This window comes from Gambusia affinis, linkage group LG03, assembly GCF_019740435.1.
Source record: "Gambusia affinis linkage group LG03, SWU_Gaff_1.0, whole genome shotgun sequence".
NCBI classification, from domain to species: Eukaryota; Metazoa; Chordata; class Actinopteri; order Cyprinodontiformes; family Poeciliidae; genus Gambusia; species Gambusia affinis.
The window spans coordinates 3,611,618-3,729,341 of record NC_057870.1 but is presented as its reverse complement, the minus strand read 5'-3'; the positions used below and the strand labels follow the sequence as shown (position 1 = coordinate 3,729,341).

At 40.6% G+C, this 117,724-nt stretch overlaps 1 protein-coding gene across 7 annotated transcripts; it reads right to left on the bottom strand.

Annotated features, from left to right (window-relative positions):
• Window positions 1–23,917: 23,917 nt before the first annotated feature.
• Window positions 23,918–117,163, bottom strand: zmat4a (zinc finger, matrin-type 4a). Of its 7 annotated transcripts, XR_006370175.1 has the most exons (8): window positions 116,809–117,154; window positions 97,654–97,755; window positions 85,341–85,430; window positions 56,503–56,659; window positions 45,007–45,228; window positions 36,145–36,241; window positions 26,660–26,804; window positions 23,918–24,298 (listed from the first exon to the last, which is right to left on the bottom strand). XR_006370175.1 is itself a non-coding variant. In XM_044111530.1 (7 exons), the coding sequence occupies exons 1-7, from the start codon at window positions 116,893–116,895 to the stop codon at window positions 26,777–26,779; spliced, it is 783 nt and encodes a 260-aa protein (XP_043967465.1). In that variant the 5' UTR covers window positions 116,896–117,155; the 3' UTR covers window positions 26,200–26,776. The 7 variants fall into 7 exon arrangements, 6 of the variants coding, with proteins under 6 accessions (XP_043967465.1, XP_043967464.1, XP_043967466.1 ...); XM_044111530.1 differs by lacking the exon at window positions 23,918–24,298 and having other exon boundaries at window positions 26,200–26,804; window positions 116,809–117,155; XM_044111529.1 differs by lacking the exons at window positions 23,918–24,298; window positions 26,660–26,804; window positions 36,145–36,241 and adding exons at window positions 38,700–38,865; window positions 38,961–39,063 and having other exon boundaries at window positions 116,809–117,163.
• Between the last annotated feature and the right edge of the window lie 561 nt (window positions 117,164–117,724).

Here is a 117,724-nt window from a genome sequence, read left to right as displayed (position 1 = left end):
TATTCTCTGAGTAGCAGGGAGCCAGTTGAAGGACTTCCACCTGCATTAGACAGTCCTAAGAATAGCATCTTTACTTTGTCTACACATTGTTTGCGAGGAGCAGGCCTGTTTGTTCCTCTTTACTCCCACTCTACATGTTAGTTCCCAAGTTTTAGTAGATATTGGTGCCCATCTCCATCTCTCAACATTAATGTATGAGGATTCCTTTTATTTTTATTACATGTTTAAAATGGGTTGAAACGAAAGCTATTTGGGAGCATCAATACATAAAATAAATCGACACAAAATGGGGCCACGCATGAACAGAATGTCATTTGGCACCTTACCCTCCTCATCTTTAAAACCCATGTAAAAGAGAAATAAAATATGTGTGAAATGAATCTAATGATTTGAAGCTGTTACATAAATTCCATGGAAACAAACGTAACAAGCAAATATTCTGTGAGTGAAAATCCATATCAATGGCTATCCACATCCTTGGCATTTATATCAGAGTTTTATTAATCTAAATTATCCTTCAATGCAGTAAAGTGTCATTTTGTATAGGCACTCACTTTTTTGAATAAAATCGTTTTTTTAATATTAATTTATTTGACGTTTCCGTAAATGCCACGGAATTAGCCAATCAGGCATTTTTTTTCTTTTTATCTGTTGTCCCTGAACTTTCAGCAGCAATGCTACCACATCGTTACCCCTCTTTAGTAGTCCTGGGTCTGTTACTGTTGTTCCCACAATTAAAAAGAATCCAAGGCAGGCTAAATAAAGAATGTAAGATGTAAATACGAAGAACTGTTCAGTAAATTCAAAAACATCAAAGCTGGGCAGCCTGCTTTCTGTCTTTATGCTAAGCTAACTTTGGTTGCTTCTAGGCTAACAGCGTTAGTCTCCTTTTTGAACAGGCAAAAAACCCCGTCAGGGTTAAAAGTTTTTTTTAGTTATTTTTTTTTCTTTCTTTCTTTTTTTTTTTTTTAAATATTACATATATTCTCTTGCCAAGGAGTTTTTTCCTCCTCAGCTTCCTTATCCTTTTAGCGCTATCTAGTTGTTTGGGAAACGAAAGATAAATATTCCAGGTTGCTGTCTTGACCATCTTTCCCCTGCTGGCAACAGTTTACAGAGTTGGATTCAAGTCTGTCCTCTCCCACCCTCTTCCTGCCTTTCATCAGACAGAGACCCGGCAAAAGCTTTCATGTGAGCAGACGCCGCGGCAGACAGACCGAGGCTGGAGGACAGAAGAAGGCAAACGGAGAGCGGGGAGAAGGTGCAGGATGTACAACTTAGCAACGGAATTAGCCTACAAAAATAGCCTTGCAAAAGTTTTGATAATGTTTTCGATTGTCCTGATTTTGTTAGGATACACCCCAAACTTTGATGTATTTCATTAGGATTTTATGTCACAAAGTCAGAGTAGCACATCACAGTCCAGTGGAGAAATGCAATAACTGATTTTACAACAAAAAATCTGAAAATGCACAGAAAGCTTTGCTGCAATTACTTGTCCATCTGTCACTCCACCAGGCTTTAGCAACTTCTGGTTAAAGTAAAGATATTCCCACAGCATGACGACTCCAATGTTATTCTGGTCTATTTCAGATTCTGTTTTCACAGAGACCTCTTAATTCTTTCACAGAGCAGCTGGATTTGTGCTGTTCTGAAACGACTTTGCTTATAATGTGACTTCTGGAAATTGGTTGCGATGGATTTCATTTAGGGGCATCAGAGGAATGGGGACTGAGCTTCGAAAACCTTTAAAACCACATACTCGAGTCATTTCACCTCACGGCTTTGTGTTGGTGTCACATAAGATCTCAGAGATCAAAACGTCAACTAAATAAAACTGGAACTAAAATTATCGTAATTTACGATTTGTGAACTTGTAATTAATGTTACAAACTAAATCAAGCAGCAATAATTCAATAACTTTGTTGCAGATGTAAAAGACTAAAAGGTATTAAGTATTCTAAGTCAGATAAACACAAGACAAGGTGTAGGTTTCACCAACTCAAATGAAAGACTTTTAAAGACAAATTATGAACGGGATCTAAGGCCTGTGACAGCCGAAATGTACAAAAAATAAATAGAAATTTGCACATAAATAAATCAGATATGTTGGAAACAGAAGTGAGCCTATGGTGAAGGTGAATTGGCACTTACTTACCCATGAGTGGCATAAAAAAGCTAGCTAGCTAGCTGGCTACCAAAACTAGTTAGTGGTAGCTGCAACCAATTAGAGTCGCAGAATGCAGGCCACGTTATTATTATTATTATTATTATTATTATTATTATTATTATTATTATTATTATTATTATTATTATTATTATTATTATTATTATTATTATTATTTTTTTTTAAAGAAATTAAGACTTCTTAAGGCCTTATTTTTATATCCATGATTTGAAGACTTTTTGAGGATTCATGGAAACCCTGCAAGCTGAAGTCCAAGCTTGCTCTGCTTTAGAAATCCTTGCTTCTGTTTATCCAACTGCAGCTGTTCCTGATGCTAAACAGAGACCAGCCTCACTTTATTGCCTGAGCTCTTTGCTTACAGAATCTGTCACTGTTCTTTATTATCCGACTCAGCCGGTATGCCTATTAGCCATTTCATCCACTAACAGGCGTGTTATATGGCCAAGCATTAGAACAATGATGCTAATAAAAGCCAGCTAACCTCATGAGCGTGAGGTCAAACAGAAAGTATCTTCTCTGCTTTTTACAAAGAACTCTTGAAAGAAGCTTAATTTCCTCCTCTTTTCTGAGGAATGCTCAAGATTAAAGACAGCAGAGTTCCACTTCAGTCTGACAGCCGGTCATCATGCCCGAGGAAACGCAGTTACAGTTGTTTTTCATGCTTGGGCCGACGAGACAAGATACAGACAAAATGAGTGGTGGTGGATTAGTGATTACAGGCAGGGAGGGGCCGTTAACTCAGTTCCAGCACAGACCGGTTCACCCAAACGTCTGCAATGAGGAACTGAACGTCGGCTGCCCACACAGTCAACATTAGTCAGCATTTAGAGGAACAGCAGAACAAAAAGTCTTTTAAAAAGTCAACAGCTCTTGATATAAGTTTTGTTTGGATTTGATGAACTGGTTCGGGATGTGACATTTGGCCGCTGTCACATTAACAAAAGGCTCCTCCTGATTCTATGTTTAGCTTGTTTTTATCATAAATTCAGACAGGCTGCTGGATCCTTCCTGAGAAGTTGGATCCAGAATTGGACGGTCACTGACAGAAAAGTCACTCTGTCCATAAATGAGTCACTGGAGATCCAACTTTAACTCGCACCGTTTGTTTTGAGAGGCTGTTTTAAACAAATCTTCAGACGCCCAGCACCGCCTGATAGAATTTCTTTGGACATTTGATTACAGCAGCAGGATTTATTTGACTCACTGCAAAGTGTTTGTATCAATGGATTTGAAATGATGTTCAAAATAAAAACGCATCTTCAAAAACAATCTAAGAAAAGGTTGATTTTCTGAAGGCGCCTGAGCCCAGGCCCTCGACTTGGAATCCGACAAAACTTCATATTTAAGTTTTTTTTTCTTTTCTGAAAAGTAGCTGAAGCGGCAAAAGCAGATTCAGGTAAACCGACAAATTTAAAAACTTTTTTGTTATGAGTCATTTTAACATTTTTGTGGTGCAACTGAAATTATAGATTTATTCTAACAAACATTGAAAGATATTAAAAACCACTAACACATATTAGTTAAGTAAAAGTCATCAAATTGTAACCGACTGCTTCATTAGGTAAATTTGTTAAATTACTTGTTACTACAATTACTGAATCAAAATGCAACTCAATTCATATGGAAAGAGTAAACATCCAGAGCAGTTGTAGAGTTTTTTAAACCCATTCACATCCCGTCTCTGATCACTACTGTGACACTTTTCAAACATGAAATTAAAACCAGACCATTAAAGTCCAATTTCATAAATTAGAATGTTATTGAAATGTTCGTATGTTTCAGTAACTGTTCACTAAGGGAAACACACGTTATATAGACAAACTACACAGAGCAAGATTTGTAAGTTAGTTACAGTAGCATGCTTACAGCTTATGAAAAACAAGATGTTTAATATGAGAATATTAAGACAATAAAAACATTTGAATACAGAAACGTTTGTTTAACACCTGCTTGCAGGTTATTTGTAAAATGTGCTTTTCATCTGACAACCAGACGACATTCTTCCCAGGCAGGTTTCATCTTTGGCATTGTGTTGTTGGGGTGACGTGTTTGGAAATAATTTTTTTTGGTAAAGTGCCTTGAGATGACGTTTGCTCTGGCGTTTATTCGACAGTGGAATCTTGTGCAGTGAGTGTGCACAGAGGCCATCACTGATTGCTTTCAGGGGGAAAATTGTACCTGCTTTTTCCAGATCTTTCTGAAGCTCTTCCTTGGCTCTTGGATCAAACCTCTTGATTGATTCCTTGGTCGGACGTCTGATGAGGGGCGTCTTATAGTGAATTTTGGTTATTTCCATTATTATGTCTCACTGGAATAATCAGAAGTTTAGAAATTCATTTGTTTGGAAAATGATTTTAATGACAATCTCTTTGCCACAACTGATTGTAAACACTGTGCAACACTTCAGCACCGAGAAACGCTTTCAACATGTCAGCAGCAGAACGAATGTTTCCTAAATACTAACAGATTTAATCTGATTTCTGAATGTTTTCGCAGTTTTTCCTCATAATTTTCTCTTATTTTACCCCAAAATCAATTCGTGGATGAGGTTGATTGGATTTTGTAACCCAAGAAAAAAAAAGCTGTTCCTCATCATCTAAAGGGAAACTTGAGTTTCTGGTAGGAACAAAGAACTTTAGACTAGTGTAGCAATTCCAGTGAATTTAAAATTGTGACAGTCAGATCCTTGACACTTTTTTAGTTGGAAAAAAAAAAAAAACAGAAAGAAGCTAAATCAACTGGAATGTTTTTCATGTTTCAGTTTTTAAGCACCGCCCCCTCTGGCACCATGTGTGTGCCAAGCAGCTGGCGAGCTGGCAGTTCAGGATGGAGCAAAAGTCAGAAGGTCACAGTGATGTAAGACATTTCCAGGAAGAGGCTCAGAAGTGTGAAAAGACAAGTGCAGGCGAGCGACACTTTGCAGGCATTTTTAAGATTTTTCCTTAAAGCGCCGGCCTGTCTGACTCATTGCGCTTCCTGCATTGGGGTCCCATGTGCTCTGATGCATCATCCAGAGTAGAGCGACTGGAATACTTAGGAAACAGACCTAAAATGAAACAAACAAAAAAAAAAATCTCACAACGAAGGAGGAACTCCAGGAATTTGGCACATTTCCAGTTGTTTCTGGACAGCCAGTGTCATTTGTTGGGGACAAAGTTTTTCTGTTGACCGGATGACTCATCGGTTTGTGGACGGCTGCCGTTGCTCTAATGCGCAACTCGCTGTGGACTCGCGTTAACACTGGCACTGACCTTGCGTCAGTGAGCTGCGTAAACGGTGACCCCTGACCCGTGGACGGCACCGGCAGTCACTGTGCAGACGCCCGTCCCAAACAAAACAATAAAATCAGCATGCCGGCGCGGACGCCCAGCCCAGCCAGCGACGGCCATCCTTCCTCTCACTGTGGCGGCTTGTTGATTTAACAAAGCACACACTGAATGTTGACCGTGTGCGTTTAACAGGCAATATGATCGTATTTGGCAGACCCGCTGATGTTCCAGGGAAACATTTTGCATGTGGTGTGTTTGGCACATTTCACTATGAGTGTCGCGAACTTATCAAACTTCAGTGCGTCATTACTGTTTTTGATGTTTGGGAGGTTAAATCAAAGCTACGGTTGATTTCCCAATATGTAGTGAGGAAACTCTGGGCTTCTCCTCACACTCAGAGACAAATCAAAGTTTCATCTGGCTAATATCTTAAAGTCATTGCGGCGTCATTTATCCACGTTTTAAGGAAAAAAAAATGCTGAAGAAACATAAAAACATAGTAAAGAAAGAGCTAGCAAAACCACACTGTTGGTGCTATTTCTCTTTTAATGCTAAGCTGACGTTTTCTGAGCATAGTTGGCAGTCACTTCATCCAGTTCTTTTGACCATTTAACTGCACAAATTGAAACTACAAAAAATAAACCTGCTTAATGGAAATGCATCAATTTTCTGAAACAGTTTTTGATGATAGGTATTTATGCTAGGATGCTGTGTTCTTTTTGCTGTGCCAATATGTGTGTATTCTGCAAAACTGCAATGTAGACACCTTTTTTTTTTGTGTACACTTTTGTAATCAAAACGCAGCTACTGAACCCTCTGTGTGCCGGTGAAGTACTCGGCAGAAGAAATCACATTTTCTTTTGAGCATCAGGGAAGAAAAAGAAAAAAAAAATCAAAATGTTTCCACTTAATTGACTATGCAAAGCAAGGATCACCGTCATCACCACATGTGCAACAAACAGCTTGTTGCACATTTCATTTCAGTTTAAACCACATGACTTTTTAAAAAATGTGCGGGTCTTGAAGAACTGATGCTGTGTAAGCAAAGAGAGCCGAGTTCTTCCCAAAAGAACGGGAACTTTTTAAATCTCTGCCTCTGGAGCTGTTCACGCAACAAGACAATGTGTTCTCTGAGATTGTGTGAGATGATTCCCTGGAGTTACAGCAGAGTCAAATCCAGGGCTTTAGTCGGGATGGGAGTCTCTATTGTTTGCCTGTATCAGTGTGTAACTCTATTCTGTGAAGGTATCAGAGTGTGTGTGGGCGTGTGTGTGTGTGTTTTAGGCAGCTCTGGAGAAAGCCCCTTCCTGTGTGGCGCTGGAGGCTCCTTATAGGGCTGGGTGGCCGGCGGCCCAGCAGACTTACTGTCTCTCTCCAGTTCCACCAGTGGGCCTTACCATTGTTCTCCTCCCCACTCCCTTTTGTCCTGTCCGGCTTGCCAACCCCTGTGTCTGTTCTCCAACACCTCCACCCTCTTCTCATGTCTCTTGCCGTGCAGGTGCAGCTGATCTGGGGCCAGCAGAAAGAGGAAGTGCAGCTCCAGAAACAATGGCATCCCCCAGCTCCTATTTATATGTTAAATCTTTGGTTGCTGTGCATTTGACTGTCCGTTTTAGAGCTTTGACATTAGTTTTGTAGGATTGTTTAAGTGTGATGGAAAGGAGGAGGGACCCAAGTGGTTGAAAAAATAAACTCAGATTAAAATTAGTTAAAACTTTTATAATTTTAGCTCAACAGAACACCTGACCCCCCCAGACCACACCAACAATGCTGCTTAAATAAGGTCAGAACTAAATTGGGAGAAACCATTACAGAGAACAAAGAACTGTAAAATGATAAGGAAGACAAGAATATTTACATGAAATTAGCAGGTAATGGAACAATGCATTTACAAATCAGCACAAGCAAGATATATTTTTATTTAACCAAATAATTGTTCAAAATTTAACATAGAATACACCCTAATTCTGAAAAATATTCTCCTTCTGCTGGTTACTGCGGTGACTCACGATGAGGTGGAAGCGAAGGGTCAAAAAGGCATGATGACATTCTAAAATCACAGAGCCACCTAGCGGCCTGGCATGACAACTACAGCCGGCAAGGTGTCCTGGCAGCGCAAACATAGCCTAAACCAGGGGTCCCCAATCTCAGTCCTCGAGGGCCGGCCTCCTGCATGTTTTAGTTCTCTCCTTGGTTTAACGCACCTGAATCAGATGATGGCTCGTTAGAAGGCCTAAGAAGAATATTGGCATGCCGAAAAGGTTGTTGGTGCCACCAGCGAGAGAACTAAAACGTGCTGGATACCGGCCCTCGAGGACCGAGATTGGTGACCCCTGGCCTAAACAATCACAATTTACTTCACACACACACACACACATATATATATATATATATTTTTTTAGAAAATGCTAAAATGAAGCCTGTTACAGAAGACACACGTAAGCAGAACTCCTGAATTCAAAACAACCAAAATAAACGGAATTGCAAACCCAGATGATTTCAGATGATGAAATCATTAAATATAAATCTATAAATCTAATTTTTTGATTTGAGGGAAAAAAAAAAGACTTTTTCTCTGCACTGTATCTTTAGGTTATCTTCAGAGGAGTCACTGTAGCTTTCTTAAGAACCAGCACAAACTGGAGGAAATGTAGGGAACACCAATCACATGCATGTTGGCAGCTGTTCACAGGATGTACAACACATCTGCACTATGATCTAATGAAGTGGCAACGTTGCACTCATGTCATCTCCCCCGGTGAAATCCAATGAGCCGATGATGTCAGCCGTGTGAAAGTCCTGGGAGTGTTAGCGAGATAGCATGGGTTAGCCGTAGCAGCAGAATGCAGATTGTAGTGCATGGTCAATATGGCAGACAGATAACATGCAGCAGGGCATTGAGTACATTGCCTGCATGCTGGCTGCACAGCAGAAAACTGAGCAGAAACTGCAAGTCACATCATTACAGTCAAAAACCCACACAGTAGACTTTATCACATTCATTTATGATTATTATTTTTTTAAATGTTGTCCTAATATATATATTTTTGTTTTATTTAATAAATTCTGTATCTATGGCTTTAATGTCGTGAAAGGCTTACAGGAATAAAAAATACAGCTGAAGTAAACATGAAAACATGAAAACAGTAGAAGACAAGAGGATGCAACATGAACGCATCGCTTCAGGATTTTTAAAGTGTGCAAAACAAATCATTATCAGGATCGATCCAGTTTCCTCTCATCAGTTTCATGCTCTAGTGATTGGACCAGTGAGCGTTTGAAACATAATCAGAGGTCACAAGGTGTCTTCTACAGTTATCTAACACCAGACGGTGAACTGAACAACATGGTGGCCTGCTGGGGAACACGGCACATGATCCAGTCCAAACAGCCAGCCGATGCTGTGTACTGAAGCACATCATGTTCTGCAGGGTGGCACGGTGCCTTGCAAAGTTATTGATACAGCTTGAACATTTTCCAATGCAACCTCATACTTCACTGTTTTCTTTTTTTATTTGTTCTTGGGAGGAGAGACGAGGGAGAGCAAGGCAAGATTTTATGAGATAGATCAACACAAAGTTGTGCAAAGTTGCAACATTGAAGCAAGAGGATGCATAATTTTCAACATTTTTCTAAAAAGCAACAGACAAAACATGCTAAACAAATGTAACAATTATTGAACAGTGAAGAAAAGTTAGACAAAACATGCTGAAAGTCAATGTTTTTCAATAATCTCGTTGAAGAAAGAGCTCTGAGTTGATGAGACCAAACTGAATGTTCTGGCTTGAAGTAAAAACTGGAGTTACATTATAACCACCACCATCATTATCCCACCATAAAACACGGTGGTGGCAGCATCATGCTGTTGAGACTCCCTCTTGTGTCTTTTATTTTGTGATGTTTGCAACATTTAGAGCAGTCAGCTCTTTACAAGTTGATGAAAACTTAAGCTGTGGGCTTGGAGGAATCCTTGATCTTCTGCTAGAGCTGTTTTTATTATCCTGCAGGAAAACTCATTTCCCAAAAGAAAGCAGAACACAAAACTTAAACGGAATGAATCTAAAGGGAGTCAGAGCATTTTCCAAGAAATCCGTGTGAATTATTGTGCATCCTTTCCTTTGCTGGGAACTCCTCCCTGACAATTGTTCAGATTCACAGTTACCGTGGGTTGCGCCCAACAACCCCCTGATTTCCAAAGTGTAGACTGGGCCGACAGCCGGCAGCTCAGACAGGATCTTGATGAAGCCCAAGGGAAACAGATAAGGCTGAATTGCTCTGAAGCTGATCTGTATCTGAGCAGTGCGAACGTCAAGCGTTGCGCTCCAAACAGAGCGGATACGCCGTCTGGCCGCCGCTGTCACGCTCCGGCCCTGCTGGGTTTTTTACGTCTGTGGTCTCTATTAGAGCATATTGTGTTGAGCAGCTGCTGAAGTGAGTTAATTACAGACAGAAACAATGTCCTTTGTTCACAGGTTAAACACTGTGCATCACCTACCACCTCACTGTTATCTTAAATTTACATAATATACGACTTCTATGGTAGACCTTTGTTGGAGAACTTCACACACACACACACACACACACGCCGGCTGTCTCTCAGGGAACTGCTCTTTTGTTTTAAACTCTGTGACACTCATCAACGTCTGATTGTGGGAGACATTTGAGCAAAAGCCCTCTCTCTACTGAAATTGCACGTTTAATGAAACACGCACAAAAATAAATCCTTGCAAACAAACAGGGAATGACGGGAATCATTTCAAGATTTTCACACCACATTTTCCACTGTGGTGTGTAAATGTAGAGTTCAGTCTGTTTAGCTGTCAACAAGACAATGAGCCTGTAGTCGTGTTAGTGACGCCTGGAGGTGGTAATTATTGTCAGAGGAAACTTCCAGGATTGCATCAACGTGGCAGCAAGATCAACGACACGACAACATCCATTTACATGTTTGCAAACTCAGTAGTTTTACTATCATCTTGGAATAGAGACTCTGGGGTCAGGTTTATGTGACAGTTCTCCACTGACCCATGATGTGGGAGTCCAGGAAGCTCTGCTTGGTCATTGCCTTCACTTTCTTCATGCTGGTTTATCGAAGCTGTTAGGATGGGGGGGTGAGAATGCTGCTGCTGCTGCTGCTGCAGCACCGGTGTCCACTCTCTCATCTCCCTCCTGTAAAACGAAAGAGATGAAGCATCTGAGAAGCACAGCAGGTCATCAGCCCGCTGGACGTCATCTGGGCTCCGACCGGGCCGTCCGAGCACGGATCATTTACGCACAGAGCAAACATCGACCCAGCAGCTCGGGACATAAGGAGCAGCAAAATCAAGTCCGAGCCAGTTTCTGCAGATTCACGTGAATACAGGCAGTAATCCCATCCATCTGACCTCAGCGCTCATCCCTTCCTGGTAGTGAAAAGGCCTCAGTTAATACAAAGGAGCTGAACTGCCTGCACCAGTCGTCTCCCATCTGTCCTGCACTGGACAGATGAGAGGCTCACTCTCTCCCTCCTCGGGTCACGCCTCGGTTATCGCCACAGAGCGTCAGAGCGCTCCGTGGATCAGCAGGCCTCATTAAATCTGTAAAACTGCACAGCAAAAACGCTAAAACTCATAAAAATAAGCATGGAGGTTCCTAAAGTGCCTCAATCTAACAAGTAACTCAGTATGCATAGAAATGTTTTGGTTTATTATTAAAAATGTTAAATTATTAATAAATAAATTGAATTTATTAAAAACAACAACAGCAAAAGATAATTTCAGTATTTATTTAATATTTCCTGTGCCTGTCATGAAATAGTTAACAAAGCATACATATTCATATTAGAGTAGATTTGCCTAAAATTTCTGAAACTATCAAAGAAAAACAATAATCTGTGTATGTATGTGAACACAACAGACGGATGAAGTGACAATCCACTGGTTACTTTTGTTCTGTGTCTGAGCCAAATGGCTCATCGTGCAAATGTCTTAGTGCACTTGAAATAAGTCAAAACTATTTCACAAGTAACTTTTCAGCAAGATATAAGAGCTTATTTTATAAACCAGTTCTACTGGCAAATTACTTCACTTATAACATTTTTCTCAAGTTATAAGTGAAATATTATAGCAATGCCACAAATATTTACTCTTCAATATTAAGGAATTTTTGACTGAAAACAAACTCTTACAGCTCTAGAAACTAGAGCAAAAACACATGGCCAGATTTATAGTTTCATTTCCACTGTGACTGCTTAGTCATAAATCCAGTAAATAAATGACTGCTGTTGGCGGAAATAATGTTTAGTGTTTCCAACTTCTCCTGGCATCAGTGCAATTTTAACAATCATAATTCGGATTTGAAATATCGGTTTTAAACTTCAAAATCTCACGTGGAGGGTCTGTCTCTTCTGTTTCTCTCATTCTCAGCTCGTTGCCTTTGAACTCATGGTTTTCCTTCTCTCCCCTCGGGGTCGGGTTAGGCGGTATTAGCAGATCTTTAGAGGAAACCAGAACCCAGTCAGAGCTTGCTGACGTTCTGCAGGTCTTGTTGTGCGTCTCTGGCGGTGAGTTGACAGCTGATCTGCTAATAGGCTTTACTGTAGGTGCCAGGCTGCCTGGATAAAGCAGCGTCTCTCTCTTTCTCTCTCTCGTTGACTCTCTCCCAGCCTGGATTGAGGTGACCTGCAGGGTTAATCTGAACAGGTTTGAGGCCGGTTTCTGAGCAGCCTTCTCTCAGCACATGCAGACGGACACCGATCTGCACATCTTAATCACTGATGTCATTGTTGTTGTCAAGTATGCAGCTGAATAACCTCCTGCGTGACCTCTGTTTGAACTGTCACTCTTTAGAGGAACCCTCTGCCCCCTCTCAGGATGACCACAGCAGTTTTGTTGTCATCCATCAGCAAAAAAGCTCCTTTTAAAAGAGTTAAACCCTTTTAACCACATTTAAAAGGGTTTAACACACCATGACATTAATCTTAACTTGGATCAATCTAAATAACTCTAAGAATCAGTTTACCAAGCTTTACAGCTGCAGCAGGTTGAAATGATGAATCCATCTCTGCTAGCGTCAATAAGGGCGCTCTGTGGGGCTCTCAAATATCCTACTTCCTGTACAGACCAGAGCTGTTCGCTTTCAGAGAGTCCTGAGTGTAAAGTTCTTGCTGCTGTATAAAGTAATGAAATATCTACAAACAAAACATTTGTTTGCTTGTCGAGCACTTACTCAGATCTGAACATGGATTCAACAACGTATAAAAGTTCATATGACTCAATGGCCATAAAAAGCAAATGCAATGGATGCATTAAGCTAAATTATTCACAGAGCAGCCCTCCACTACAACTTCCCCACTCAGCTCCTTCAGACTAGCCAACAGCAATTAGCAAACACCTGGTGGAACTGAACATCAGCTGAGCTCATAATAGGAGCTACTTCTCAGTGAAATGCTGGTAAAAATGTTGCTAAGCTCTTGATGGAGGAATATTATGACAACTTTCTGAAAGTGAATGTTGGAAAGAAAAGGAGCTTCTTAAAGAGACAGAGGCCCAATTTCAAGGTGTTAAATTGCACCTCAAACTTCATTTGAGTCATATTTGACTTATGCAGCGTTTTTTTTTTTTAACAACTGAAAGTAACATAGTTACTTCATTGTGTTATAAATTGTACTATGCCCTGAACATAACGCTGCCCCTTTAATGATTTAAAGAAGGAAAACCATATTGTGAACACAGTGTAACAAGGCAAAGTGGCAATTTTATTTAAATCCCTTTTTACTCCTTCCAACTTTTACTGCTGTAAATTTGAGCTTTTGGGGAAGATTCAAATTTCCCCAGTACATTAAAACAAATTTCATTCATTCAGTCCATGTTGCTCATCTGCATTTGCTGTAATGAGGAGTGGGGAACTCACTGGAAATGTCAGGTGATCTTTTTGTTGTTGTTATGTCTTTGTTTTTTTCTCGGGTTTAATTGAGCTCATAGTGACGTGGTAAATGACGTGCATCAGGTGCTTGGGGAAAGTTTTTTCTGCTGGGACTAATCAGCGTCTATACTGGGGAAGAAAAGGCTGAACGGTGATATAAATGAAATGCAGAGAGTGCCATCTGGTGGCAAAAGTTAACCCAAGATGATTTGAATTTTCTAAACATACAAGAATACAGTTTCAATATAATGGATTCTATATGAGAAATGAAAAATAAAACTCCTTTTGATAAGCCACTGATAATGAATAATAATATTTATCATTAGATACTGATAATTATCACTTATTAGATAGACTCATTTGGTTGTGATCATGATGAACTCGTGCAAAATTAATCAATATAATTTGATGTTATTAAAAGAGGAAGCCTCCCACGATCAACACTGAAGACAGAACATTTTTACTTTGCAGATTCTTTTAGTGGGGAAATGTTGTGTTTTGGAACCTTTTTGTAGCTGTATTCATATTCTGAAGGGCATTCTGACTGTTCAAGCAAATGAATGTATCCGTAGGCACAAGTCTACTGTTCTGTTTCACCGGTTTCCATAATGTATAAGAGCAGATTGTCCTTTTTGTTGCCTTTGTTTTACGGGAGATGTGAGTAGTTCTTGTGAATCAGCGCTCCACCTAGTGGACAAAATGTAATAGCACAGTTTTCTGCTTCCAGAATCTTTGAATTGACATTTTCTGGTAAATTCCCTGCTGAGGACAGTCAGTGACCATAAACAGGCATTTTTGCAGCATGCCTCCTTAGCCAGTTACATGTGGAACAATAATAAAAAAATAAAAAAAGTTGTTTATAGTGCCACTTCCCTCTGTGTGTTTGCATCCAGCAGCCGGGTCTATTTTCTGTCCTTTTTCTGGTTGATTCTTTACATTGCGTTTAGTTCACGGCCCACTGGTTGTTGTTTTTTTTGGCTGTTAATTCCTCAGTTTTTCATATGATAAACAGACGGCGCATGAGGAAACAAAAGCCCAGAACAAACCAGAGGCTTATGAATCACAGTGTGTGAAGCCCTTCAGAGAGGTAGAAAAAAAAATAACGCTTTAATGACTCTGCCTCAGTGAGACTCACATTGGGCCTTTTTTCTGTTCTTTGTCACATCCAAACAGACGGTCTGTCTACGGTAGAGAAATCAAGCTTAGAGCTGGAGACGTCTACCTGAACACAACCGATCCCGTTATTTCACTGCGACCACACAGAGAACATGGGGTTATCCTCTGCAGACTGAGGGATCGTAGACCAGATGGTTAGGTGCTAATGTCTCAAAGTCGTGTTCCAGTGAAGAGATGCTGAAGAGGTTCCTGACAATAAAACCCACCAGGCCTCATTTAGCCAAACTCTACACGTCAACCATTTTCTTGTGCTGGATTTGATGTTGAACAAGAGGTCTTTAAATTGTACTACAGCTTTAACACTACTTAGGTCTTTTGTTTCTCTCCACATTTAAACATTTAAAAAGAACAAATTGCTCTGTTCCCATTGTGAACAGGCCTTTGGAGGTTAGAACAAACAACTTGATAATGTTTCCTAAGTTACACAGGAATCTGTTAAAAGTTGCTTCACTACAACATTAATTTCCCATCAAAGCTGATAACCTTGAGCAAAGCTGTGTGTGACCTGCTGGAGCATAAACCAATCCAACATGCACAGAACAGGCAGAACGTTTGTTTTTTAAATTTTTTTACTTGTTTTTTGGTACTCTAACGCTGCATACCCAAAATCCTGTAGAGAAATGTTTTCATTCCATTCACTCAGTAATAAATACGAGTAGTTTATGTAACAACCAAAGGAAATCATGAATGGAAAGAAGCAAAAATAAATATAATCTTATAATACCTGCCCCTCATTCACATAAAGAGGAAATTTGCTTTTTATCTGCGAAAATACACAACAAAACATCAGCTTATTCAATGGCATATTGCTTGATCATCATGATCACCACTTTACCAAGCACTGTGTGGAATGAAAACAGACAGTTGGGTAAGTATCTTTAACGAAACACATGAATAAACCTATTTTTGCTCCTGTCATTTTGAAGCAGTGCATGTATTTCTGATTTATTTCAATGTTGGTGTGTTTCCAGTACGCTGAGAAAGACAAATCAGTGCCTGTGTTGAGATAAGATTCATTTTAAACACAGCTATAACCTCTATCTAATGTTTTGTTTTTCCCCTTTACTGATATGTTATTTGACTCTGAAGCTCTTCCACTGTTTACTGATTGTAAATGTTAAACTTGTCTCTGGTAATCCTCCCCATTAGGACAGCAAAGGCGTCTGCCTGTGCCAACATTCGTATCCCTGTTAGCTCCACACCCACATCCTTCCCTGATCCTGCGTTTTTCTTTTCTTTTTTTTCCAAGTGCAGGTTTAGCAGAGATTTGGAACACGTTCTCATAAATAATACACATCGCTTTGGCTATTCTTAGCCAGCTGATTCATGCGTCTTGTGCGGCAGATAGCCTTCCCAGCTGCGTTTAATGGATTATTGTTTGTCCCGCGGCTTAAGACGCAGAACGGACACCGAGGGAGAAAGCTTTGATATTCTTAGAAAATAACTGAGAACGCTCCTACAAGTAGAGGTCATCTCTAAACTTAAAGGCTCATGAGGAGATTATTATCAGCGAGAATACTTCCATTAACCTGAAGACCTTTCTACCTGTTGGATTATTCTGTGATTTAAATGGCCAATATGATGTAAAATCTTTTTTTCAGGTTTACATCATGCTATAATGTTACTCCCTCATTGAAAACATACAAAGTGTTGCTTTGATTCTTTCATGCATGTTTGAGAAATTTTTTTTATCTCCATGGCAACCATTAAGCTGTGCAACATGCCTAGATGGACCTAGCCCCGCCTTCAGGGGCGAAGCTCCTCCTGCCCCGCGACTCCCCAACTCAGATCCTTCAGACTAGCCAGCAGAAATCAGCAAACACCTGGTGGAACTGAGCATACTGAGCTCAGTTTGCACTGGTGAAAACGTCGTTAAAGGATTAATAGAAGAGCCATGTTGTGATGACTTCCTGAAGGAGGAGAGTAAGAAAGATCAGGAGCTTCTTAAAGAGACAAAGGCCCAATTTCAAGAATTTAAATTACATTTATTTTAAGTTATACTTCATATATATAGTATTTTTTCACAACTAAGGTCAACATACTTACTTGATTGTGCTATAAAATTGCATAATGTCCCTGGAAAACACATAATTCTGTCCTGTTTTACCAAACTCCCACTGAAACTGGGATGATCATGTGGCTCTCAGTCTTTGCATCCTGATTCACAGGCATCAACCGTACGACTGAAGCCTCAGCAGCAGGAACATTCCTGCTTTGTTTCCCCGGTGAAAAGTCTGTCAGAGTGGATAAAAATACACCATGATCCATGTCAGACACTTTTCAAAGCTCCTCATCCACACAGAGTTGCCACAGCCAACAAATCATCCTGAAGCTCAGCCCTCCCTGCTCACAGGTACTCTGGCTGTCTGGACTCTGTGCGTGTGGCTATAAATAAATGTTCTTTAATCCATCATTCTAATTTATCAGGCAGTCCAAGTTTAACTTGTCCTCAGAAGAACTGCCCAAAAAACACACATCAGAAGTCTGAGCAGTAATAAATGAAGAGCATTGGTGCTTCAGGCTGAGCTACGTATCAAGCAGAAACTGAAACCAGCAGCAGTGAGGCTGATTAAATATATTCTATTCATCCAAGAAAACACATTTTACCCAGATGCTCATCTGCAGAAGCATCGTTAATTTCTTAATTTGGAGTCCATATCAGGTGAATGTGTTCGTCTCAGATAAAGAGACTAACGGAGAAGGTAGATCTGTTTTTCCCTTCAGGCTCATCACTTCTCTGTCTTTGCCCATATTTGGAGATTGTTTTATCCTTTAGAAAGGTTTGATTTGAAGCAGATTTCTTCTCCTCAGGTGAAGAAGAACCTTTCCTTTCAAACACATTATACATGCTGTAGTGATATAAAAAATGTCATGTCCTTGGTGCTTTGTTATTTTAACTACCTGTTGTATTTGAATTAAAGAATGCAGCATTGGTGGAGTATATCCAACAAGGTTTAAGATGATTAAGCAAATTTGAATAAGAGACGAGGATAACCTGCATAAATACTAAATGCTGTTTTAAATGATTATTTGATTATTCAGAAAAATCACAATTTTACAAGCCGCATAAGATATTATTTATGTGATATTATTCGCTTTGAAAGTGCTAAGAAATTGGGAATCCTTTCCTCATAAAAAAAACCCCATCCAGTGACACTTTTCTGTAGATCTTAGACCTTTTCAAACAACATTAAAGTGGCAATGTTACATATTTTTCAGGCAGATTAATCCATTTTACAGCACAATCAAGTAACTATGTTTCCTTCAATTGTTATAAAATGCCGTAACATGACTTAAAAGACATTTGACTTTGCGATTTAAAATTGGGCCTCTGTCTCTTTAAGAAGCTCTATCTGACACTCCACCTTCCGTAAATCACAACAACGCTTCTCCAAAAGCGTAAAAGAAATCCTCTTTTCTTTTACGCTTTGGAAAAGCTCTTTAAAAAGTTTTTTAGGTCCTCTGATCCACCTGAAATACAAAATTTATTCAGCAATAAAACTGATAATCCACAGATTAGAACTTTACACATGAATATAATTACAGTAATATCTGGACATGTTTAATAATGATTAAACCTTTCATCCCACAAATGAGTGCAAAGTCTGAACCAGCTGCAGTCGATCCAGCTGACTGGACTCAGGGAGGGGAAGTCATCCTTCATGCTTCATCATGCATTTATGCATTATGTTAAGGTTATAGGCATTTTTCACTGAAGGGTTCATCTTAGTCCCTCTGTCAATCACTGATGTGAGTCAGCACCGTCTCACTCAGCGCCGTCCTTGTGCTCTACCCTTGGCCTCATGCATCATGCATTAAGCACAATTCAATTTGACATTTCAACTTGAATGCATTGTATGGTGCTTTTCTTCCACCCCATCCGAAGATGATTATATCAAGCATTCATGAAGATGAAAGATAGGGAATATCTGGAGCGATGCCTTATGGGAGGTTTAAAGGGCCCAGTTCAGACAGTAGAAGTACCGACTGACAACCTTTGTGTAGACCTTTACTTTTACGTGTTTACTGAGTCTGTCCAGCGCCCTGAACGCTGCTGAACCTCACCACTTCATGCTGCAGGATCATCAAAAAGGTGCAATGAGCGAGTCCTTCTGCCGTTCTCCAGCAGTGTCTGACAGGTCAGCGGTGTTCTTGTTTCTGACTGTGCAATCGCAATTTAAGGGGCAAACTGGCGAATCCTCTCTGTGTCGACCTGGTGGTCATGTGAGGGTGGAAGAGTCAACGTGAATGTTTGTTATGGTTTTTAACTTTGTCCAACACCTCAGGTGTGAGGATGTGGTCGCCTGTTATTTGATACCGGCATGCCTAATAGGAACCTGTGTGTGTGTGTGTGCGTGTGTGTGTGTGTACCTCTTCTTTTGCTAATCTTTCTAATGACCATCATTCTTAATGACCATCATTCTCGGACAAGTGGAAAGAAATGGATGGATGAAATGGATGGACAGTGGTAATTACAACTCCCTTACACTTTATGCAGGTTTTTTTTTACTGTTCATCAACATATCCATCCATATCCATATCCCTGTCTCCATGTTTGTTCTTTGGAAATATTGGAAAAATGGTTACCTGGGACAGTGGTCTCTTCTGGTTTATTGTCTCCTAATGCCGTTTTCGCTGACTAAGATCTCTGCCATACTAAACATCAGGAGGAGAGTGACAGATGTAACATGCTGTCTGTCAAAATAAGGTACAAGAATTTTTAGCGTGACATCTGCACGAACATTTGCTCATTTCAGAGCGACATCTTTGCTCTTCATTGCAAATGTTGCAGCCGTGTAAGATTGGTGATCTTTGGGTCTTGGGAGATTTATGAAATTTGGTGAAATCGTCCCCTCGGACAGATCTCTTTTCATGGGTCTGGTCTTCTAATGCCGCTTTCGTCAGAGCAGAAGTTGAGTTTTTAGACTTAACTGTCTTCTTTTCAGAGCAAACATTTGGAGCTGGGGACGTTTGCTCTTCTGGAAGATTGGTGAAATTGTCCCCTAGGACAGATCTGTCTTGATGGGTCCAGTCTTCTAATGTCGTTTTTCTCAGAGGAGAAGTTGAGGTTTTAGACTCAACTGCCTCCTTTTTATCGCAAACTTCCCCAGCTGGAGAAGTTTGTTCTTTGGAAAAATTTGAGCATTCGTTCCCTAGGAGGGCAGTCTCTACGTGGGTATTGTCTTCTAATGTCTTTTTTTTGTCAAAGCAGAAGTTGAGTTTTCAGACTGAATTGTCTGAAAACTCACAATCGCCTGATAAGTCACAGCAAACTGCCCCAGCTGAGGAAGTTTGTTCTTTAGAAAGATTGGAAAAATCGTTCCCTACTGCAGCGGTCTCTTCAAGGGTCTTGTCTTCTGAAAACTCACAGCAAACTTCACCGGCGTTTTCCCTGGGCAGAAAAGTTTGCTTCCCCGCCGGAGAAGGAAAAGATAAGCATCAATAACATCGAATTCAGTGTACATGTCCTGAGAGCTACTCATTTCAAATTTGATACCTGGAAGTAGTTGGTTAAAAACTTTCATCACTCCTGTAGTAATCAAATATCCAGCGCCAAAAGTCAGGAGGAAAAAAAGGTGACTAAGACGACCTCTTCCAGACTGAATATCCTTGCTAAACACTGTGCTAAGGGTCAAAGAGCTGCTGGAATATTACCTGATGTTTTGAGATGGAAGCATTCATAACCCCAGATGTTCTTTGATCTATGACATAGATCTATGACATAGATCTATGTCATAGAAGATGTCATAGCTACAATGAGCTCACTGTAGTACTGGGGGAATGTCTTGCTTCTGATTGCTGCTATGGAAACAAATGATCTGATTATCGGTCAGCCGATCAACGGTTAATGAGCATGATTTTAATTACTGATTGATTGACTGTACTGTATGCGCATCAATAGTGCAGCAACCAGTGTATCTGTGGGCAAAGTTACAGTAAGAGTCAAATCTTTATCAAAAGAAGCAGATAAAACGCTGCACCATTAGTATAGCTGCAGGGAACCAAGTTCAGAAATGATCTGAATGATTACAGAAGTCTTTTTGGTGACACTTTATTTGACAAGGTGTGCAATGATGACATTTTTAATGCTAAATTGCTCTAAAAGTTGGCATGAAAGTCCATCACAAGTGCCAGCGTTGCATTAAAGTGTCATTATTTACAAAACAATGAATGTTTAATGGCACTTAATGCAACTTTTAAAGCAACTGTAGATGAAAAGTGTAATTATTTACCGAATGACACTTCATGACAACAGTCATAGACATTCATAAAGACTCAGTGATGTTCATGACAGGTCTTATATCAGTCCTACGCACACCCTGTCAAAGAAAGTGTTGCCGTCGTTTTTACTTTTCTTTTTGTCCTAACATCATCCCAGAGTGGAGATGTTCTCCAGATAAGCTGAGTCTGACAGCACAGCTACAATGTCAGAGTGAAGCTTTCATTCAGCCACAAAGAGCTTTCAAAAGGGCTGATAGGGGATGTGACAGGAGACGACGATGTGCAGACAGACTTCTGTGGTGTGTGGCGATTACAGATAATGTGACTCTCCTGCCGTTCAAGAGTGATTACATCCACCATGTGAACTCGACTGTAGAGAACACATAATGGGAGCGACACCAAGCCCTCCACCTTGTCCTGGTCCGGGAACGAGTTATGTACCAACAGCGCTGACGCTGAAAAGAGGCACATTTTCCATCACTATAAGACATAAGTACGCTTTTGTTTTTGTCTCCAAAGCAACATGTTAAAATCCAGCTAGCAGCTTACTTCCTTCTGTCCAGATGTCAAAAATGAAAGTCTACTGGGAAATATCCGGATGCAGTGGTATATGTCAGACTGTATTACCATGGAGACTGAACAAAGACTGATCAAAAGTAATTTTGCTTCTTCCTGGAAGTGCAAAATTCTCTGTTTCATCAATATTCTCCAGAAAAAAAGATGTGTGTGAGTTTGTTTCATAGGATAACTTCATACACACTCCTGCTGGTGGACAAAGCCAAATCTTATGTAGAACTTCAAAATGTCTAAACAAGAAACACCAGAAAGAGACAAAAAAAATTAAGAACATTTCTTAAAACAACACTTAAATCAAAAGTTTAAATCTATATCCATAAAAAAGCTAAATATGGGCTAAATCCTGGATTTCATGTTATTTTCTGTCAGGCTATGTTTCCACTACAAATGTGTACAAAACTTTGTCATTATCCTGATAATGTCCAAAAAACACAAATTCGCAATTGTGGGGTTTCCTTTAAGTAAAAATCAAAAACAAAATTAAAATCACAATTGATTAAGTTTGTTCATATGACAAGTCATTAAAAACATGCCATGGTATCATCCTCAAACTACTTCCTGTCTTCTTCTTCTTCGTGGTTTGTGTCAGTGGCAACATCCTGTTGCTGATCACATGACTCATGATGCAATAAAGTGTTTGGTAAATTAAAACAATTTTGATATGACTGGAAAAACCACCTCCTCAGAGCGCTAAAGTGCTTTATTGAAAAACAAGATTTTTCTGAAATTGCTGTGTTTCCATTAAGCAAATTTCTTTTCAAAATGTCAAATTGTACAATTTTTATAGCAATAAAAACTAAGCCATCATAGTCCATTGGTGGCAAAGCAAACAAGAGTAGGAGCCAATGGGATCCAGTGTTCACTGCGTGTTTTGTGTCTGAACACCAGGAGCATCAAACTGACCTCCTGGTCTTCAACAACGTTCATGTTACAGTAAGGAAAACGCTGCTTTAGTGAGGAGAGAAGAGCATGCAGACGGCCTCAGGGGATTTTAATGAGGCTGTGCTTCACTGTGAGGAAATTATGAAGCAAAAAAAAAAAAAAAAGTATTTTATTAATGTAGCATTAAAAATTGATAAATGTTCATTAGCTTCTCTGATAACTTTCATCCACTTTGTATGCAGTGAGCGGATTTCATTTCCTCCAAGAAGATGAATTAACGGTTTGATGCAACGAGGGCTTAATTTGCATTCACAGAAGGCTGAATTAGGGCCAGCATTAAGAATCTGCAGATCAGGACAAAGTAATAATCAGAACAGGCCACGCCGTGCTTGGTGAGGCATTCCACAGGATCTATGCTCTGTTCTCGCAATTTACATATAGTGGAGTGAGCAATAAACGGCTTTACATCTATTCAGCTCTTCAGATGATAGACTTCACCGATCAAAAAGCTTTGATCACAAAGACCAGCTTCACCGCATCATAACTGGAAATTATGCCTGAAGGTTGCATTGCAGCAGTGTGTAATTCCCTGCGGCTTTAGCTGCCGTTCCTGAAAATTGGACATTTTTGATGCTGGGTTTTGAAGAAAACCCTCTCAGGTTCTCAATATTGGGCTTTTTGTGTGACTTTATATCTTTTCTGTTATACAGATAATGGAGATCAGTGGGGAGGCTACCCTGGCGCCCTGAAGGCGACCCTTTGGCGACCCGCCTCCTCAGACTGTGAAACATGGATCAGAAACACAGTGGCGCTCTCTGTTCTAGTCCTAGGGTGAAAGTGTTGCACATGTTTCAATTGATCAAATATTCATACTTTTTTTTTTTTTTTTATCAGTCTAACAATCTGAAATATGCATGGGCTTCTCTAAAGGGTTCCCCTAGTTGTTGTTTGGAGCCAACCTCAACATGTAGCCAGTTAGAGTGTGACCTTAAAAAAAAAAAACAATACATAAATAAAAAATTTTACGTAAGTATTTTGCTTACTTATTTAAAAGCAGCACTATTAAAATCATAATGACAGTGATTCCTTACTTCAGATATATTAAAGATGACCTATTATGCTTCCTTGAACAGGTCAGGAATGGTCTCCTGACTTCACAAACCATGTATTTTTTGTGCAAAGTCATTGGTAGATAATGAGATTTCAGTCATTTCTGTCCATTTTCAACTCCTTTCAGAATGAGCTGTTTTATGGCTTCCTGTCTCTTTAAATCCTAAAGAGCTGCTGCTGGCCACACCCCCGTCCCCCAACTCACAATGTTTACACTCGCATGAGAAAACAGCTGCAAACAAATGCACAATTAAACAATTGTTTTGTCATGTATGTCTTTGAAAAGCACAAGTGGAGCCTCCTGCCAACAAGAACGCAGCAAGTGAATTATTTTGTAACAGGTCCCCTTTCTTAATTATGTATAAACAGAATTAGTGTATAAATTAGTTGTGAATATAACAGTGATTTTGAAGTGAATATAAACTTTGTAATGTGTGATTATTATCGATGTAAATGACGTATAGCTGTTGCACTAGTATTAAATTATAAAAATAACTTATTGCTCTTCTTGATGCTCTGAAAAAAAAATATTTTTTTGCCATATGCTTCACCAAGAAACAGCACAAAATAACTGCAAATTACTCAGAATGAATGTTGTTGCAGGTGTTTTTTATTCTTTTCTCAGACATAAACATAACACAAACTCGGCGCACAAAGGGAGGCGGGGCTTATGATTCCTGGGCGGCCTGTGAAAAACACAACGTGGCTGAACAACAGAGTTATCATTGCTAGATGAGCAAAGCAGATCATTTAAGTCCCCCCCCCCCCCCCCCTCTACATCGCAAGAATAAATTCAACGTGCAAATCTTGATGGTCGTATTAAAATCAGTCCTAAAGTCGGCGCTGTTGGGATCTCTTGCAGCAGCTGTGACTTCAGCCAGCAGTTCCTCAGCCGTTCGCTCCGAGTCCCGCGATCCACAAAACAGTCCAGCTCTGTGTTCAAGTGATTCCAGACGTCAAAACTCAAAGAGGTCTGTTCAGAAAAAGCACTTTGTATGACAACAGTCGAAGCTACGTTTTGATCAGCACTGAAACTGACAGTGAATAAAATGACTTCTACTGTAAACAGATAGCAATAATATCCTAAATTGACCCACAACATCAGTGTATTTACCATTTATAGTTCTCTTAAAACCCCCGTTATTCAAATACTGGCTTTAATATGTCTATTAACATGACATCTGAGAAAGAAAAGTGCTACATAAGCCTAGGATTTTATATATATGTATATATTTGTGTGTGTGTGTTTTATGACTGAATTTTCCATACAGGAATCCACAACAATATTATTTTACAAAGCCATGACAGTTATGGTTCAGTCCTTGCCATATACACATTCTGAAAAGCTTTAAAGGGGAGAAGTTTCAGTACAAATGACTCTTTCCCGTTTCTCTCTCTCTCTCTCAGCAGCGTTTATGAGTCTAAATCAAACGGGAGCTCCTCCCTGAGACGAACACGATTCAGATGTCCAAATGGGACGTTCCCAAACCTGCAGCACTGACAGCGTTTCACTAGCATTATTTACTTTGCTTTAAAAAGCAAAACAAATCCCCCCCAGAGCAGAACACGTGGTAGACATCATATGAAATACTTAGCGAGAATTAAAAGGACTTAAAGCAACTTGGTTGCTTTAACTCCTGGGTCTAGATAGACCGATCTGATATTAGTCATGACCAGACTTTTAGTGTGAGCCGAAAGGAAAATTAAACTGAAAAGACAAAAGAAGAGTCTGTTACTGCAACCGAGGTTTCAAACCAGCAGATCCTCATAACATAACATTTCATCGGACGGATAATTGTCCTTTGGTTTTAAGTCTATATAACAAGATAAAACAGGAAACGCTCAATTGAGCCACTTCCTGTATTTCTCAGACATATTTAATGCAGGCCGTCAAATATCAAATTGTTATATTTTTACTGTAACAAAAATCTCAATGTCAGTGGCTTTAAAGGGGCAGTGTTATGTAGTAGCAACTTTTGTGAGTTTTACATCATGTTAATGTTATTCTGTTGCAAAAACATACCTGAGTGTTGCCCTTATTCCTTCATGCATGTTTGAGAAATCCTTTAATCTCCCGTGGCAACCACTCAGCTGTGCAAAATGCCTGGGTGGACCTAGCTCCGCCTTAGAGATGAAGCTCCTCCTCTAAGCTCCCAAAGGATGTAGGGTGGGATTTGGGCAGAGATTAGGGTAAATATTGAGCGCATCAAATGAGGCGTTAAGGGGTCCTCAAATGGTTGCCATGGGAGATTCGAAGATTTCTCAAACATGCAGGAATAAGTCAAAGCAACACTCCAGGTACGTTTTTGATGAGAGAATGACATTAAAACACAACATAAAGCTAAAAAATATAAATATTTCCTAATCCCCCACATTTAAATGAATATATCAATCTATTTCTTACTTCATTTGTTTTGGTCCGTTGATCATTTTTCCCCTTTTTGCACTTCAAAGTTCTCCTTGCAACCAACAAAAATGGAGACGCTCATTTCTCTTTCCCAGTGTTAGGATTCTGATCAAGTGGTTAATATTCTCACTTTGTTCACCTTGGTGTGAAAGTTGTTGTAAATCTATAATTGCCCCTCAGAGCTCCAACATTTGTGGATCCTTCGTTTAGCAGATTGATCCACCAACAAACAAAAGCTGCTAAACAAAAGAACAGATGCTGGGATTTATAATCATACTAATCATCTTGGAAAGAAAAGCTATTTTCTCTTAGCATAGTAAACAGACAGATACACTTTACAAAATAGTAAGAGTTCGAGCAGTGTTATTATTGCTATCAATCTATCTCAAGCTGGAAAAGGGTTTAGGGCTGTGGCAAGAAAGCGCTGTATCCAGTAAAAGCTTTTCAGTGTGGGGAGAAAAGAAAAATTGACAGTGGTGAAGCCATTTTTAATCTCGAATGTGTAATCAAAAATGTTCCATTTCTTTCAAGCAGAAGCAAACAAACCCTCATTTCCTCAGTTCAAAGCTCAGCATAAAGTATTCGATGTTCTACTGAAAAAAAGTAGAGCATGCATTTTGGAAAAGCTGTTGAGCGTAAGATCCACCTGGATGCTTTCTTTCAGACTGAAAGACGGAAAAGTAAACAAACGAACAGAGTTTCCAACGGAGCGTCGGAGCTCAGCGGTCAGAGCAGCCTGGTGATGCGGACGGAAGCCGAAGGTCTTCCTTTTGTTGTGATAGTGGAGATGGTCATGCGAAAGTTGTTCCAAATAATAATAATAATAATAAACCCACTCCTTTCTAGCTCCTCTTGGTCTGAGCAGCCGAAATACTCGGAACAAGGAGAAAAAAAAAGAGAGAGAAAAGTAAAATAAATAAAAAAGACCTGAAATGATGATAAGGCGGCTGAATGAGCAGGACAGAGGCAGAGAAAGCAGGGCAAGCTGACCACAGCTTGTCTGACATCAATCCAGGAGTTGGTGTTTTCATCAGCGTCCCACGCTCACTGGACACATATCTGATTCTTCAGACTGTCGGAGAGAAACAGAGAAACAGAGACGAAGCCTCATTATCATCACAGCGGCTGCAATGTGCCGCACAGATACGCTTTGATACGTTTGCACTTTGTAAAAGAGATGTACAGAAAAGCTTCAGTTTAACTGATCGCTGCAATATCTTAATGAGCAACAGATGCAATGCATTCTGGGAGATATGTTGCCCTCTGTCCACCTGGATCGTCTTTGCAGCAGCTGTATTTCACAGTAAAGCTCTGTGTATGTTTGTATGTTTGATGACATTAGGTTTGCTGTAAATCTGCAGTTTCTGTTGTTGTTTTTTTCTTCCCTTGCAGAAAAAGAAAAGTTTCTTTGCTGTTATTTGTCTGATCATTAGTCTGAATTTTGCCAGTCTTTCCCACTTTTACCCAAAATATTTGTGTGACCCTAAATTAATCAGAACAATAAGTATTAGTAAAAAAGAAAAAAAAAAGGAAAAACAATAACTGACTTTGAATTAATGTAGATCCACATTCGAAATCGGATTTTGAAACAGAGCTTGGTTCTGGTTGTCATGGAATGAAATTTGCTAAACTGAAATAAAATAACGATTATAAATGGAGATGCACCAATATAATATTAATACCTGTATCGGTCCTGATATTGAAAATAAAAAAACCCCAAAACAAATCTAAATCAGGTATCAGTGACAATGTGTTGAATTGATAAGGGCAGATCTATAGAGCCAGGAGCTTTATTATATATTTTACATTATATTTAGAATTTCTAATTGGACTTTTTGAACCATCGGAAAGGTTTGTTGCAATTTATTTTGACATGTTTGACCAAAGTAGTCAACCTTTTGGTTTTGTCAGTTTCAGTTGTTTTTTTTTTTTTTACATTGGCTGATCTTCTCCTAATTGCACTGAGGGAACAAAATCAAATTGTTTTTACATGACTGACCAAGCTTGTGAAGCTGTTGGTGTAGTTATCAAATAAATGTGTCATTCAGAACAGTTATGGGTACAAAGCAGAAACCTTTTAAGTCAATGCAGCTGGTCTTCTGTTCGGGTCGGTACCGGCCGATGCCAAACCTCAGAAATCGGTATCGTACTCAGAAGTGACAAAAGTGCATCAGTGCTTTTCCTAACAATAACCAGAGCTTGATATGAGAAACAAATATTCTCACACATTATTCATAAGCATTAATAAAACACTCAATAACATTAAATAATAATGTAACACATTAAAGCCCGAATTGACATGAGCAACTTCACATGTATGGAGAAGTTCTTCCAGGTTTTATGGGTCAAAGAATTCATGTTACACAAGAAAAGCTTTTTTTTTTTCCTTTTTTTTTTAAAGGTTGGGAGTCTTAAAATATTTGCTGCTGTTTGTTTTCTGCTCCATTAAACTGTCACCTCTCAAATGTGCATCCTCCCCACGCCGACAGCAAGGCAGGCTTTTAAAGGAGCATGGGGACGACGCACACTTCACATCCAGAGTCGAAGCACTTCAGGATTGCACAGATAAAAAAAAAAAGCACATTTTATAAACTAATGTATCAAAAAAGCTCCAATTTGTTGTATGGAAACAAGAAAATGTCTCTACAATTGTTCTCATGGTGTAGATTACACAATAGTTCAGCTGCCACTGGCCCAGAGCGACGATGCAACTTGTCTGCCTCAGTCCCCCCGGCCTGCTCCCCCTTAACTCTGCGACTTATGCATTCTTGCGGTGTGTGACAAATCGTGTCAGCATATTATTCTGGTGAGGCGTTTTCATGCATAATTCATCCCGGAGCCTTCATTCTACACGGACGTCTTCAAATCCCTTTGAAGTCAATTCCCTCTTCTTGATAAATGGCTGCGCCCGCTCCAGCTGCGCTCGAGCTGATTGTCGGTGTTGGAAAAGTCACCTGTCCTAAACAATTTCGGCGTACAGTGTGGAAGTGGAGAAAAGATTCACATTAAAAGATTCACTGTGCAAAAGTTTTAAAACAAGGAGAGCAGAAGAAAACAAGCGGTCCCACCCAGCTTTATGGCTGATCATAAACAACTGAGGAAACGTTCAGGCACTATAGAACCTTTTTTATTTTAAAAGATGATTTTTCATCAGATTATTTTGGTGATGGAGGAGGAGCATTGTGTGTTTTCCAGACAGATAGAATCATTTTATAGCACAATCACCTTCAGTTGATATAACAATCAAATATGACTTAAAATAAATTTGTCTTTGTAATGTAACATCTTGAAATTGGATCTCTGTCTCTTTAAAAACCGCTGCCCTTTCTGAAATTCTGCTTTCAGGAAGTCATCACAGCATTGCTCCTCTATCAACCCTTTAAAAGTGTTTTTACCAGCGTTTCACTGAGCAGTAGCTCTTATAACGAGCTCAGCCGATACGTAGCTCCACCAGGTGTTTGCTAATTGCTGCTGGCTAGTCTGAAGGAGCTGAGGTGGGGAGTCAAATTGGAGAACCGCTCTGGAAGTTCAGCAGCTTGGAAACTGCGGCTCTGAGGAGGAGCTTAGTCCTTGGAGGCGGAGCTAGGTCCACCCAGGCGTTTTGCACAGCTGAACGGTTGCCACGGGAGACTAAAGGATTTCTCAAACATGCATGAAAGAATAAAGGCAACACGTCAAGTTTGTTTTTGATGAGGCAATAACATTAAAACATTAATGTCGAAAAGGTTTATTTTACATAAGATACTGCTCCTTTAAGCATTTATTAGTTTTTTTGGAGGTTCTTTCAAAAGCTGCGGCGAGACAGATTTGGCGCCCGGGCCTTGAATTTACCACGTGACTTAAGGAATATATCCTGAAAATCTGAGCTTTATAGGACGAACCTTTGTATTTTTTTTGTTTTATTTTTTCAAAATGTTGGTTGTATTCATAAGCCCCACCTACTTCCATCCATAATTACCAGATTAAATTTTATTTTCTACACCATTTCTGAACAGGTTTATTTCTTTAAACTGCACAGCCGTTAACAGCTCATGGGTGTGTGTGTGTGTGCCTACGTGTGTGTGTGTTTGAGATAATGCTGATAATCACCACAGCTTGGGAAGGACAGAGAACACTGGAGGTAGTAGGCAGACAGGTTGTCGTGATTTTTATTATTCTGCCTCACTTCCCTCAGTCATCAAGCCTCTAATTAATTCATCTGTGCTCAGAAAGATAAGTCAGAAACACAGCTGACCGTGGAGCAACCCACTGTCAACATCCAAGTGGGGCAAGTCCCTGCAAGTTCACCTCCTTTGTTCACCTCCTTTGCATCTTTTTTTCCGCCTCTCCTTCTTCTGCTGAACGTCTCCCTGAGGCCTGCTGCTAGATGAGAGAGCAGCTCTCATTCATTTCATTCTCTCTATTCTTCCCTGGAGGGCAATCGAATATTCACTTTGTTCTCGCTCCCTTCCAACTGGATATCATCTATCACCTGTGGACAGGGTCAGAACCCCCTCACAGGCCTGTCACAATAACAATTGTACTGGGTGATAAATTGGCCCAGATGTTATTGTGATCAACGATAATATTGTTATTTTGAGACCATTTTCAAGTAATATCATTGTAGTGGCATAATAACGCAAGAACACATTCTCAAAGATAAATTAACTTTCATTTCTAATAAGTATTTAATACTCGAAGTGAAAGACATTTTAAATATTGAAATAAACTAAACAACAACAAAAAAAATGAATTATGAAGTCTCTATAAACAAAATTATCATTCAATAAAAAGGTCACCAAAGAACCAGACTGAAGACTTTTGTCATCCAGGCTTTGGTAGGAACAGAGAAAAATGATAACTCATGCAAATGGAAATTATTGAGCTTGTTTAAATTAATTATACAATTAACTGATTTGTTACTTATTGCGACAGACCTTCCTGCGTATGCAGAGGACTGGCCCCCTGTGAATGCAAATCCACAAATCTCTAAACTGTCTGTCTGTGTGTGTGGCTGTATGTGTGTGTGTGTATCAGGTTTTTATATCCTTATGGGAACCTATTTCTGTCTACAATGTGGGGTTATGGGGACCGTTGCTCCTTGTGGGGACATTTTCTTGGTCCCCATGAGGGAAATTGTTGTTTTTGGGTTCGTGGTTAGGACGGTGATGGTTAGGTTTAGGGCAAAGGTTAAGGTAAGGGTTAACTATGTGATGGTAACGGTTAGGCTGATGAAATTAATGGAAGTGAATGTGAAGTCCCCTCAAGTGATGAAAACACGGCTGTGTGTTCATGTGCGTTCAATTGTGCTGTGTGTTCAATTAAGACAAAGCTTGTCTTAATTCAATAATTTTTTAATATTGATAAAAAAAAGTACTGGCAGATTATTTTATTTATAACATGCCTTTTTGCCGATGAAATTATTTGCCAGTGTAACTAGCACTTTTTCATCAATTTTACAGAATCATTGACTCAAATCAAGGTCCTATATCTGACTGAAAAGTTTCTTGTAAGTTAGTTTTGTTTTATTTCAGGTGTACTAAGATATTTGCTTTAGAAACTAACCAAAAATACTAGATAAGATTCTTGTGTCTTTACATTGTTTTTAATAGTGACGTTGTTAAGGAACATTCTTGCACTTTGTGCCAAATATCACAAAGTCCTCTTTTTAAAACAATGATCACATAACAATGTGGCGCATTATGCAATATGCGATCACTATGCAGTGCCTGGGTTCATCCTAATCAATATGCTTTTAATAAAAACGCTGTAGATCTTACACACAGAAATTTTGGAAACTTTGGTCAATAAACGTCTAATATTTTGGCCATTTATTTGCCCATTCATCTTCACTGTCCTGATCCCTGCTACATAGATCATTCCACTTTACAGCCAACTCACAGACGATATCTAAGAGTTTACTTTATAGAAATATGAATTTAGCTACAGGCTAGCGCCTCTGACAGGACATATGTCTCCTGCACTGTTCATTACAACAGACAAATCTCACACAATGAAAAAGAGACAAAAAATATGAATTCCGACCCCAGGATGGGTGACTGTGGCTCTTAGGGAAGAGAAAAAATGTCATGTGATCGGAAGGTTGTGGGCTCAACTCCAGCTTCACGTCAATGTTGCCCTGGGCTCCTTAAAACCCAAGTTGTCTACTGAACTACTTAAGGTGTATTAATGTACAGGTTTGTAGGTGTTGTTAGGTGAATGTGGTGCTAATGTCATGTGCTTTGAGTAGTCCATATGGCTGAAAAACCTATATATAAGTTCAGTCTATTTACCATGAACTGTGTGGATAGGAATGGGCAGCAGAAAGTCTAACTCAGTTCAGTCTGAAGGAATGGGCCAAAACGCCAATAAACTTTTGTGAGAGACCTGAAGAGAGGAAACCCAAAACGTCTTAATTTTTATTTTGTATTTTTCAGTGGGCCTAATCCTCCTCCATAGAGACGAGCTGCTTACAGGTCTGCTAAACCACGATCACTGCTCCAGAGCTTGATGTGTGTGTGTTCCCAGATCTGCTCCTGCAGACTGAGCAGCTCTCGTTCGCTGGTCCACTGCTAAACTACATGAGAAATGTAGTTTGGAGTTTGCCATGATGTAAATTACGGGGCAGTCAGTGAAGGAGGTCAGCTGTCAACCACACTATACCAGCGCGGATGGTGCTACTACAAACGCTGTGGCGGATCTGAACCAGGTAGGGGCGCTATAGCAGAGAGGCATTTGGATTTCCTCCCTTTCGCAGTAAAAATCTCTTATATGGAGCTTTTTCACAAAACCAGCAAAAATTGGATTTTTCATTTTGGGCCAGAGTGTTGGGCTGACTAACCAACCCTTCCATCTGTTTTACCTCCGCATGGCTAAATATACCCCATAAGACAGCGTGTCTGAGTTCCATTGCCTTTTTAATTCAATACGATGGTGTGACTCAGTAGATGACATGCCTCCATGCAGGTTGCTGTGCTCTGACTCACGCTGTCCTCCGCTCCGCCAGGAGAACATGGTATCAATGTGAAATAGACGCAGGCAGGTTAAATCTGTCCCGTTACGCGGCCTGACAGCCGCAGCAGTGTTCTCACTGCTTCCCCATGTCATGTGCTGCGGTTACCCAACCACAGATACTATGGAGCTACGCTCTTTCTGCCCACTACGTGTTGTTTCTGTTTACCTCTGATCATATCCAGCCTGCGCCTGTTACAGTCCGCCAGCTCAGAGGATTCAACATTTCAAAGCAACTCTATCTGGATCGTGAACATTTGGTTTCTTTTTGGTTTCTTGTTCGAGATTATTTTGGAATTTTGCCTAAATATTAACATGAACGTAATTTTGCTAAATAAACGCACAGATTTTAACAAGTGTCAAAGTAGAAACAGACATTTGCAAGGCCGCAGTTTGAACTACATTTTTGCCTACATTTGTTCTGCTAACAATGGTTTGGTTGATCGTTTTAATCAAGTTTTATTGGCCATTTTCAATTATTTCTTCTCTAGACAGTGTAATTAATTAAGTGATCACTGTTAAAGTAAGTGCTCCTCTTCTGATAATAAACGCCTGATGAGGTAATTTGAAAATAGTTGTCTCCAGATAAACAATAAGCCTGTAAACCAACTCTTATTCTTAATTAAGTCTTGAGCTAATCTAATTAGCTTAGAGCTAATTTGGCCCCAAACCAAATTCTTCAACACAAACCTTGGTTTTAAACAAACATATTCACATTGAGCTGTTATATTACATCTAAATAATTGCTTATGTTTTGTCTGGTGTAACCCAATTATAATTAGTTAACAGTTATTTTGGCCTCATTCTAATTTCCTCAAAATGAAATGTTCAAGGTTCATGCTGACCTGATATCATTTTATTGGTAACTGGATTTATTCTTATTTATTCCTTAAGGTAGTTTTTTTTTTTTTTCATTGCTCCGTTACTTTTACTCTGCTGTTTAGTTGAGTGTAACTAGCTTATGTAGTTAGTTGAAATATTTTAACTGTAAGGTTGAACATATTTGTCTGTACTTATCACTGTACAGAGATAAGTTGATTATCAACAGAAAAAGTGAAGATTTTGTCAGCAAAGGGAGTTATTGTTTCCCCTTTATTCTTAAAGGGACAGTATCATGTGTATTCCAGGCACATAGCTTCAGCTTAGAGCACAATCAAGTAAATATAATATGTTCAGTTGTTATAAAATGCTATATAGATCAAACATGACGAATACATTTGACTTTTTGAATTAACATCTTGAAATTGGGCCTCTGTCTCTTTAAAAACTCCTGATCTTTCTAAAACTCCGCCTTCAGGAAATCATCACGACATGGCTTCTCTATGGTTGCCATGGGAGACCAGAGGATTTCTCAAACATGCATGAAAGAGTTAAGGCAGTAATCCATGAGGGAATAAGATTATAACATGATGTAACGCTCAAAAAGTTGATTTTGCATAATGCTGCCCCTTTAAACGTAAATGTCACAAATTCAACCATGAAAAGAATATTACAAATATTTTCCACAGCTATTTTTTTTTAATTTTATTTCAGTTGCTAAGAGAAAATGTACATTTTAATGTAGATTTTAACGGTCTCAGCAGATGAGCAATTAAATTGTGGAAAATATTTATGAAATCCAACCAGTCAGGATTCATGCGGCAGCATGATGTAGAGCAGAGGATTTCATTCAAAACTCTGAGCACTAACAATGTGGTGTGTGAGGGCATGAAAGTTAACCACGGCGACCCTGGATAGAGATCCAATGACTCTGACAAAGTGCAGCAGACACCCGTGGCTAAACCGTGGAGCCTGTTAAATGATTGTCACATCTCACTGATGCCAGCATTTCATTGGAGGGCAGCAGCCAGAAAACAGCCAGCCGGGAGAATTAAATCCTGGACATTCACACCTGCTGCCCTGGACCAACTCAACGTCCCCCTGCAAAGTCCTCCTACGGAAGCTGTTTAAGGCCAAAATGGCCGCTGCGGAGGATAATTAGCTAAGACTTAAAACCAGGATTATGTTTTCTGTGTGAATTCTATGGTGGCCGACGGCAAATGACAAAACCTGCTGCGAAAATACAAGAATGATGCAAACTCCAAAACACACACGAAAAATAAATAAATAAATAAAAACAAATGCAATGGAGAAATGCTGCAACCACAGGAAATAATAGAGGCAACATGAAAAATGCTGAAAAAAATAACACAACAGCAAGTTGGTTGATGGTCAAATCATAGGGGTCAGATTCACACAGGATGTCACGATTTAACTGGACGAATACGACAAACAATAAAGACATGGTGCGTAATGTGTCATGTTTTTTTTTTTTCTCGAATGCGCAGCTTTTTACAATAATTTCGAACAGAATATTTACATTGATAATGTTACCTACTCCAGACTCCCCCGAGCCTGGCCATTCCCTTCCTTCAATGATTCCACTCAATTCTCATCACCCTTCAGACCTCACTCTAAAATTTCTCCCAATCACATAGATTCTCTCCAGCAGAATTTCTACCGGGCCAATAGGAGAACAGAAGCAGGTGCAATGTTTGTTGTGAGTTGTAGACTACCTGTGGTTTTAACAATGGCAGCACAGGAACTGAACGGAGCCACTCAGTGCTGGTCACTCTTCCACATATTGAACTAACATCAACGGCCGACTCATTCGACTCTGCGCTTCTCTCTTTGCAGTGGAGGATGGTTGTTTATAGAGGGTAACTTCAGGTGAGCTTCATACGGTCAAACTGGCACATTAACAGCTGGGTAAAATGTAAAACTTAGACAGAGTGAAAGTCTGCAGGAAGCTATTATTTCTCTATAATGGTGGGCTGGTTTTTACCAGGATAGACGCCCGTAGCGGTCTGGAGCACTTCTGAGTTTGAAGCATTTGATACTTAATGTTATGAAACTAAGGTGTTTTTTGTTGTTGTTGTTTTTACTAGAATATATCAGTGTTTCCTTCAGTTTGTTCACAAGAAAACTACGCGATTGCTTAACATTGTATAATTTATTGGACGGACAAGCTGGGATGCAGACTTTTTGGCAGTTTTTTTTGTTTGTTTTTAAGTTCACGTCTTGACTGCAGTCTAGCAGAAACTGAGATCCAGTATAGTGCTCGCTTGCTGTGACCGACGTGTAAAAACTTGTTGACTCTCAGCTGGAGCTCGTCTCCTGTGGGTGCCACGGCCACCAGTTAGTTCCAGTATGAGAAAGAAAAACGCGCTCAATTAAAGCAAAATGAGTCCATCTGAAATTCCTGTCGGGGCTGACCAGCTCATTACAATATTCTCATCATTTATGCATGCGCCGCAGTGCGCTGCGCTTGAAACGCCTGGGAAGCAGATGAAAGTAAAGGCAACACATGTCGGTGTGGCCGGAGCGCGGAGGCTTTTTGCTCTTCGCGGCGTGTCGGCCATGCGGCTGCGTGACGCACTCACTTGTTTTGGTGCTTGGAGCCCTGCAGGTGCGAGTGGTACTGCGCCACCGAGTTGAGCGTGACGCCACAAACTTCGCAGGTGTAGCTCCGCTTCAGGCCTGCAACCAAACACAAACACACGGAATGGATCAATTCAGGAAACGCACGCCGGCTGCTTCTCAGCCTTCATTACGCCGGACTGACGCGTCTTAAATCATGATGTGGGAATGTGATTTTCACTCTATTGCACAGTCGGTACGTGGACAAGCCATCAAAACCAGAAAAGCAATTCTGCAAGGAAAAAAAAATTAAATAAATTGAAACGGATGATTGATTTATGCAAATGGATTTTTATCTCGCAGGTGGACTTGCAGTGTCTTTTCTTTATGATCGCAGGCGGCTGGTGATGGAGCAGAAAAAATCTATTAGACTTGCACCTACAGCAAGGATGGAAGACTCCCGGAAATTGCATTTCACAGTTTCATCTGAGAGGATTTGGTTTTGTTTCTCAGCACAGAAATATTTGGATGTGGACTTTCAGGTGGCCACGTTTAAACCACGTTAACTGAACTCTGGTTTGTTTGCCAAGAAAGTCCAACTCGTTCGGGGAGGTGTGCTGTTTTGTTCAAACTCTGACCAGAAAAGCAAACTGTGTTCCTGCTTCCTGTCGTCTTTACAAGTTGCTCACATGACTCATGATGTTTCCTTTGCAAGTTTGTGATATACATCTATTTCAGAACGGCTGAAAAAAACTCCACCTAATCCTAGTGCAAAAGCTTTTATCGAAAGTGTTTTTTTTGCTGTTTCCATTCAGTAAATTATCTTTGTAATTCCTATTTGTGCAATTTTATGGTTAATGGAAATGTAGATTTACAAAATTTATAGGCATTATGTTGGGTAAAGGGCAAAATGCCCTACTGCAACGAGAACCTACGTTAAAATGGAGGCATTTTTTTTTCTAAAGTCAAACCTCTGCTAGTTTTCTCACTTTCCAACAAATGAAAATTGCACTCAGGGTTTCTGCTCAAATGTTTTCTCTGTAGGTTCTTTTCTCAGGATGTTTTTCATACAGGAAGATCTTTGGTGGAACACAACCTCCTTCCTCTATTTCCTGCGTAGCTAGCCCCTCAACGAAAACAAGTAAGCAGCTAAACGGTTAATGAAATATTAAACTTTGACCTCCAGCTGAAGTTATTTTAAAATGGTAAAAGTCCTCTGGGGACATTGACTCCTCACCAGTTTGGACGAGAACGTAACAATAAAAAACCTTGGTTGACTTTACCTTTACTAAATTTGGTTTATTTGCGCCAAACAAACAAACAAAAATAAATCTGTGATTGAGTTTTATCTGAGCCGCAACAGGATCTTCATGTCTGAACTCAATTCAAACGAACCCGGATCTGTCAGCATTATTTGGCATCCAGAAATGCTAATAAGTTGCTAATTTCCTTTTAATTTAATCACACACCAGCAGCCTTTTCACTGAGATTACAGATGAGTCGAGTGTTGCTGCAAATTGTGAGCAGCCCACATAATCGCTGTCGTGTTGCACTAATCTTATTGTGGCATGAATAATGGCCCACTTGATTGCCTTGCTCTCAAAATTAAGTTAGCTTCCCCATTCGCGTAGCTCACAGCGAAAGGCCGAGAGAAAAATAAATGTCACTGTGCTCTCATTGAGTCACATTTCCATATCCTCCTGCATCTGATAAAACCTTTACAGAATCATGTGTCACCGGAGATTGAGCTGTTGAAATTCAGAGTTTTTTTTTTCTCTCTTTCTTCTTTCAACGTTTTGACAGGAGGGGGTGGAAATCTGCATTTTAGTAGCGGTTTTCTTCTGAGACGGCGGTGTCAGCTGTTTTCCCTCTAACATTTTGATAGAGGGCAATATTCAGCAGCAAATTCCCCCCCCTTCTCCCCCCTGCCGATAAGCTTTCACCGTCGGCGTCACACTCAGTCGGACAGATGGCACAAACGTTTTGCAGCAGGTAGCGTGGGCGTGCTCTTCGAGCCGCTTTTCAGACTCGTTTCCAAAGGGTGAGATGTTGCGCAGCGGCTCCAGGAATCAGTCAGTGCCATCCACCTGTAGCCGCTGCCTTATGACGACGTGCTGCATGAGCAATGGAGCGCCGGCGGCCCCAGGGCCTCGTCAGGCTTTCCCCTCCATCACCTTTACTTCCTACCCTCTGGGGCGGCGCCGGTGAGTCACTGGAAACTCGTCTGCTGCGTTGTGAAATGGAGATGCGGCTCAGGAACGCAGGGGAAGAAAAATGGGCTCGCTGGTGTCATTTATATGGATTAGGATGGAATTTCTCTTTTTTTTTTCCTGTATATGAAAACTGGAACAGATTGTGGAGCTGATGAATGTGGAAACAAATTTCCTCTGATGTGTTCCATCTTTATTCAATCTTCAGCTAAAGTTTGGAAAGAAAGTAGCCCGATTACAAACTGCAGAAACAAAACAAAAGCATGTTAAAACTATATAAGATCACAATATATCTTGAAGTCAGTCCTCCTGTTGTGCTTATTTCAGCTAACACACACACACACACACACACGTTTGTTTTTCTAATCATTTAAGACATTTTATTGACTTCCATTAATTTTCGTAACAGTATTATTGCATAACCCAACCAGGCCTGACCTCTAAATGACCCCACCTATGTTGGGTCGGGTGTCACAGTTCTGTTCAGAAACGTTGCATATGGACTTTCAGTCAACATTCACACATGCCGGCTTCCTGAAGACAGAAGTAGAGACCTTGTTAAAGATATTGAAATTGATGAGATAAAGTTCCAGCATAAAAATGAAGTTTCCCTTAAACTTTCAAACTACCTCCGGCGGACGTAGTCTGGACGTTTGCTTGCTAGCTGTGTTGTCCTCTTGAAGTGAAAGTGAATGTTAAAGAAACGCTGCTGGAGATGTTCTATTTGGTTACCTGTCAATGATTAATCAATCATGTCAGCAAAGCAATTTTTCACTAATATTATAATGGCAAGTTTCTCTCATACACACACACACACACACTTTACGCACAAAGCACGTTTTGTCCATCAACCACACATAAGTCTTGTCATAACTTCCTATGCTAAAGTTTTCCACACTTTGGCTTTTCTCCAGATGCTTCTTAATTCATTTTAAGTCGTCCTCCCAGTCTCTAAAAGATGAGGGGACCTCAATGCAGATTGATCAGACCATTATTTTGACCTGGAAGCCTCTGTCCAGAGGGTCACCTCGTTCACAGCAGCTCGTCACCAGGGCAGCGACGAACCACGGAAGATTTTTCAACTTGTGCCGTGTTGCTAGTCTCTGTAAGGAAGGCTATTGATGGATCATACAGAGACAAAGGGAGGGAAAAGATGAGTGAGGAGAGTCAGAGTGGTGTGACCTGCAGCTGATTTCACTTTAAAAACCACAGCGAGGGAAGTTTGGTCAAAACCAAAGTGTATATATTGCACTTGACCTTCGCAGCTGACTTATTTCAAACCTTTGTAAATATGAAAATCTGAAAAATGAGAATTTTCCGACACGTTGTGTTTGAGACAATAGAAGATTTTTGTTTTTTTTTTACATATTTTCTGAAAATGGCATATTTCTATTTCAAACTAACAAAATTATGTATAGTGATAAATCGTGATTAGTGTGATGAATCAGATGAGTCTTTAAATCAACCGACAGCGATACTTATAACTGAACTTATTATCCAGCTAAAACCACTTTGTGTCACTTGAATAAACAATAAATACAATATTTTATATTGTATTTATTCTATTCTATAACTTTGCTTCTTAGAATCTTACAGTTCATTCCTGATGAGGACTGGATGTTTTAGCTGTACATTTGGTCGCTCGGTTAAGAATCCTTATTTACGCCGCAACAGCCTGACCATCTTGTTTTTGCTCAGCTAATTGAGAGCTATTAAGTTAGCGGTTTCCAGGGAGCATGTTGGCAGCGTAACTGATCAACAGTGCACTCCTCCTGATGGACTCCTGGTTTCTAAAGGTGGCGTTGGGCCGAGCTCCATGCTAAATGAGCCAGCTGCCATCTGGCCCGTTGGCAGGCTGGAAGCTGAACCCACGGCTGCAGCGGGGCGTCCCGGCTGAAAGGGCGCACGCTAAATCCCAGTGTGGACCAAGATATTTGTTTGGCTGAATCACAAGAGCGACATGTTTTAAAGTAGACCGTAGCATGAAATGGACTTCCATGATGAAATCATCGCTCAAAAGTGTTTTCATCCCCCTTGAAGAAATAAAACGGTCACACTCGCCAAATCCCAGATAAGACCGGGCTCTGAATTTGTGCAGAAAGCAAAGATTAAATATCCTGAAGCGGTCAAGCGTTAGCCGGGAGCATCTCTGAATCGAACATCAGATTGAAAAGCCGTCGTCCTTTCTTTCTTTACTAAGAGGACCTTGATAAGCTCAGCGCAATTTCCCCGTCTCTGATTCTGCCAGGAGGCTGCTATAGCTGTATTTTTATTGTCACAAGGAGCGCTGAATACAAAGCACGGCCTTGAGCAACAGCTTGATAACTGCAACTTCGACAGCGGCTCTGAGAAGGTGAAAAACAGAGCGCTAAATCATGTCTGCCACCACCGCGTCTCCAATTAACAGCTGTGATGGGCTCAGAAGAAACCCGGTACGTCTGCTGGGATGTTTGGCAGAGTGAGGACTGACCTGCGCTGTGTGAAGAGAGAGAACGGACAAAATGAGGAAACACTCTTTAGTTCACAATCACCCCAGAAACTACAAAACACAAAGGGTCGGTATAGTTGCTAGGACACTGATCCATGACGACACGCTGATGGGGTTCACAGTGTGTAATGATTCTGGTCTTTAATGTTGTCAAGAGGCCAGTTTAGATGTGTGAGTCAGGCTGAGTTATGGTAAATGTCCTGTACTTGTAAAGCTTCAGTCATTCACCTATTCACACACATCCACGCACTGATTTTCGGCGCTCTGCTGCGTTGTAGCCACAGCTGCAAGACGTGGTAGAAAATGCTGGAATTTCTTTGACTTCTGTGCACGTTGAAGCAATTTGTCAGAAATCTGTGAGGCCTGAAGTAAACCCGAGCAGACTCTGTGAAAGCACACCCTCAAAAGGCTACAGCCTGACGGAAATCCAGGACGGCAGAGCCGAGGATGAGGTGAAAAAAACTGAACAAATGACGCCTTCTTACACTCCTGAACAGAACTCAGATTGTTCTACAGACTAAAAAGTTAAGATGTGTTTCTAGGTGCGCATGCAAAGCCTGAAAAGTGGTAAATTTTGTCGCCGTGGTAACTCAAAACTCCAGCAGAAGTATTAGCACACATCTGAAGTCTTAACATAAGTAGAATCACTAAGGAGGAACTGAAGTAAAAGTTGAGAAAAGAAAATAACATAAAGAAACACGCAGAACTCTGCATAGGAAAAGAAAATACTTTAGGAGAAAGTCTGCATTCAAAGTAGAAAAGATAATATATGAATAACTCAGAGTGATGTCAAATGGGATTACAATCGTGTGTAAGACAAAAACATTTGGTCAGATGTGTTTCTGCAGTGCGCTGATTAGGACTGAAGAGGCAAATCATCCCCATCTGGGAAAATCAGCAGCATCTGCATGTGGAGAGGAGAATTAGCTGCAGACGGACGGACAGCTCCGAGAACGGACGAAGGAGGGAATGTTGGATGAAGAAAACCTCTTCCCCACCACTCGGCATCACTCTTCCCTTCCATCTCCTCCTATTTTCCTCTTCTCTCGTTGCCGTTTCTGTTTGGACACACACTTTCTCCGACACCCCGCTGCTGTCCTCACACACCTCTCAGATAGCAGAGCAAATGTGCAATCTGACACTGAATGTTGCCATAGGATGAAATATGCATCAGCTTCCATAAAGACGGAGTTTAATGTGGAGCTGCCGAGTAGAAAGTTGATGGCAGGAGAAACAGGAGACGGAGAAGAAAGACAAAGACGGGAAGGTGGCGGCGGGACCGTGGGCTCGATGAAAAGGCCTTCGGGGAGTTCAGCTTCCAGCTCAGATAACCAAACGATTGAACAACAACCTTTTATTCTTCACAAAGGAGCCGATTAACCGTGCAGGTTTCTGGACAAAAGTGTACCGTACAGCACTGACCCTTTGCAACTTGGTGTAGATGGTCCAGGAGGACGTCCATGTAGCAGAGCAAGGCAGAGAGAAATGAGCAGAACTGATGCAGGTGTCTCAGTTTTTCGAAATTAAATTAACGTCACGTGAATAAGTTTGTTCACGTGACGAGGCATTAAAAATCACGGCAGCGATGGATGCAAACAGTTACATGAAGCATATTCATAATGCCGCCACGGCTTTAGCGCTGATCATCTGTCGGCCAATCAGAGGAGACATTATTCAGCCGTTGGAGAGACAAACCCCTCATACTGGTGAGCGGCTACATGTGCAGCGATTTGGGGAAATTGCAGGGTGATTTAACAGAAGAGCTGTGAATTCAACACGTTGAAATAACTCAACCTTTTATGACCTGTGATGCTGTGAGAGCTCTGGAGGAGCAAACCGTCATCCTCCTACCACTTCCTGTCATATTCTTCTACGTTTTCATCAGTAGTAACATCATTTGATCATAGGACTGGTGTGACGTGTAAAATGTTTCCATTGGAGTTTTGAGAAATACATCTATTTTGATACAGCTGAAAAACCAGCTCATCCTGATGCAAAAAGTGGTTTTGTTTTTTTTAAAACTGTTTCCATCAAGCAAATTTATTTTCAGAATTTTATTTTCTGCAATTTTGAAACGCAGCTATTGTGTGTAGATGAGACCAAGTGCAGTGGTGTCTTCTGTACGGCAGGAGCTTCAAAGAAGGTTTACCTGAGCTGCAGTCATTTATGAGCAGAGAGAAAGGAACGGGGGGGAAAGAGGCCCCTGGGGGACTCCGCTGCTCGTGGTTCCTGGACAGGAGGAAGATCATCACCTGTCACTGCCAGATAGTCAGGAAGCTGAAGATTCACAGACAGGATACTGTACAAACAACTAACCAGGTCTTTACTAATGAGCGTTTGCCTGATCAGTTTACAGAAGTTCCTGCTCTCCTCTCAGACGTCGTTGGCTTAAATGATTTTGTGAAACTCTTATTGACGCACAGTGACAGGCAACCAGGGCAATCCTGTTCCTCTCTTGTAAAACAGTAACTGCCTGTCAGGCTGGTGGAAGTACAAACAGTCCCACTGACAGTCGCAGCACAACTCAGAGTTCAGATTTACAGAGAGACGGGCTCCAGGTTTATGGGCCCTTCTGGATCACACACCCAACATGTTTACAGTGGAGGAAATGATTTGATGCTAATTTATTACTCCCAGCTTGAAGCACAACTTGATGAGCCACATGCGACGCATTAACGCCGGTTAGCTTTCTATGTGGTGTCTGATTAGATGGATCATTAATATTTATAAACGCGCCTTCCATAACAGCGAAATGGAAAACAGATGAGGAGGAAATTAGCCAGGCACGAACGTAAAACTATCAACATCTGCGTATTTGGAGCAAACGTTTGGCCAATCAGTAAGATTTGAAACAGTCACAGGTTCTCAGATATCATTTAGTTTTATGTCGTTTTAAGAAAAGAACAGCCGTTGCTGCATTTTAGAAACTGCAGAACTCCAGAGAGCCTGAAGATTTTCTGCTTGAGAGCAGAATCTATACGGGACAGGATTTTAAAACAATAAACTGCAGGTTTATTGTTTTACAACCATTGCAGCAACCAAAAATGTCATAAGGGCTGAGAAGGTAAAACCTAGGAATGGATTTTTTTTTTTTAGTATGATGAGGTCTATGCAGTTTTTTATATTTACGACATTATGGGCAAAGCAAAAAAAATAATAATCATTTGAAAATGTAATAACCTCAGCGTACGATGGTAATAACATTGCTTTTCTTTGGGAAGATGACATCCTGAAAACAAGGTGGGTTACATTGATAATATGTGAGACAGATTCCAGTTTGTTCATATGAATAATAAATCTTCTACACACTCCAGGGTTACTTGTTAAGCACCACAGAACCCAATCCTTTATTTATATTTCCAATAGGGAAACCCATCAGACAACCTGGGATAAATTTCCACTGTTATGCTGATGGTTCTCCACCACGTCCATCCATAAAATCTGATAAATCGATTTATCTTGAAGATATAAAAACCTGAATGACACTAAACTTTCTTTGCTCAAATTCTGACGGGACAGAAGTTGTCACCCTTGGAGCAGAACCTCTGTAAAAAAGAGCCTGGTTACTCTGTCACTCCATCTGGACGGCGTTAAAACTGGCCTCCGATAATAAAGCAGAGAATCTCTGTTCAACATGGGATTTGAATGAAACGTCCTGGTCCAAAATAACAGATTTTCTTCTCTTATCTCCAGAATGTTGCCCAAATTAGAATCATCCTGTCCAGGAGTTATTCCTCATGGAGAAGCACTTTTATATTTTGAGACTTGCAAAACTAAAATCTGCATATGTGCACTGAAAGGAAAAGATGAACAAAGAAATTAATTTTTTTTTCATACACAGGTATGTACATTTGTTTGGCAGCATTTCTGTTGGACATTAAATTTACCCTTAGAAAAAAATCCCATGAAAATCACATGTGACTGTCATGTGATCACATGTGGAAATGTGTGAATCACATGTGACTCACATGTGATTTTACCACGAAATGTTCCAAAATCACATGTATTCATGTGCTTTCACATATGATTCACATCATTCACATGTAAAATTTGTGTGAACCACATGTGATGACATGTGAAAGTCACATGTGATTTTCATGGGATTTTTTGTAAGGGTAAGTTTTCCTTGTGTCTGACTCTGAACCGTTTTTGTACTCGTACTTACGAATTTGGAGAGGCGAACGCACCTTTCATTTCCCCCATGTCCAGGGTCTGGCCCAGCTGCTCCAGCAGATCGGCTCTGGTGGCGTTCTTCTTGTGCTTCTTCCCGTCGTAATGCTGCTGAGCCATGCCGGGGTTGTTGAACCAGGCGTTGCACAGCTGGCAGTATCGATCTGAGTCGCGGCGCTGCCGCGGTGACATCATGGGAGACGTTTCTGGGGAGTTCTTTACATCACTGTGGGACGCCTCTGATAGGAAAACCAGGAAAAAACAAGCGGGATCATAAACTCTCCTCAGACGTCTGCAACTTGGTCAGCAAGTTTAAAGAAATGGCTTCATCTGCAGTGAAGCTACAGGGAAATCTTATTTGTCGATACATCAATGTCAGGCTGATTTGGGTCTGTATGTTATGTCCACCGCTTCCTACTTTGCCATGCATGCTGGTGTTTTGTTGCTGCAGAGGTTTCATCAAAAGAAAACAAAGTTGAATTTTATTGAACAGCAAGTCCTTTCCTAGAGCCCATTCTGAAAAGTCTCTGTGCATTAATGGGGTGGAATTCACAGTGTTCTGCTGCAACACGATCAGGGACGTTACGTTTATGTAATGATCACGTGACCGTTCTGTCATTCCAATCCTCCAGGAGACGGTACAGCCAGAAAAACCCAAGATGAGCTTCATCCGTCATGTATGCCTCGGTAAGTGAAGCATAATATGAGATGAAGTTATATAATTGTGTCATTTCTGTGATGTCTGTAATATAAGAGCATTGATTTTTTTTTTCCACAAAAAATGAAAGCTAGATGCAAAATATTCTGACAAGTAATCAAATCTTAGACGTAAAGTGAAAAAAAAATTATATATATATATATATATCCATTTCCTGTTCACCCTTGTCCCTAATGGGGTCAGGAGGGTTGCTGGTGCCAATCTCCAGCTGCGTGCCGGGTGAGAGGCGGGGTCACCCTGGACAGGTAGCCAGTCTGTCGCAGGGCAACACAAAGACAAACAAGACAAACAACCATGCACACACACACTCACACCTAGGGAGAATTTTTAGAGAAACCAATTAACCTGACAGTCATGTTTTTGGACTGTGGGAGGAAGCTGGAGAACCCGGAGAGAACCCACCATGTACAGGGAGAACATGCAAACTCCATGCAGAAAGACCCCGGGCCGGGAATCGAACCCAGGACCTTCTTGCTGCAAGGCAACAGCTCTACCAAATATATATATATATATATATATATATATATATATATATATATATATATATAACAATTATAGGGGTCAAAAAAATGCCAACAACTCCATTCAATTCAGTTTAAATGTCTTTTAGACTTTTTCAATTGTGATTTCACTAAAATAATAATTTTCAAAAAAAACCCCCCAAAAAACTCAATTTAAGGGCAAAAACATTTATGCACTTATGACAGACAGACAAACAGGTCTTGTTTTAGTACGAACCGGCCCATTCCACTGGTTTTATCCATCTTGATGTATAAAATAATGTAACCCCCCATCATCCTGTTTACACCATGTACCAGTTCAAACTTAGACATCCATGGACCATTCACACTCTGCTTACTGGGATGCAAAGTGGTTTGTGTCCTCTGTGCTCCGGGAGATCTGGATTTGTGGATCCCACTGCTCTAAAATATCTACCAAAACATCAACACACTAAATAAGAAGCTAAGCTACGAGCTGCTTTACAGCGACTTACCCCACCGAGTTTTCTAAAAATAAAAGGATACAGCCAGCCGTCAGGGGCGAAAACCCAAGTTTGTCTGAGCAAGCAGAAAGGGAACAAGGAAAAAGGATTTAACGAGCTCTGATCTGCAACGCTGAAACAGCGGCCGCGGCCCTGTGATTGGAGTCCTCAGAATAACAAGCTGTTATCTTCATTAAATGCCTGAAGAGGAGAAGCTAAATTCTCCTTGGCAAACGGAGGAAATGGCCCGTTCTTCTCAAGGCGGGGCCGTTTGTGCTTTCACGCATGGATGACGCCGTTAACCCCAAACATCGCCCTGGGTTCCCGATACAAAACGGCACGATCAGCTTAATCAGTTTTAACACTCCAGCGCTCAGCTTACCCTGAGTCAACATTTAGTGCTGTCCCATTACGTACCATTACACCAGTCAACATTTCAAAATGGCAAATCCAGTGAAAAAAAAAAAAAGCCACAGGAGGCAGACTGTGAGGAACCTTTGCTGTCAGCATCTGGCTGAAGCTTCGGTTCTGCACAGCTCTCATCTGAGGCTGGGTGGTTGTAGGGTGACCTCTTCAACTAACTAATGCAACGTCAGACCGCAGTTAGACCCTGCAGTCGGTTCAGCGAGCAGCTCTAATGCCTTGTTCAGAAAGCATGGCAATTTAGCTGAGGTATTATGAAATCAACCGTCGTTAAACGACTGTCGTAGATGAGACGTATCATGAACAGCAACATGCTGGCAGTAATCTGGCAGCCTGGGATGAGAGATGAAAACAATACAGACGCTCGTCTGAACTCACAGGGAGGGAAATATTTACTAAATCCATCACAGAACATAAACAGTTATTGCAGTCAATGTGATGTGTGAGCATGCATGTCTCATATTTATAGCATCTCGTTTTGGAAGCGGAATTTGAGTGATGCTGCACATCATCAACATCATCATCAACATCAATTCATTTCAGTTCAGTGGATGTAAAACGATGAACGTGTTTTGCAAGGCCGTCGTTGGTAATTGCCATGATTTGATTTGCAGTCGTACAGAAAGTTATTAATCATGAATTCTGCAGTCTTGAGACAATTCTGTAACTACAGGGTGTATTATATTTAATACACTGGTGGAGATGTATTCTGATTCTGGCAGACAGCCAGGCTTTAGCTAGAGCTATTTTAAGGTAGATTTACAGTTGAAGCTTTAAACTGGGTGTGAGGGCATGCGAACTAATAGCCTCTTTATGCCTTGACCTCACTTCCTGTTGCAGGGCCTGGATGTTCACCTCCAAATTCTTGTAACTTGGCCTGAATGTCAAGCGCCGCTCTCACTCAAAATGGATGTTTTGGAAGTTGTTCATGTAAAACAGGTTTGCCTGCACCAGCATTGATATTATCCCTCTATGAGGGATCACTTTTGGAGAATGAGTATAAAATGAGACAGGTAATCTGTTAAAAGAAAAAAAAAAAATCCTCTAGCTCCCCCCAGTGATCTTGCTGCAATTTGCAGAAATACACCAGTCCCGACAAATCAGAGTCAGGAGGAATGTCTTGGTGTCAATCACGCTTGTGCACGCACTGCTCACACCCTTTCTCCATGCAGCGTGTACCACTGCTCACGCTGGAGGTTGCCGGTGTGCTGCAGCTGTGCGGATGGCGGGAAAAACAACCTGATGTTCCAGGAAAACTGCGTATTCTTGGAGTTCTGGACCGGCTCCGCTGTGAGGGAGGAGCAGTCAGGTGTGCTTGTTCAAACTTGAAGTCCACAGTTTTCTCAGAACGTCCTACTGCATCTTGAAAAGCTGACGCACTGAACTAAATCATCCTGTCCGCGTCGCCTGCGCCTGGTTGCACACTGAGGGGCTTTCATGTGAGCCAACCAAGGATAATAACAATTACATTAGAGGTTAATTTTTCAAATAGCTGATTTGTCCATTCAACCTTTTGCCAGCACCGGCTCAGACACACCAACCCATTCGTCTTATTGGCTGACGGTTTTGTAGGTCTCTACTGCCACTTTTACATCATTACTCATATTTAATAAGTAAGGTGAAGTTAAGGTGAAGCTGTCTAAGCAAAGAAATGTGGTATTGGCCTAACAGTGTTGAAAGTCACGGCACAAAACCAGCAAATTTAGGTGTTCTGTCTTCTAGCGTTAAAGTAATATAACAGTCGTCCTTTTCATCACTTGTGGATGGTCACTGTCTCTTGTGGTGCCTTCTGTCTCAATACTCCTGGAAGCAGCTGTAAGGATTGTTCATATTTCACGTGTTTTAACAATGGAACTGGAACCTCAATTCAGAATCTTCGCTTTACAGGATAATAATGAAAACACTGAAGTACTACCAAGGAGGTGTGTGCTGTAAAAGTGTTTTCCAAAAGTTCATTTTAGCATATAGTGTGTAGCAGAAGATCATAGATATTTTCCCCCTCAAATAACTATGATGGATAATTAGCTGAAGAGGATCCATCCACCTCTGTACAACAGTTTAGAGGAAACTCTTTCTGCTTTTTGTCAAAGACCAAACATAAAATCTAGTTTTTAAATGAAGGTGTTTATTATTAAGTGAAAATTCCTGTGTGGAAAAAAAAAAAATCAATCCCCTCTCCTTCATTAGTTATCGCTCAGAGCTCTAGAAAGGTCCATCTGAGGTCATTTGGTTAATTTGACCTTACAGCAATTAAAGTCCTGATCCAACCCTGAGTTAAACAGTCATAAACAAAAGACTGAATAAATACAGCGATGCCAACTACAGTTTAAAACTCTGGGTGGAATTAAGTCGCACAAATAATAATTGACATAAACTCTGACCTAAATCACGTCAAATGTGACTCGGAAGAAATTACTTATGCAAATCTCTAAGTAAGTATCTCCATTTTAAAACAGATGTATTCCCAGTCTACTCTACTTGTCTATTGCAACAGTTTGATTTTAACTCGCAGCTTCTCACATTTGGTGTGAAGATGAAGGCTCTTAATTAATACGAGATGCGTCTGGAAGATGACTGTCTAGTGTCATAGGTAAAACCTGACAGCCCATCAAGACATGGAGGAAATGAAAAAGTGATGCTTGTGATTAGAGCCGTGCTGCTTTAGTGACCCGCCGAGCCTTCAGGGAGGGTTCAGCTCCGTTCAGAGTGCAGGACTACTCCTCACCCCAGAAGCAGATGGTTTCAGCTCAACACTGCACCGGCTGCGGTAAACACTCTGGATGAGAAGTCCCTTGTCACTTTATATTACATGTTCAAACATCAGGAAGGGGAAGCTGCAGTTTTCTATGCTACCACATGGAGGGGCAACCCAGAGGAACACAGTCTGTCATAGTTCTTTATAGTTTAACATTCATCTGGGGATGCACAATATTATTGGCATGGTATCAGTATCGGTATCGGTATCGGACAATATCAGCTGTAAACTTTAATGTTGGACATCTGCCATTCTGTCGACATAATTCTCTGATATAAAAGGCGTTTTCCTGCAGAACAGCACAACGTCATAAGAACCTGTTATGTATTAACACACGACTGATGTGCTTTTCACCTGTTGCTTGTTAACATGTTGAGTTTAGTTTTGTGAAGATTTACAAATTTGCACTATTTGAGTGGGATCTTCATCTTAGAGTGAGCTGATGTCATGAATAACTTTAACTTTAAACATGATGCAAGTTGAAAGTGTTACCTGAAATTATAGTTTCAGTAAATTGGTATAGGATAAAAATATTGGTAATGTATCAGTTATTGGTCAAATGAGTTTTAGTTTATCACCATATGGTATATCGATCAAAAATCCAATATCGTGCATCCCTATATTCATCCATGTCCGTGCCTTCAGAGGGTGTTTGCCAATTTAATCCTAATCCAATTTAATGACGATACATAAATACTATAAAAAAAAACCAACCAAACAAAAAAAAACCACAATATAGCAAGGCCTGGAATTACTGAGGTCCAGTTTGGCCTCATCAACATTGAGTGATTGGCTTTTAAGCCCCCACCATGCATACGTAAACGTTCTATAAATATAAAAAAACAACCAGACTAATCAATCTGATCAACTACAGCAATGCCCAAAATAGACCCAGTTTAATTGTTTCATTAGCTGCAGACAAGACTTTCAACAAGGTTTATTGGAAATCTCTATTTGCCACATTACATAAATTTGGATTTTGTCTTTCGTCATGGATAAGATTACTAACTGGCTCTCCCGATGGCTGTATGAAAATAAAAAACTGATATTTTTGGAGCTTCAGCCTTCAAAGAAGGACCCAACAACCACACCCCCATAATTTGATGACAAATTGAAAAGAGCAACACGAATGGCAACCAAAGAGGCAGAACAACCTCAAAAGAGGTGAATTCTGAGGCACATCAGTTTGGATTGGACCATTCGTTGTTAGTCTGAGGTAAAGGAGTACACTGCTGTTGAAAGCAAATCATAAAAAAGTGAGACTGGAATTTGCCACTATGCATACTGACAAGCTATAAAGCTTCTAGGAGAATGTCCTTTGAGAGATGATACCAAACTGAAGCTTTTTAGCAAGTCACATCAGCTCAATGTTCACAGATTCAAAAATTTAGCATACCAAGAAAAACACACACACACACGCACGCACACACACACACCCACACTGTTCCTGTTTGAAACATATTTTCATTCTGGGGCTGCTTTGCTTCATCTGGCACAGGATGTCTTAAATCTGTCCAGAGCACCATGAAATCTCAAGACTATCAAGGCATTCTGGAGAGAAATATGCTGCCTGTTGTTAGAAACTCGTCTCATTTACATTTTCTAGCAGGATAATGACCCAACAAACGGATAGAAACAAACAACAATGGCTGAGAGCAGAAGATTGGGCAGGTATGAACCGGCCTTCTATGAGTCCTGATCTAAGTCCTACTGAGCATCTGTTGAGCATCAGAAGGTGGGATTGTTATAGTTTAAGGAAGTTTTAATCGTCTTTGAATCAAATACAACATGATGCATATTTTGAATTGCAGAGTTTATTCCTCAATGAGAATCAATAATGGAATCAGTATCGATAAACTCATCAATTCCCATCCCTACACAACACTCAACACAACAGTGTTTGTGTAAAAGAGAGCAAAAAGGTCACCTGGTTCCCTACAGAGTATGAAATTAAAAATAAAAGTGAAAGTAACATTTATATAAATTCATGTGGCGGATGTTATGTAGAATAGTCTAAGTTCAGGAGCTGCTTTTATCTCGCTGGCATCCAGCAAGGCTTTAACTAAACCACCTGTGTTGGATTGTATTAGTAGTGTCCATTATATGTGGGATTGTGTTTTTGGTGTCAGCTGGCAGGAAGAGTTAGACCCAAAAGACCAGATCAACAGGACCACCTGCTGACATTGCTTATGTAGTAATCAATATCCCAGAGCTCCAGGTGTGTTGGATTTATCCACCAGGTTGTGTCTGGGTGCCTGAACGGAGCTTCGATTAACAGTTTCAGAGCATAAAACCAGCTCTGTCCAGGAGGCTGCGGTTGTTTTAGTTCCCATCAGCAAAGAGCAACACATTTAACATTTTACTGATAAAACCTTAAAGCCTTTTGTTTCTGATGGTAAAAGTTAACTGTGCATTTGGCTTTGTAATGGAGTAAAATAATTAAATCGATGTTAAACTTTGTACTTAATGGTGACGGGGGACACTGCAGATGTCACATTCAAGGCTGTAGAAACCCCGGCGAGAAAAAGTGGAAAACATTTACAAACGTGAAAATTTCCCCCTCATTTTTCATATTTGTTTGTTAGTGGGGAGAGACCCCGGTAGCAATGTGTCAGCTCAATTGATGGCTCAACCAACCCCCCCATTTTTTTTTTTTTGGGCTGAGCTGGTGCTTCTCCTGTTCTGAACCATTGACCACAGATGGCATCCTTAATGACTGTGTCTGTCACTGACACATGGCAGGGAGAGCAAAGAGCATAGTGTGCTGTCAGAGCACTACATCATCACACAGCATTCGGAGCCAGTCTAACTCTAGGAAACACAACAATGTGCTGCACATCTGAAGCATTTGCAATGCTAAAATGAGAGAATCCTAGCGTGTTTCTGGCGTATTTCATCAATGAGAACAGGGAAACGTAGCGTTGACGTTTGCCTTAGGCTCTACAGCAGGTCATCAAACCTGGGCCTCGACTTTATGATGTGTCCCTACACACCTGAATCAAATGATTTAATTACCTTCTCAATATGTAGTCAAGTTCTCCAGGGTCCTGCTGGTGACCTCATAATTTGACGTCCCTTGAGGCCTGGATTGGAGAACCCCTGCTCTACAACATCTCTATTACGAAATATATCACAGCAGGCATTTTTTTGCTTTCTCTAAATATATGCATTACAGCAAACCTCTGCATATGGTTCACAGAATACTGGTCTATTCAGGGTTTTTTTTCAATAGAGCATACCTGAAATATCGTGGTTATGCATTTCAGGTTGACGTGTACACAGACAGCATGTTATCCTCGTTTTCTTTCTAACAGATATAGCCTGAGAGGAGGAGCTGTGTCTGAAAGGCGGAGCTTTGTCCACTTGGTGAGCTTAAAAGATTTCTCACACAGGCATTAAAGAATCAAGACAATAAAAGTATGTTTCTGATGAAGAAATATCACAACATGATGCAAAGATAAAAAAAAAAAAGATTTTAGATAATACTGCCCCTTTAAATTTGTTCAGTTTCTTTGACACTCGTGTATCCTAGTGTTGTCTGTTGTTGTATTTGTATTTGTCTGTAGTACTACTCCTCTAATGTCGTCATAAATAAAATAAGAGAAATGAAACACTGACCAATATTTCGATGCACTTGACAAAATGTAATATTTCCTGGTTTGCTGTGTGGTGTCTTTTGTGACGCTGTATGCTTTTTTAAAAATGTTTTGTCAGCTCTAGTGGCCTTTATTTGAGAGTGATCAGACAGGAAAGTGGGCAGTGAGGGAGAGAGAAGACCTGCGTCGAAGGTCATCAAACCAGGAATCAAACCTGTGACGGTCGCACCGAGGATTCGGTCTCTACCAACGCGCCACCACAGCACCCCATTTATTTGTTGTGTTTTTAATGCACTTTGAACTTCCTTGTTTCTGAAATGTGCTATACAGAGAAACTGTTGATTGATTGATGAGACAATCAGATGTAGTCTTACTGAAAGGGATCATGCTAATAACTTAACAGTAACTCCTGAAGCAAACATCAGCTTGACAAGAACTATCATAGTGGTTGTATCACTGCATCTGCTTATACTAAACAAAACTCCATATGCCTCTCTTTCAGCTTCTAGCTGTGAAACATTTACAAGCATAATGTCAGGTTCTTAATATTTTAGCTGTGCAGGATGCCACGGTTTTTTTTTTCAAACTGTGGTTTTGCTCCAGTTTCCTCAATCCCCTCAATATGCATAGGAACGTGCAAAATAGGGGACAGTTTGGCCCTAAAGTACCGAATAAATTAATTCAACACAAACTCTGCAACGACAACAAACAGCAAACCCAGTTTTTCTGCATCCACTTCTGGTTCAATCACTGCCAGAGAGCATAAATATTTCAAGCTGCCGAGTAGATTTAAAGAGAAGCAGAGAGATCGATGCAGAGCCCCGGGATAAAAATGAGCAGAGCCCAAAGGTGAACGAACGGCAGGCTGTGAACGCAGCACAGGGAGCCGGCGCAGAGGTGACCCGAGAAAACACCGGCTGGGGATTTCTGCATGGTTTCATGTAGGAATGCATTTTTTTAAATGCATACTGTAGCGTCTGCTGGTCTGAAGATGCAGCGTTTTTTTATTTTTTTATTTTTTTATTATTTTTTATTTTTTTCCAATCTTGTGTTTCACTTTGAAGTAAAAATTCCACAGTGGTTGTACAATGAGAGGAAAAAATTTGGCTCCTTCTTTTAGACCAAGATTTTGGTGCTCCATTAAGTAGATTCGATCTCACCACAGCAATAAATGAATACATTTAGGACGGTTGAACAATGCATGAGCTCAGATAAACACCACCATCAACGCGCACAGCGCCTCAGCTGCGCCGAGAGCAAAAAGTAAAAACACGGAGCTGTGGAGTGCATATAAATGACCCGGTCAAGCAGAGAGCCAAGAAGCGCTCGTAAACAAACAAAGCTCACGGCCAGACTCTGCACATACACACCGCTGTGTGTGCGGCATGTGTGTGTGTGCTCAGTGACTGCCTTTCACACCAATTTGACAGTAAAATGTTTGCAGAGTTTCTGGCTTCGTGTTAAAGCCCTCACACCCCCGTGACCTTTGCTCATTATTTCCACAGCTGTCGATTTGTAAGAAGATTAAAGGTGAGCAGCTGTTAGTGGATCACAATTATGCCAGCCTTCAGTCACCCCGAGGTAAGAACAGAATATCCCCACAACCTTCGTTCTCCTCAGTGGGCAGCAGCAGCAAGCGACGGGCAAGTTGAAGCATGTGAATTTACACAAAAAGTAAGAAAACAAAATATAAAAACAGAACTAAGACAAACATAACAGACAGTAAAAAAAAAACACATTTACAACGTAAGAAGACCCTGTGCAGGGGCAGTGTGTGATTAAAATGGAGTCATTCACTCAGTGATTCGAGAAAAGCAGATTCTTAGCCAGATGTTAGGCAGTAATGAATGTTTCCCCATCATTTCAGGAGGAAAGTGGAGAACTAATAGACTGACAACATGAGTACGTTCCAACAGCACCAGCAATAATTTGGCCTGTAATTGTCACAGTTCATGGACGTTTCGCATTTTGGGGTTGCAGCTGTGTGCGTCATGTTTAGTGATGAAAAGACGGAGCCAGAACTCAAACAGGTACTGATGAGGAATTTAAGAATTTTTTATTCATTTTTTTAATTATAAAACTCAAGAAGAAGCTCAAAAAGAACTGAGACTTGAAAGGAACTAGATGTGAACCAGGGTGTTAAAACAGAGAGTCTGACGCTGAACAGAGAAAAATCAAGAGTGAAGCACATGAGGAGGATTACTGGAGAGATTGTTCTCCATAAACCGACAGCAGCCACTGTTCCTCTGTTCCACTGGTTTCAAAGTCCTTTGCTGCAGCATTTTATGTTGGTGGATCTTCCAGATCAAACAACTTTATACAAGCAGCCAATCACAGTGAATTACTGACTGCTGAGTGTCCACATTAATATCAAACAGATGATGTAGTGAAGTGATTTGCATTGCGACAAGCCGTGACAAAACACAATAAGACAATAATTAAACATGTTGATGCTGTGTGTCAACTTCTTCTTCATCATGATACTTTTTAATCCAGTCTAGACTGTCTGATGCATTAATCAACTTTAATTAAAATTTAAAACATAAATCAACTAAAGGATATTTGTTTATTTTGTTATTTTGCTTTGTATTTACACCAATCTCAGTCCTACCTAGCAACGGGGTCAACCACACCGTCAACCACACCGTAGCAACGGGGTCAACCGCACCGTCAACCACACCGTAGCAACGGGGTCAACCACACCGTAGCAACGGGGTCAACCACACCGTAGCAACTGGGTCGACCACACCTCCTAAGAGACAGATTTCTGTTGACTCCTCTCTCAGCAGTTAGTTGATTCACACATAAACTAGGATTATTTTGCAGGAAGCTTTAAGATGACATAGAAGCCCAGATTACTAGTAATAATCATTATACCAGCCAGGTATTATGAAAAACCTTTCACTGGTTTATGACACATGGACATTGTCCATTTCTTATGTAAATAGAGAACATGGAACAGCTACATTAAAATTGCATGGATGGATGGATGAACTTTGGACAACACAGCTCCCCCAGTATTTATACTATAGAATATACCTTTGATTGTGATGGCAGGCTGTTCTCCCAGCAGCAGTTTGAGCCTCTTAGCGTGGATTTTACCCTGGTAGTGAGACTGTGCCACCACTGCTGAGGTGAAGGACATGTTGCACAACGTGCAGCACTTGTTCTTGTCCACGTCGCTCTCATCGCTGCCCTGCAAAGGAAAACAAATGAGTCAAAATTATCTAATGGATGAGGCATGAACCCAAACTTCAAACAAAACCAGGTACCAGTATTGAGAGGTACACGTTGCCATGGAGCCCGTTTCCCGCCCATCATCAGACTGAGACTTCTCTTTACAGGAGAGGCAATGGGTGCAATCTGCTCTGCTTCTTCACCTCATTAATTGTTGTGGGTTTGATATCTTCAACATTTTGTTGAAACTTTTTTAGCGCATTGAGCAGTTGGAAAAAAAATAAACTCCACATGCATGCAGCATGTGCAGCTTAATACAGGCAACTGTAGAATTAATACGGGGAACTGTAGATGTATTTATTTTGTAAAATGTATTCATTAAGCGTTTTATAATTAATTGTCAACACATGCATCTATCATCGTTACAGTCATTGTTAACACATCTATCCACACTCCCTGCCAATTTAGATGGTATGCAAATTAATTAAAAAGGCAAATGTGAACAGACTTTTTTTTTGTTTTTCATTTTTGTTTCCCATTTCCATTAAGAATGCTGGAAAAGAGCCAGAATGCAAATGCTGCCAGCTGGCACCGACTCCGCAGAGCCGTTAAACACTTCAGTCTTTCCTCTCTTCTCTCAAAGGATCCAATCTGGGATTTCAGCAGTACTCAATTACTTTCAGCAGCACTCCATCACCTTCCCCCGGCCGGAAGAAGGACTCTTGTGTTCTCGGTATTAGTCGATACCGTGGAACTTTTTCCTCTCTGTTCTTCAGAGACACAAAAAGCGAAAATGAAGGGATTGGTCATCACTCACCAGGCTGTTCAGGGGGGAGAAATTTACTGTTTAATCTGATATTTTCTGTCAGTTTTTGAGATGACTCAAAAACTGATTATATTTTCCGTTCAGTAGAGATGCACCCATCCCATATTAATATCTGTAATGGTCCCAATATGTATTTTTTTTTATTCTAGGATCAGGTATCAGTTCCAATGTGTCTAACCCGTAACGGCAGATCTATTCAGTCAAATTCTATGATTTGTGTCTGAGTGACATCTTGCTTTGATATTCATTTTACATTTTATTTTGAATTCCTAATTGCACTTTTTGAACCATTTCTTTGTAGTTTATTTCTACATGTTTAGCCAAAGTGGTCAACATGTTGTTTCTTCCAGTTTCAGTTTCTTTATCATTTCTTTCACATCGGCGGTTTTACTCCTAATTGCACTAATCGAACAGATTACAGTTGTGTTGTTTTGACCTGCTTGACCAAGTTTGTGAAACTATTGATGTATTTAGGTCTGCTGTACTGGTGCAAAGTTATCAAATGCATTCATATTTTAGTACAATTGTGTCTGAGTTTTAATAAAGAAGAACCATTTAAAAAAAGAAAATCAGGACTATTTTTCTGTATTGGATTGGTATTGCCTGATACTAATCAGATATTTGTATCCAAGTAAAAAATGTGGATCAGTGCATCCCCATAAACATCACTGTGAAGTAACTGCATGTATAAATAAGCAGAGATCAAAAAACAGATTGTTGAGCAGAAAAACAGAGCTAAAGTTCCTAGTACACCAAAAGGGACACCACTGTCATTTTTCAGAGAAAAGCTCAATTATATATTTTTGTGTTTAAGACTTTTTTTTTATCGCAGTTGTTACTTGTCATGTTCCTCCCTTGTCGGTTTTTAAAAATAAATTTCTTCATGCATGGATGGAGCAGCATTTTGTGTCTCGTCTCGCACACGAAGCTTCACTGATGATTAAATCAACATCAAAACAGGAAGCCGGAGCTTGTAGTGGTTACTTCCATTCCCTGAAATTTCCATAAAGTCTTCAAAACATTTTTTTTGAATCATTTATAATGGTAACTGGGTTGTGTTTGCTTCGAAAAACAAAACAAAACAAACAAACAAAAACACGGATCGAGACATGAATCATTTTAACTCCTCTGCTCCGATGAAAGCTCTCATGTGTAATCAGGTGAACCCAGGTAACATTTTGAGGTTGTTCTGGCAGCAGACAAAGTCTGAGCTTTCCACACAGTCTGTAACAGCGGCTGAAGGTCATGTGACCCATTGATCAACGTTTAATTTTATGCGATGTGAAAGCATCTATTTTGCATCACACTCCAGTTGGAGGGTAATTATGCTAATTAATGATTTAGGTAATGATGCACTCGCTTAGAGAGGCAGGTGAAATAACTTTACGTCTCCTTTTTTCTTAAAAAAAAGAAGGTAGCTGACACTTCATAGTGGAGCAGTTTTATGTGATGGAAGAGAAGTGTTTGGTTCAAACACAAAAGCTTCCCCTCAGAGGAATCTAGATTCACTGTGTGGGAGGTTCTGAACTGAAGAGAGCAAACATCCAGCTGGTAGATGAACTGGAGAAATAAGCTGATATTTAGGTGATTCAATAAAGAAAACCTAACATTATTTCAAATTTAGATTTTTTTTTTTAATCCCACAGAGCAGAAATGTTAAGAAAGTCCAACACTACCAGACTTAAAGCAGCCGAACATAATTGTTACAAAAACATATTTGGTTTGTTGAAACTGTCACTATGTCATGATAGTATAAGAGACAGATAAAGGTAGAAAAAGAGAACCTTCTCCCAGTGCTAACTAGGAACAACCAATCAGAGACAGAAGGCGGGGCTTAGCGCTATCACTCACATTTGCACGCCACTTCCCCCCTTTGCTCTCCACTACCATACAGTTTTTCCCCAATTAGCTTAGTCTGTCATGAATGCTAAGGTTAGTTAGCATAGCCACTGGTGAAACTATTTTCCTGTAATGGTGAGTGGATTTTCCTCCATTAGTGGGAGGTTTCCTCAACCAATCAATCAAAAGAATGATTACGCATCTATTACAGCCAATGAGAGCTTTCACACTTCTTCTGCAAAGTATCTCCGCCTTGAAATCTGGCAGTTAATGGAAGTCATTCTCATGCTAAAAGCGCGACTTGTTGCATATGTAGCGCCGCTCACTGCCATGCAAGAAGAGAGTAAATCTATATTTGCACCAACCATGTGAATGTGGAGAGAATCTCTCCACAATTTTCCTTTGAAGAAACTGTCATTGTTCCTTCTTGACATTGTGCTAATACAACCCTGTGTGCTCTGGACCAGTGAACTAATGAGACGGTTATTTGATTAGCAGCTCCTGGTTACGTCTCTCCTTCTGAATTGCTGTGGAACAAGCGACACTTTAAATCGGTTTTCCAGTATCAGTCATGGAAAAGTCTTTCCATCATGATTCAAAGCATAAAGAATCTATCAGAGGGTAAATCAACTATCCTGTAGCTAAAGTTCGACTCTTTTCCTGAACTTTCACTCTCAATGTTCTACTGAAACGCCGCGTGTTGTGAGCTGCAACACTGCAAACAACTCCAAAGTCCACAGTGAGAAAACTGCAGCTATTCCCCCCACAGAGTGTGATAACAGAGAAGCTCTTCTGTGCTGCGAGTCATTCTGATACACACACACACACCCACGCCCACACACACACAGAGAACCCCTCCTCCTGCCCTTGATCTTGTCCTTTACTAATTCTCATGTAGGAACTCTCTGGAGCCTCCGTCTCTTCAGCCACCAGGGATGCATCAGGCGCAGAACTCCATTTTGTATGAAGGATTTCACAGTAGCATTCGCAACAGGAGATGAAATGCTAACCTCAAACAGGCGGGTTCCATAATTTCATGCTTAATTAAAGCTGTATAAACGAGGCGCTAATTGCAGAGGAATGTAATTAATGGAGTGGTGTAGGTGTGTGTTCCCAGCCTGCCAGTCGCAGCATCACAGGCAGACAGAGTCTTAGCGGCATTGGACTTTTGAGCAGAAGGAAAAAAAAAAGAAAGATCTTGCTTCTCCATTTGTTTCCCCAGAACCTCATGAGTCATCACAAAACCAAACACAACGCTCTGCCTCGGCTGCCGTTTGTAGCGAAATCTCTGCTCAACAATGAGAAGTAACAGAATTTTGCAGAGGTACAATATAGGTCTCTGCCACACTTCATAGAATATGTAACTAATGGAGACAGGCAAGACAAGGCAACTTTATTTATATAGCACCTTTCAGCCAAAGACAATTCAAAGTGCTTGTACAATAAAAAAAATAGAAAAAGAAAACAACCCAAGCAGATTAAAAATAAACAAAATTAACATTGAAATTTTGAATATAATGAATGAATAGATTTTTTTTTTTTAAATTAAGAATAGGCAACGTCAAATAAGAAGGTTTTTAACTTTGTTTTAAATAAACTCAAGGTGGGGGCAGTCTTACAATGAGCAGGAAGTTTATTACAGAGTGTTGGAGCATAAAAACTAAAAGCTGCTTCACCAAGTTTAGTTCTGACTCAGAATAGTTAGTAGGTTTGATTCTGATGATCTTAAAGGTCTGAGTGGTAGATATGGTTGAAGAAGATCAGAAATGTAGTCTGGGTTTCTGTTATCAAGTGCTTTGTAAACCATTAAGGGGATTTTAAATTCTATTCTTTCAGCAACAGGCAGCCAGTGCAGGAATCTTAGAACTGGACTGATATGCTGATCTCTTTTAGTTCTAGTTAGGACTCTTGCAGCAGCATTCTGGAGAAGCTGGAGCGATCTTATTGCTTTTCTTGATCATCCAGTAAAAATAGCGTTGCAGTAATGGAGTCTACTAAAAATAAAGACAAGAACTAATCTTTCAGAATGTTGTGGGGACATGAGTTGTCTAATTTTAGCAATATTTTTTAGATGGTAGTATGATGTTTTTATGATAGATTTGATGTGGTTATTAAAGTTCAGATCAGGATCAGTGATCACCACCAGATTCTTGGCTTCATCAGAGCATTTTAAACTAACGGACTGAAGGTGGATGATTATTTTTAATCTATGCTCTTTTGGTCCAAACACTAATATTTCAGTTTTATTCTTATTTAGTTGGAGAAAATTTTGGCCCATCCAGACATTAATCTGCTCAATACGTTTAGTGAGTATTTGAACCTGACTGTAATCTCCTGGTGAAAGACTAATGCTGTGTGCCGTCGGCATAACTCTGGCATTCTATCTTATTATTTCGTATGATTTGAATTAATGGAAGCGTATAGATATTGAAAAGAAGCGGCACCAGGATGGAACCTTGGGGAACTCCATATGTAATTTCATTCAGTTTGGATTTAAAATTGCCTATGGACACACAAAAGGTTTTGTTGGACAGGTAAGATTTAAGCCAGCTGAGTGCTATACCGGAGATGCCAACCCAGTTTTCTAATCGGGATAATAAAATATCATTATCGAGTGTGTCGACTGCAGTACTATGATGTTGACAAAGCCTAATTGATGGACATCAAAACAGTTGTTCAGGGCTAGAAAACATTACAATTTTTTCTAATATTTTAGACAAAAAAGGTAAGTTGGATATTGGTCGATAATTGCTAAGAATGGATGAGTCTAGATTATGCTTTTTGAGAAGTGCTTTAACTACCGCAGTCTTTAAAGCCTGAGGGAAGGCTCCAGAGGAGAGTGACTTATTAATTATTAATTGTAAAAGATCAGAAGCAAAAACATCTGAGACCTTTAAGGATAAACTCGTAGGTATGATGTGAAAGGAACAGGTGGATGATTTCATATGACGTAAAGTGTAAATCAAATTTTTTTGAGTGATCAGGTTAAAGTGGGTCATCATAGGTAAGTTCTGTTTAGGGGAAAACATCGTTAGTTGTTTCCTAACAGCAGATCCAGAGGAGTTTACTGTCTCCCTTATTTTCACCCTTTTGTTTATAAAAAAGGTGGCAAATTTGTCACAGGCCTCAGAGGAGAAAAATTCACGATTGTTGACAGATTGACAAATCCACCTTCTTCTGTTAACTGAGGACAGAGCATGAGAGTTGTTGATAGAGGTAGAAATGACATTTGAAAAAAACTCTCTCTTGCGTTTCTCAGTTCAAAATTCTAAATTTTGATTTTGTCTTCGTAGATATCTAAATGAGTTTGTAGTTTAGTTTTACGCCACCGACATTCTGCTCTCCGGGACTCTTTTCAACCCTTTTCTAACCAACTCAAAACTTCTCCAAGGTGGTTTACGTTTCCCAGAGATTACTTTTGTAGTAACAGGAGCAGTGGTGTCAACAACCTTCTCAATTTTAAAAATAGAATTCTCTATTAGTTCACAAATCTGGAATTAAAACTGATTTTCCTGCCAAAGACCTGATGTTTAATAAAGCCATTTTTAACACGCAGCATGAAGCTTTCAGATTTCTGTTTGGATTCAACATTGGTTGAAGTGGAATAGATACTAAATTTTGCAATTTTGCCTTTTCCTGTCAGAGCAGCTCTGAGTCAACTCACGCCTTTCTGTTCAAAACAAACACTGTTGGAGAATACCCTGCCCAGGGTTTAATGTTGCCGCGATTTGGTTTGCATCGATTCTGTGCAGCTGTTGAGCAGGTCAAGTTCAGGAAGGGAGAAGGTGGAGGGGAGCCTGAGAGGAGTTGGGCTTGTTTCTCTTCACATGAGACATAATAAAATAATCTTTTTGATTTGCAGGCAGTAGGTTCTCGTTTCTGTCAGCGCTGTGCAGCACATTCTCTTCTGGGCGGAAGTGAGACCTCGTGTCCCTCGCCTCTCTCGTGTTCGCGTCATAGTAAAGACGCGGCGTGTGACGTCTCACTGCATCGGGCTGGTGTCGTTTATTTTTGCCACCGGTTCACAAATGGTGGTAAACCCACACTCTCCCTCCTTCCCCAGCGCTGGGAGATTCCAGCGTTTTAGTCCTCGTAGCTAATCCGAGCGCCGCACCGATCCCCCGGGTGACGGCCAGTCAGAGTCTGGCCTGGCCCAACCTGGCTCGGCACAGGATAAATGTCTGGGCTAAATCAGGAGGCCGGGAAGCTCCAGCTATTCGTGCGCATGTCCCCCGAGGTGCACAGAGAAGAAATAGGACAGGACAAGATTAAAAAAATAAATAAATAAAAAATAGACTGGCTCCCAACATAGCTGTGGACAATCCGGTGTTTTCCTGCCAAGCGAAGCATGCAGGCAACACTAAGCAGACACTATACCCTACAGCTGCTGCAGCGCACACAGTAAAGTGACCTTCATATTAAACCTGCAGGCTAAACCAACAGCAGGAGGGAATACATCCTGGTTGGTTGCTATGGATTAATGTGCAATCGTTCAAAAAGCTGTGGGAAAATGCTAATGTACGTTTTTAAATTTTAATAGAAACATGCCAGGCCACGAATGAATGACATTTTTCTCTTTAGCTTAAGCATGATGGATGGCTTGTATTTTGTCAGCCTTTTGACAGTGGCTGCTTTGCCAATTTTCTTTCTTTTTTACATTTTTTTACTATTTGCAACCAACTTTATGCTAAAGATTTTTTTATATCTTCAAAACTATACAAGTAGCCTGGACCTTATTGAGACTCAGACCTCTGGATGCTTTCAAGACACCAAAGCAAACAAACAATAAAACACGTGAAGTCTAACTGATCATCACTGCTGGTCTGCTCCTGGGCGGACTGGCCATCAGGCATACCGGGCATTTTCCCAGTAGGTCGACAGGTTTGGGACCAACAATCCTAACATTTTATTTACTCAAAATCAGTAGATCAGCAGCCCACTGACACCAGCCAATCACATTTAACACCAGCCCTTCTCCTCATGTAAGGAGGGATGGATATATTTCTCCAATGTGTCCATATGCCCTCTTTGTTCATCACTGCTTTCAGTGAAAAACAGTGATCATGAACTACTGTTAATATTGTTCAATCCCAGAATACTGTGACGCTTCTCTCTCCTCCAGGTATTTTGTACTTCATCATCCTCTCTGACCTGGACTAAGTCCATCTCCCCGTCCATGGGCTGTCAGCGCATTGCAGAGTTATGGCCAGGAGAACCAGTGGAGCAGAAGAAGGGCAATCTGCAGGATTTCCTCCCGTTTAAGTGAGGATCAGGTAACCCCTCGTCCAGAGAGTCTTTTATTATTATTAATAATTCTTTATTTATGCAGAAAAATCTCTTGAGATTCATCATCATATACATGCAGTTTCCTGGAAATGTTTCCTGGATTTAAAACTTTGGCCAAGGTGGCACTCATGATTCAACATCAAAGCCCTGATTCAAGATTCTGCACAAGCAGGTCAGGAGGAAGTTATGAGGCCAAAGTTAATTCATCACTGAAGTGAAATCATTTCATTTAATAGTATATATGCAGTTAATGGGGCAGGAATAGAGGAGACCGGGGATCCCTGTAAATCTGTTTTGCTTCAGCATATCGAACTCCTTGATTTTTGGAGATAGAGTTCTCAAACTATGACACAAAATACATACATGTGTTTACTATTAACTTTATATTTACAGTACACACCAAATGTTTGGACACAACAGTGTATCCAAACTTTTGGTCTGTACCAAAAGATTAGACCAAAAGTTTGGACACACCTTCTAATTGAACTCAATTAGAAGGTGTGTCCAAACTTTTGGTCAGTACTGTATATAACCAGGATAAAAGCTCTTTGAGGTTAAGGATCTCTATCATAAAAGTGTTCTGGCAAATGGCACTGACTGAAAAGGCCAAGTGTATCTCAGACTTCATGAGTTAGTGTCAAAGACACAGATGTCCTTTGTTGCAAACCCCAGTAGTACCACTTCACTGTTCACAGTTCTGACCTATGATGTTGGCTTACCTCGTTGGTAAGCCAAACGTGACAAAATGTGGAACTATGCAAACAGTTTTTCAAGCAACATAGCATAAATGTAACCCTCCATAAATAATGTTTCAGAGTCAAAGGATGATGTTACATTCTTGTCTTGTTCAAGAGGCAGTTCTTGGTAAGCCACCTACTGATGACCCATTTTCCAAGCTGCTTTGATATTTCTAAATGAACTAATTCCAGTATCAATTTTTTTCTTTCTGAGAAAACTGCACTGCGGCTCTCAGGGAGTGTACGTTTCTATAATTTTCAATTATTCAACATTTACGCTGTGTAATAAAACACACTTCCAGTTTCCAGCTGCATATGGCAACACTTTTCACTATGAAGTGCTCCACTGCCCTCAGATATACACGCCTGGGGTCCTTCTTTGTGCTGACCTCTGCTCTCAGAGAGAGGCTTTAGCCAAATCACGGACCTTTTATAGATAGTAAGAGCAACAATTCACATAAAACCGCTGTGCAATGAAAGGTGGAAGCACTTAGGGAAGACAAATGGAAGAGTGAGGATTATGTTTCAAAGTGACAGGAGCTGAAACGTGAAGTTATGAAGGTGAGACCGTATTCCACTTTCCTAAGTCTATTTTTTAGTTCGTTCCAACAGAGGAAACATATTTAATACAAAACCAGCAGGACAGAGGAGGTGTCTTGCTTTTTCAGAGGCACGAGAAAGGGCTTAGAGCTGTCAATCAGTCTCGTGTATGTGCTCTTCAGTGTGGCCATATCGGAGGAATAACGTACCGTTCCGGGAAAACTGTTTATCTGCCGTCATTGGTGGCCATGCTAACTAGCCTTAGCATTCATGGCAATACGAGAGTGATTAACAGCGCTAAGACCCTCCGCCTGGCCCTGATTGGTTGTTTCTGATCAAGTGGCGTGTTTCTGCGGGTGTTTGTAGAACCACAAGAACCTGGAGTTATTTACAGATCACGTGTGTCACACAAAATATCAGGTCACAGCGACGGTTTAAAGAAAGATGTAAAGTCCTTGTTTTTTAAAAGCTGCAAACTGCAGCATTAAAATTTTAACTCATGACTGTAAGAATTATTTAAAAAGAAAACATTTGTCGACTGTGACGAAATGAACCATGGGAGACAATAAGCTATACATTGTCTACAATTCTCTTCGGCTGTTTAAATTATGTAAACAAACAGCACAAATGTGCAAATAACAATCTGTACCAGAATTATAGACGTGTGTTGCATCTGTATGCAGTGTTTTCTTTGGCTGGCCATCTGTAGCTCATTTCTTATCCTTTAATTATATTGTAATTAAATAGAAATCCTTATGCTTGAACATTTTGAAGACAAAATTAAGTTTTCATCATATTTTGCTGAATTTATTTCTCCTACTGTGAATACTGTTGAATTCTGAGTACTATATGCGACGTCATGGCTTGTGTCAAAATCATATCCTTATTGCTGGATTTATTATTTCACAGATCTGGTCCTGGAAAAGAAGAATGATGCTTCGGCCGTCTGGACGAAAGAGAACTTAAATCTAGACAGGTCTTTGATTTTTTTGGGGTTTTTTTAAAAATGCGTTTTGGTCATGCCTTTGATTTAATGTGTTATATGAAATATGCCGTGCGTGCTCGCGCGCGTGTGTGTGTGAGTGCAATCTGCTGGATATTGCTCAAGGTGGGATAGAGGCAATGAAGCGCAGGACCACAATCACTTCTTGTTCAGCGGAGCCAGGGCAGACAACTGTGCCATCTCGAGTGCGATAGCTCCGTCAGGATCCTGCAGTGACGCTGACGGCCTGATTTAATCAGAACTGGCAGCTGAATAAACTGGCAGGCAAACACCAGAACCACCAGATCAACTACACAAGTCTGCACACATGAATATGCATATGGGATTTACTGCTGCTAGCTGAACTGTGCCAAAAAAATGCAACAAGCACGCTATTTATATTCGACAAGTTAAAAGTTGAGTTAATGCGGCATGCTGTACATCTTTTTAGTAACACTCGTGTACCTTTGAATAATTGAGTTCAATAAACGTCCCAGCATGAATCAAGCTTTTTTATGGCTGTATAGAGATTTATGTAGTCCAGAGAGCTTTCAGTCACTCACACACCGATGTGTGTTTACGTGTGTATTCCGCCGAGATTTAGAAAGCACTGTCAATCCTGGATTTTTTTTTTCTTCTTCTGGGGGGCGGAGAGGGGAAGTGAAGCTGAAAGGAGGTAAATAACTCTTTACCAGACAAAACTATGAACTGATAATGTCACAAAAATTTAATTGATTTAGTCAGAAGATCAAATTTCTCTGAATCAAATTAGAATAAAACCTGACCTGATTGAGAAAAATGGATCTCATTTTTGGATTCAGTGGTGGAAAATAGTCCGAATTCAGTTGAAAAAAGCACAGACAAATTCCCCCCAATTTTTTTTGTGACCCAGTGTTATTTGAAGCATTAAAGTGTAAGATATAAAAAAAACTAAAGGAAAAAATCTAAGTAATCTCTAATACATGTCTATGGCAGTGTGACAAACTATCAAACAAGCTGTAAGCAACATAACTGCTCTGTCTAGTATCTGACAACTGAATTGGCAAAGCTGTCAACAACATATTGATTTCCTGCAATAAATTAAACCCTTAATTTAATTGGCAATCTAATCTACAACTGCAATTATCATCCCTCAGGGCTTGTATGCTTTATGAATCACATCCGAACAGCATTTCTAAATCTTTTATGAACCAAAATCTTATTGCCTTGTACAACCTCAGAGCTTTCTTTTTTCTTTTTTTTTATTTGCAGTGTCAAGGAAAATAAAGTTGTAGTGCAATTCTTATGCAACCATCCATATCTGTCTGAACTTCATTACTCTGCAGAAGATTAAGTAGGATGTGAACACAGACACCAAAGTGTCAAAATAAATCCACAAAACTGGGGTTTGCAGTTAAAAGCTCCATTTTTGATACTGTTGATCTTATTGGCGAGTTTAAGTTTCCTTTGTGGGTCACCTCTAGCGGTAACAGAGCGAAACTTTTATTCTATCTAGCCAAATCTAATCACTTTGGTAGAAAAGCCTTTGAACCAGAACCCTACACTAGAACACGTCCAGCTACTTTTCTCTAATCACGAACATGCTACCCGACTCCCACCCATCCCCCCCTCAACATGAGAGCAGGTTATCAAAGCGACTAGCATAACCGGCAGCGTGTCCAGTTGTCAGATGTCATTAGACAAATGGGTCCATATGTAAGGCTGTGCCAGGTCAGACACACTCCCAGTGTCTGGAGGCAGAGCTGCTGAGTATATTTTTAGATTGTGCCACCTTTTAAGCACAGCCTGGTCGCATCACATCTGTGTAGTTTAAGTGTAGCTCTCTTCCATCATGACAATGTGCCCTTTTACCAAGGGCCTAAGGTCAGCCCATAGACCCAACAATGATTTACTGTGACACTTAAAAAAACACAGACACAAAAAAACAAAAACAAGGAGAGAACCAACGTGCAAGGCTCACACTGGTTTGGTCAAAACTTTTCTGCCAAATCCAAATGAGATGGTGAACTTTTTAATTGAGTTATTTTTCATCTCAATCTGCCTGTGGCAACAGGAATCAGGTTGCTCTAAGTCGTGTAGGACCTAACCTACTGCTGGAAATTAAAGCACTGAAATGAAATGACCCCCTTGTAAAGTTGCTCCACTGAACGTGTCATTGCTGCAAGAAGATTCTTCCACACTTGTATTGTACATTTTAAACATCTCCTTGGCACTCTGGCTTCCTGCCACAATAGTACTATATAGTATAAGATAGCAAATTTAATTAAATTAGTTTATTTGGTAGGGACAGACATACAGCGACATAGACAAACTGAAAGAAAATGGCAGTCCCATGTTTACGTCACAGTGCAATAGCAAAAGCTAATTCGCAGCACTTGTAACTAGATGGGCTTTTAAAAAAATACCTCTAAAAGTAATAATCAGACAGTAAAACATAAAATATCAAAAGTATATGTATATATATATATATATATATATATATATATATATATACACATACACATATACACAGATCTAAAAATTTATTTTTAGAATTTTTTTTTTTAAATATTTAGTCATTAGTTTGTGTGTAGTTTGAGTCATGCAGAACTGATGTGATCGTTTCCATAGCAACGGTCAGAAGCAGTACCCTGCCACAGAACTACAGTGAGCTCGTTGATGAGGTCATAGATGACCTTGTGTTAATCACAATAGATCAAAGAAGTTCTAAGGCTTTGAATACTAGAATCTCAATACACTGAAGCATTTAGGATCCAGACGGTTCGTCGAGACTTGACTTTGTGATTCTTAAGGATGTTTAGTGTTTCCAAGGCACTAGTCCCCTTCTTTCTCCCACTCAGCTTTGGGCTTGGATATGCGGTGACCACAGGAATGAAGAAAGTGTTTGACCGCTACTTTCCTGGAAAGGATTTGAATGAAAGTAGCTCTGGGAACAAATTTTCATCTGTTCCCAAAGAACAAACTAACCCAGATGGGGAGGTTTGCTTCAAACAAGCGATGGATTTCTGTGGAACCACAGACTTTGACTCAGGTGAGACTTTACAAGATAGTACCAAGAATGAGTGTACCGTCTTTGAACAAACTGACCTGGCTGGGGAAGTTTGTTCTGTTGCCAGTCAAAGCAATGTCACTGGTTTGAGAGACACGACGGTACAAGATGATCTTAGGTGTGAGAGGACAGTAGTGGGGAATGATTTTTCAATTGTTCCCAAAGAAAAAACTGACCCAGCTAAGTGGAAAATGGTGGTCATACCTTTAGATGGGGGTAAGCCAGTGATGAAGTCGATGGAGATGTGGGACCAAGGGTGTTTGGGTATAGGTAGTTGTTGTAGAAATCCGGACGGAGGCTGATGAGATAACTTGCTTCTGGCGCAGAACGAACAGGCTAGGACATAATCTAACAACTTTATGAACAAGACCACCAAAACCTACGATTAATGAGGGCAATGGTGCGACTGATGCCTGGGTGTCCATAGAATTTACATGGGTGGATCTAATGAATGAGGCGAGTACAGACAGAAATGGGTATGCAGATTTTCTTAGTGGGATATGACTCAGGAGCAGGCTTGGACTGTTCAGCTTGTTTGGTAAGATCCTCAATTTCCCAGGTCACAGATCAACGGTACAGCTGGGGGGTAGTATGGTGGTTGGAATTTTCTCTGAATTGTCAGGTGAGTGAAGTCGAGACAGGGTTAAGGTTTCTCGATTCAGAATATGGAAAGGTTTAATCTGGAGAAAAACAAGGATCAACGAGACTAACGGTGGTTTAATCTTTTGGCAGACTGGAGATAGGAGAGGTACTTGTGATCGGTCCAGACCAGCACGGGATGCTCTGCACCCTCCAATTAATGCTGCCACTCCTCCAAGGCAAGCTTAATGGCAAGTAGTTCTCCATCGCCCATGCATAGTTGCATTCAGGAGGAGACAATCTGCGGGAAAAAAGGCACAAGGATGGTTTTTATTATCTAGGTCAGGGATTTGTGAAAGTACGGCTCCTACTCCGGTATCAGATGCATCTACTTCTACAATGAACTGTTTGTTGGGATCTAGATAAATGAGCATTGGGGCATTTGGGCAAAAGTGACTTGAGTTGTTTTAACGATGTGTCGGCTTCAGGAGTCCAAATGAAAGTTGTCTTGGTTGAGGTTAGGGCCCCTCACAATAAAACATTCCTTCCCCCGCCTCTATCCTCCATTCTAAAGGCATTGCTCTCACCTCAGGCCTCCGGTCCTCTCAGATAGCTTCACTTGCTGGGGATTTTTCTCCTTCTCCTCCAGTCAGAGGGAAGAGATCCTGCAAAACCTCCGCTCCTCCCGCATAGCGGAGCAGAGGACGTCCCCCTCCTCTCAACCAGCTTTACGATCCCAAGAACCCTTTTTACCTCCCATTTCTGGCCCTTCCTCCCAAGCTTCAGATCCAACTTCAGAAGCTCCAGGCCCGTCTTCTGGTCGCCGCTCCCCTTCTTCTCATCCTTCCAACCAGACGCACCTCCTCGCATCTGCGCTTGTCACCATGGACACCTTACAGTGCTCCTAATCTTCGCTTTCAGCCCTTCTTCACAACACTCTGAATGCCTCTATCCCTCCTACTGCCCCATCTACGTCCGCATGTGTCAGTCCTCAATTCAACCAACAGCCACCCCCTCCAACCTTCACCCTCGCTTCTGCCCACTCACCACCCCCTCTCGGTAAGTCTTCTTTTTCTTTTCCTCTTTCTTTACATTTAGCTTATTTAAGCTAAATGTAAAGCTCCCCCCTCTTCTCCGTTATCAGGCATGCCCTACACGCCTCAGTGCGCTCACATTTCTTCCAAGCTCCGTTCTAAGATTCTTCAAGGACAGTATGTTAATCTGGCATCCATTCTTTTACCATCCCCCGAAGTCGACCAACGCGTTGCTTCATCTGAAAATTTTACTGCCATTCTCAAAACTTCAGATCCCCGTCTCTCAAAGGATCTCTCCATTGGCCAATTTCTAGCGGCTTTCAGTGTTTATAGAGACGTTATTTGTTTTGTTTATCCCGACCACAGAGTCAAATTAGATGCCTATCTGGCTCTAATCGCCGACCTTCATATGCAATACAGCAGGTCACTGTTCTATCAGTACCATAAAGCCTTCGCACCTAAAGCTGCCGCATCCGTTTTAATTCTGGTCAGTGCCTTAATTGGTCGATCCTGGACATGGAAACTCTAAGTTCACACAATCTACAACATGCTTTCAGTGCGGCGCCATCGGACATCAGAGTGCCTTCTACCCTTCTCTTCCCTTTAAACCTAGTACCTCTGCCAGTCCTCTCCCTCAGCCCCTCATCAATCTTGGTCAGCACGACCGTTCCGGGAGAAAAGTCCAGGTATTTAATAATATGCCCGTTTGCAATAACTTCAACAAAGCATCTGTGCTTTTCCCAATTGTGCTTTTCTTCATGTATGTAGCCTCTGCTGAGATGCTCATCCGAAGTCAGTATGTCCCCGTTGTCCATTCCCCATCAGAAGCCCTTGAGGTTCCAGGAATTAGTTTACCATTACCTCTCCACTCCCATTCTAGTGCCTGAATTAGCTTCTCTTCTGCTTTACTACCCCGATCACACTTTCATTAATTTCCTGATTTCCGGTCTCTCCCAGGGCTTTCAGATAGGCGGCCCTCATTTTTTCGCTGCTCCCTTCGTCTTGCCCAACCTCCATTCAGTTCTCAACGAACCGAATGTAGTTTCACAGTTGTTATCGAAAAAAATTTCTAAAGGATACATTATTGGCCCTTTCGTTTTCCCCCCTTTTCCTTTTTTTCGTGTTAATCCTCTTGGCGTTGCAACCCGGAAATATTCCGGTAAAAACCGTCTCATTTTAGACCTTTCTGCACCCCATTCTGGTCCCCCTTTTATCATCAATAGTCTCATTCCGAAGCCTCCCATCTCTCTTTATTATGCCACGGTGGACCAGACCATTTCGCTTATTAAATCTGCCAGGCTGGCACATGGCTGGCTAAGGCTGACATTACCGATGCCTTCAAGATCTTACCTGTACATCCCTCTCAGTGGCACCTTCTAGGTGCCAAGTGGGACAACAAATTTTATTTCTTTGTTCGGCTGATGTTTGGATGTAGAAGCAGTCCTTGCCTTTTCAACATGTTATCTGAAGCCCTGTGCTGGATACTCCTCAACATTGCAAAGCTCCCCTCCATGCTTCACCTTCTTCATGACTTCCTCCTCGTCGACTCTCCTTTTCAAACACCCTACTCCCTCCAGAAACTCAAGGATCTCTTCAAACGTGTCGGGGTCCCGATCTCAGAGGAGAAAACCGCTGGTCTGTCAAAAAAGCTAGACTTTCTCAGCATCTCCCTTGACTCAAAAAAAAAATGCTGGCTTCATTGCCGGCTGACAAATTAACCCGCATCCATGAGATCTCTCAAACTCACCTCTCTTCTTCCGCTCTCTCTAAACGCAAGCTTCTGTCCTTGCTCGGTCACCTCAATTTCATCATGCATATCATTCCCCAAGGCCGTTCTTTTATCTCGAGGCTGCAGGATTTAGCAAGTTCAGTCAATTCTTTGCACGATCAAGTCTCGCAAGATGACGGCTGTCGCTCTGATCTTTCCTTTTGGTCAAAACTGCTTAACATCTGGAACGGTATTTCGTTTTTCTACGATGACGACATTCTCTCCGCCGACTCTATCCAGTTCTATACAGACGCAGCTCCATCAGCAAGTTTTGGGGGATTTTTTTAGGGCAGGTGGTTTGCAGAGAAATAGCCCTCTTCGTTTCCGCTGTTTTATAAATATATTTTTTTAGTATAATTTTTCTAGTTACACAATGCATCAAACCGTATCAAATGATTTGTCCACTTAGTCAGTCAGAGTTAATGTGCGCGGCTGTGCGGTGATCTGAGAAACTCGTCCCTTAAAATGGACCAACCAAAATAGTTTGTGTGTCTGTCACGAATCTGTATCTCTGTCACGAATCTCTTACTTAGAGGAGGGTGACATCTGTGTGGGGGCCGGGTCGCAGGAGGCGAGGAGGAGAAGTCTCTGGGACACTGAGAGGCGAGGAGGAGAAGTCTCTGGGACACTGAGAGGCGAGGACAAGAAGTCTCTGGGACACTGAGAGGCGAGGACGAGAAGTCTCTGGGACACTGAGAGGCGAGGACGAGAAGTCTCTGGGACACAGAGGCGAGGACGAGAAGTCTCTGGGACACTGAGAGGCGAGGACGAAAAGTCTCTGGGACACAGAGGCGAGGACGAGAAGTCTCTGGGACACTGAGAGGCGAGGACGAGAAGTCTCTGGGACACTGAGAGGCGAGGACGAGAAGTCTCTGGGACACAGAGGCGAGGACGAGAAGTCTCTGGGACACTGAGAGGCGAGGACGAAAAGTCTCTGGGACACTGAGAGGCAAGGACGAAAAGTCTCTGGGACACTGAGAGGCGAGGACGAAAAGTCTCTGGGACACTGAGAGGCGAGGACGAAAAGTCTCTGGGACACTGAGAAGCAGGGACTCGGGAGCAGCATCTCTGGTCTTTGTTAAAATATTAGCATTTATGGGGCCCCTGAAATCCTGTGGGGCCTTATGGAGCTGCTGACTTAATTTGGATTAAACAAAAGTGCAAATTATTTGATATTCATTTAAATTGTGTTTTTTGATTTGTTGTTTTTAAAACCAGTTGTGGGTTTAAATAGCATCTGTCAAGAAAATCCGAGATCATCCCACTTCCCCATGCTGGAGATTTTAGTTTAACAGTAAAAATAAATAAAGTTATCTTTAAAATTAATTACTCAAGTAAAATCTAGACCCAACATTAGACTTAAATGTCAATAAAATCAATTTGGTTGTGTGTGTTGTTTCTGTCTCCTGCAAACTTTGCTTTAATTCTACTTTTTTCTATTTAATCATAAGAAATCATAGTCAAGACAGAGAGAGTCATGAAACAGGAAAAGCAGTTTCCTGGAAAAAGAGGAAGTAAGTTTCCAGCCTGCAGATTTATAAAAATAGTTCAGACTATTACTTAGCATGAAAGTTTTAAAGAAAGAAATCTAAATATTGTGAGTAATTGGATAAGATTCAAAGTAAAATACTTATATTAATATTGGTTTACTTGTAATAATACTTACACTTACACTTACATTAGTGGGAACTCTTACAAGTAAAACAAGTAACTGTAACTTTGATATCAAATAATAAGAATCATGAATTATTCTTGGTTTCTTTACAGAAAACATTTGTAATAACTCACATTAAGATTATAATAAGAGTAACTGATAAATTATGGTTATCATAACATTATAAAAGAATGATAAATCAGAGAAGTAAAAGAAGTTATAAATGTGATTTTTACTCTGAACTTGAAATGTTATAAATGTGATTTTTACTCTGAACTTGAAATGGTGTCAAAGGTGTAACTGCAATTAAAGATCACTGATGTGTTGGAGGTAGATTGTAGGTGAAAGGTTAAGGGAGAAAGAGGAACTAACAGGAGAGCAGAGATGGTCAACACCTTATTTGGAAACAGGTTGTTGAGCAAAAGTGGGTGCGACTTTAGCAACTCTCGGTGCGAAGATGTGAGTTTGGAGGATGCAGTTGCTCCTTTTCTCGGAAAAGGAGTCGTGTCCTACGTGCCTGGGTCAAAGTGACCCAGGTCACAAGTGTCACAGGTGCATTATTTCGCAACCTTCAACAGTAACCAGGGCGAAGGCCTGAGCTAAGAGTTGGGGCCTGGTTGCGCAGTCATGAGGATGTGCTTACAGATGTTCTTTTTCTATAAAAATGCCTAGGAGACTGCTACAGCTTTGTGTGTTGATTAATAGTGATTGCTTAATGTGTAATCTCTGTATTTTAGTATGTTTTCTGTAACGATGAACCAAAATCAAATAATCTAATGTAATGAATTGATGTTTTATATAAAACAAACTTTATTGATTAAAGTTAATTATATGGATAAGAGTATAGAATCAAAGAAAGAGAAGGAAGGCTGAGGTGGGTGCAAACTGCAAATGTCAGAACATGAGAGTGGGTTTAGTTGTGCAACTGCCAGGTCACAAGTATGCCTGCCACTTGAGAAAGTTTCCAATAGTCGCAGGTGTCAAAAGCACGTTATCTCGCAACAGGGTCAATATGACCCAAGTCACGAATGTCACCAGAGTGGTGTGCAATCTCCCACAACGGTTGGGGCCTGAGTGTAGAGGCGGGCAAACGCAAGCAGCACCCCTGCTCTCTCTCTCTCTATCTGGGGTACATGCCCACAAGTGCAGAAACGTATAAAAATGTGAGACCGAGGTGATACGATGTTCTTCGTCGCCGGCGCTGAGACTCTACACAAGTGTGGTAAGAAGACCAGCAGAGGACTACGCCCTGGAACCAAGAAAAGCGCCAAGGAGGACAACGGAGCTCCTCACGCCGGACCAAAGGGCGAGATCCACCGACCCACTGCCTTGGTTCCTAATTAGATTTCCAAACTCTGCACTCTACCCAGCGATTTCAAAATTACATCGCAACGGACTTGGGGAACTGAACAAAAGTCACAGGATCGACTAAGGGCTGTTCGGCTGGATGAAGCAGACAGTTCATTTTGTTTCGGTTCCAAAGAGGATTTATGATTCAAAGTCAAAGACTCTGACCAAGGACTACAAGGACTCCTGTTGCCAAGATCCGATACCATCGATGGGTATGAGTTGTGCCACACCCCAAAGCCTTATTTGATAGATAGATGACAGTGTAGGGAGGTTGTTAGGTAAAGGTTGAATTGATCTAAACTATATTGATTTTCTTTGTATGGTAATCACAAGTAAATTCTGTATGCCTGTCATTTTCCCTGCTAAAGCTTGCTTAATAAATTCATATATTTTAAAAATTCTGATTAGGTTGTGGACATTGAAATTAATTGAGTCATTTGAATTAAAGTGCTTCTATTTATAGTAAAATCAGTATTCATGATTCTAGTAATGTGGTGGCTTCAGACTTTCCTTTGGTGAGAGAAAAATAATGACCCTGTGATTATCTTAGTCTTAGTCACTAAAAATTATCTAGCCGTTACCAAGTGCACGTTACAATTTTAGAAAGGGAACTACCGTTAACAGAAGTGGTTATTGGAACTATGCGGCTGTGAGGGCTACTCGGTTGATTGTTCCTTAACTGGGAAGGGTCATAACTTCTGGATAAGGAGGTAGTCAGAGCTAGACGAATCCCTTTCGCCACCAGTTTAAATAGATTATCTCTTATAGATCTTGTTCAGGGTAAGACCCAGGTCTTAGAGATTCTCCGGACCTGTTAGACAGAGAACTGGTTCAGTAGTCAGCCCGAGGAGTTGTGAGGAGAGGGCGGGGCTGGCTATTGCGCAGTAACAAACATGGCGTCCCTGGGTGGGCCCAAGTCCAACGGAGTAGGAGGGCCCCAGGTACTAAGTCAGTAAAAACAGATGTGTGATTCTGAATAGCTCACTTAGTGGCTAGCTCCTAGGGAGAGGAGCTAGTGGTGACTGATAGGGCTGTCAGTCACAACCCTCGCAGTAACTGTATAGCATACAGGTGAGGGAAAGCTTCTACTGAGGATAAATTACCAGATCCAGACAGTGAAGCCAGTAGCCAACCCGGCCTGGACCCATCCCTGCTCTATATCGATAAGAGAGGCTTTGGGGGAGAGGCAACTCGAAGACAAAGAACAGCGTGGATAATAAAGAAGATTGATACGGCCACGAAGAAGAGGAACAAAGTGGAGGAGGGGAGCAGTCTGAGCTCTCCAAGTCCCAACTACAGAGAACTCCAATGAAGTTGCTGCTGCTCAGTGATGGATTCGGCACCAGGACAGAGCCAAATCAGCGCATGTTCTTCAATCATCACTACTTCTACAAGAAGGAGAAGAAGGAGCGGGAACCAGCATCAGCCCCAGCTGCGAGAGAGGATTCTGACGTCGCTGAGGCTCCATCCCGTTTCCCGAGCAGGACAGGGACCCCCGGCGGAGAGCTGGGATCGGCGGACCTCATCGACTTGGCTTCGGATGAGGACGAAGGACCATCTCGACCGGCTCCGTCACCAGCCCAGGAAAGTCCTCGACCGACACGTCTGGAGGAAGCGGAAGGAGCACCCCAGCGGAAGGTTGAGGAGGAGGGGATGGAGACGGCTGCGATCGACTGGTTGTCGCGGAGAGCCCAGCTGTCCGAGTTTCGCCCGACGCTTCACAGCACGGAGAGGAAACCATCGGCACCGCCACGACATCGGGATGAGAGCAGCTCCGACGACGCAGGGGACAACACGGACGAGGAGCATCAACGAGCGCACACGCATGAGGGAGCTCATTGGCGTGGGAATGAAGAAGTGGGACAGAACTCCCAAAGGTCGGGAGGTCCCAGAAGAGTGGACTGTTATGTCCACCAGCGGAAGATTGTCTTTGTCGATACCGAGAAGTGGGACAGTACTCCCAAAGGTTGGGAGGTCCCAGAAGAGTACGTGGACGAGGTTGTGCGCAGTGTGCATGAGGCCCTAGGACATGCAGGCGTGCGATCTACCCGTAGGGAGCTGGAGGAGCAAGAGCTTTGGATCCCAGTGAAAAAGGTCCAACGCGTGCTGAGGGACTGCGAAGTGTGTGGTCAATACAACGCAGGTCGCCGAGGGCAGCGGTTGGAGGGATTGACCATCAAGAGCACAGTCCCCTGGGGCTCAGTCTGCATGGATGTTGCGGGCCCCATGGGGAAAACAGGAAAAGAGGTGAGAAATACCTCTTGGTTCTGATGGACTCAGTAACAGTGACAGCTGCTAGAAGAGCAGGTCTTCCCTGCAGAGGAACTCCGCTCACGCCAGAAAGCAGGGAGGCGAAGACACTTCTCCTTTTTGCCCAGAGAAGGAAAAAGGGAAGTTGCAGCTCAAAGTGTCATTGGAAACAGGGCAGAGAGTCAAGATCGGCCTACAGCCACGGTGATGAAGCTGAGGTTCAACGCCCAAGATTTTGTAAAGTAAGTACTGAACTGCAACACAGTACTACAGATGAAGAAAGGGATCCAAGGAGTCGAGCAGCTCACTCCAGTTCCTAACTAAAGAGAAACAGAAGCCGGTGAAATGGCCAGTGAATCATGTAATACTCCACCCTATCTCGGACTGGCCACCGTGGGGGGTGGTAATTAGAAGAACAACTTCAAGGCTTTGGACTGGGAGGGCCGTGAAGAAATTGGACTATGCTAAAGAAGAACTCCTGTCACAAACTGATGGATTAAACTGGAAAAGGGGCTGAAGTCGTGAGGAAGAAGTCATAGAAAATCACTAAGATCAACCCTGTAACAAAGCATTGAAGTCAGACCCAACACCTAGAAGGATCTGGCAACTGTTTCGTCCTGATATCTAGAGCACCTGTCCTGGATATTCAGCACTGTAAGCTTTGCAGTTTTGTTTTTTTGTTTGTTTGTTTTTTTAAAAAAATTGGACAATTCCTGATGCCTCCGACAACTCCAGTACCCCTTAAAGACCACAGCTACGGAAAAGGATCACGATTACGAGGAAAGCGTCATGCTGCTTATTTTTTTGCTTTGCTCTGCTGAATGTTCGAGATTTTTTTTTTTGAGGCCTTCTTCCTTCCCACATCCTGAAGAAACGACAGTTCATCCAGCGAAGGTTCCTGTGAAAGAATCAGAGCGATCCAAGTTCTCTTCGACATTCATCACCTAATGGGGGAAATTAAAACTCCAAGGAGGGGGTGTCAAGAGAGGTGGAGTTTTGATGACTACACTGAGCCCTTTGTGACAACTGAGGATGAAGAATCTGCAACTTCACATCCCAGAAGAACCTCTTCTCTTTCCAGACGATGACGACGGAGAACTGCAGGAGGGTGATGGACTCCCAGCATGGGAAAGGTCTGACCTCGTGGAGGGGGTGTCAAGAAAATCCGAGATCATCCCACTTCCCCATGCTGGAGATTTTAGTTTAACAGTAAAAATAAATAAAGTTATCTTTAAAATTAATTACTCAAGTAAAATCTAGACCCAACATTAGACTTAAATGTCAATAAAATCAATTTGGTTGTGTGTGTTGTTTCTGTCTCCTGCAAACTTTGCTTTAATTCTACTTTTTCTATTTAATCATAAGAAATCATAGTCAAGACAGAGAGAGTCATGAAACAGGAAAAGCAGTTTCCTGGAAAAAGAGGAAGTAAGTTTCCAGCCTGCAGATTTATAAAAATAGTTCAGACTATTACTTAGCATGAAAGTTTTAAAGAAAGAAATCTAAATATTGTGAGTAATTGGATAAGATTCAAAGTAAAATACTTATATTAATATTGGTTTACTTGTAATAATACTTACACTTACACTTACATTAGTGGGAACTCTTACAAGTAAAACAAGTAACTGTAACTTTGATATCAAATAATAAGAATCATGAATTATTCTTGGTTTCTTTACAGAAAACATTTGTAATAACTCACATTAAGATTATAATAAGAGTAACTGATAAATTATGGTTATCATAACATTATAAAAGAATGATAAATCAGAGAAGTAAAAGAAGTTATAAATGTGATTTTTACTCTGAACTTGAAATGTTATAAATGTGATTTTTACTCTGAACTTGAAATGGTGTCAAAGGTGTAACTGCAATTAAAGATCACTGATGTGTTGGAGGTAGATTGTAGGTGAAAGGTTAAGGGAGAAAGAGGAACTAACAGGAGAGCAGAGATGGTCAACACCTTATTTGGAAACAGGTTGTTGAGCAAAAGTGGGTGCGACTTTAGCAACTCTCGGTGCGACGATGTGAGTTTGAGGATGCAGTTGCTCCTTTTCTCGAAAAGGAGTCGTGTCCCACGTGCCTGGGTCAAAGTGACCCAGGTCACAAGTGTCACAGGTGCATTATTTCGCAACCTTCAACAGTAACCAGGGCGAAGGCCTGAGCTAAGAGTTGGGGCCTGGTTGCGCAGTCATGAGGATGTGCTTACAGATGTTCTTTTTCTATAAAATGCCTAGGAGACTGCTACAGCTTTGTGTGTTGATTAATAGTGATTGCTTAATGTGTAATCTCTGTATTTTAGTATGTTTTCTGTAACGATGAACCAAAATCAAATAATCTAATGTAATGAATTGATGTTTTATATAAAACAAACTTTATTGATTAAAGTTAATTATATGGATAAGAGTATAGAATCAAAGAAAGAGAAGGAAGGCTGAGGTGGGTGCAAACTGCAAATGTCAGAACATGAGAGTGGGTTTAGTTGTGCAACTGCCAGGTCACAAGTATGCCTGCCACTTGAGAAAGTTTCCAACAGTCGAGGTGTCAAAGCACGTTATCTCGCAACAGGGTCAATATGACCCAAGTCACGAATGTCACCAGAGTGGTGTGCAATCTCCCACAACGGTTGGGGCCTGAGTGTAGAGGCGGGCAAACGCAAGCAGCACCCCTGCTCTCTCTCTCTCTATCTGGGGTACATGCCCACAAGTGCAGAAACGTATAAAAATGTGAGACCGAGGTGATACGATGTTCTTCGTCGCCGGCGCTGAGACTCTACACAAGTGTGGTAAGAAGACCAGCAGAGGACTACGCCTGAACCAAGAAAAGCGCCTCACAAGGAGGACAACGGAGCTCCTCACGCCGGACCAAAGGGCGAGATCCACCGACCCACTGCCTTGGTTCCTAATTAGATTTCCAAACTCTGCACTCTACCCAGCGATTTCAAAAATTACATCTCAACGGACTTGGGGAACTGAACAAAAGTCACAGGATCGACTAAGGGCTGTTTGGCTGGATGAAGCAGACAGTTCATTTTGTTTCGGTTCCAAAGAGGATTTATGATTCAAAGTCAAAGACTCTGACCAAGGACTACAAGGACTCCTGTTGCCAAGATCCGATACCATCGATGGGTATGAGTTGTGCCACACCCCAAAGCCTTATTTGATAGATAGATGACAGTGTAGGGAGGTTGTTAGGTAAAGGTTGAATTGATCTAAACTATATTGATTTTCTTTGTATGGTAATCACAAGTAAATTCTGTATGCCTGTCATTTTCCCTGCTAAAGCTTGCTTAATAAATTCATATATTTTAAAAATTCTGATTAGGTTGTGGACATTGAAATTAATTGAGTCATTTGAATTAAAGTGCTTCTATTTATAGTAAAATCAGTATTCATGATTCTAGTAATGTGGTGGCTTCAGACTTTCCTTTGGTGAGAGAAAAATAATGACCCTGTGATTATCTTAGTCTTAGTCACTAAAAATTATCTAGCCGTTACCAAGTGCACGTTACAATTTTAGAAAGGGAACTACCGTTAACAGAAGTGGTTATTGGAACTATGCGGCTGTGAGGGCTACTCGGTTGATTGTTCCTTAACTGGGAAGGGTCATAACTTCTGGATAAGGAGGTAGTCAGAGCTAGACGAATCCCTTTCGCCACCAGTTTAAATAGATTATCTCTTATAGATCTTGTTCAGGGTAAGACCCAGGTCTTAGAGATTCTCCGGACCTGTTAGACAGAGAACTGGTTCAGTAGTCAGCCCGAGGAGTTGTGAGGAGAGGGCGGGGCTGGCTATTGCGCAGTAACAAACACATCTCACTGGCAATATTTTCCCATAACATATAATTACCCAGTAATATTTTTACATTTCATGTCTACTTAACATCTTTTGATACAAAAACATGATGGACCACCGGTGGACGGCCTTGGTGCCCCGACCACCTGGCTTAGCCTGTTTTCTGGGGGAACCCTTTGATCCTAGACCTGACAAAATAAGGTCCCTCATGCGCAGAAGAGGACGCAATTTTCATTGTGGTCCGCCATGATTGTTGTTTTCATTCCCACATCTGCGTAACAAGACGCAAAATAGTGGCGTTTGTCACACATCGATGAGGTTGGGGTTGGGTGAATGCGACCTGGCTATAAAAACACAGGTTATTTATTAGTTACCTTTAACAACTATCCATTCATTAATTCTGGAAAAGCCCCAGGTCCATCATAACCTTGTATTTCTTCATCTCTCATGTTCTTGTACTGTGGTGCATCAGTATTGTCTTCATGGATTAAATTGTCAGCGCTGCCTTCAGTCTGGGCCAAGCACTATCCGCAGGCATGTAAAGTACAACAGATCAATTGTGCATTTGTAGTCTAACCTCTGCAATAAAATACATCCTCAGGTACAAACAAGACACACTTGAATGTCAGTGACTAAATCCTATTAGCTGAGTTTTCCGTTGCACTTTAATTTATTTGTCAAGAACATTTACACTAAGTCCTTCCACGGGATATTGTTCACAGCGGCCCCTGCAAAACATAAACAGTCCGGCTTATAACACAGTGAATCCAAAGCTGTTAGAAGTTTAGTTTATAAGGCTTAGACTAAAGGCTTAAATGTATTTTCATTAATTTCTCCACTGCACACAGTTTGATGAAACAAGATATTGATAGTGTAAATATTAAACTGCAATTATAAATGTGGATTTTGGTCTTTACATAATGTATTGACACATAATGTGTGTCAATACACACATTATGCTTATTTAGTCATAACTATGTTTGATTTGTTATAAACAAAAAGGTACAAGGCTTTTATGTAATTATGTAATTTCTATCAAACCTTATAAAATGGTCTATTTTTACATTATGCATGTTCCAAAGATTGAACAATCCATCCATCCATTCATCCATCCATCCATTTTCTGTACACCTTTGTCCCTAGTGGGGTCAGGAGGGGTGCTGGTGCCTATCTCATTTCGGGTGAGAGGCGAGGTCACCCTGGACAGGTCGCCAGTCTGTCGCCGGGCAACACAAAGACAGACAGGACACACAACCATGCAAACACACACTCTTAAGGAGCTGTTTCCTTCATCAACATGTCCATTCAGATCTGCTCTCATCATCACTTTCTACTCCATCAAGATCTCTTTGTGCATCACAGCCAGCCTGTAAATTGACCCAAATTTTCTTGATTTTGGGAGATCGATGATTGACCGATACTTCCATGTGAAGCAGACATTATCAATTGATCTTATCAACCTCGAAAAAGGTGTAAAACTAAACGACTGTCTGCTCTCCTGTGGGAGAGGTTTGACTGTTGGCCCCGCCCACCAGGTCATGCCGTCAACAATAGCCACCCCACTGTTACTAACTCACCGACTTTATAACTACATTCAGCAATGTTTCAGAAAACAAAAATCGGTATTGACCAAAATTGGGATTGGCAGGTCAGACTTCTTAAATATAGGTAATCAGTAATTGACCAGATTATTGATCCACACTATAGTAAAACAGGTAAACCTCGCAGCCATTCCTCACATTAAACATCTACCGTTCTCCTCTTCATCATATCAGTCAGCTTTGTACGTGGAGCTAATCATTAAATATGAAGAGAATAGCAATCTGTCCATATAAGAAAGGGATAGAGATGAAATAAAAATAAAACATAAACAGTGGCATAAAACAGAGAGATGGAAAATAAAAGAAGTGAAAAGAGAGTGTGGAAAAAGCCAAGGGTATAAGAAAAAAAAGAATTAATGGAAACTCATCAAAGTGATTAAAGTAAATGCAAAAATAGGAAAAAGAAAAATACATGAAGCTGAAGAAGAAATGACACAGCATAACTCACAGTATAAAAAGAATAAGCATAAAAAAGACACAGAGCAGATGAAAAAAATTGAGAAACAAATGTAATAGATCTAAAAATGAAACCTACAAAGGAAAGAATGGGAAGCAAAAATGGCTAACAAAACAAATGACAAAAACAGGAGAGAGAAATAGATGACAAAATATCAGATAAAGACTTATGACAGTGATCATTAATTGATTAAAACTAGGGTTGAAAAAAAAGAAAGCTGATGAAGGAAAACTACCCAGAGGTGGAAGGGATGAAGGGGGGAGAAAAGATGTGATCGTAGGCGTGTGATGGAGGGAACAGAGGGCAGGAGAGGAAATTAGAACGAAGAAAGACAGACAGGCGGCGCAGAGTGAAGGGATGAAGTGAGAATGGAGAGGCAAACAGAAACAACAGCAGAACCGGATGATGAGCTGAGGCAGCAGGAGAGTCAGGAGAGAGCATTAGTGTCCCTTGATGCATCCTTATCTGGATCGCAAACTCTGATTCTCCACTGATAGCTGCCAGCGTCCCGATCACTGCAGCACAAACTTCTGTCTCTTCCCCTGAGCATCATCATCACTCCGACACTTAGAGTGAAACCCAGAGAGTGCCTTCCATCGTCACGCCAACGTGGAATCTTATCACAGTGACTCTCCATTTTCCCTTAACTGGGACAAACTCGTTCACCAGGAGAACCTTTGTGCTTGTCAGACTCATCGTGTGACGCGGACGGTTTGCAGGCCGAATCCCAAACAACGTGTTGGGTTTAAATGAAAGGTTGGCATCCTCTGCCACCCGTTGCTCACTGGGGTAGAAACCGTTGTTTCTCATCTGGCTGCTGTTCTGACGCACGATGTGGATAATTAGTGATCACAATGAATGTTTCCCACATGTGTGCATGTTGGAAGTGATTACAGAGGCTATGGGGGAAACACAGCTGAAGAAGAAAGAAGAGATTTAACAATGAGGACTCACATTGTCTGTTCTGAGCTTCTTGGCCGGGCAGCCTCCATCCACAGGATGTAGCATGTAATACAGCCGCACTTTGTTGGCGTGTTTCCGACTCTGAAAAGCAGGAAAGATTCTAATTAATATCAGTTATGTTAAATGTGTGTTACCTTAGCAAGATCACACAAAATGCTTGACTGTCTGATTTAATCATGGGTCAACCCTGAGAGATGAAGCAGCCACATCGATGGCAGACACACACCGACACACACCAACAGGCGGAGACTTAAGAGAGTTTTACTTCGATCACGGCCTGAACTATGAACAAGAGATGCACCGATTCAATATTAATATCTGTATTGGTCCCAATATTGGAAACATTTTTTGGATCGGATATTTGTGACAATGTGCCCAATCCATAAGGGCAGATCTATTCAGTCTAATTCTATGTCTTATGCTCTGAGCAGTGTCATGCTGTATTGATATTACTATGATATTACATTATGTTTAGAAATCCTAATTGCACTTTCCGAGCTTCACATTAATGCAGAAAAAAACCACACTTCAGTAAAAAACAGAACATTAGTGTACAGAAAAAAAAGTTTCTTTCAGTTTCTGCAAAAAAAAGAAGTTACTATAATGAACTTTTAAGGAAACTATTTCACTGCTTCTTTTTAACTCGGTAAAAATGTGTATATGGAAAGCTGATACTGTCACTGTGGGAGTTTTGACTCGGCTCTGGTGCCATGGGCGTACTGCCTCCTCCCAGTGTTCGTCATGAAATGCTAAATATCCGCAGTATTATGGCATAGTTCTCCGAAAACTAAAAACCAAAACAAAGCCCAGGATCTGCATAATTTATTTTTTTTTACCTCAGTTTAAATGTTTAAAGATGCTTAGCTGTGAAGGCAGCTTGAGCAATACATAGTGAGATAGTAAACAATTAATGGAGGATTTTGTTACTTAAACAGAAAACTTCACAATGTTGATGGCTAGATTATGCCTCAAATGATCTGTTCTCATTGAAACGCAAATAAAACTGAAGAAAATGCCATATTGCTCTTTTCGCCCTCACAGACAAAAATCTTTCATTTTAAAGGAAAAGTCTTTGGTTGTAAGCTGTACCCATTCAGTGTGACAGCTACTCTACCCCTTTATATAAAACAAAGATAATTCATTTTTGGGTACTGTAAGAAAATTGCTGAGGTATGACACAGACACATGTAGCAACTGCACTTTTTTTCTGTGATTATCTCCAAATGTTACATGTGTCACAATGGCAGTCTAGACAAGAAGTGATTACCACTGTGGCTTTTGAAGAACTGAACTGCACCTGGAAGAAATTTTGTTGTTTTGGTCAAAGCTGTGCTTAAAAAGAAAAAAGAAAATCCCAGTCAGCCTTTAATATTTTAAAAACAAACTTTAGTCCCATTAATTCCCACAAATCCTTGTTTATTCCTATGGAATGTTTCCTGGAATTTTACCACTAAGGTTTTGGCTAGCGTTAGCCCGGTCTGAGCCTGGTAAAGGTCAGCCTGGTTCTTTGCTTTTCTTCCTCCAGAGGGTTTAGGCTCTTGTCTACTGAGAGATGATTGCTTCCTGTAGGTGTAAACTCTCTCAAAATGTTTTATTTTACCCAATCGCTCATGGTTGCTCATGAAATATGTGAAGCACCAGTTCGACACTATGAAGCTTGCCAGAAATCGCCTGCATTGTAAACAACCATCCTCCACTGTGAAGAGACAAGCGCAGAGTTGAACAAGATTGTTGCTTAATTTAATATTTGGAAGAGTGGCCATCACAGACTGAACGGCTTTGTTCACTTCCTCCGCTGACGTCACTAAAACTACAGGCAGACAACCATTCCCCCCCCCCCAAAAAAAAAAAAAAAGCGACATCATCCTTCACAACTTCCCTTTCCGTTTGCTGATTGGCTCTGTTGAATTTCCACCGGAGGAATTCAATTCAGTGGTAAAAAACCCAGACTGTGCTGTAAGCAAGATCTGAATAGAGCGAAGTGTTTTACGAAGACGATGGCCTGGCTAGTAATGTCTCTTATATAAGTTGATACAACCACCTGTACTGTGGAGAAAAACAAAGAAAACGTGCCCTTATTATTAGGAGTCAAGGTTTATGAAAAAGTCTCTGCATGCGTTCCAGTGATGTGTCCATAATACTGTGCTCATCTGGTTGTACTCCCACCAGTTGATGGTGTAAACATCTCCACAACTCATTCACACATCAGTCCATCATATTCCTCAGATGAGGCAGATACAAGTTATAATTACTAATAAGAAGTCTGAAAAGTGTTGGAGCAGTTCCTCTTCAGGATTGCTTGAATGTGAGCGTGGCTATTGTGCACGGTGAAGATAATCAGGACTGAAGAAAAAATCCATATCGCATTACTACCACATCAGTGAGCAGATCACAGATAATGTGATTCAAGCAACCCCCTGCTAACGGGCCGGGCTGTTCGATGCCAAACGACCCAGGCTTGTTTTTTAAAGAGACTAATCCCAGTCGGATGTAAAATCCACTCCTCAGGAGTGCAAATAATCTTTAAAAGCTGCTAAGAGGCGCTCCTGGTCCAAGAACTCAACTCACGCTGGACATTTCTTCCTGTTCAGTAGCCGCCTGCAGCAGCCTGCGCCAATTCCCAGCTGTGAATCTATTCATATATATCTGAAACCAGATCTATAAAATGTAGAATTTGATAGCTACAACACTGCATCATGAACTAAACTGGATTTAACTTTTGAGGATAAAAGATGTTACTTGTTACCTGTTGAGTCTTTGAACTAGCTTAGTTTACTAAGCTGCTCCTGATTTTACTATCACCTACCAGCTGAGCTCATCCTGTGACTGAAACACGTTCAGTCAGATCACATGGAGACCGTTTGTGAATAACAGTTTTTAGAACTTGCTGCAGATTCTGGATTGGGTTTGGGTCTGGAGTTTGACCGGGCCGTTCCATTGTAGCCCTGGCTTTATGTTTCTGTTGGTCGTCCTGCTGGGAGCCAAGTCTCCGCCTCACTCTCAAGTCTTTTGCACTACAACAGGTTTTCTCCAACATTGTTCTGTATTTGGCTCCAATCATCTTCCATCAACTCTGACCATCTTCCTTGTCCCTGTTGAAGAGACAAACCCCCAGAGAATGATGCTGCCACCACCATATTCGACAGCAGGGATGGTGTGTTCTGAGTTAAACGGGTTTTGCATTTTGGTCAAAAAGTTCAGTTTTGGTCTGGTCTGACTAAATCTCCTTCCACATGTTTGCAGTTAGCCAGAAGCCATGTTGGACTTCTTATGGTTTTCTTTTAACAGTGGCTTTCTTCTGCCCCACCCTTTACAAACCCGGGGGCCATGAAACTCATCATCAACATCTCTTCCTCATGTGAAAGGAATCTGAAATCTGTCACAAAAAGAAAAAAGAAAAAATTCTTCCTTACAACTGACTCTACAGAGTCTGACCAGCAGTGCAATTAGAAAGTTGCAGCAATAAATCCCAGTAAGGATGTTCATTGCTATTCGATGTACTCATTTAATGACATTTAGAATGATTTAATGTAAGTCCCAGAGGCGGATGCATTCCTGTGCGTTAGCTGGACAACGAGTTTTACTGTTATAGTTTTCCTAAATCTCTCTGTATGGGAGATCAGTCTGCTGACAAACTGGGACGGTCGTTTCTAATGCCATTAAAAACAACCAAATGCTCTTCCAGCCCAGAACTTGAAGTAATCTAAATTATAAAGACATATTAGGGTCAAGAGACCTGGTTCAAGTGAACTTAACTTAAACAAAGTTGTTAAATAGTTATATAGTAATGCCTGATAACTTGTTTATTTCCTGAAACCATCAGTTTCTCTGTATGTTTACCATGTCCCCCCCTTCCTGTTACAGCACAGCAACAGTTTTCACATGATACCAAAGTTTTAACATGATGCTGACAGGAACTAGCTTGTGGTTTTAAATTTGTGCCTCACGTGGCTGGAAGCACATTAGGTGAAGCCGATGAAGGAGGGTTCCTGTATTCACATTAAAATCCTGTCCGAGATCATAGAAAGTGTGAGTGGAATGTGAATGTCGAACTCCTATAATATGACTAGCTTCACGGACTAATTGTCGCTCTTTCACAAAGATTTTTTGCTGTTTTCCGTCTGCTTAATCATATTTCAAGAGGACAGCACATTTTCACTCTTGTTTCTCACTTGTTTTGTTTTTTTTCCTTCCCTCTAAAGGCCACCTACCAGCTGCTCTCTCAGGACATTTTCTGTTAATAACCTCTCCTTCTCTCCAGTGTTTGCACTGTAAGTGCCACTGAATTAGGCTGAACCATATAAAGAGGACCAAGCAGCTCAGCAGTGTTTAAACAGAAAGTGTCAGGCCACTTTTCATTCAGACAAAAGGTTCTGGGCCAGCTTTATCACCTTCTACTTGTGCTTTTTATCGCTTAGCACACAGACTAATTCCTGAGGAAACCAAGTAAAAGCAAAGCAGAATAGCCGAGCGTGTTTTCCACAGATTACTCCTAACTCGCGCTCGTACAGACCTTCTCTTTGATTTTTGATCGGTACTGTTATGGTTCTGCCTCATTTTGCTCCAGCAGAACCTTTTTTTCATCAGCACTACAAATAGCTAATATTTCCATCCCATTGCCTCTAAAGCAAGGAAAAAAAAAATAGGAGCAGTTTAAGCATCTGAGTGTGCGTATTTTTTAATTTTTAAAAAAATGAGCTTAATGCCAGCAGCGTTTCGGAACCACTTTGTGAACATGCAGGTTTAAAAATCAGTTGAGACAGAAGTGCTTTTGGATGCGTCGCTGCCGAGGTTGTCAAAAAAATCCATGTCAACATAACCGATTGCTAACAGAGACTCTTAGCTCCTCCCCTCTGCTGATGCAGATTACCTGATGACTGAGAATCAGAAACCGGAGCTGCTGCTAGTCGTTTAAAACTCTTGTAACATTGCAGTGTTGCCATTGAATAAACCCTTGTGACAATCAGACACATTTCTAAAAGTGTTTAGTCCAGGGTGTGGATGAACACGAACAGCTGAAGGAAGGCAATAAGCAGTTAGCTACGCCACATAACTCTGAGTTTCCATTAGCCATGAAACGGCAAATATTTAAACTACGACTATAAATTCACTTAATGGAAGTGTTATCATATCATCTACCATTTATTGTGAAAAATGAAAGTTCGTGATAGGAATTTTGATTTATCGTCACAAATTTGACTTAATGTAAAAATAAACTGACTAAAATTGTTCTTTTTTTTTTTTTTTTTACTATTTCTCATCATTTTTCCAATGAGAGCATCAAAAAATAACAGTACATCCAAGAATATGAATAATGTTTCTATGTAGTGATACCACATTTCTGTAAGTCTGTGGCGTTACAGAAGGATCACAAACTTGGCACCTTGAGTGCCGAGCCATAAAAAAAAAAAAGTACCGGTAATCATTAGCATTAGCATTGTCATCATTTTTATCGTCATCAGAATAGCAGTATAAAATATTGGGATAATCCCAGTCCTTATCGCCCACTCCTCTGTGGAGCAAAGGGCAAATTCAAAATTAAGTGTTGTATGAAAACAATATTAGCAGTACTCAAACACAATAACATTAGTTATTCTTTTAATTTGGAGCATATGACAGTATAACTGCCGCGGTTATAAAGTCATCCTTAAGTTTTTTTAGCCAACTTGCTGACCTTCAGACTTCCTAAATGCCATGCCGTTAAGTGAATACTATGTTTTAAACCGATGCCATTTCTATAAATACTCGGCTCATCTGTGCCATTTAAAGTTGACCTTTCTCCAACTTACTCTCCGGTGAACTGTCTTTGGCACCACAGCTCTATATTCAGTTGAGCCAGTCAAATTAAAACTTTTCAAACATAATTTTGCAAAACCCCAGTGAATCAAGCCTCACAGCTTTGGTATCGCTGAGGCCTCAAGGGAACCACATGCCCGTTTTCCATAAGATGAAAGACCTACTGAAATCCCAGTAGGTTTGTATTGTAGCACCAGCTCATATTATATGACACACTGAGGTCTCACAGTAATCAGAAACAGCTGCAGCTGCTGGAGTCAGGGGAACAGGTGAGTGATGAGACGCCCACCAGGGTATCGCAACTATATTAGCCGAAACAGACAGATATTATCTCCTTTGCTCTCCTTCTGATCCCATTTCTGGAATATTTCTGCTGAATGTAAAAGCAACAACATTCGGGTGCAGGGTTCAGCAGTCTCTTGCATGGAGACGGAGAGAAGAGATGTTGTTCATGACACCAACTAATAATGGAGTTTAGGGTTTATTTTACCAGGGTTTTAGCACTTTATTCAAAATGTGATTTCTTATGGATGCAAGAACAAATTGTGTTGTCAGTCTTACTGTTACCGTGAAAGGTTCTGGAGAGGTTTCACAATGAGGTTCACAGACAGCCAGTAACCTTTCATTTCACATGAAATACGTGAATGTATTTATGCCCGATATTTAATAAGATACGACTAAACAGTTTTTTTTTTTTTGGCTGGTGTGGCCTTTAATGAACAGGAAACAGGGTGGAGAGAGAGGGGGAGACATGCAGCAAAAGGAATGGGAACCCAAGCCAGGACTAGAACTACCAACTGAGCCAGCCAGTCCCACTAACCAGTCTTCTTCTTAAACACACATGGCTGCCAAACTGGATTTTAAAGTTTAGTTGATCAGAGCTGCCTTAACCTCTCAGAATTTTGACTTCAGGGATCTTCCTGTTAATTACTGCAACTAGGAATTTTTTACTTCAAACATACAGTGGAAACCTATTAGAAGGCTTTTGCTTGTTTACAGTGATAAATCTTAAACAGAAGCAGTCCAACTCCCTATGCTGTGCTATTTTAAAAGATCCAGACAACACTGTGGCACTAGGAAAATTCGTGAGTTGGTACTGATTTAAAAATGCAGATTGGTCTTTCCCCTTTAACAAAACAAGCCAGAAATGACACCCACTCTTCATGTTGTCCTAAATGTACTGAAGTGGAAAGGTGTGTTGAAGTTGACTTCTCAAAGTCAGGCCCCTGAACTGCCAAGCGGGAAAACGGCGTCTCCACAATGGACAACTTATGTGAAAGTGAAACCGTTTTAATGTTTAGGGATCTGATGAAACAGTGATAAATGGACTCTGACCAGGCAACCAGTTTAGGGAGAAAACCCATCATGAATGCTGCGAGGCAACATTTAATGCACATCAATAACACACATTGGATGCATCCGAATTAGCCAAGACAGAATCAATTTTTGGCTTTGGAAAGTCATGGAATGGTTAGTGGTCAGAGACTCATCACCGCTTGTTTTTTCTACCCTGTACCCAAAATGCAGCTGGATCTACGAATTGTAGAGGATTCTGTTGAAAGTAATATTAACATTAAGTCTGACAGCTTGACTTAAGCAACTCTCAAATATAAATAGAACATGCCGACCTTCAGTCACGGCTGTTACCCCACATCTGTTTCACCAGATCCAGGACAAAAAGCCAGATTTCCAATCCTGTGAACATCCATGAATATTGACAATTCCCAGCAGTTAAGAGCTGCCCACAGGAAGTGGTGTTCACGTTTCTGTGTCAGAAACTGCTGTGAGCAAATCATTTAGGGTAGGGGGTTTGGTGGTGGGAACAATTTGGGTGGCAATGATTTCAATTGGAACTTCAATTGCACAAGCGTGACGTCACACCTTTACAAGAAAAGACAGTGATTGACTCAATCTGTATCCATATAAAAAAGTATACATGGTGCAAGGATACATTTTTTTCACCACTGGTCACTCTGGCTCGTTATTATGCAGGTTTGTGTAACCCTTAATCTGGCCACAGAGTTACAAAAGTTCCACTTTTCATGCAATGAATTGAGCTAAACAAACTTCCCTCTGCCAAGAGCTGTTGTAGAACTGTATTATTGCACAATTGTTCTACCATTTAATGTTCTGTCAGTCACCTGACAGGTTAAATTCATGTTCTTCAAACATCTTTATTCTGACACAATGCAACCTGTGCTGCAGCAAAACAACTTCCTTTTTTTTCTTTTTACTATGAATCCAACATCACATTTCAACAATACAGCAGATCAATCAGTCAGTTTTTGTGTGAACGTGTATCAGCACAAGCATTCAACCCCTAAAAACCTCAGTTCAGGCGCTGGTGGAGTAAACACGACAGTCAAATGTATTACAGCCCACTTTTTCATCTGCCAATTAACTGAGACAAGAGCTCTACAGTGAGCAGCGCCGACGAAAAACCACAACAAATGGTTAGAAGGAAAGTTCATTTCAAATGCTTTCAAGATAATGGAACCCAATTTGTGACGATACAAAGTGGACAAAGGGCGCAGCAGTCAAAAACCGCACAAGTCAGCCAAACGCTAAATGCTCATGTCCCCTTCATGACATGATTGTCTTTGTTACAAAGGCTGCAGCTTTTTCTTCCACGGTCCCAGAAAAATCCTTATTCTCCTTCATGTGAAAAGAATCATATCAGTGAAGTACAACATGGTGCCACCGTTGGAGCGGTCAGACAACCGAGAAACTGAACCACAAAGTAAATCAAATGAATGATGTTCTCCACAATGCCAAAAATGTTTAAGAACTTAGTCAGACAGAATAAATAAAGATATTACAGATTTGTATTGTAGTCAAGACCACCGAACTCAAGACTAAGTCAAGACCAGAGTGTATCAAGCTAGATTATCCATAGTGGCAAAAACTCTTCACATTATTTCTTAAGCCACCCGCAGTCTTAGTGCGACGCTCAGGAGGAGCGTGGCAGATGTCACGGTTGGACAGAGGGAAAGCCAGAAGCTCACAAGGGGTCAGTGTGACCCTGCCTGACCTATACAAGGCGCCCAAACGATACCATCTCTTAAGACCAGGGAAGGGTTACAAAAATGTATGCTTACTTTAAAAAGATTTTAAAAGCCACCTAAAAAAAGTCTGGTAGAGTCACATGTATGTAGACTGTCAGCATACCAGCAATGCCTGGACAGGAAACCACAAAAAATATTCTCTGCTCGCTTACCGCTCCAGTTTTCCTTCAGACGGGAACGCCATAGTGAGAAAGAAAAGAAAAGCTCCCATGCTAGCACCCCTGAGCCAGTGCAGTGCTCATCCTATCCGGTCCACACGCAAAGAGACGATGCATAACTTACCATGATCTATCTATGATCCTTTGAACTGTGAGGCAGAATCTGTTCTGATCACCTCAACACGGGGAATTTCAGCTCTGATGTGGTTGAGAGAGAGAGGGTTCAAGATCAATTACATTTTCTAGTTGGTTCTCAAATGCTGCTTTAAGTTTAAAATTCAAAGGTATTCTGACTAGACAGGAGATCTTCACAGCAGCGTGTCTGTAAAGAGTGTTTCATCTGAAGAGCAGAGAGCAACACCCGAGGCGACCAAACTGTTGATTGAAAGGCATTCTTGGCATATATCCAGATTTTCCACAATGTCATAACCTGAACGTCCTCTGGAGACAACGCTGCCTCAACTCACCTGCGTCTTGGCAGCTCTTTGATATAAATTTTTGTTGTCGAAGGAGATAAAGGCTGCATGCAAGATCAGACGGTCCATTTAAATCTGCAATCACACTGAAACATCTAGACATGCCACTCTGAACAGAGTTTCAGCAACACAGACTGGAAACCTACAGAGAAGACTGGCACTATAGAGACAGAGGTATGCTTCATCAATCGCTTCTACTCTTGACTATCACTGATGAAACGAGAGACAAACTCAACATATATTTTACCAAAACTCTTCTTAGTATGTTCTCTAAAACATAAAAATGGTTTTGAAATTATTTAGCGCTATGTGTTTTAATCGTGCTCTGAAAATAAAAACTCACCCATCAGAAACTGAAAAGTGTTCCTGCAGACTTCAGTGCCTCCAATTATATAAGTCGTCCAGGCGTGTTTTCTTTTCACCAGAATATTTCTTCAAAGTAAGGACGATACATCTGTTAGCTACAAGATGTCCAAACATTCTCATGTCCTGCCAATTTCTTTCTGATGCTAAACGTTGCTTAATAAACTGGAGAAAGTTTGCGGCTGAACAACAGAGTCCCAAACCTTCTTCAAATGTTGCTGCGGCGACATATTGCCAGTCCAAAGCATTCGTCATCATCTTCAGCTTCAACTCATTTCTAAATGGAAACTCAGAATAAAGTAACCATGCGTTCCTTTTCAATGTATTGGCTGAAATCAATAAGAAAAGCGTGTGACTGGCTAATAAAAGCTGCTATGTTAATCAGCTGCGGGCCCAAAGCACAGAGACTCAATTGGCTGCTGGCTCCAGTTTACTGTGTGAACAAGCTGAATTCAAGCACAAAGTGGACCATTTTAAAACAGTGTTGTCCTGTTTTGTAAATGGGATTTTTTTAATTCGGTTCTCCTGTCGTCACTATGACGCATCAGACCCTTACTGCTCTAAAAGAACAACCAAAACACGTTGCATCTCTAGGAGGCTAAAGCCTCAGTGCTGTACTCAGCATTCATCACACGAAAACAAAATTAATATTTGATTTGCATCGGTACGGCCAAGTCTTTGTGCCTCGTAGCAATGTTCTAAGGAAATGAAAGACACAAGGTTTGCCCTGTTAGGACTTTTAGAATAAAATAATAATAAAAAAAAGTTAACTCACAAAGTTGTGCAAACTTTTGAAATGCCCAAAAAAGTCCATAGCTCTCTAGTTAGCAAGAAGCAGCCTAACATTATAGGACAGACTGAAGTTTTCAAACAGTTTTCTTCCTGCCAGGTCAGTTCTGTTCGTGTGGCTCTTTCCATGTCGTGTTAGCGCAGCTGTCCAGCTGCTGCAGGCCTGCAGTCACACCCGCAGCTCTCCTGGCCTGCCGTGATGGTCGGCGAGAGGCAACATCTGCACTACTGCAGCGGTTCGCATTCTGACAAGAAACATGCAGAGAGGAAGCAACCAAAGCAGCAGCTTTACTGGGCAGAAAAGAGACTCATTCCATGTCAGACTTAATGACAGATACAGAAATCTGGTTCATGTAACTAAAAGGATTTTTTTAATAGAATTTTCTGGGACTGTTAGGTTTTATTTATTGTTAGGAGCTTGACAAGAAGAACAGAAGAGAGAGAAGAAGAAGACATGCAGTAAATAGCCCAGGACCGGGAATCGTACCCAGGATAGCTGCACTGAGAGCCATATCCTAAAATATGGTGGGCCTGCTCTACCACTGAGCCTTGTGGTGCCCGCAGTTTACTAACAATGCTGCTTTTAATGTTGCTTTCAATGAAATACGCTAATTATGTAAGTTACTCATGCAGCTTGATGGTAGAAAAGCAATTATAAAGGGACGTACAGGTAGAAATAAAACCACTGTAATGGGTCAGACAAGAATAAAACATTTTTTATGGCAGTAACACCATAAATGTCGACAATTAATGTCACCAAAAGTTCTGAAAGCACAAGCATCTCACTTCTTAGGACTTTAAATGCTTATTTTAGATTGTTTTGTGCTCCAGTGACATTTTAATGAATAATATGTAGACAGGAAATAGATAGGAGAGAGAAGGTGGTTTTCTAAGATTTTCTATAGCATAATATCTTAGTACACATGACATAAGATCAAATTAACTTACAAATAATTTTCCAGCAGGATATGGGCACTTCCTTTAAGTCAATAATTTCTTAATGTTGATTAAAATGCATGTTCTTTTGGAAGACTGTTTAACTTATATCATGGGAAAATGTCTTGTAATGTGTGAAATAATCTTTTTCATCAATATTAATAAATTATTTACTTAAAACAAGCTCGTTTATCTGGCTGAAACGTTACCTGTAGGTTAGTTTAAGATAGTTGCACTAGAAACAAAACCAGAAACACTTGGTAAGATTTAATGTTTTTGCAGTGAATTCAAAGTCCAAATAAGCAGAAGCTGTAAAACGTGGCAGTCACACAAAACGGTGGATCTTGGGTGTGCTAACGTCACTCTGAGCTACGGAAACACAAGGAGTGTACTGGTAAAAAAAAAGGTGAATAAATAAATAAATAAATCTTCGACAACCAGAAACGTGACTGACCAAAATCCAGCCCTACAATGTAGCGAAAAGACTTTTAAGAATTTCAGACACTTATGTGCAGCAGTTACTACTTAGTAATAAAATTGGCATCAAAGAGGGAGCTAAAAAGTCAAAGGTAGGTGTGTTTCCTGCCAGCTGCAGGGTTCAGGTGGATAGAGCTCTCTGGAGGCAGGAGCACAACAACATGATCCTGACAATTAATTATCCCCCACAACAGCAGTGAAGTGTAACAGACTGGGATGATGTAATCTTGGAGGCCATCTTCACCTCATAATGGGCCACCCTCTGGGACTCGGAGATGAGCTGAGCGCTGCACACTTTGCAGTAGCTGTCTGTGAAAAGCCCTTGGTCCACCTCTGTAGACTTCATCTGGAAAGAAAGACAAACGCAGGAATGGAGATCAGGATCACAGTTAACATTCTAATTCCTCTGCAGTGTACAGTCAAGAGTTTCAATCTCACTTCAGTGGTTATGGAACTCAATTAAGAAAAGTTGATCTCTCTGAATCACGAAGCTTCACGGCGTTGATGTGTGCATGTTGGGGAGGTTTTTGCTTGGCCCACGTCCAGCACAAGAGCAAATGTTTAACATTATGTGTTCACTGTTCCAGGTATATTTTTCCTTAAATTTTTGGAAGTGCATTCACCAAACTACTTGAGGAGATTTCCTGCAGATGCTTGACACTGCTGTGTCCTGTCATCTACATGACATTTTACCTCGGGTTGTTCCTTTTAAAATCTGGAATCGTCTCTCTTTTGTTTTGATGTCAACAGTCTGTTTTGTGCTAGAAGTCTGAAGTGTACAGAGTGAAAAGGAATAGTGAGAGTAGAGAGCCCTGTGGCGCTCACCGCCTGGTTAGACACACAGTCATTCAGGCTCACAAACCGTGGTCTGTTCATGTGGTAGCACTCAGCACTCTCATCCAGGTGAGTGCTGAGGCCTCCGCCTGTGTCTTCTGGATAACAAAGCAAATCAGGCTGAATTTCATTAAACGCACTGGAGAAATCAAAGAACATGATCCTCACAGGGCTGCCTGCTTTGTCCAGATGACAGTGGGTTTGTTGATGATGGCATCTTCAACTCCAACTCCACAGTGCTAAGCAAACTGCGGGGAGTCCTGATATGCTTTTGTTTACCTTCTCAGGTAAGCCGACGGCATCACATCTCATACTTCCATTGTCCCTAATCAATATTTTATCACCTGAAGCATTTAGCGTCAGGACTAGATGCTGAGCGGCCTTGGAAAGCACTCGGCCAGAAAAACCATCCTGTGCCAAACATCCCATTTCGGACTCAACACTAAACGTCTATTTCACAATGATAAATAAATTACTACAGCAGATCAGGCTGGCAGGTTTTCCTGGAAAGCCATTAAAATATACGATGGAACTTTGGTCTAAGCGTTACATAAAAATATAAGGGGCACCACAGAGCGTTCAGCTTTACAGCTGGGCCCTCTCTTATTGCAATTACTAATTCAGTCAGGCTTCTATCAGGGGCTCACATTTCATATTTGGATGCAGTCAGGCTGAACCCAATCACCATCTCTGTGCATGTCTTCATTATGAGAAGCAGGAGACATGAGAACTGACTATATGTATTTTGAAGCAAACCTTCATTCACTTCTTTTAATCAAAGAACATAAGACCGGCAAGCAAATTGTGTTCTTTGTTTTAAGTTTTCCTCCAACTCCTATAAAGGGTGGAAATATCTTAACAAATTTAAGATGGAAAAATAAATTCTTAAATTCAGGCTTTGCTCCCTGGCTCCCCCACCAGGCTTACAGTTGTTTATTATATGTTTTTTTTTTTTTTTATACACCAGTAACAAAGGGGTTAAAGCACCATGGCAACATAGTATGGTCAGTATTTAAACACAGGGGGTCTGAGGTCAGGTGTCTTTTTTTATTGACTGAAACTCTGTAACCACGACAATTAAAGATGGCTTCTCTTTACCACTCTGCACACTAACAACTTCAATAAAAAGTGGCAAGACACGTAAAAATAATCAAAAAGTTTTAATTCATACTTTAATTAGTATAAAACAACTGAAGTGCAAAAATGTATGTTTTACGTTTGCCTTTTTAGTACCATGTAGTTGGTGTTGTATTGTTAATAATGTCTTCCAAAAAAAAAAAACCCCACATAATTACAAAGTCAAATTTTAAAATTTCCTGTCAACTTTAAGCATTTTTCAACTCAGAAACACGGCGGGCCTCTGGATGAGCTCCCCTTTCACCAGGCTTAGCAAAACATCTGGAGGGAACCCTGAGAAAGGAAGGAGTCATTTATTTACCCTGTTGTGTTGACAGAGGCAATTCATAAAAGCTGTTCCTCAGGCTGGCTGACAATTACTCACAAAAATATTAAACATTTTAAAACCGTTTTCATTTTTAATCATAGGTACTCTGTTGGAAAAGAAACAGTGTCAGAGTGACAAATTATTTGTAGGCGCTATGAGAACTGCTAACTGTTAGCTACCAACAACAACAAAATTAGCATCTGCTTCAGTGCTTCTTAAACTGGTTTAGGATATTCCCAATTTTCACAGCGAGAACCTATAAAATGCTTTGCCACTATCAAAGTACTGCCAAGATTGGCGTGATTGGTAAAAGCCAAAGGAACCTTCAGAAAAATGTTACTGTTGCAAAACATACTGTGTTTCAAAACTGCTGAATGTTCCAGTGAATGTTATTGGAGACTAATTTAGCTACAACTGGCAAAATCAGGGCCACAAATCCATGTAGGATTTCTGAAAAAGGAGTCATGCCAATGATCAATACAGTTGATCAAAGAGCCTTGGAGGACCATAAGGATATGGAAATACCAGACAGTTTTTCCCATTCAAACAACAAGCTGTTCCTCAGTAGCAATGGCTTCCCTGCACAAGACTCCACTGCTGAAGAAAAAGCACATTGACATTTAAAGTTGGACAATCCAGTACAAATGTTGGGAATATTCAATTTGGTAAGCCAATCCCAAATCAGGACTCTTTGGGTATCATTTGACACATCATGTTTGGAGGAAAAATGGAAGTTGAATAAACCAGGAGGCAGGATGAAGGGGGAGATGTGATATATAAAATTAAAAAAGAAAGTCCCAAAACTTAAACTTTGGTTGTGATGATATATCAACATGCCAATGCAGGCATGTAAAGCCCATGATGAGTTTAGCGAGCCTTTGGTCTTTCTAATGTAAAGTATGACTGTTCCATTAAGTTACACAAAGGCTCTGGATTATGTCACTTTTTGCCAAATCCGCCATGGGACAATAACGAATATATTAGCAATTTTTTGCAACTGAGGGTTGTTAACTTTTTCAGTCACCAGTTTTTTGGTTTCCAGTCCAAGAAAAGGAGCTGGAGTCAGTTTTAGTTTTCACAAGCCAAAGTCTAATTGGTTTTTGATGACATATAGAGTTGTACAGCGCTGGACTCCTTCATGCAGTATGAATGAACACCACAGCAAGAACAAAGTAATCAGAGTACATTACATATTTATCTTCTTGGGCACGCACGTCCGGACAATAGGCTGGACTTTGGCATGCACCGCGGTCTACTTAGTCATATGCTAAAAGCAACAAACCTACTGATAAAGACGCTGAAAGTTTCTTAGCTTTACGTAGTGGTTCCCAAAGATTTTCTGGGCCTCCCTATGGATTACAATACCACCCCCCGCCGCAAAAAATAAAAAAGTAAACCAACTGGGCACACATACACTTTTACACATATTTTGTTTTCAAACTCCACTGAAGTTTATTTCCCACTTCAGGGTGCAACAAAACACACTACAAACCATCTTTACAGTTTGTTTGTTTTTTTCATTCATCCATCCACTGGCTTAAAATATTATGTTGATATGACCACAAACTGCCTGGAGTTCCATAAAGCTTACAAAGAGAAGAAGTTGAGAAATTTCATAAAAATGTTACCACAGAAACCAACTCGTATATGGTTAGTATCATTTCACAAACGGTAACCAGTGAATGTTCAATATAAGTTTACAGTCTAGTCATGCTAGCTGCCAGCATATCCACTGCTAGCATTAGCCTATCAATGGTAATAGAAGAAGTAAGTTTTCATGTTGACATTGACATGTACTCCAACTATTTTTTGTCAAAAAACAAATTTTGTTGATCACGACTGGTTTGTAAGTGCAATAAAAAGGGAAAAACATCCAAAGGTTTGAATATTTTTCAAGGCAGGAGACACTCAGCATTAACTTACAGCAGCAGTTGGGGCTGCATGTTCTGTAGCTCAGAGGAAACAACCAAACTGACAGGACCGGACTAAAGCCTCAGAAACACAGGCTGCAACACAGCAATCGCTTAAAAAGAAGAAATAAATACCTAAATCAGTAATGCTGCTTTTCTCTTCAGTCATGCAATCAGTTGATAGTGGTGTAGTTTCCTCTTTTACTCTCAGTAGACAAACAGCACAAATTAGAGCCTTAAAAAGCCTCGTCAGCTTATGCCAGCAGCGGACCTGCTGCCTGTTTTTGCACGGGCACACAGATGCTCAAAATGAATGATTAATCACCCGAAACTCCAGGCAAAATCCGCAGCAGCATGTAAACAACAACAACACTCTTCTCTCAATTTATTTCCCAGAGCTAATCTAAGGTCCTAAAGCAGCATATTTGCCCTGTAAATCTTAGACTTATTTACTAAGTTTTGAACTGATTCCATTTTCATACTTTTACTAGGATAACATTCAAATAATTCTGTTCAATTTGTCTGCAAACGACGAGTCAACAAGTAATAACAAAACACTGATAATATGTTACCTGGCATTCAGCAAATTGGTCGACATAAAAACAAAAAAAGTAAAAAAATTTACTTTTTGTTTTAGCCCTACATCATGTTATGTTAAATTCAAATCAAATTTCTTTCAATACATACATACAATATACTAAAAGAAACACTTTGATATACAGTAGTTTTATAACAACTGAATGTAACGTAGTTAGTTGAATGTGCTATAAAATGGCACTATGTGTCTGGAAAACACATAACACCGCCCCTTTAATAACGTCCAACAGCAGAGGGTGTCCAGGATTGTCCGGTTCTACTAATAGTATCACAGAATTTGCAGTGTGAGTTCAAATGAGTGGAAGTACAACGCTCTAAAGACCAGATTCTGCTCAGTAAATTAACGCGTACCTCTCCTTGGCGATCAATTCATTAAGCTAATGGATTTCTGTTTCAAAACCATTGTTATAATTACAAAAGGCTGACTCTCTCTGAAATAAAAAAAAAAAAACCCATTCACTTTCACTGAGTGTAATCGGATAAGGGGAAGCAATCACAATCACAAGCCCACAGAGGGGTGAGACAGGGGAGAGGGTTAGGGGTATTACACAATCTGATCATCAATATGTGATCAGAGCAGCTGTTGTCAGCAGAAATCCAGTCAGGCAATTTCAGCGAAGCACCATGAGGTCATTACAGGAGCCATGTCGGCGCTCGAAGGAGAAACAACACGTGGCTGGTGGAGGGCGGGGTGGGGGCGAACGCTGATGCTGAAGCCCACCTTGACTTGATGCTGGAATTAGCAGAAGGCCAACTTGTTTCTCACACAGCCAACTCTGTTTAACATCCATCTGCGACGACGACGACGACAAACGAGCAAACGAGCGGAGGGTGCTGGAACCGCAGGGAGCAGCGAGATGAGAGGGAGGTCGCAGCGGCCAGTGCCCAGCAGATGTTACAGTGAAAGGTCAGCTGCAATTCATCAGGGAGAGAGCTGAGCCTCCAAGCTGGACCGGTGCCCGGGCAGACAAGCTGGACTCACAGCAGCCTGCCCAATATTTACTTTCTTAACTCCGGACAGCCGAGGTGATCGATTCTGTTCTGCTGCTCAGAGGATCAAATTACACCATCAGAATTCTCAAAAGCAGGCTCAGATCAACAAATGTTGATCTTCTACTTCTTTCTTCTTCCTTTGCATGTGGGAATACGGATCTGTGAAAAGCTTTTATTTCATTTAACGCACACATCTCTCTTTTGGTTAAAAACAAAACTCTAAAAGAATTAAAATAAGTCATGCTAGAAAAAAAAGGAGAAAAACAGAGCATTACCACCACTAATTAGTAATGAATGGGGACCAAATGTCACCCAAAAAACTCCCAACAAAAACTCATATCCTATCATACAAATTAGACTCTTAAAAAACCGTAGAAGCTGTTACTTCTTGAGTCTTTCTGAAATAGATCAATAAGGTTTAGTTTTGACGGTGACTGGTTGATGCAAGTATAGAGAGAGGAAAAAGAGAAGAAAAAAATTTATCATGCAAATGGAAATTATTGAGATCTTTTTAAAGGTCTAGTCCTTAGTGAAATATCTGAAACTGGTCCAGATCACTAAAGAAAACAAGACAATTGTCCAAATAATATCCTGACTATAACATCTGGATTACTGTTAGAAACACCTGAACTGCATCAGACTGTCCCTATTGGTGAGTAGTTCCTTATGTGTAAGTGCTAGGATTTAAGGAAATATGAACAGAGCTGTTCAGAGCTCAACAGTGGAACGTCTCCCTGTTAAACAAGATTAACCGCTGATATGCGACGGAGAACTTTGAAGTTGCAGAGGGCGTAAAAAGACGGGAGCAGCTGTGTGACCTCGGATATGCCCTCTGTGACCCATACGGCTCACCGTACCTCCGACTTCAATCATCCTCAGTGTTTTGTGCAGCTGGTGCTCTGGGGGCCGGAGAGTCAGTCAAATATTGCTCCCAGGGGGGGAAATTAAGCAAACCGGGTGAGTGTGGCAGCTCGATAACACAGCAGAGAGATTGCACTTTATACCCCCGTTGTCCTGCTCTGAGCTTTGCGTAGGCCGCGGCAAGTAGAGCTGGAATGACATGCCCCGAGGTCAGAGCACTGAGCAGTTACCATGCGTTAGATGCTAAATGGCCCGTTCACATGGAGTGTGGCTTGACCTGCATCTACACATCTGCTGACAAAACAAATTCACACTTTCATTCTGCAAACTTCCTCAACTTAGTTTATTTACACTGAAGCCGGGGCACAGTTACAGAAAATAGTAAAAAATATATATGTATATATTTCACAATCTATTACAAACTTTTATTTATTAAGTTAGGACTTGGTATTACAGAGCTATATATATTTATATAATATTCTCAAACAGAAATCTGTGCATTGACATTCAGTTAAGACTTAAATACTTCAAACTGTTTTTCATTACAGTAAAAGCTGCATGTCTTTTCAGGAACGTCCACACCAGCTGTTCACATCCACTGTTTTTTACAGATTCTCCACCAGACCTAGGCGTGAGCTTTGATTAGGCCACACTTAACACATAAATCTAAACCTTGTTATGGAGCACAGAGACTAACACACATTTGCAACTGTGCCTTTTTTTTTTTTGTCAGAGCTAATCAGCGCTGCAGACTTCAGTGACAAGCTCAAATAGTTCATGTCTTGCAAAATTCTTGGAAAGTTGAAACTGAAATCCTTGAACACCGCTCAATGTTCTCCACACAGTAAGCTCAGAGCTTTGCGGTCGATTTCAGCAAAGATATATTTAGAACTCCATGCCTTATTAAACCTCTGAATTCTGCGTCAATGTTTTAATTTAATGTTTGCTGACATTTCTAAGTGCAAAGAGCTAATTTCCTGAAAGCCGTTCAACACATTTCCTGAGGCACAAAACCGCACCAGTGATGTTATGAAAGAAATAGTGGCCTTCAAAATAAAAGCTGTGTCGTTGTATTTCATGCACCTATAACAACGTAAAGGAATTTGCTCTTTTACTCCAAACTCACAGTTCATAAGTCATTAGTGACCCAGATGTGGCCCATTGGTCTGATCCAGACTCTTCAGCTGCAGCTTTGGGTGAATGTTCCAGGCTTTTCTCCCACCAGAAATTGAACATTGATCCCAGTCTGTTTACTTCCAGGATTGTGGTGCAGTTAGCTCCATCTGTATACTCAAATTGTGAAAAACGTTTCCTGGAAGAGACGCATTTCCATCCCATGATGCTTCCAGCTTTATGCTTCGCAATCATGGAGCAGCAGGAGCGCATTGTGCTACTCCTCTAGCTCACACAGAGTGTTCCATCCAATCACATTCTTTCACATGTGTATTGTTTACTTATTTTTTTAATAACAAATAAAAGTAATAATAAAAAGCTGATGTCATTTAAAACCATGTACAGACAGTACTCATTTTTCTGTGTACTGTCACAAATTTCATCCTCTCAGCTCTGTGCCTGTGTAGGCTGCTGCTTCGACTAGCTTGACCAAGCCATCTGTTGATTAATTTGAACTCTGCTGCCCCCAAGTGGCCGGAGGCTTGTTCAGCAGTCAATTATGAATAAGGAAATTAATAAAGTTCTCCTTCTTGCACCTCCACACAGTCCGCCATGCCTCTATTTGAAAAGTACTGACCAGGGCCGGATTTACAAGGATGTCGGCCCGTGGTGTGGAGCCATTTTTGGTGCCCTATCCACTACAGAAAAAATACTTTGTTAATGCAAAAACCAGGGTGAGCCATATGGACTTTTGTGGAGATACTGTGATATCGATGAACATTATGATTAAACAAGTATTTATTACTTGTTTTTTTAGGTAAACTGTATGGCTGTGTCTATATGGCACGTTAATCTTAGCACCACAAACACAAATATTGTTCTTAAAAATCTTTTCCATTTACAACAGGCTTCTTTAGGACAGCACCTACTTACAGAAGTGTGATTTATATCACAGCTGCACTTAGTAACGGCATTAAATCATATTTACCAAATTTACCGATGTATGTGCTTGTGAAACTAGAAGTGGAGAAAACAGCAAAAATAACATCTTCAACAACTCTGTCAATTTAGTATTTTTATTTACTGTCAAACTGAAATTTGGCAAAACAACAACAAAAAAAAAAATCAAAGATCCTTATCATGATCAGAGATTTTTCACAATAATTGATAAACAATGTAAAAAATGCCCACCGTCCCGTCTCTAATAAAACATGGGTCATTCAGTTGTGATCCAAAGCTGCCTTTACTTCTTTTTTTCCCCACCGCTGTCAGTGAGAATATAGCTCTCTTTTTGGAAGCCTTGTCCCTTTCTTCTATAGAAAGCAGTAGTTTAGCAGATCTGAGACACGTTTGGTATTTCTGAAGAGTGTTTGACATTCTGCTGCTGTGACAGACTCAACGACCTTTCATGAGCCCAACAAAGCTCCTGCTTTGTTTAAATGTTATATTTAGAGCAAACTGTGGGCTCTTTGAAAATAAATATGCTCAAGTAAAATTACTGGAGCCCTTTGTCACAGACTGCGCTATTTATATAAACCCAAAGACCTGTCACAGCCGACTCCGTACGAGAGGAAGAGACTGAAACAAGTGCAGGAATAAGAAAATGCAAAGCAACAAAGAAGCCAGGCGACTTCAACACAACAAAAGCAAACAATTATTGATGACATAGAAGAGCTGGGGTTTATTTATAGGCTTTCCAAATGGACCTTACCAGAGGGGCCGCTTTTCATTGGCTGATGCTCTTTCTACGTGGTCACGTGGGTGGCAGTCTCACAAACACTAGCTTTTCGTTAGCTAAGTACAGCATAATAGCAGTTCTGATACAACTTCTACACCTTGAAGCCTGTCTGCTACACAGTCTAACGTTAGCTAAACAGATCAATATGCAACGTGTACTGTATCTGACACACACTATTTTAGCAGAAAAGGCTTTGGACTAAATTGTTACTCGTGTTAGCCACTCTAACACAAAGTACAGCTAGTAAATCAACCATCGCTGTGTTCAGGGAAGCGCTGATTAATAATCCAGAAATAAATATCAAGCCTGGAAACTTGATATCGTAACGGACTGGATGTTATGTTTTTAACGTAATGTTTGCTCGTCTTGCGGGGCGCAGGCGGTTGATACGGTAACAAGTGTGCTTAAACCACAAAGAGAGACAGACTAAAAAGGTACGAGTGGTTTTGAGTTGATCACCTGTTCGGGTTATTTTACCTTTGTTTACATTTGCTGTGGCTCATTACAGCCGCTGTAGTTTCTAAACGTTGGACTAATTACCCTGTTTGTTTATGATTATACGTCATTCATAACAAACATCAAATAGAACAAATAGATTTCATAAAATTTTAACAAACAAATGGCTTCTTTACCGTAACAGAGCTCTTTGGTTCCTCTTATCAGTCTGTAGCTTCTCATATTGAGGTCATCAAACCCAATTTCAGATCTACCATAACTGACCGACTGACACCTGCTGGCCTCAGGTTTGCAACCAGCTTGTGACTGAGAAACCAGTAACCTCCTCCCAGATGATGACATGAACTTGTTATTTCCTCTGTCCATTGTAGTAGCTGATATATTGTGAAAATCCGGTAGAAATTATGCACTAATGGAGTCATGTTTACATAGAAACAATGCGCTACGAGGCTTTGCTTGTGAGACTTGTGGTCACGTGGGTCGGTTGTGGGCGGAGCTTGGTAAGGTCCATTAGAGACAGTAGACAACGCTGTGAAAACGCTTAGCGCTGCGTTTGGAGGATTTTACAAATAGAGACGGATGACTTCAGGTTTCAAGAAAATCCAAGACAATGAAGGAACGAGTCGATGAAGCTTTTTCTTTTCCAGGGTTGTTTATTTGGTATTTTGTTTGTCTCAAACTTTCCTGCTGAGTGTTGATAGAAAGTGAAAGTATCTAAGCACAAGCCAGTATCACATAAAACTGTCCGCCGATGTGAAAACATGGGAGATTCTCTAGTGAAGCAACTTTTAGCTATTGAGCTTTGGAACCAACATCCCTGCGTGTGACGTTTACGTCTCGTGCAGTCGCTCGGCACCATCTTTAAAGGCCACAGACCAAAACAAACTTTTTCCGGCGCTTTCATTGCGTTACTGACTGCAGTGAAGTTTTCTTCAAGTTGGATATTGGATATCGGCGCTCCGCGGAGTAAGGGGTGTTTAGCTCAAGGTTGATCCGATTCATGAACGCAAATTCCAGCCAGCCGTTCTCTACCGCTCCCTCCTCAAGCGCTCGGAGGTTCATATAAGGACAGACAATTTCCAACCAAATACTCCTGTAAATAAATGCTTTGCCTTCTGATCAACTGATACAAAAAGTGGTAATTCATGCTATTACACGAGGTACACTATCCTCTATTACAATTTTAAGTCATATTTAATATTTTAAATAATTTTAATATTAAATGTTTTCTTTGAAATTGTTCTACTAGACTGGATAGCTGAAGCACACCCATCTTTATTACATTTTGACCCCTTTTTCATTTTGTAACTAATTTTATATTTAAAAAAATGTATTACCTCAGTTGATCATCACATTTGTTACCTGTAATCTTCAATTACATACAATTTTAGGACAGGATCTATTTCATTACATGTTCACTTCTTACCTGAAATATATTAAGAACAACAAATATTTACTTAAAGTTTGATCTATTTTGTAATATTTATTTGTCACCTTTATTGTTTACTCTGAACTGTTTAATTACACATGAAATGTTTAAAGATGGGCTCTTTCATCTGGTTAGCTTGTTACATTAAATCCTTTTTAGAAACTATTCATTCCCTCTGATGTTTGACCATTTACAAATAAATCAATCATGATCAAAATAACTTAATTTCCATTATTTTATAGACATCAAGTTTCACTTTGACAGTAAAGCATAGTCAGTGCGTAACGGGATAACTGCAACGCTTGTCCTTTTATACTGTGTTAGTACAGATTTAAAGGCAGAACATTCAATAAACATGACCTGTTTGACTAAAAAAATTGGATTAGTAAGGCAGGATATTTAAAAAAAAAAGTTTACAAAATATCCATCATAGGAATTGAGTTTGTTCAGTTTTGTCTCATGAAATATGTCCACCAGCATGGAAGGGGTAAGAGTGCTTTTATTTCATCCTGATTTAATCCCCTTTTGCTGCATCTGTCAAGGGGTGGTGTTTTGAAATGGGAAAAGTTGATTTATGAAAGTAGTTCTGTACTTAACGACATCAGGCTGGAGAAATCAATATTGATTTTGTTAAGCCTTACTAAACACTGGAATGTAAGAAAATATGCAACATGGAGTTGAAAGAATGTTCCACATTCAATTTGACGTTGATGGCCGTTACTGAGGGCATCATATTCTGAACTAGTCTGATATTACTCAAAAGTCATTATACTCCTAAATATTCCTAAGCAACTTGATAATTCTTTGAGTGGCATTTCCAAGTGTGTTGTGGACTTTAGATCTCCCTGGAAAGCAATATTCAGCAGGTACTGTACAAAGGTGAGCACTGCTACTACTTTAAATACTCAAACTAACAGGTTGTGAGATTTACTAATCTTTTCGGCTAAAAACAAGGTTATATATTAGGTACAAAACTTGCTAGCATGCATAAAACCCATTTGCTGGTGAATCACAATCAAAGTAGAGTTCAAGAAAAACTAGTTTTCTGTATAACATTCTTAAGAGAACTGTAATCAACAAATGTATTTAATCGTGTGTGAAATTTTGGATTATAGTATTGCTTAAATTAAAACTCCAAACAAACTTGAGGATTTTTTGCATGTCTACAAAAAACATTCTAATTGTATTTTTGTTTTCAGTTCTCCTTTGACAATCAAGAATTTAAAATGTAAAAACCTTTTAAAATGAAAAAGAGACTTCCAAAAAAATATTAATGTTTCAATTACCAAGAATCTCAATGTACAGGCTCTTGCCCAGCATTCTGGACAGGCTGTTGAACCATAATTATGATTTTTCTGAGTATATTGACGTTGAAACCAATGTGGAAATTAAGGACTTAGATTCCATATATTCCTGTCAACTGGAGGGCCACTGGTGGAAAAGTCTCTTGAAGAGCCAAATAAAAAAAATTAAAAAAACACGTTGACTCTCATGTTGATTTAAGATCAGCATTGATTATTTTTAAAGTAGCTCATTTACAGAGGGAATCAGTGTCATCACCATTTATTTGTAATTTTACTGATTGAAAAGTTAAATAGTTTAATCATAATCTTTATTCACTTTTCCCCCACAGTTTTTAGGTTCTTTATGATTATTGTGATGATATTGAACATACTGCAGCAATAACAATTTATCTTCTACAGCCCATACTAATAGGACAGTCAGCCTTTAAAATCACTTCTCATGAAGAAAGCACCAGAGTATGAAATCACAGCTTTTAATACTGATTCTCTGGTTGAGACACCTGAGGTTAGCTCTAGAAACTAACATTTCTTTAACTACTACCATATATCTGTGTCACAGTGTTGATGTGTACAGCCAAGTCTACACCACTGGTTCCACACTGCCATTGAGAACAGATCACAGAAATGAGTCTTTATCTGGTGAAGTTGTTCATATAAATGTACTGTACTTTGATGGTAATTGTAATGCTTATGCAGTAAACAAAATAAGTGACTATGAGTTGATCCACTTTAGCAGAAGTTTCTGATTTTAATCCTTTAGATCAGGGGTGTCCAAACGTTTTTCACTGGGGGCCACATAAATAAAAATATAGGAGGGTATGGGCCACTTATTAGAAATTAGATAAATAGCCTTAACTTCGGTGTATTACAGTTAGGAAAAATCTATTAAAAGTGGTGAATATTTTATATTGCTGAATATAATTAAAGACAGCTTTCCATAAATGGATCTTTATTGACTTATTCAGAAAAAAACTTTGGTAGCGATTTCTCAGAACAGACTCAGATTTCTTCTTAGATTTACGGTACAGAGAAAAAACAATAAAGGAAAAAATGGGACAGGTACATTTTAAGCTTGTTATTTAACTTATTAATGTTTGTTTGAAACAGTTATGAACATTAACAGACTGAACTGGACTTAATAACGGGAGTGCGTATAATTTTAGTAGATTATTCTGATGAGTATCAGCTCCGCTACGTATGGAAATCGGGCCATCCAGCTGCAGTGCTGACTCAACGCCATTCGTGCCAAAAATCCGGACAGATGTCACTTGATCAAGTAGCACATCTGCATCACATGAGATCATCTGCCTTTGTATTCTGTAGGTTAACAAGAAAAACGCATATAAGAAAGTGTTGCACAAGAGCAGGATAGTGACAGAATTGATGCGCATTATTGATATTTGAAGCGTGCATTAACTCATGGGTACTGTGGAATATATTTTTTACTCGCCTAAAGTAGGACCGACATCGGACTCGGTGGGAGCAGTGCTGCTGCGCTTTGGACAGGCAGGTCTGGAGCAAACTTAGTGGTTGAGATGCGAAGGACATTATGGAGATGGCAGTGGGTCATTTTGGTTCTCATTCTGCTTTTGTTCACTGTTAACAGTGAAAATGTTTGCTCACATATGCATGTCGAGCCAAATAGTCTGATCATTTTTTTCATGCGGCCTCTCATCAGAGGAAACTTTTCCTTTTCTAAGCCCCTGTAGAACTCGGGGAGGGAAAGCTGCTGATGCTGATTGTTCAGAGAATCATCGCACTGGACTTCGATGAGCTCTAATTGCAGATTCTCTTCCACTTCTTCGGGATCCACCAAGAAAGGAGTCGCAAACAGCTTGACTTCTTTTTCAATGACAGAAAATCATGAAAGTGCTGTTTGAATTCTGTTTTGAGTCTTGCAATCAGACATATATTTCCCTTTTTTAGCAGAACGGCTGGCCTGTGGATAAGCAGTTTTACTCATTCTCCCACCGTTCCTGAAATTTTCTGCACTCACTTTCTACCTTTCGTTTCTTTGGTTCTGCCATGTTTAGTAAGTTGGGGTAAATGTCTTCTGTGATTGTCCTTTTTGGTGGAGCAACTGCCTTAATCAACAGTAGCTCCTCCTGGTGTTAAAACTAAGAAGTGAAATACACTCAAGCAACAGTTGAACCATATTGTATTCTATTTATAAAATTTCTTGCGGGCCAATTAAAAATGGACCGAGGACGTAGTTTGGACACCCCTGCTTTAGATGTTCTGGGAGGTTTTGGCACCACAGATATATTGCATTTGTTTTGCATCATGCATTATGTATTGTGTCGCTTGCAGGACCAAGATACACCTTGGTTTATGACTGTACTGTGTTGTAAATAGATGTTGCAACTGGAGTGCAATTTTCATTATATTTTTTTATTTTATTGCCATGTTTTTCTTCAGTGTTCACTGAATGTTGAAACAAATCTTATACAGCTACGTTGTTTTATTTATAGAAAGGTTTTTGCGTTGAATTACGTTAGAAAAACTGGTATCTTGGTGATTTGAATTTCTATTTAAACTTTTTAATATTTGAGGTAAATACTGAAGCTGCATCAGCTTTATTCTTGTAATGTATTTATTTATAATAAAAGTATCTCTAATGTCCTCTAATGAAAGAGTAAATTTTTATATCATTTGTCAAAATGATGCACATTTGTGTTGATTTGAGTGACACAATAGTTGTGTTAAAACAATAGTTGTGTCATAAATAACACATTGTGTGAGCTGATTAGGCACGTGTTCAAATTTGACACATCATGTTGTTTTTGACAACTGTTTTTATCAGAGAAGCAATAGTAAAGGTCTCTCTCTCTCTACATGGTCGAGCCAAACTGCCCAAATCAGTTCTCCTTGTTAGAAAATCGTCTCATTTTATTCCCAGGCTCTTGTCACAGAGGTGAAGTGGAATTCAAAAATATATTTTTCTACCCAAATGTGCTACACTTTGGAAGAGCCACAAAAGACAAAAATGACCTGATCAGGCGTACCGTTCAGTGGCGTTCAGTAGTTGAGTGAAAGAAACACTGCAGTAAATACAAGCGATAGTTGTTGTTTGGTTTAATCCAGTGTCTCTAGTGGCTGTCAACAGGAAGACTCAACTACTTTCTTTCTTACTTTAAAATCAAACATAAAAGTATTAGTTGTACTGCGGTGTGAAAAGTGTTTTTCCTTCGCCGCTCTGTGCTTCACGCTGTCACGGTTGCCAAGAAACATAACAGCGAGGTGGAGGCTGGGCAGTTAGCTGAAGGCTACAGCTTCTCTCTTCCAGCCGTCGATATTGGTGGCCTTCGATTGACCCGTCTTCCTTAGATTGGACTGTTTCTCAAGGCCCTTGAAAGGATGCAGACCCTAAATTCAGACACTGCTGTGTTTTGTTTGACTCCTAAAAGTGGTCTGGATCATTTCCGTTTTCAGCTATTTTTTTGTTTGCATCTCTTTTTTTGTTTCCTGCATTTTATTTGTGGTGGTAGTCTTTTTTGTTTGTTTCTCTTCTCTGTTGCATAAAACTAATGTATTCATGTTTAAGACACTTATTTTAAAAAAAGAAAGTAGTTATTGAGTCTTCCCATTGAGAGCCACTAGAGTCGCTGGATTAAGCCAAACAACAACTACAGCCTGGTCAAGTCACTTTTGTCTTTTGTGGCACTTCCAAACTGTAGCAAATTTCAATAGAAAAATATATTTTTGAATTCCACCCCAAAAGTGGCTATTCTAGTCAAGACAATAACATCTTAACTGTTTGGGTTGCTACCACACACTGGCAGCAGAAAACTGTGCCTTTAAAAAGAAAACACAACAGCCTGAATTTAGCTTCAAAGAGGAGTGAGCTCCACACTAAACGTGTTCTACGTTTTAATGCTGCTGTGAGAGAGAAAAATGATCCAAACGGCAACTGCAAGTGAAAATTAGCAGATGTTATATGTCTGAAATGCAAACTAATGACCTTTATTCTGTCCTGTTATTGTTGGTTTTTAAATTGCAAAAACCAACGGACAGGTCTGTCCGCTGAGGAATCGACGGACAGACCAGCACGGAGGAACCGACAGGTGACCAGACTGGGCAGAGTTTTCCCTTTGAACGCAGCGTTTCCCCTGGGGAGTTAGTCTGGGGGGAAGGGCTGCTGCAAAGACGAACAATTTAAATCAGTTGAACAGCAATCACGCTGTGCAACTGAATTGATTGCCATTAGCGCAGACAAAATATATCTTACAGTTATTGACAAAGTAGTTGAACGTGTCTTGAATATATTATTTGACAGAACATTCCCAAGGCAGAAAAAAGACTGAAAATGTTTTTTATTAATCTTTTATGTGCTGTATTTATGTGTCCCTCTTCACTAATATATCTTTAGCGGTTTCTCTCCACCTTCCTGTTTGTCTCTCTCCATCTTTCAATCTTTATCTGCTGCGTCTTCCTCTCTAGCTTTTATTTATGTATTTACAAGGAATGAATCTTTTTCACTTCTGATACCGATATTTGAAGTTTGGTATCGACCGATGCCAATGCGATACAGAAAAAAATACTGAATTGACTTAAAACCTTTGTTGTTGTGGATTTTAATACATTTGTAATTCTTAAACACAGACACATTTGTGTTTAAGAATTACAAATGTATTTGATAACTCTGCACCAGTACAGCACACTAAAATACACCAATACTAAGCAAGCTTGGTCAAACATGGAAAAACAATGTAATGTCAATTTGTTCAGCCAGTGCAATTATTTAATAGTAAAGCATATCAAGCACAAAGTATAGAATAAGACTGAATAGATCTGCCCCTATGAATCAGACACATTGTCACAGATACCCTATCTAGAATTTTCTTCTCCAATATCAGATTTGTGCAGCTCTAGTATTGACCTATCAAGCCCAGTCTTATACAACCAGAGAGAGACATTTTTGGTGATGACAGAAGCACTTGGGCTATTTTGTTGTTCTTTTGCCATTTGTACTGCGAGTAAGTCATCTGTTTCAAGGTATACAAAGGTCATGGTTACAAAACCACTAAAATTCTCCATCACACCGTTTCTGCTGCAGTATAAGTGTTTTATTTTCTTTTTTTTTTTTTGTCTGGTCAGATATAAAGTACAGGTTAAATCCCATCAGTCACATGCAGCTGCAGTATCACAACCCCTCAAAGAATACAGTTTGTGTACTTGTACTCAAGACTTTGAAGTGATGTAACTGTTGTTTTGCAGTTCTAAGACTTTCAATAACCTACAATTACAAAAAACCAACATAGGTTTTAATCCTTTCTGACTTAATGATAGGGATTTATCCTATTATTATTTGTCAGGCTAAAGTTCTTATAATGATAATAATTTTGACTTACCCTTATGACAAATTCCAATTAAGGATGCTTAAAAAAAACTGCCCTTATTGTTAGTTTCGTTATTTTACTATTTTCTCCACTGTTTGGTCAATGAAAGCAGCAATATATATCTATACAGTTGAAAATATGATTAGACGCTGGTACTATGTGCAGTTTAATAGTATAAATCAACCTTCTTCATGAGACTGGGGTCCTAAAGAAGCATTACAAATGGGAATGTTTTTCTAAAGTAGCATTTGTGTTTGAGAGACTGTGATGTTCCAGCTATGAAAAGAAGCAATAAATAGTTCTTGTCATCACCACTATTACAATAGAACCACAAAATATTGATAAAACTTATCCATATCACCCACTCCTATTCTAACTTCAAGACACAACTACTTTTGCACCAGAAACACATTAATACTCTAATCACAATACCATAACACTGCGAAACCATGAAATTTTTACCTAACATTATCATCCCATTATAATTTCATCTACCGAATTGGCAGATCAAAGCTTTACAAAATTGGTCACCAGAAATTGACCATAAAATCTCTTGATTGTTGCATTGCTGATACATTAGTTAGAAATGTGCCAGTTTGGATTGATTTAGTCTGTAGAGAACTTAACATTATCTCAAACTAAATCAGTTTAAATAACTGATTTATTTAAACTAGAGGAGAAGAAAAAAAGAAGAAGTACCTTTTGACCTCTTGCAGGTGGAGTAGAAAAACAGAATAAAACATTCATCACATAGCAATAAGTGACATCGTAATCCATTCGGTCTATTCTGACGTTTTAAATGAAATCGTGACACAGAAGGTTCGCCCACTCCTCTTCTCCCTCTGCCTTAAATGTCACCTTCAGAGAAGAGTGGGGCCATTCTGCAGCATGCAGAGCAACCCGGGGAGGCACGCGCAGGATGGGGAGTTGATGCTCACGTTCTTGCTTTATTATTATTTTCTGACAAGGCAATGGGGGCGAAATTAACGTTACTTTAATAGACTGTCGAGGGAATTCTGACTTGAAGATTTAAAAGAGAGCGGGCTGCGCTTCAGACGGCGAACACAGACCGCCTCCGTCCTGTCCGCAGCAGAGAACCCGTTCAAAGGGGGGATCCTCCGGACCCCTCTGGGAGGAATAGCTTACTTTTTAACTGCCCCTCACCATTAGACCCGCGGGGCTTCGCGCGCCGCTTCGTTTTGGCTCCTAGAGGAAGCGCGCGCGGCAACAATCCGGGATGCTCACAAAATCAGCATGCAGCACCAACATCTGTGCCTTTCATCCTCGGCAAGACAGCATCTTCAAACTCACACTCGTTTACTTTTTCCCCCCTGTGTCAGAGAAAAGAAGGCAGGCGCGAGCGGGTGCAGAATGAAGGTACCTGTAACTCCACGCTGTAGCCCTCGTAGTAGTGCGTCGGGAAGACCCCCAGCAGTTGTTGCACTTGGATGGAAAGTGTACACTCCATGAACCAGAGGATACTGAGGTGCGGCAGACTGAGTTGGAGACTCGTCTGCTGCTGGCCGCGATACTACGCTGGAGTATCTATAATGTGCCGACTGTCTCCGCCCCCGCTGCGCCGCCATTGGCCATTGACAGTTCAGCTCGGGCCAGGCGGCTGGAAGTGCCTGCTGCTCCCCACATTACAGAAATATCACCTGCACACACCTTTCACACAGAATGCTAATTTGTTGCAGGTCGAACATCACAGGTTATCTGCTGAGTTCATATACAAATATCATTTAACATTCAATCCACTAGAACAGGGGTGTCAAACTCCAGTCCTCGAGGGCCGCTGTCCTGCAGTTTTTAGATGTGCCACAGGTACAAAACACCCGAATGAAATGGCTTAATTACCTCCTCCTTGTGTAGATCAGTTCTCCAGAGCCTTAATGACCTAATTATTCTATACAGGTGTGGTGCAGCAGAGGCACATCTAAAAGTTGCAGGACACCGGCCCTTGAGGACTGGAGTTTGACACCCCTGCACTAGAATATGTGGGTTACTATATATATAAAACACACACATACTTCGAGCTGCTGAAAAACGTTCAAAATTAGTGTGACCAATTATCAGTATTTTCATTCTGAATTAATTTCAGGTTTGTCTTTAGATTAATTATATCTGTATTTATTGGCCAAATTAATAAATATATTTATAAAACAGACTCAAAGAATGGGCTGCACAGTGGCACAGTTGGTAGAGCTTTTGCCTTGCAGCAAGAAGGTCCTGGGTTCGATTCCCGGGGTCTTTCTGCATGGAGTTTGCATGTTCTCCCTGTGCATGGTGGGTTCTCT

What these genes read in the sequence shown, in the direction of transcription:
- zmat4a (XM_044111529.1), bottom strand. Translation starts at nt 116,895, where the DNA reads ATGGAGTGTACACTTTCCATCCAAGTGCAACAACTGCTGGGGGTCTTC. An exon ending in AGAGGGTGGCCCATTATGAG is followed by an intron (nt 85,431 to 97,653) that starts GTGAAGATGGCC and finishes CCTGCTTTTCAG; the next exon opens with AGTCGGAAACACGCCAACAA. An exon ending in GCCTGCCATCACAATCAAAG is followed by an intron (nt 45,229 to 56,502) that starts GTATATTCTATA and finishes TTTTCCTATCAG; the next exon opens with AGGCGTCCCACAGTGATGTA.